This window comes from Tinamus guttatus, unplaced genomic scaffold (genome assembly GCF_059628265.1).
Source record: "Tinamus guttatus ecotype Peru unplaced genomic scaffold, ASM5962826v1 Tinamus_guttatus_pri_ptg000521l, whole genome shotgun sequence".
Classification (NCBI taxonomy): Eukaryota; Metazoa; Chordata; class Aves; order Tinamiformes; family Tinamidae; genus Tinamus; species Tinamus guttatus.
The window spans coordinates 190869-335047 of record NW_028289055.1 but is presented as its reverse complement, the minus strand read 5'-3'; the positions used below and the strand labels follow the sequence as shown (position 1 = coordinate 335047).

The 144179-nt window shown below is 44.8% G+C and overlaps 1 protein-coding gene and 2 pseudogenes across 1 annotated transcript; 1 reads left to right on the top strand and 2 right to left on the bottom strand.

Moving 5' to 3' along the window:
- Nucleotides 1-2534: 2534 nt before the first annotated feature.
- Nucleotides 2535-5937, bottom strand: LOC148592804 (uncharacterized; annotated as a pseudogene).
- A 25783-nt stretch (nucleotides 5938-31720) lies between these two features.
- On the top strand, nucleotides 31721-98771 carry LOC148592802 (ATPase family AAA domain-containing protein 2-like; annotated as a pseudogene).
- LOC148592803 (ATPase family AAA domain-containing protein 2-like) lies at nucleotides 46714-64386 on the bottom strand. The gene is made up of 7 exons (XM_088533762.1): nucleotides 64369-64386; nucleotides 63264-63376; nucleotides 60842-61025; nucleotides 60186-60371; nucleotides 59582-59717; nucleotides 48634-48662; nucleotides 46714-46824 (listed from the first exon to the last, which is right to left on the bottom strand). Exons 1-7 carry the CDS (start codon nucleotides 64384-64386, stop codon nucleotides 46714-46716), a joined length of 777 nt encoding a protein of 258 aa, XP_088389888.1.
- Nucleotides 98772-144179: the final 45408 nt, after the last annotated feature.

The window sequence follows — 144179 nt, the reverse complement described above, 5'->3', positions numbered from 1 at the left end:
GGCAGGGGCCCCGATCCCGTCATTTATGTTCGACTGCAACCCACTATGAGATTTCAATATTTCAAATACAACTCGCCATTGTGGCAACAGGTTAGCAGCAGCCTTATCACCACGTGTGGCACTATCCCACAGTCGGACCCCAATTTGGTCCCATCTTTCCAGATTAAAAGCATTCTTACTACTCACTGAAGGATCGTCTTTAGAAGCCCACGCAAGAACCTTTTGCAACTCTTCTTCACCTAAGTTTTTTCTTTGCGGTTTCAAGTTTTTAGGAGAAGCTTCTAAATCATCCTTCTGTTCCTTCATTAGGTAGGAATCCATAGTTTCCAGCCGCTTACCTCTTTCCTTTCAAGAGGTTTTTAGTGTGCACACAAAGTAAGCTTCCTTTCAGCTTGATCCTTATGCTTCCTTTCAGCGTGATTCCCGGGAGTTCAGCTGGGCGGTGCAACCGGAGAGACACCTAGTCTTCGAGCCCCACGTTGGGCACCATTTGTTGCACCTTGTGAAGAAACGGACTCAGTCTGGAGTGCAGAGTGAGACAACTTTATTTCCAAACCAACTTCTTTTTATACTTTCTTAACACAAGTGTTGCAAAGCTCACAACCAATCAGCATCTGGCCACCTGCGCGATTGTCTGGCTTTGTTTCTTTTCTTCTAACAAGACATGTCTCACATGGGGCAGGGGGAGGTGTTCCTCAGTCCTCCTCTTTCTCGGCTCTGTCCCCCATCTGCTGCAAAGACTGACATCCTTGTGGTTAACTATCTGCTAACAGCGTACTATTTTCTTTGAACAAGCCTCCACATCACTCCAAACGGGGCTCTCCGCTTCATCCATCCCCTAACGCCATACTAGCACTAATGGGCCACTCCAGCATTTCGGCAGGAAAACAACAACCACCCTGTTTCTCACTCCAACCACAAACTGTGCACAGTGTTGCCGCTCAAGCGGCGTGGCGACCTGGTTCAGGAATGGCACGGCGACCACCCCCAGGCTGCTCGGGGCATCAGCACGCTGACACCAGTATAGTAGACGGCAAATGGCGTTTATTGATGGGTAGCAAGGTGTTATATAGCTAAGGTTTACAACGTCACATCCGTCTGCTTACATCATAAACTAACACTATTGGCTATTAGGGGCTCTACCTTTCCGTACAGCGCAGTATCTTCCGGCCGCCGGACCCTAACTATCTGTAACAGTGTAGTAATCTGCAACATCTCCCCCCTCCCTATGCATAACAAAACTAGCTAAAATATGACTATCTTATCCTTACTTATTCTTATCTAATTACTTATTCTCATTATTATCTTATTCTTATTGCTATTTTATTATTATCTTACTCTTACCTATTGTCATTATTACCTTATCCTTATTACTTACTCTTATTATTATGTTACTCTTACTTACTCTTATTATTATTCTATTCTTATAGCTTATAACAATCTTAAGATTATATATCATAAACTTGACATAAAAACATAAGGCACAAAGAAGAAGGCACGTAGAAGGTAGAGGATGACAGGTAACACCGCGGTATAGGAATAGGGTGCACCTTGGGATAACTTGGGGATAATACTGAGTGGATATATTCTTAAAGCCGTTGTCGGCGTTCTACTAACATGATGTTAACCTTCTCTAGCCGACTCTTGACAAACGGCATGAGCTTATTCAACATACAGGGTCCAAAGATTAGCAAGGTGGATATCAGGGTGGTTAGCCACAGGGAACCGGTGAACCAATTTTCGTACCAGCTGCATTTGAAGGCATGGCACTGAAAACTGGTGACCCCGTAGTTACTTTTGTACTAATCGCTCAAGATTGTTCCATCTGTTCAAGTACCCATTTAAAGGGCTGATGTGACTCTACTTGTCCTATAGTGACAAGCTGCAAAATTAAGATAATGCAAAGGCATCATGGTCCCCTCTTGCGGAGGCTGTTTTGTTGTTTTCTGGATTCGATCGGCGTGGAACTCGCAGGCTCGGGCGGGACGTCTGTCACCGGGGCATACGGGTTACGGGGGCGTCCGATGATCTGGTCCTGTGAACAGAAACTCACAATTTTCATTAGTTTTATTTTGAAGGTCTGGTTTAATAGACTTAAGCGGGCACCACTTGACTCTGCCATCTTTCCTGACAGCGACCTTTGGGCTGATCTTGGCATGGGGGGAGCGCTGCCAGCGAGTCCCCCAGCCAAGGGCAGTTTGCTGCAACATGGCCTGCCTGGCCACATTTAGAACATGTCATTACGTTGGCTATTGCGGCATGAACAGCCGCCTGAATTGGGGTCAGATGCTCTTCCTTTGCAACATGCTTAACCATGTCTGCAATACTTGCCGCCATCGGCAATGATCGCAGGATTTCTTTGGTTGCCGAATTGCATTGTTGGCGTAAACATTCCGCTACGACCGGGCTTTTTGCCTCTGTGGGCAGGGACGAAGAGTCGACCGCTGTCTGAAGGCGATCTACAAATCGTGTAAAGCTCTCGCTTTCACTTTGCTTTATTGAGGACCATGGTGATGGTCTGGCAACAACTCTACAGGCTGTGCGAATAGCTTCTCTGGCCGCACGAGTAGTTTTCATAACCTCATGGGCCCGAAGGCCTTGGGCCTGTGCCTTGGGCGTTATCATTGTTGGATCTTTACCCATTAACCGCTGCAGGCTGGAGCCGTGTAATGGATGATTTGCCCCAGTTACTTGGGCTAAATACTTTGTACAGTTGTCTTCCCATTCTTGTCTGAAAACGATCATCCCTGCTCCATCAAAGATTAGCCTACAAGTTTGTTTTATATCAAATGGGAGCATATCGTCCCCCCCGAAGATACCATCTATGAGGGTTGAAACCATGGCAGAATTAATCCCTTTATCCGCAACTGCCTTAACAATCGTTTGCACATCCTTAGGGTTTATCGGCGAGTAGACCCTCTGTCCTGCCTCCGTCACCCGGACTGGGAACGCTAGCGCGGCCGATGCGGCCCACTCGGCACACGCGATCTTTATTTCCCTCCAGTCCGTGAGAGGAGTTTCTTCCTTTCATGGTTTTTGTTTAATTCGAATGGGAATATTTTGGCTTTTAGTTCTTTGGTTCTTAATTCTGTTTACCTTCTTTTTCTCCTTTCTTAAGTTTGAATCAGTTGTGAGCCACTCGTCCTCACTAGTGTCCGAGCCGGAGCCAGAGCCGGAGCCAGAGTCAGAGCTGGAACTCGACTGACTGGTCACTTCCGGGCTCCGGTACTTTTTAGTTGGGCTCCGGCCCCGCCTACTCCCCTTGCGGGCGGGCTCTTCTCCCCTCCTTGGCTCGCCCCGCCTCCTACTCACGGAGGCGCGTTTTTTCAAACGGCCGCTCTGATCGGTTCTCAGCGCCTCACTCGGGCCTCCCTCACCTGACCGGTCACCCCCACCGCTTTTCTCCTTCTTGTTGTCCTCCCCCACCTGCTTATCTAGCGGTTCCCGTCTGTTCCCGCCGGGAGCATCCTCGCCCCGCCCTTCTCCTTGAGGCTCAGCGCCATTTTGGGGGGCATAGGGCGGTGGTCTGACCCAGGTGTCTCCATGGTCTGACTTCTTTTCGATATTTCTGGCTTCCTCGGCTAGCTCGCTCCAAACAGATTTCGGCTGTTTTTGCTCCTCTGTAAGTGGGACGGGGTTCAGGGATTGAGGGGGCGTATCGCTCTCATGCTGACCTTTAGGCTCAGCAGAATTGCCATCATCTGGGGGGTGCAGAGTCTGTGCAGCTGCCCCGACTCCCTTTTTCGGGGTGGCCAACAAACAGTCCTGTACCGCCGCCCAGGTCTCCTGCTCTTTCATAGCTTTCTGCAACGCCTGTACAACTTTTCCCCAAGCCTTAAGGTTTTTCCCACGACCCGAAGACATCGTCTCCTCGGCTAACGCCTTGGTACATTTGTCCCACACATCAGAGTGGAGAATATCCACCGGCTGGTCTATAACCTTAATTTTTAAAAGCCTCGCAACAGCGAGAGTAAAATCTTTTGGCTTACAATCAATCCCCCAATATTTATGTAATTGCGACACGACCTTCACAAGGGCTTCCATCCTCCTTGTTCGTCCGGGAGCGTCCTCCCCGCCGGGCTGGTCCTGCCGCTCCGGCCGCCGTTCACCCGTCCAGGCGATGCTCCTGAGTTTCGGCACCACTTGTTGCCGCTCAAGCGGCGTGGCGACCTGGTTCAGGAATGGCACGGCGACCACCCCCAGGCCGCTCGGGGCATCAGCACGCTGACACCAGTGTGGTAGACAGCAAATGGCGTTTATTGATGGGTAGCAAGGTGTTATATAGCTAAGGTTTACAACGTCACATCCGTCTGCTTACATCATAAACTAACACTATTGGCTATTAGGGGCTCTACCTTTCCGTACAGCGTGGTATCTTCCGGCCGCCGGACCCTAACTATCTGTAACAGTGTAGTAATCTGCAACACGCAGCATGAATCTTGGCTCAGCATAACACTTCCCTTTGCATGTACTTTCCAGCCTGACTGCAAATGGGGCTCTGCGCTTCCTCCAAATCCTAACTCCATACTAGCACTAATGGGCAACTGCAGCATTTCGGCCGAAAAACACCACCGACCCTGTTTCTCACTCCAACCACAAAGTGTGCACAGCTTGAGTCTTGACACAGCATCTCACTTCCCTTGGCATGCCCTTTGCAGCCTCACTCCAAACGGAGCTCTGCACTTCCTCCATCCCCTAACTCCATACTAGCACTAATGGGCAACTAGAGCATTTCGGAAGAAAAATGACAACAACCCTGTTTCTCACCCGAACCACAAAGAGTGCACAGCATGAGTCTTGGCACAGCAGAACACTTCCCTTTTTCACTCCAACCACAAAAGTTGCCAGGCATGACTATTTGCGCTGCTTCACACTTCCCTTAGGCATGCCCTTTGCATGGGGCTCTTGCTTCTGCATGCCAAGGGAAGTTTGAAACTGTGCCAAGACTTATGCCTCGCAAAATTTGTGGTTGGGACGAGAACCAGGTTTGTTGGTGTTTTCCTGCCGAAAGAAATGCTGGAAGTGTGCTTTAGTGATAGCATGGAGTTCGGAGATCTCCGGAAGAAGCTTCGGAAGAAGCGCAGGGCACTATTTGGAGTGAGGCTGCAAAGAGCATGCCAAGGGAAGTGTTCTGCTGTGCCAAGACTCTTGCTGGGTACAGTTTGTGGTTAGGGTGACCAATAGGGTTTTTCATGTTTTGCTGAAGGAGATCGACCCAGATTACAAGATACAGACTCAATGTGAGTTTTCCATCTTGCTCTATTTATTAACCGAGGTATGCAAACATTTATACCCTACAGGTATCCAGAGGCTCTCCCAAGCTCACAGGATTGGATGCTGGCCGTTGCTTAGCAGATTGCTAGACTGCATTTGCATGGCCCAGTCACAAGCTCCCTTCCTTAACTGGTACGGGCAAGATTCCGCAAGTTGCTTGCTTAGAAACAGCGGCTTCCTTATTCCATCTTGGTCAAGGACAGGTCATTGCCACCTCCCTGTACATTACTTGACAAGCTGCGGGTTGTACATCCCAAGATGTCCCCCATCAGCCAGCCACTCTTCCAAAATTCCCCCCCCTTTTTTTTTCTTTTGCAGCAACCAAGCCTTGTTAGTGAGTGAAAACATCATGCATTTGATACAAGAAAACGCGCAGCTAAGGATTCATAACACAAATAGCAATACAAGCAAGAATGTTAAACCTGTCTTTAGTAATGAGCATGGCCAGCCCCCAAGCTCAAGCCAGTCTGATAGCCCATTGAGACCAAAGAGGTCGATGTCCTTTTGGGTCTTCTGGGTGTGCTCCGTCAACTGTTGGATCTGCTGGTGGATTACCTTAGAATGGTCTTGTGGATCCATGCAGCACATCCCGTCGAAGTCTTCACAACCGCGCCCGTGGGCCAGTAGCAGGAAATCTATGGCTGCTCTATTCATCCAGTACATTTTTGCAACACTGCCTAGCTACATGCGTAGTTACATTGTTATTGGTTACACACAGCTGTCGTCGTGTTGCACCTTGCGAAAGAACGGACTCAGTCTGGGATGCAGAGTGAGACAACTTTATTCTCAAACCCACTTCTTTTATACTCTCTTAACACAAGTGTTGCAAAGATTACAATCAATCAGCATCTTGCCAGCCGTGCAGTTGTGGTTATCTTCGTTTCCTTGCTTTGTTCCTCATCTGCTGACAAGACATTCCACATGCTGTTGTTGTCCTCCTCCTTTTCCTGCTTTGCTCCTTGCTGATAAGACATTCGTCCTTGTGGTCAATCGTCCACTACCAAGGCATTCAGCACTTCCGTCTCCAAAGCGAGCCTCCACATCTCCCCCTTCTTTATTTGTTTGTGGTATTGCCATAGCTGTTTTTAGCTGAACAGCCATAACTTGGCTAAAGGATCAATCAATCAAGCACTGAACACATAATAAGAAACAAGGCAGATACACTAACAATAAATGAAATACAGTTAGTACAACATATAGGTAGTGCAAATGAACAAAATACAGTTAATACAATAATTAGAAACTTTGCGTTAATATGGCTAAGCAAAAGATTGTTTAGTTTGTTGCATTTACTCCCATGGTTTGATTCCAACAAGCATAACAGTGTCCTTTTCCCAAGGTCGCTCCACCAACACTCTCGAGTCTGTCCTTGAGATTCCCAGATCTCCCCCTTCTTTATTTATGAAGAATGCTTGTTTCAAGGCACGGTCTATTAAACACTGAATTGTTTTTAACAAACATGGGATACAAATTAAAAGGCAAACAAAGATTATCAGGCACATCAAACCTATTTGCAATGTTCCCTTAATCCACGCAGCTAATCCTAAATTCCCCAAAAGATTCCCAAAAATATTGAAACCATTGCCTTGACATAACTTCTGCACTCCTTTTTGTAAATTTTCCATGCTTTTATGGATGGATTCCAAATGGTCAGATAAATTATACTTCTTTCCATTTGGCCCATCCATCTGTATAGTTAAGATACACACAATAATCCATTTTTACTGATCCTAACAAATCTAGCTCTTGGGGCTCTATATTCATTTTTGGAAACCATGGGACCCAATTATTCCACTTATCAACTATGTCAGTTGCTTTATCACTTATATATGGACGCCTTTCGAGGGGAACCTGCCAATCATCAACAGGTTGTCCTACCAGACAGGTTACAAAAGGATTTCCTGGACTAGATAATGACAAACACAACGTGTCCTGTTCCGTTTGATTGGCCAGAGTTACCCATATGTTAGTTTTAGGCTGGGGTGGCATCCACTGCGGTGTGGGTGATGTCATGGTGCAGATGATGATGATGATTGTGATAAAAAAGGCTTGATCCATCGAGCAGGTACCCTTCTTGGCCCTGAGCCTGTAGAAACACAAGCATATCCTCTACCCCAGGTTATTAAAGGAAAAGGCCCTTCCCACTGATTCGTCTGTGGGTTTTTGGCTACAACCTGGGCTTTTTCCTGAACTTTGTGTTGTCTGTGTGAATCAAAATGTCGGTATATAGGGGGTCCCTCTTCTGTCCAGTGATTTAAAAAATTCAACACATAGCAAGCTTTTGCTATGCGTTCCTGTGGGGATAACCCTACGCTCCCCTTTTTTTGTTTTTGTAGCATATTCTTAAGGGTGCCATGTGTACGCTCAATAATCGCTTGGCCTGTGGGTGAATGGGGGATACCAGTGATGTGTTGGATTCCCCATTGTTGAAAGAATATTTGCGGTTTTTGTGCTATATAAGCTGGACCATTGTCAGTTTTTATAGTTTTTGGCACTCCCAACATTGCAAAGGCCATCATAAAGTGTCGACATACATCTTTGGCCTTCTCACCTGTATGTACAGAAGCATAGATACAGGATGAGAAGGTATCAAGAGAAACATGCACATATTTAAATCTGCCAAATTCAGGGATATGAGTTACATCTGATTGCCAAATTTCAAGCGCAGAAAGACCGCGAGGGTTTACTCCAATGGATGGTACTGGTAAAATGCGTTGGCAGTCTGGGCATGACTGTATGATTTGTCTAGCTTGTTCCTGAGTCAATTGGAACGACCTCCGTAACGCTTTTGCATTTTGGTGATAAAAGTCATGTGACAAACGTGCTTGTGCAAAGTGATCTGGTAGAACTACAGCTCCTGCAAGGCTGTCTGCTTCAGCATTACCTTCGCTAATAGGTCCAGGCAGCGAGGTGTGCGAGCGTACATGTTGGATAAAGTACGGATAAATCCTTCTGTTTAATAGCCATCTGAGCTTCCAGAGAAGCGCAAAGAGGGTCTCGTTTGAAAACTCTTTTAAAAAGGAGTGTTCTAATCTAGAGACTAACCCTGCGACATAGGCAGAGTCTGTTATAATGTTAACTGCAGAGGGCCATCGCGTAAAGACGCGGACGACCGCTGATAATTCCACTATTTGTGGTGAGCCTGTGACAACATGTACGTCGCTCTCCCAATGCCCTTCATCATTTTTCCAGACTACAACTGCACGCCCTGTCCTACCTGAGCCATCAGTAAATACTGTAAGAGCATCAGGTATTGGCATAAGGCTCAAATAGGAAACCGGTAATAGAGAAAGAGAGTTAAAAGACTGTATGATTTTATGTCCTGGAAAGTGGATACTTATTTGTCCTGGATAATCTGCCAAGGCACACTGAAAAACAAAAGACTGGTGAGTCAGAAAGGTTAATTGTTTTGTACTGAGCGGTAAATAAATAATATCAGGCTCTGTGCCATCTAGAAACATCAAACGCTCTCTTCCTTTTTGAATAACCATCGCGATCATATCAATAGCAGTTGTGACAGTTTTTGCCAAAATTATGAGGTAGAAACACCCGCTCTAAGATTATTAACGGACATGCATCCTGTGGTATCCATTGTGCTAATAGGCCATAAGGTTGGAAGCTAGAATAAAAAACAAAAAGACTGACAGGATAGTTCTGCTTTCGTCTGTGAACAGTCTGAGTGGCTAATTTGTTCACAACTTTGTCAAGTGCAGCTTGTGCAGGAGGGGTAAGCTTCCTTGGGGATGTCAAACTCGTATCTCCTTCTAAAAGCTTAAATAGAGGATGAAATTCCTCCGTGGAAATCCCTAGGGAGGGACGGATCCAGTTAATGGTTCCCAAAAGTTTTTGAAGACCATTTAAAGTTTTTATGTCTGTTTTTAGAGTCAATAATTGTGGTCGAATTTGATGATCAGAAATTCTCCATCCTAAATATCGCCAAGGCGGAGTTTGCTGTACTTTATCTTCTGCAATTTGTAATCCTGCAGCCAATGCTGCTCGCGTAATCTGACGCAGAGCCTCTTGTGCTGTTTCCTTGTTTGCTCTGCAGCAATCAATATGTCATCCATATAGTGATAGATGAGGACGTTGTTGAAACACTTCCGTACTGGACTTAAGACTGCTGCCACAAATTGTTGACATAATGTAGGACTATTTTTCATGCCTTGTGGCAAAACTTTCCAATGATATCTGTTATGGGGTTCCATAGCATTGATGGAAGGTACAGAAAATGCAAACCGAGGTGCATCCTGTGGTGCAAGTGGAATGGTAAAGAAACAGTCTTTCAAATCTATTACGATCAAAGTCCATGTTTGAGGTAACATCGCTGGAGAAGGGAGTCCAGGCTGTAAGGCTCCCATATCTTCAATGACCTCATTGATTTTTCTAAGGTCATGTAACAATCTCCAGGAATTATTTTTCTTTTGAATTACAAAAACTGGTGTATTCCAGGGGCTTGTAGTAGGAACTATATGTCCAGCTTGCAATTGTTCCTCTACTAACTTGTGTAACTGCAGCAGTTTATTTTGTGGAAGGGGCCACTGATCCACCCATACCGGCTTGTCTGTTTTCCAGATCAAGGGTTGGACCTGCTGCTGGATAGTAGCCCCTAAGAAAAATCCGTACTTAACTGCATGCCCCACTGACTCAAACAGTCTCTCCCCCATAGGGCAACGGATCCAGGCAATATAAATGGTCTAATGGTTGGGGTTCTTCCTTCCGGACCAATAATATTTATCAGGCTTTCGCTTTGCATTGGGGTACTCTGCCCACCAATTCCCGAAAGCGATGTATGCGCATTCACCAGGGGTAAACTGTTTGGCCATTGCGAGGCAGTGATGACTGTAACGTCCGCTCCGCTATCTAAAATTCCTTGTGCATTAAACTTTATCACTCCTGATTGTAGTATACAGGATATCTGTGGGCGGTTCATAGTTATCTGTTGAGTCCAGAAAATCTCTGGTTGTCCCGTGGACCCAAAAGAGCCTATGCCGCGTTTAGTTTTTGCAGCATTTGGTGTCTGTGGTAAAAAGTATACTAGTTGTGCTATTCGGCTCCCCGCTGGCACAGTACAGGGTGGTATCGGAGTCCATACCATTATCTTTATTTCTCCTTTGAAATCTGCATTGATAACTGCAGGCAACACAAACAGCCCTTGTCTTGTTGTTGAAGATCACCCAATTAACAGTGCTGCTATTCCTCGCCGCAGGGGGCCATGGACACCAGTTGGAATTAGCACAACTAGATGTATCAGTAATTAGCACTTCTATTGTGGTGGCCAGGTCCACCCCGGCGCTGCCGCTTGTGCTGGCGCACAGGTGGCCACTGCTTCCCAGTGAGGCCGCTCTGAGGGGTGATTTGTTGTCACAGCACAACCCCTCGCCGCGCTGTGCTTGAAGTTTCCCGAAGGGGCTAATGGTTGACCTTCCTTATCAAATTTTGATCGACACTGATTAGCATAGTGTCGTCCTTTGTGACAGCGCGGACATATTCCAGGCGCTCCTCTGTTTACTTGCCTTTTTGGACAGTATTTACGGATATGACCAAATTGGCCACAAGCAAAGCATGGATTTTTCATAGACATTGTTGCAAACGCCTCGGCCATCAGAGAGCATTCATACAGTTTAGAGCCGACGTTAATGCACGCCTTCAGCATGTCATCAATAGTAGGATCCTTTAGTGTTCGTAAAACTCTCTGGCAATCGGGGTTAGCATTCTCAATTGCTAGTTGTTTAAAAATGTAGCTTTGTGCTTGTTCATTATCAATTTGCTTCTCCAGAGCCTCATTAAGCCTATCTAAAAACTTCATGTAAGGCTCATTTGCATCTTGTCTTATGGTAACAAAAGGCTGTCGTTGTTTACCACTCTCCGCAATGGCGCGGAGAGCAAGTGCCTTAACTTGCTGCAGGCCCTCAGGGGGGATTTCTGCTTGTGCTGTTGTGGCACTGTGGTCACCCTCCCCCATTAGCATGTCCACAGTAACAGTCCGTAAAGGACCTCTTTTTGACTGGCACTGGTTTTCCTCCCCCTGTGCTCGAGCAAGCTGTCTCATTTTTGACTCCCACATCGTATATTGCATATCAGTCATAATCAGGCGAAACAAAGTTTTAAAATCGTGAGGTGTAAAAACCGAAGTATCACAAAGAGATTGTATAAGGTGGTTGGTATATGGTGCGCCAAGGCCATGATCTGTCACCGTGCGCCGCACGTCCTTAATAAGATTGTATGACAATCCTTCCCAGCACGGATTCTGGTCTGGCGCATAGATAACGGGGAAGGCTTTCAGCATGCTCACATCCCCCGCCTGTTTTGCTCCTCGTTTTTATCATGCAGATCCAGGGAGTATAGGTCTGGCTCCTTTCCAGGGTCAATAGGACCCGGGTCAAAAGGATCATCGTCCTGGTCATCAGGTGACTGTACCGTGAAGGCTTTTGCAGCGCATTTTGTTTCCTGATTCTCATCAGGACATGATTGAGGTAATGGAGGCGCGGAGGGGATGTCAGGAGCCCCGACTCCGTCATTTGCGTTCAACTGCGACCCACTATGAGATTTCAATATTTCGAATACAACTCGCCATTGTGGCAACAGGCCAGCAGCAGCCTTATCACCGCGAGTGGCACAGTCCCATAATCGTACCCCAATTTGGTCCCACTTCTCCGTATCAAATACGTTCTTACTGTTCACAGAGGGATGGTTTTTAGAAGCCCATGCAAGAACCTTTTGTAGATCTTCCTCATCTAATTTCTTGCCCTGTTGTTTTAAGATCTTAAGAAAGACTTCTAAAACATATTTTTGTTCCTTCGTTAAGTGTAACCCCATAGTCCCCAGCTGCTTACCTCTTTCCTTTCAAGAGCTGTTGGTGTGCACACAAAGGACGCTTCCTTTCAGCGTGATCCTTACGCCTCCTTTCAGCGTGAATCCCGGGAGTTCAGCTGGGCGGTGCAATCAAGAGACAGCTAGTCTTCGTGCCCCACGTTGGGCGCCATTTGTTGCACCTTGCGAAAGGATGGACTCAGTCTGGGATGCAGAGTGAGACAACTTTATTCTCAAACCCACTTCTTTTATACTCTCTTAACACAAGTGTTGCAAAGATTACAATCAATCAGCATCTTGCCAGCTGTGCAGTTGTGGTTATCTTCTTTTCCTCGCTTTGTTCCTCATCTGCTGACAAGACATTCCACATGCTGTTGTTGTCCTCCTTTTCCTGCTTTGCTCCTTGCTGATAAGACATTCGTCCTTGTGGTCAATCGTCCACTACCAAGGCATTCAGCACTTCCGTCTCCAAAGCGGGCCTCCACATCCTCGTGCAATGTGACACACGGGATTGGTTGTTGCTAGCCAATCACGCATTTGTTTGATTGGCCCGTACATAAGCCGCACCTCCATCCTGCTCCGCATGGCCAAACTTGCTTTCAGTTTCGTTCCTTCCTACTTCCCCTTTTCTGCAGCTCATGACCTACAGTAACCCTGTCCCCTTTTTGTTCTTCAGCCAGCCAACCCTTCCCTAAGGCCTTTCAATCATATTAGACATACATTTCAACAAGCAAGGTACAATTAACACAACATCAACAAAACACAATATCAACACCACCATCCCTGCACTTCGGATTAACAATTGTATCCATCCCGAAATTCCCCATCCACTTAACAAGTTGTCACATTGGTCTGCTGTTCCACAAAGCCAACAACTCTTAACTTGGGTATAACAATCTGCTTTAAGAGCATGACACATCTATTACATCAATAAAGCCTCCCTTGCCTCAGGTGTCATGGAGGCACACACCAAGGCTTCCTTTAAGCGATCAGGGAATGACATGTATGACTCCCCACTCACTTGTTTCTCCCACGTCAAGGTAAGTTTCCTTTACCATATCCGCTCCCCCTCTGCCCTGAGTCCCCTTTTCAAGCTTCTCAAGATGATCCAGTAAGTCTTTGGCCCAGCCAGGCCGTTCTTCATTCTTGGGTGAGGGTCCGGCAATGGAGGCGCAGATGGAGCAGGCGCAAGTCGCTTCTCAAACACCAGCATCTTCCGACGCCACGGTGGCCCTGTTCCTGAAGTGCTCGATAGGGTAGACAAGACCGACTTCCACGTAGTCGCCAGGTCTCTCACATTTTTATCCTCGCTGGCGATGCGATCCCAAAGCAGCCACCCCATATCTTCCCATGTCGAATACTAATCGTGGCTCAGCTTTGAACCCATTCGCTCTGCACCAGATCGAAAGCTTGCAGAGGGTCTGTTCATTGTGCTTGATTCCGCTCACAGAATATGTTGGAGGAGCTTGGGGTTTTGCAAGTGTCCCTTGTTTGCAAAGCTCATAGAGCTTCTTCATATTCACAGCCGCCTCTCGCTTGGCGAGAATTTGCAATAGCAGCTGCGTTGCCGCCTCCCTATCCATGGTTAAGGCAGTCTTCACGGAGGGGCCCTGTGACATCTACCCCTGGACCTGTGCCCTTGCACCCAGTCCCAGTGTGCCAATGCACTCACTGCCACGTGTCGATCCCCCGGTCTCCGCTCACCACTCAGCGTGATGTTCCAAGACCGACGGTTCCCGTACCGTTGTGCCAGTTCCAACAAATACCCGCACCATTGTGCCAGGTCCCTGTTCGGGCGCCAGATGAAGGAGATCGACCCGGATTACAAGATACAGACTCAATGTGAGTTTTCCATATTGTTCTGTTTATTAACCGAGGTATGCAAACATTTATACCCTACAGGTATCCAGGGGCTCTCCCAAGCTCACAGGATTGGCTGTTGGCCATTGCTTAGCAGATTGCTAGGCTGCATTTGCATGGCCCAATCACAAGCCCCCTTCCTTAACTGGTACGGGCAAGATTCCGCAAGTTGCTTGCTTAGAAACAGCGGCTTCCTTATTCCATCTTGGTCAAGGACAGGTCATTGCCACCCCCCTGTACATTACTTGACAAGGCGCGGGTTGTGCATCCGAAAATGTCCCCGATCAGCCAGCCACTCTTCCACATTTTGCTGCCGAAAGGAATGCTGGAAGTGTGCTTTAGTGATAGCATGGAGTTAGGAGATGGAAGAAGCACAGAGCCCCATTCGGATTTAGGCTGCAAAGAGCATGCCAAGGGAAGTGTGAAGCAGTGCCAAGATCCATACCTGGCACAATTTGTGGTTGGGATGAGAACCAGGGTTGTTGGTGTTTTCCTGCCGAAAGAAATGCTGGTAGTGTGCTTTAGTGATAGCATGGATTTAGGAGATGGAAGAAGCACAGAGCCCCATTCGGATTTAGGCTGTAAAGAAGATGCCAAGGGAAGTGTGAAGCAGTGCCAAGACTCTTGCTGGGAACAGTTTGTGGTTGGGGTGAAAACCAGGGTTTTTGGTGTTCTCCTGATGAAGTAAACGCTGGAAGGGTGCTTTAGTGATAGCATGGAGTTCGGAGATGGAAGAAGCGCAGAGCCCCATTTGGAGTGAGGCTGCAAAGAGCATGCCAAGGGAAGTGTGAAGCCGTGCCAAGACTCATGCTGGGAACAGTTTGTGGCTGGGGTGAAAAACAGGGTCGTTGGAGTTTTCCCGCTGAAAGAAATGCAAGAAGTGTACTTTAGTGATAGCATGGAGTTTGGAGATGGAAGAATCGCAGAGCGCCTTTTGGAGTGAGGCTGTAAAGAGCATGCCAAGGGAACACTGAGCCGTGTCCAGCTTTCACCTGCTCTCTCCTGCTCTTTGCAAGACCGTCCCTACCAAATTGGCAGCACTCCACCCGCACGACTTCTTTTTGCATCATCGTGAGAAGTGACTCCAATTGGGACATGCGAAAATGAAAGCGCTGCTAGTGAAGGACCCAGCTGCTTTCTGGCACTTAGCAGGCCACAACGGCACATTCCTCCCATTCCTAAAGTAGTCTTCCCTGATCCTTTCTGTAGGAAATCTCCTGGATGGATCCTACCGGCAGAATCGACTGGTGGCTCTAGGAGCTCTGCAAAAGCCAAACAAAGTGACTCGAGGCACTACAAGGACTAACACCCTGAACATTGCTATTTAAATGCTGCAGTTGTGCCAGCTTTGCAAGAGGAAGCATTGGTATATTTTCGACTTTCTCTTTCAAATAGTATCTGGACTATCTCCTAAAGGAAACACTGAAAGTACGCTGAACGATATCCAAACCTAAAAGGTCTTAGTGACCTTTTTCTTAATGAGAATTTCTGAGACATGGGATTTAGCAATTCAAGGACAAGGATAGGGAACTTTTTCCAGCAACTTTTCAGTCTTTCAAGTTTTAGTCAAGCACCACATCATTGCTTTAATGGTAGGCCAACTGAAATGAAAGCTGTAGCGTGAACCAGCTCATTGCTCTCTGAAGAATTTTGAAAATTGAAAAATTGAAATACCACCTTTTCCATGAACTTCCGAAATGAGATAGCTTCTTCAGCAAAGTGATGAATGCCTTTGGTTTCATTTTCTTCCCAGCCTAATTGCCAGCATTTACCCTTGCCTAATCCTTTTCTGGAGACTTCTTCTCCCGCTGTTCTTCTGAAATGAATTCAACCACACCTAAGGTTTGCTGTCCAGTGATGTGCAACCAAGTTGTTCCTTGCCTGTCTCACCCTCTTCTTTCTAATCTGCCACCGTTGTTTGAAATTTGCAGTTTTCCACTGGATTTAGATAAGGAACAACAGTATACAGGGGTCATTTGCAGCATGTGGAGAGTTGTAGTAGTTGGTGAAAGATTCTGGGGTTGATCCCTGGCTGTCCGAGAAGGGCATGTTGCCTCGTTTTCAAGATCGAGCATTTGCGATGCATAAAATACACCAAATCTATCAGGCAGAAACTTAGGGTTAATCGTCTTAATCTTCAACTTAAGAATTCTCATTTGTTATGGGTGATGCTGTAGATCCGGGCTCCTCAAACTACGGCCCGCGGGCTGGATACGGCCCCCCCGAGGTCCTCAATCCGGCCTGCGGGTATTTACAGAACCCCCCCGTCCCCCCACCAGGGGTTGGGGGGAAACCAAACAGCCGCAGATGACTTCCTGCTGCTTAATCGGCGCGCCGGCCTCCACAGCCCACAAGCACCTGCCGGGCCTGGGCTGAAACCGGCGCCTCGTCCTTGACCTGCCCCCCCAGGGGCGCCTGTCGGCTACAAACCGCGTCGCCACCGCCCCGTCCTCCTCCTCCTCCTCCTCCGCAACGCACGGCAGGTGAGAGGCGCGGGCATCTCCTCTGCCGGGCAAGCTGCCTCGGCAGCGTCTGGACTGTGAGGTCCAGCCAACTCGGGCGGATCGCCAGAGCCCCGGCGTGCCAAAGTTCCTTCGGTCCCTTCTGGCCACCTTGGGCTGAGGAGGGGGGCGGCAGCATCAGCGAGGGGGGCGACTGCCCCGTCTCTCCCTCCCTCCCTCCAGCTTCCAGGCAGGACAAGCAGCCAGCACCGGTGGGAAGCACGTGCACCATCGTGTCAAAAAAAAGAAAAATGGACTCTGAGCGCAGGGTATTCCCAGAAAAGTGGACTTCTGATTATTAGTTTTTCACGGAGGACCGAGTAAGATCTGTTTGTCTGATAGGCCAGAATTCAGCGTCTGCGTTCAAGGAATACAATTCGTGTCGGCAGTACGAAACTCAACATAAAGATAAACAGGATTCTTTGGTTGGACAAGTGAAGTCCAAGTTCAAACGAGAACAAGTTCTTGTCCGGACAAGGTCGGGCAAGAATGAACTACAACCGCACTAAACCCCAACCGAGAACATTGACCCTGAACCCTTAACCCTAACCCTAAAAGCCCTACCCTTATCCCCTACCCTTAACCCCTACCCCTAACCCCTAACCCTAACCCTTAATACCTAACCCCTAACCCTAACCCCAAACCCTAACCCTAACCCCTAACCCTAACCCCAAACCCCAACCCCTAACCGTAACCCAAACCCTAAACCCAAACCCTAACCCAAACCCCAATCCAAACCCTAATCCTAACCCTAACCCTAAAACCCTAACCCTAAACCCTAACCCTCTAACCCTAACCTCTAACCCTAAACCCTAACCTCTAACCCTAAACCCTAACCCCTAACCCTAACCCCTAACCCTAACCCCTAAGCCCTCTAAACCCTAAACTCTCTAAACCCTAAACCCTCTAAACCCTAACCCCTAACCCTAACCCCTTACCCTAACCCCTAACCCTAACCCTAACCCCTATCCCTTCGGAGGAGGAGGAGGAAGATAAGGAGGAGGAAGAGGAGGATGAGGAGGATTTGGAGGAGGATTTGGAGGATTCGGAGGATTCGGATTTGGAGGATTCGGAGGAGGAGGATTCAGAGGAGAAGGAGGAGGAGGAGGAGGAGGAGGAGGACATACAACTCCACTAAATCCAAATTGAGCTCTTAACCGTAAGTACAACAAAATTAAACCCGAACATCTATCCCAAACCCAGATCCTACCCCTAACCTTAACTCTTAACTCTATCCCTTATCCCTATCCCCAACCCCTAACCCTAACTGTTAACTCTATCCCTTATCCCTAACCCTTATCCATTATCTGTAACCCCTAACCCAAACCCCTAACCCTAACCCCTAAGCCCGAACCCCTAACCCCAACCCCTAACCCTACCCCTAACCCTACCCCCTAACACTACCCCCTAACCCTACCCACTACCCCCCACCCCCTACCTGCTAGCCCCTACCCCCTACCCCCAAACCCTAACTCCTATCCCCAAACCCTAACCCCAAACCCCGAACCCCTAACCCCGAACCCTAACTCGTAACCCCAACCCCTAACCCCAAACCCTAACCCCGAACCCAAATAACCCCAACCCTAACCCCAAACCCAAATAACCCCAACCCCAACACCAAACCCTAAATAACCCCAACGCCAACCCCAAGCCTGATCCCTAAATAACCCCAAGCCCGAACCCTAAATAACCCCAGCCCCAACCCCAAGCCCGAACTCTAAATACCCACAACCCTGAACCCTAAATAACCCCAAACCCAACTCCGAACCCTATGTAACCCCAACCCGGAACCCTAAATAATCCCAACCCCAACCCCAAACCCAACCCCAAACCCTAAATAATCCCAACCCCAACCCCGAACCCTAAATAACCCCAACCCCAACCCCTAAACCTAACCCTAACCCCAACCCCTAAACCTAACCCTAACCCCAACCCTAACCCCAAACCCAAACCCCAAACCCAACCCCACCCCTAACCCCTAACCCTGAATAAACCTAACCACTAACCCTAACCCCCTAATACCACCCCCAACCCCCCTCAGCCCCTCTACCCCTACCCCCTCACCCCCACTCCTCACCCCTAACCCCTACCCCTAAATAACCCTAACCCTAACCCCTAAACCTAAATAACCCTGTTCCTAACCCTCTAACCCTAACCCCGAACCCGAACCCTAACCCCAACCTTAACCCCTACCCCAACCCCTAACCCTAACCCTAAACCTAAACCCTCATCCTAATCCTAACACCCTAACCCAACCCTAACCCATGTGCATGTGGGATGCTGCACATATTTGGCAAACCGTGCGAAGAGAGACGTGTGTTAACCCTGGCCTGTGCGCCCATTCCAATTGGAATTGTCCAACACCTGACAACAGACAGGTTCAGCACAAAGCCATGAAGAAGAGACGACCTGAAGCAACATTCAGTTTTAATAAACAGGAAAGCCAAGGAAATGCAGATTTTGAAAACGATTGTGAAATACAATGCCAGGAATAGTTGGAATTGTCCCACAGTTGAGAACGGCAAGCTTCAGCACAAAGCCCCGAAGAAACTCAACGCACTGAAGACGAGATTAACTGAGGAAACATACAGATTTACTAGGGAAGAAATGCGTAGAAATAGAGAATTTGAAAACGATTGTGATATACAATATCAGGAAGGGTTGGAATTGTTCAGCACCTGACAACAGACAGGTTCGGCACAAAGCCACGAAGAAAGTGAACGGAATGAAGAAGAGATTAGCTGATGAAACATTCAGATTTACTGAAGAAGAAAGCAGAAGAAATAGAGAATGTGAAAACAATTGTGATATACAATACCAGGAAGGGTTGGAATTGTCCAACACCTAAAAATGGGGAGGTTCAGCACAAAGCCACGTAGAAGAAATGAACTGAAACAACATTCTGATTTACTAAACAAGGAAGCAGAAGAAATGGAAAATATTAAAGCTATTGGGAAATACAATACCAGTAATAGTTGGAATTGTCCAACACCTGACAACAGGGAGGTTCAGCACAAAACCACGAAGAAACTCATTGGAGTGAAGAAGCGATTAACTGAGGCAACATTCCGATTTACTAGAGAAGAAAACAGAAGAAATGCAGAATTTGAAAACAATGTCAAATACAATAGTAGTAAAGGTTGTAATTGTCCAACACCTAACAACAGACAGGTTCAGCAAAAAACCACGAAGAAAGTGAACGGAATGAAGAAGAGATTAGCCAATGAAACATTCAGATTTACTGAAGAAGAAAACAGAAGAAATAGTGACTTTGAAAACAATTGTGATATACAATACCAGGAAGGGTTGGAATTGTCCAACACCTAACAACAGACAGGTTCAGCACAAAGCCACGAAGAAGAGACGACCTGAAGCAACATTCAGTTTTAATAAACAGGAAAGCCAAGGAAATGCAGATTTTGAAAACAATTTTGAAATACAATGCCAGGAATAGTTGGAATTGTCCAACAATTGAGAATGGGGAGGTTCAGCACAAAGCCACGAAGAAACTCACTGGAGTGAAGAAGAGATTAACTGAGGCAACATTCCGATTTACTAGAGAAGAATACAGAAGAAATGCAGATTTTGAAAACAATTCTCAAATCCAATAGTAGTAAAGGTTGTAATTGTCCAACACCTGACAACAGATAGGTTCAGCACAAAAGCACGAAGAAACTCATTGGAGTGAAGAAGAGATTAACTGAAGCAACATTCTGATTTACTAGAGAAGAATACAGAAGAAATGCAGAATTTGAAAATAATTGTGAAATACAATACCAGGAATAATTGGAATTGTCCAACACCTGACAACAGAGTTCTTCATAACAAAGCCACGAAGAAGAGGTGACCTGAAGCAACATTCAGTTTTAATAAATAGGTAAGCCAAGGAAATGCAGATTTTGAAAACGCTTGTGAATTACAATGCCAGGAATGGTTGGAATTGTCCAACAGTTGCGAACGGCGAGGTTCAGCACAAAAGCACGAAGAAACTCATTGGAGTGAAGAAGAGATTAACTGAAGCAACATTCTGATTTACTAGAGAAGAATACAGAAGAAATGCAGAATTTGAAAATAATTGTGAAATACAATACCAGGAATAATTGGAATTGTCCAACACCTGACAACAGAGTTCTTCATAACAAAGCCACGAAGAAGAGGTGACCTGAAGCAACATTCAGTTTTAATAAATAGGTAAGCCAAGGAAATGCAGATTTTGAAAACGCTTGTGAATTACAATGCCAGGAATGGTTGGAATTGTCCAACAGTTGAGAACGGCGAGGTTCAGCACAAAACCACAAAGAAACTCATTGGAGTGAAGAAGAGATTAACTGAAGCAACATACAGATTTACTAGAGAAGATAACAGAAGAAATGCGGAATTTGAAAATAATTGTCAAATTTTTGTCAAATTGTCAGTACCAGGAAGGGTTGGAATTGTTCAACACCTGACAACAGAGAGGTTCAGCACAAAACCACGAAGAAACTCATTGGAGTGAAGAAGAGATTAACTGAGGTAACATACAGATTTACTAGAGAAGATAACAGAAGAAATGCGGAATTTGAAAATAATTGTCAAATTATTGTCAAATTGTCAATAGCAGTAAGGGTTGGAATTGTCCAACACCTGACAACAGAGAGGTTCAGCACAAAGCCATGAAGAAGAGAAGAACTGAAGCAGCATTTAGATTTACTAAAGAGGAGAGCAGAGTAAATGCAGAATTGGAACATGATATTTTCTATGTTTTCTTTCAAGGTAGTATGCTGACCTACTAAAGGAAATTCTTAAAGAACCCTGAAAGAGGTCCAATCTTAAAATGTCTTCATTACCTTTTGCTTAATTACAGTTGCTGAGACAGGGGCTTTAGTAATTAGAGGACAAGGATAGGGAACTTCATTCAGTAACTCCTGAGGTTGAAAATATCATCTACTTACCTACTGTAGCAATTCTGCCCCACAGTCCTCATTTCAGTAGATCACACATTTGAGTCTCTTCCTCAGTGTCACTGCCTTGACACTCATTCCCACTGGGATTTTAGCAAGAACATCATGCTACTTTACTACGGCAAGAAAGAATCACAGTCAGGTTTTTTTTTTTGTATTTTCCCTTTCATCTGGGCCAGAAGAAGAAGAACAGAAGTTACTGGTTTCTATTCCACAAATTTGATGTCAAAGGGAAAAAAGAAAATCCACAAATTCAGATATTTCTCTAGTACATACCAACAACTTTTAAGGAGAGTTATGTATTTCTCCAAAATTATTTTGCTACATTCACTTAAGTGGAGCCTGCTTTAGATGCTGGGAATACCAGGTAGCCAAAGAAAATATAATCTCTAAAAGAATAATTTCTTTTAAGAATAACTTATTATTCATATAGCTTATATTATTTATATTGCCTATATACAGACAATCATCAGGAGGTTTTTTCTTAAACCTAATTCTCAAAAGAAAAAAAAATCCCCACCAAAATTCTTCCCTCAAATAACTTCCCCCTCAAAATAATTCCCTTTCAACACCCCCCAAGAAAATTCCTAACAAATAATTTTCCATAAAGAAACACTAAAAAAAAATCCGTTCCAAAAAACTATGCCTGACCAAATGTTTCCTTCTTATTTTTTATCCCATCCAGATCATTTTATCCTCTGAAAAAATCACACAAAATACACACACAACTTTTATTTTTCGACAAAACCCTTTCCCTTCCAATAAGGTTTTCCCCTCCAAAGGCTGTTGCAGATGGCTCGGGATTGGGCAATAATCACGCAAAATCAGGTGGCTACGTCAAGCATTATTTCAGGTGAAAGCACATAAACAGAGGAGCAAAATACGGATAGCTGCTCACAACTTAGTACTTGCTAGCAGGATACTGAGCCTGAACATCCTCTCGAGCTGGTGGATTGGAGGGTTGCTGACAGGCTCCCAACTTGGCGGGCGTCCCTGCGGAGACAACGTAGACCTCGGTGTTCGGTGTCTCCCCGTTCCCCTCCCCGCACTGTCTTTTTACGCATGGTGCCTCCTGCCCCGTAGGGCCAGTACGTGCCAGGAGGCAGGCCGGGGGGCGGACAAACTCCACCCTCAGCCACATAACCTTCCCTCCCGGGTGCGCAAGCGCGCATACCGGTAGGGGGTCCCAGCCCTCAGTCTGAGGGTCCTGCCTTCCTCATCTTCCTCCTCCTCCTGGAGCGGCTGACCTTCAAACTGGGTTAGAGGACATCTGCGGTTAAGCTGGCTGCAAGTCCGGTCCGGCAGCCACCTTCAACTGGTTTTGGACGGAGTCGGCTGTGAACGTGGCTGAGCAGCCGCCTCCGTGTTCCTTATCGTTCCGCCCAAATGGGCAAACATCTTATTTCTCAAGGTCTGGATTCTGTTTCGCACAATAGTCTTATGACCTTACAGAGCATAAATAATCATAAAAATATCTACCTCCTATACATGCCGCCCCGTGATCTGTAGAGGTCAATCTATTGTAGCGAAGCACCCGAAGAGATAACATTTTCATAGCAGTTTCAACCATACCTCGTGTCAGCATCATTACACAAGGGATACAGTACATAACACAGACAAATACAGCAAATAGAAATAATAGCCCCAATAGCAGTTTCTGTAGCCATGGCCAACCCCACTTCCACTGTCCGAATGCATTCCAGTCATCAGCATCTCTCAGTTGATGAGTCAGATCCTGTAAGGCCTGGATCTGGGCATGTATAGACTTGGAGTGGTCGCTTGGATTCATACAGCGCATGCCTCCTACCTCTTCACACCCATGGCCATGCATAAGCAATAACATATCTATGGCAGTGTGGTCTTGTACAGCTGCGTGCTGAATCGAGTCCACTTCTACTCACAATGAGGACAAAGCTCTCGTTGTAGCATTGCTGGACTTTGCTAGCCAGCATCCCAGTCTGCACAACGTGGTCAATGCTTGCTTGGCAGCGATCCCCAGAGCCAATGGTGACACTATAATATTTTTCTCTGTTGTCCCAAAGTCACCTCGGCGCAGGTGCCGTTCAGGGGAAGAAGCCACACACCAGGGGAGGAATACAAGTCCCTTCATGTCCCCGTTCTCGAAGAGTCCACCTGCTTTCTGGTGCATGGTGTTTGTGTCGTACATGCCGCGTGCTCTGGGGCTCCTGTGCAGCCGACTCGAGTGGTAGTGCCGTTCCGCAGCCTCTGCTGAGCACTGTCTGAGTCTCGTGCTGATCTCACCATCTTCCCAGAGACAGGACGCTGAGGTAAACGGTGCAACAACAGTGTTGAGACAAACACAATCCACAACTGTCTCTTACAGCAGGTCAAGGCATTACTAACTGCAAGGGCTTCTACATGGATGACCAGATTGAAAATTAAGAAGCAGGGGAGGGTTTAACTCAGCTTCTAGCCTGGCTGGCCCCGAGGGAAAAGCATCGAAGGTACCAGATCTCCAGACTCGGGCTAGGGAAAATCTGAGAAGAGCACATTGGCCAGATGGGGACAATGCATTCATTAATGGTTCTTCGAAAGTAATAGAAGGGAAATGGGCCACAGGATATGCCATCATTAAGGGAAGGGAGCTGCTAGAGGAAGGAAAGCTGCCGTCTCCCTGCTCAGCCCAAACCACAGAATTGTATTCTCTAATAAGAGCCTGTGAATTATACCAAGGCAACGTAACAAATATCTTTACAGATTCTAAATATGCATGTGGGATGGTGCATATGTTTGGAAAACTGTGCCAAGAGAGAGGTGTGTTAACTTGCTGGGGAAAGGCATTGGTACAAAGGATGTGATTACCTGCCTCCTGGAGGTAGCAAACCTCTTCTCCTCCTCTCCTCCCGGTAGTCCAGCCATTACCAGAAAAGATATCTTTTCTTCCAGAAGCATTAGAGATAATTAAAAATAGTGGGGCAGAAGAAAGAAGGAAGCCATTGGGGCTCCCGAGGACTGGCAGGGGCCTGCCTCAAAACCTGCGCTGCCCTTGGTCTTTTTTTTGTTCTGGGGAAAGGGGCTATTGAGGGCTGTAAGGCAAAAAGCTGAGCCACAAGGGAAGCTGCAAGGGGAGGACGACCCTGGGCTGTGCGCCCATTCCAATGATCCCAGTAGACTCTAGTGAGATGCCCCGTATAGGGAGCCTTAAGCATCTTCTGGTAACGGTAACAGGATGGCCCAAGGCATTTCTGACTGCCAACTACCTCAGCAACAACTGGCTCTGTAATTAAGGTGTTTTTAGAACAAAGAACTCCAATATATGGGTTGGTAGAGGCGATAGACACAAACGGATGCAATCTTCTTACGGGAAAGTTCCTTCAAGGTGTCGTGATTGCCCTGGGGATTCAAGGGGACTTGCATACCCCTTGGCATCTCTAGAGCTCTGGTACAGTGCAAAGGATGAATGGGAACATTAAAAGGCATCTTCTAAAATTGGTGTTAGAAGCTAAGATGCCATGGAGACAACTTCTACCATTCAAGAATGAGAGCAAAACCTAGGGGAGACATTCAACTGTTCTCCTTTGAAAGAATATTCAAGATTTCCCCACCCTACTTACACCCAAGCTGGCGGGAAGGTAGAGATGAGTGATCAATATGTGGGCAGAATACTTTCCCGTGTAAAGGATCTCCAACAGAAGTCCAGCTCGCACAGATCCTGCCCTTGGATTTTGCAGTACCAGGAGATCGGGTCTTGGTCAAAAAGCAGAAAAAGCACCACTGGCAGCAAAGTGCAGTGGACCTTAGAACCACAGAAACATCAGTCAAGACAGCTGAGCATGGATGGCCATGATGCCTAAAATCTGGACTTCTCAGTTGAAGGAAAAGGATGGAAAGCCCCGGATAACTCTCCTTAGAGCTGTAACGCTGTCTGGGGTTGGGTCAGGAGAATAAATGCTGGGTCTGTGGGAGTCCAGGAGGATATGAAGACTAGCCATGGGTGCCAGCCCTATGGAACCCAGGTGCTTAGTTAATAACTTATGCAGAGTTCACTATGCTTCTAAAGATGGGTATAGAGGTTTGTAAAAACAAATATTGAAAAAAAAAAGAGAGGGAGGGATTGAGTGGAATACACTATTTTGTGTATTCACAAATAAGGGGACTCCCCCACAGTCTTTGGCTGATGAGTGGGACACAGGAATATATGCAGGAGAGGAGACTGAGCGGAGCCATGAGTGAGTGGGACAGGAGAGCATAGGCCAAAAGGAGGGTGAGCTCAGGTTGAGAGCAGATGGAAGGAGGCAGGAGTTTGGTGTAGGCGGCCGGGAAGGCTGTAACTTCTGAGCACCTTGGCCAGCAGGGAAAAGGAGAGGGCGTCCCTCACTCGAGAAATTAGGATAAAAGGGGGCTGCATCCTCCAGCAGTTGGAGAGACCCCACAGGGATATGCCCGGTGGACTCTTCCTTTATTCAAATAAAGTTTTAAGATTCCTCTGTCTCCTTTTTGGACATGCAGCTCTTGACAGTGAGATTTTCCGCACACAAGTTACTTACACTGTTGTTTTGCAGAATTACATTAGCCTGTTAGCAACCACTGTTAATAAAGGGAACATTAAATCCACTCACATTCTCAATATTGAACAATGCTGACCATAATAGAACGGGAATGTAAAAGATCTTTGTGCAAGTATTCTGAGAGACCAAATTACCAAGTGGATATAGAATTGTATGTAACAACCATACTTAGAAAAGCTTTTATAGAGTCTAGTGAAAAATGAGCTTCAAGCTGAACAAATTCTGCAAGGCATTGCAATATCAAAGAAAAAGACAGCTTTCAAGCCATGAATTTGAAGGAAAACTAACATTTTGCAGAGGCCTTTTCTGATACTTCTATTCCTCTTTTTCATCATAGTTCTTCTTGATAACATTCAGATCTATTTTTAAAATAAACTCTTTTTTTCTTTTTTTTTCTTGATAATGTGCCAATATTTTGTGAGAGAATTAATTATTCCTGAAGTGATTTAAGAGACTCAAATACTTTGTCATCTTTTTCCCCCCAAAATCCTTCCCATTCTGGCATGATGCATGTCAAGTGCCTAAAAGTGTGGAGAACTACAGCATAAATCCAAAAATTATCTTCATTTCCTGATATATAGAAATAACATCAAGCTAGAAGAACGCTTCTGCATTAACAGGATAACTGAAAAAACACTGTAATGATATCCATTTAAAAGGAATTCTAGAACAGCAGTTACTGAATTCCATTCATTACAAATAACACTATAAAGCCACCAATTGGAATCAATTTACACGCTGACACCTGAGAAATGTATTGTTTGTATTTTTCCATCCTGTGCCAAGTGCATAGAGGTATTTTCTTTTATTCCTCAAAAATACAAACATCTCTTCCTTGAAATTCTGCAAATTTGATGGCTTCACAAGTATACGCAAAATAATTTTCACAAGCTTGTTATGCACTGTAATCAATGTTCTTCATGTGTAGATTTTATTGAGTATTTCATTGTTAAATTCCTACAAGCAGTAAAAAAGAGACCTGATTTACAGTGTTTCCGTATCTGTTGCAGAAGAACAAATACTGGCATTGTGTCATTAATACAGAACTTCAATGCAGAACTGCTACTTGTTAAAAAAAATGCCCTATATAAATTGCCCTATATAAACAACAAAATACATAAAAAATACATGAAGAACAAAATACCCAGACAACAGGTTCATTTCTGTGTCCACATTTCTGCTTCCATAGGGGAATCTGAAAGTCATAAGTAATTTTAAATAAAGATTAACACAAGTGGTTCTTTGCCAGGCAACACATCGCACCCGCTTATACCTGTGCTGCAGAAAAACAAAACAAACAAACAAAAAAAACCCACAAAACCACAGCCATCAGTTTTGACATTTCCAGAGCACTCAGCAGCCAACAGCACCCTCTAAATACACCATTCTGCTACACTGGCAGGTTACAGGAAAGATGTGTTGTCTTACAAGCAGCTCTGAAAGCATGAGATAAGTAGGGATCATAAATATGGATCAGTATGGGGTGATCCATAGGCCTCCTATCAGGGCCAGCTGCCAGGCCCCAGAAGCCCAGGCACCCCAAGGCTTTTGAGGCAGCCCCAAGTGCTTCTAGGGCTGCCTTTAACCACAACCCACCAGCGTCCTCTCACTGGAGGTGAAAACTGCACAGAATTCCTCCAGGGGGTACTGATCCCAGCTTCGGGTGTAGCCACACAGCTTCCAAACACCTTCCTCACCCCGCCGCCCCATTTCATGACCTCGCTGCCATTTCATGTCCCCGCCGCTCTGCGCAGGGGCAGATGCTCCTGAAGTTGTCTTCATGTGAAAATCTTTTACTCTGAGGAGAAAACAGGAGCTAAAAATGTTTTCATATCTGAAAGCCTGTTGTCATCTTGAGACTTACTGATTTAGAAAGAAAATACATGGGTGCATCACAGGGTAAATGAATAGAAGAAATTACTTGCTGGGAGGCTGCTTGAACACTGGCTCGTGTTGCCAGGAAACACTGTGGTGGGGTCTCAGTCCCTGGATATCTGAGAATGGCTGAGGTCGGAAGGGACCTCTAGGGATTGTCTAGTCCCACCCCGCTGCTCAAACAGGGTCAAAGCTGACAGGACCTGGCCCCGGTGACCTGGGCAGGGGGCTCCAGCCCTGTTTAATACTTGCCTTGTGTCTTTTTTTTTTTTTTCAATAGAGAGAGGAAAGCAAAATGGTGTTTTCCCCACTAAGGGCAACTTTTGCATTGGCGGTGTGCGGAAGATCTCGCTGTCAAGAACTGAATGTCCAAAAGGAGACAGAGGAGTCCTAAAACTTTATTCGAATAAAGGGAGAGTCCACCGGGCATATCCCTGTGGGGTCTCTCAAATTGCTGGGGGACGCAGCCCCTGTTTTATCCTAATTTCCTGACCGAGGGACGCCCTCTCCTTTTCCCCCTTGGCCAAGGTACTCAGAAGTTACAGCCTTCCCGGCCGCCTACACCGAACTCCGGCCTCCCGCCATCTGTTCTCACCTGAGCTCACCAACTCCTTTGTCCCCCTTGCTGAAGAATGTGGGGGAATTGCCCTATTTCCCTTTGTAAAGGCTCCCATCTCCTTGCAGATGGCTCTTTTTGTCCCACTCGGCTCATGGCTCCACTCAGTCTCCCCTCCCTTTGTCCTGCTCTTCAGCCAAACTGTGGAGAAACCCCCTTATTGATGAATACAGAAACTTGAGCATTCTGCTCAATCCCTCCTCTTTTTCTTTTCTTTTTTTTTCCTCCCTCCTTTGGACAATATTTGTTTTTACAAACTAGGTTATTAACTAACAACCTGTGTTCAGTATGTCTAGTATCCATGAGTAGTCTTCATATTCTCCTGGACTCCCACAGACCCAGCAACCCAGAGTTTATTTTCCAGACCCACTCCCCGCCAGCGGTACAGATCTACGGAGAGTTAGCCGGGGCTTTCCAGACAATAAGGCCACCCCTTAGCCACTGGGTCTAACATTTTAGAAAGATAAGCTATTGGTATTCTCATGCCTCCATGTTTTTGCACTAAAATTCCCTTGCCATGGCTCTGTTCTCCTTCTCATGTCCATACCACAACATTGGGCCTGTTTTGGGTTAAACCCCCAGCCAAAATATGCCCCAAATATATGTAATAAATCCTTTTTGGGCCAAGAAATTGAGTAACTTCACAGCAGTTTCCTTCACCACCCTCTCTTGTTCACCTGATAGGGGCAAGTCATACTGCAATAACCTGGCTTCTGGGGGTGGGATAAATTCCTTCAGTATTTTCTGCAAGGCTTGTCCAAATAGGACCGGTGCCTTGGTGTATCCTTGCAGGAGGACTGTCCATGTCAATTGGTGTTTTATCATTTTCCTGGAACTGTCCACACTTCTGAGTTCACTTCAGCCTAGCTTTATCAGACGCTTTGCACAAAGTTACAGTAGTGTTAACTTCTTTATCATCCCCCACAATATCAATTGACATTCCCAATCCAGCCATCAACTCCAACCCCTCAGCAGATTGCCTCTCTCTTTTGTTACATAGATTCCTCTAGATGTTGCCCTTAACCGTATTGACACACATTCTTTCTCGATGAGACCCTTCTCAGTATCACTGAGATACTGGCACAAAACCTGACAAAGACTAGGATCGTCGTCCGACCCTACAGGGGGCCACCTAAATCCCCCTGGTAACTTATATTCTGGCCAAACAAAACAACAATATTTTATCATTAGTTCCTTAATTATTTCTAGGGGAATGCATAAGTTATCCCAAACCCTCAAAAGTCTTCCCAAGGGACTATATAAGTCGAGGTGGTCATACCTTTTTCCCAACACCCTCTTTTGGCTTCCCTTTGCTGCCCTCCCTGGATGTCCATATCGGGGTCGTCACCCCTTTTGTTCCCCAGTCCCACAGTACTCACCAGTGAGATTTCAATGGTCCTTTCCGTCGGACCTAGCCCTTTCCGTCGGGCTTAGCGCTACCGGGAGGTCCTTTCCGTCAGACCTAGCCCTTTCCGTCGGGCTTAGCGCTACCCAGAGGTCCTTTCTGTCAGACCTAGCCCTTTCTGTCGGACCCCTTGAGGACCTCCTCCCGGTCCTACCTGCGGATCCCCCTGATCCGCTTCTCGTCTGTCTCCGGACAGTCTCGGGAACCCAATCAGTCGTCCGGTGCAGGCTGCCGTCGAAGGGAGTCGATCACCAAAAGCTTTGGTGAGGCGCGCCGTCGACTCCAATCGCCGTCTGCCATTCCCGGAAGGTGGAAGGATCCCGGACGAGCCCCCAATTGTGGGGAAAATCTCGCTGTCAAGAACTGAATGTCCAAAAGGAGACAGAGGAGTCCTAAAACTTTATTCGAATAAAGGGAGGGTCCACCGGGCATATCCCTGTGGGGTCTCTCAAATTGCTGGGGGACGCAGCCCCCGTTTTATCCTAATTTCCCGACCGAGGGACGCCCTCTCCTTTTCCCCATTGGCCAAGGTACTCAGAAGTTACAGCCTTCCCGGCCGCCTACACCGAACTCCGGCCTCCCGCCATCTGTTCTCACCTGAGCTCACCAACTCCTTTGTCCCCCTTGCTGAAGAATATGGGGGAATTGCCCTATTTCCCTCCTTTGTAAAGGCCCCCATCTCCTTGCAGATGGCTCTTTTTGTCCCACTCGGCTCATGGCTCCACTCAGTCTCCCCTCCCTTTGTCCTGCTCTTCAGCCAAACTGGAGAAACCCCCTTATTGATGAATACAGAAACTTGAGCATTCCGCTCAGCGGTGTGGAATAGCACTGTTTCTGGGTGTTTTCCGCATAGTGTTGGCCCATCCCATTTATAACCCGTTTCCGCGGGTGCACAAGGCCGGAGCTCTCCATACTCGGGAAGCTGCAGCCATCCCATGGCTATTCCAGGGAACTGCGAAGGACCCGGGACACCGAGCGCAGGGGCGGCGCCTTTAAGGGGTGGTTCTGGGAGAGCCCCGCCTCCCAGCAAAAAAAGGGCAGGGTCGGGGCCCCCCTCAGCCAATCAGGCGCCGGCAAAACAGGCGGGCCCCAATTTGGAGGCGCGCTAAGCTGTGAGTGTGGCGCTGCGCTGTGTCCCTCCGCCCGCGGGCCGGGACTAGCGGCCGCGGAGAAAAGAGTCCGCGGGGGGAGGCGGCAGGCGGGAGCTGCGCGGGCTGGCGGCGCGGCGGGGCGCGGCGGGCAGGAGGCGGCGCGGCGGGCAGGAGGCGGCGCGGCCGGCAGGAGGCGGCGCGGCCGCGAGCGGAGCGGAGCGGGGCACGGCGCGGCGGAGGGATCCGTGGGGAGGGCCACGGCTGAGGCGGAGTGGAGAGCACCGCACCAGAACTCGCGGTGTCGCCGCGTGTTACCCTGCGCCATGGCGGTGCCGCCGTCCCGCCGGGCAGTGACGGCAGTGACCAGTTTACCCCGCTGCGCGGTGGCCCTCGCGCCCGGGCCCGCCGCCACTGCGGATGGCGTCAGGGATGCGGCTGGAGCGGAGGAAGCAGAGCCGAGAGCGCAGGAGCAGGGGGTGAGCGCGGCGGGAGGGCGCAGGCGGCTGCAGGAGGGCGGCCCGGAGCGCGGGAAGGGGCCGGCAGCAGCCCCAGGGCAACCCCTCGCCCCCCGCCTCCAGCTGTGGGACCCCTGGGACAGGGCCGCCCGCAAGGGAAACCTGTGACACGCTCCAGGGAAATGTGTAGAGTTACCACCTGGGGTGCTTTTAAAACAAAGCAGTGTTTAGAAATCATCTTTACTTTGTGCTTAATTATGTCAGTCATTTGCATAGCGCAAAATGGTTAAAGTTCCTTTTTTTTTTTTTTTTTTTTTTTTTTTTTTTTTTTTTTTTTAAGGGGATGGACACGGATCCTGCGAACATGAGCGCGACTGTGGTTGACGTTAGGGCAATGCAGATAGATAGTGCGGTAAGTGATTTAAGTTGTTGTGTTAGAGGGATTTTTCCAGGGTTTCTGATAGAACCTTTTTCAGCTTTCTTTAATGTGTGAAATTATTCTGTTGAATTGATCTTTACGTCCAATTTGATGGTGTGGGTGGTCTTTCTGACCAGCTTGCAGCGTTTAAAGAGATGGTGCTTTTTCCAATGCTTTACCCAAAAGTCTTTGAGAAACTCCAAATTCAGCCGCCAAGGTAACACAGCTTTACAAAATGCTAATTCCGCTGTTTTGGGGAGGATATTACACTGAGGCATCAATATATTTGTTTGTGCTTCAAACATTTGGGCATTTTTTTTTTTAGTAGTGAAAATATTTTATTTAAAATGTATAAAATCTTGAGCATGTGCAGGTTCAAAATGTAAGCAAAGGCCTTGGCATGATCAAAGACCTGGTGTATGGTGCTTGAAAAAGGGAGCATATTAGACAACTCGAATTGAAGAACAAACTAGTATTATAAAACTTGGAGCCCCAGAAGTTGGCTCTTGTTTGTCTCCCTTCTGCCGTGGTCCCTTGTGGTGCCTGGGGGCCGTTTTGGACGTGTCCTGCTGGACACTGCGCTCTCTCCAGAGCAGAGCAGGGGTCTGAGTTTGTTAATGCCCTTGGTTAACTTTGCTTATTGGCATGTGACATCCCTTAGAAACACAAAACTTCCTCCTGCTCTGACTGTTCTCACAATTTGGCTGTTACTGCAGTTCTCGACATAAAGTGTGTTGGTTCAGAGGAGGGGGTTGGTCATTTTAGGGATGGGGCTTCAAATGGGCGTTTTTGATAATTTTGTTCTATGTGAATCTCTCTTTATTACAGAGGCTGCTTATTCTACGGCCCCCCAGGGACTGGAAAGACCCTGGTTGCCTGGGCCCTTACCAACGAGTGCAGCCAAGGTGGCAGGAAAATATCCTTTTTCATGAGAAAAGGTGCTGACTGCCTCAGTAAGTGGACAGGGGAGTCGGAGCGCCAACTTTGTTTGCTCTTTGAGCAGGTAAGGTTGCAGTGTGCTCTGGCAGAGCTGGGACTGTAATTTTTTGTGATGAAGATTTTTTGGAGGAAGACTTGCCCTTTTTTTACTTTTATTTATTTATTTATTCTGTCCATTTGTAAGACTTAAATGGGAACACTGGTGTTCTCTTTCCCAGTGCCTCTGTATTTTGGATTGGAGAGTTGAAATCTTGGAGATGTGTTGGGGAAGATTTAAAAAAACAAATGAACAAAACCCCCAAAATCCTCAAACCACTATTTTTTTCCCCACCAAAACCACAGAGGAGGTTGCACAAGATAATGGCTCAGGTTCAGAGGGAAACAGATGCAGGCTGAGAACACGTCACTCCGTCAGCTCAGTTGTTAGAGATCTCTGTTGCTCTAAAAATCTGCTCCAGGGATGTTGCAACCACAGCGCGTTTCACGCGTTTCCTCTTAGGGTAGCACCGTTTTACTTACGTCATATTCCTGCATCCCTGTTCTATTCCAGGCCCATAAATTTCGTCCTTCCCTCATTTTCTACACATAATGTGCTTTATCTTTGTGGAAAGAAGACCAAAACCTGTTTATATATGAAATATTATCCTGCAAACCTGTAGCTCAATTATAATAAATTTCATGTGACTTTAAGCAATAGTTTAAAGGCATTCACTAAGCTTGATATCAGCATAACGTTTAAGTGACCTTCTCCATTTTTGAGAGCCTTAAAATGAGCCCTCTCGCTCATCAGCATCTTAATGAGCAAAAGCTTGTCCTTTCTCAGGGATCACTAGAGAAAATAATGCATAATTTAACAAAATTTACTAACCCAGTGCAGCAAAATAGTTTTTTTTTTTTTTTTTCCTGCTAGCTGAGTTGTATCAACACTGCTGGCCCTTATGGATGGGTTGGATACCAGAGGAGAAGTCGTCGTCATTGGAGCCACCAACAGGCTGGATTGGATAGATCCTGCGCGACGCAGAGCCGGGCGCTTTGAGCGAGAATTCCTTTTTAAACTGCCAGAAAAAGAGGTAGGAACTTGTATTCAATCCTGGTGCTCATCCAGCAAATCTTTCTTGCTGACAAAGCCGTGTCACAACACAGTGTTGTGGAGCAGGTAAGTGGGAATGCAGCCCCGTGCAGCTCACACACAGGAGCAATATCCTGAGAGACCGTCCTGGTGCGGAGGGTGGACACGGTACGAAAGAAGAGGGACAAGCCCTAGGGAACTCCATTGTCCCAAATAAAAATGAGAGGTTTAAAAGTAGCTTTTCACTAAAATCACTGTTTCTAAGCAATGAAAGAATAGGTATATAACAACCCAAAGTATTAAAAAAAGGAAAATTCCACGTGAAACTGATTTTTTTTTTTCTGGCTTTTGCTAGTTAGCCAGAATATCTCGACTATTGTTAGGTTTTTGTTTGTTTGTTTTAATTAGCACTTTTGGGGAAAAGGATAAAGTGGAGTATGACTGGAAGCAAGTAAAAATGCACCAAGCAGTGTATTTAACGAAACAGTGTATTTTCCATAAGCATTTGCCTCCTGTTTCCATTGAGTTTCTGGATCGGTGATACTAGCTTGAATCACAGTTGGTCTTTGTAGCAATTGCAGCAATTGGAACCAGTGCTAGGACTATTTTGCTTGAATGAACTGACAGAAGAGCAAACTAGTGAGTCTGTCGTCATGATACCTTGCTACATTTGAGATAAGTTTTCTTTGAGGAAAACCTTTTCTTTGCAGTTTTCTAATGTTTCTTTCCCCAAATCAATAGGTCTCCCACTTGTCAAAAATTAACTTTTATAGAAGCTTTACTTGCCTTTTGGCCTTAGGTCTGCAGAAAGAGTTTAATGGAACAAACAGAAATATTAAGCTTTGAAAAGAAGGGAGTGAATTCACTACACTTTAACAGATTAAAGCAAGTGATTATTTTAATGTGAGGGGTTCTGCCTCTGCCTTTTGACTCAAGACAAACTATAATGCACACACTTTGTTTCTAGGCTAGAAAGAGATTTTCAAGATTCACACACGAAACTGGACCCCTAAACCATGTGACACGTTCCTTGATGAGCTGGCTGAAAAATCTGCTGGTAAGTTCAAAAATGAAGCGAGTTCCTGCATGTGACTGAGTCTGCAGGAGTTTCAGCTCGTGGTGCACGGCAGGGGGGAACCAGGCTCTTGCACCTCGCTGCACAACTAGCCAGGGAGCCAGCTGCGTGTCCTCAAAGCCATCAGAGTGAGACACTTCCATCCACTTATTGCTTTACTTTCTGTCTCTCCAAACAGCAAGTGGCTTTTGGGGCAACTTCCTCGGGAGAAAAGTTTTGCTTAGAAGGTTCAGGAGAAAAGTCTGGCTGGTTTGTAAGCGTGCAGGGTGGCTAACAAAACCTCTGTAGTGCAGCAACACTTTTCACATTTCCTATTAGACTGTTTTAACCTGTTTTTTAAAAAGATTTTTTCATGGCTATGGAAAGAATTGTACCAGTTTTCACAGAGGTCTGCGGCTTTGCCTGGACCAGCATTATCACCCATTTTTAAACCACTGCTTAATAAGACTTTTCAGAGAATTTTACGAGTCCTGCAGAGAGTATTTCCCCACACAGAACTTGTCCTAAAGAAGGACCAGCAGCAAGGCAGGACCATAACATGTACAGCTGGTTAAAACTACTTGTTGTTTTAGCTATCATCATTTCACCTCGTATGAATTGAAGCATTTGTGGATCACACTGTGCGATGTGTGAGATCACATGCATCAGATTTCCTGGCAACATCCTGCTAGCTTTTCTACCTGGAGAGTTGCTAGGTTCATTTTTATTGGTAGAGCAGGCAGAAAGCCACAACAAATGCAAGCAGAGATGCTAGGTGATCCATAATTACTTCCCCTCTCTGTTCTCCGCTTCTACCTTCTCCTCCCTGAGTGATCTTGGAGGATCTTTATACAGAAGATGTGTTGATCTACACACCCTGGCTTAGGAGTCTTGAGACAAAGGGCCGTTGGTGGCCATCACATTCACTTAATTCCCATACTTTTACTGTGGGACACAGATTCCAGACACACAGCCTGGTGGGTTGTGTGGGTGTCTAGCAAGTACAGGAGTTGTTGCTGATAATCACATTTCTTTGTTCTTGGGGCAAAAAAGGGTCTTTTTGCCAATAAAGAAATATAACTTTTGCAAAACATAAGACTTAGGCGAGGTTTGTAGAGCCTTGTGCAATCTCATTAGACCCGTGGTAGGATCAAGTCTTCAAAAATAGCATTTAGTGTGAGCCCATCCAAGGGAGAAAGAGAGATAAGTGGGTTTTGGGGCTGCTTTGGAAGCTGTATTAGAGTGAGAGACATGCAGACTATCCAGGCAAGTTAACAAACCCTTCTTGTCTTCCAGGTGATATGAACGCTACTTTACAAAGCGATTTCATCTGGAGTGATGAAGAGTCACTTTCAGCCTTTGAAGATGAGGAGACTTTTCCTGAAAAGACTTGTCGAAAGAAGAAAAACTTCCTTGACTTCGAGAGGTAAATGCCTGTCCCCTTTTAGGTTCAGAATCTTCAGCTTGCTGTGTCTTTGGAAAGAGATTATGCTGCTTGTGTCTTCTCTCAAGAGAAACTTGAAACAGAGCAAATTAACATTAATGTCTTTAATCATCACTATGTGTTTTAAACTTGCTATTTTCTAATTTTGTTCCAGAAATGCTTCTCACCAGCCAACATGTCACAGACCAAGGCTCTTGCTCTCTGGAGAGCCAGACCGTGGGCAAAGCCCCCACTTGGCGCCCGCAGTCATACACGCCCTGGAAAAGTTTCCAGTTTATACCCTGGACCTGCCAGTTCTGCTTGCTAGTGCCTCATCATCAGAGGAAATAGGTGCACAGGTATCTTTTTTTTTTTTTTTTTTTTTTTTTTCTTTTTTTGATGTCATGAGATTGACTGTCTGTCTGTAAACTGCTCAAGTGAGGTAAGTGAAATTGTTAATGGAGGTGGTCTGCTTTTACTGTACTTCGTTACTGTATTATAACATTTTGACCTTTCATGAGAGATGGACACGTAAGCACAGATGTTCTATTGAGTCGTGTGGCTCTTTAGAAGTTAACTTACATGTAAGCAGTCTTGCAATCAGGCAGCAATCTGGATCTCTGTCTGTGTAGCTCTCTTAATTTTTGAGTCAAATCAGAAATTTTACTCTACTATTAATAAGTTTTGCATGGTGAGGTGTGTGGAGCTTTTTGGTTTTTTGGGCTTTTTTTTTTTTTTTTTTTTTTTTTTTTTTTTTGTACTTTGCCTGTATGCACTTCTATTTTATTAGGCCAGTTTGATGCATAGTTATTTATCATAGAATCATAGAATCATAGTGGTGGCCACTGATAGGACTAGAGGAAATGGCCGGAAACTGAAACATCAAAAATTCCATAGGAACTTAAGGAAAAATTTCTTAACAGTGAGGGTGACAGAGCACTGGAACAGGCTGCCCAGAGAGGTTGTGGAGTCTCCTTCTCTGGAGATCTTCAAAACCCGCTTGGATGCAGTCCTGTGCCACGTGCTTTAGGTGTCCCTGCGTATGCAGGGGGGTTGGACTAGATGATCTCTAGAGGTCCCTTCCAACCCTAAGCATTCTATGATTCTATGATTCTATGATTCTATTTTATTAGGCCAGTTTGATGCATAGTTATTTATGAGCAGCCTGTGCTCCCTGGTTCATTGCTCTTACCAAAGCTTTCATTTTACTAGTTTATCCGAGAAGCTCAGAGCACAGCACCAAGTATAATTTATATTCCACGGATCGATGTACGGTGGGAAGCAGCTCGTGTTGCGTTGAAAACTACCTTTACAATGTTATTGGAGAACATTCCAGCATTTGCTCCAGTTTTGTTGCTTGCAACAGCAAACGTATCGTACATGGATCTCCAAGATGAGGTATTTCTATTAACACTTTTCCCAATTCTTCTATTCAGTTTCATTTTATGAATCCTTTAAGTAATACTGTCCTCCCTCAAGCAAATGGATCCTTTTATTACGAGGGCACCCTTCTGAATCATGTAGATTTGCTTAGACACAAAGCAGCACTGAGAACGTTTGTCTCGGTTGTTTTGTGAGCCAAGGGACTCGCTTCCACTTCAGCAGGAAACCTCAAAGGTGGGGCATGTCATCACTCTGTCAGTGCATCGTGTGCTCGTCCATTCCCTGAGCTTAAATTCTAGAGCTTTTCCTCAAAGAAGATATTTGCCACCCTGACCTAAAGAAATCTAGCCTTTGATCACCAGGAAGATAACATTTTTGTTATTATTATTATTTTTCAGATCATTATTAAGCTTAATTTTAAAAAATCCTCTTTTTGGCGTAGTGATCTTGTACCTGAAATGTCTTTCCTTCTCATGACATAGATACAGGTGTTGTTTATTGAAGATTATGGAGAAGTTTTCGATATCCTGTTGCCTACTAAGGAAAAGAGAAGCAACTTTTTTGAGGACTTAATTTTAAGTCAAGCTGCTAAACCTCCTGCATCTAGAAAGAAAGCAGGTGAGCCTATTCTATAGATAAAAATTTGCTAACTGTATGTTAACAGCCTTACAGTATTTGTTTTGGTAGTGGGTTTCCTATCAGTAACTCTGTGTGTGCTCCTATTTGAGTGCTGCGGATGGAATAAACTTGTCTGGTTCCCTTAAGCTCGGCAGGCCCTGGAAGTGCTGCCGGTGGCGCCGCCACCTGAACCTCGGGAACCACCACAGGGAGAAACGCAAGGGGCAGAGGAGCAGGAGGAGGAGTCCCTTGGTGCACTTAGCGTTTTCTTAAGGGATGTTACTCTCAGACTTGCTACTGACGGACGTTTCAAGGCCTTCACAAACCCTGTTGATGCAGATGAGGTAAACTGCTCTGAGTCTGTAATACTGTACTGTCTGGGTGTAGTTTTAACTGCCTGGTGTTGGTGTGCTCTAGCGAAAGGCTTATCTTTAGCACTGCACTAAAAGGATTTCTTTTTGGAGGAGCAAAAACTGTTTTGTATTTTATTTTGCTGACTCCCTGTGGCTCTTCAATGTTCTTTTTTTGCGTAGTCACTGGAAGCCCTGGTTTCCCCCTAGAAAGTCAGACCAGCTACCACCAGAGTTTGCCTGGGGAAAGACTTTGATGTGTAGGTATGCTACAACTCTGAAATAAACAGCCAGATTTCTTTGGGGCTGTTGGAATGAACCCTAAAGGTATTGCTACGTGTTTGTTGGCTGTCAGTGGTTCCTCTGGGAACAGAAGAGCAGATGTTTGCAAAAAAATTTCAAGATTCCGCCTGCCATTTTGTCTCTGGCTCCCCAGTACAGGATCAGCCATAAATGACATGTGGTTTCATCTTCCCCCAAACTTCCAAGTCCCTCTTTTACTCATTTAATTTACTGAATTAGCCTGTTAAGATGGGGGCATATACTTCAGAGTTAGTTGCAATTTCAATACAGCTGTGTATCAGCAAGGGCCCTGTTCCTCTGGGCATCCCTCGTCTTTCCCTTCCAGGCTCTTGACATGTCAATAGTCTAAACAAACAGAGGTCTCCTCACCTAAACTACCCTTGAGGCTCCTCTCAAGCTCCCAGTAAAGACATAATTAGCTCTGCTCCAGGTATCTCCTCCTAAGGGAGATGCCTAGAGCAGCTGCTTCCAAAGGGCAATTCCGGCAGCGGATTTCCTGCTGCCCAGAGCAGAGCCTGGCTCAGGTGGCTCAATCCAGTGTATTTACTGCGATGTTTTGAAGCTGAAGGAAGCAAATCCTGCTCTGCATGTCTGTTCCCTTCGCTGTCCCACACATACTCCCCAGCTTCCTGCTGCCTTTCTTCTCCCTTCCAGTGTGTCTCTTCAAAGCCCTTTGAAAGAGCCCTTCCTTTTTCAAGCAGCTAAGTGGTTAATTCCACTATCTGCTCATAATGTCACAAATATTCAGGGTTTGTAAGAAGTCATTATTTGAATTTATTAAAATAATGTGGGTAGATACTGTGTAAGTCTAATAAAACCTCTGAACCCATCTGTTTAATTTGTAGGTACCTGATTATATCACAGTTATTAAACAGCCAATGGACCTTTCAACAATTCTCTCTAAAATTGACTTGCACCAATATATAACTGCAGGAGATTTTCTGAAAGATCTTGATCTAATCTGTAGCAGTGCCTTAGAATACAAGCCAGATAGAGAAGCTGGAGGTGAGGATAGCTCTTTATCCCTCATTTAGACAACATTTAAAATGCATAGATTGAGAAGAGTTGTCTCTTTACAATGGCCTTGGGATTAGCTCCCTTGAAACATCCACAGTGAGCATTTCTTGCCACTTTAAAAACTGGTGTAGTGTTAAATTATTTAGAGATGAAATTATGTGCAATCGGTGCTAATGAAGATGTAGTGCCTCTGCCTTCATTATTAACTTTTATGTTCTTCTGCCAAAACTATTCCCTGAAATAGCTTGCAAAATCTCTTTGGGAAAAGAGTCCATCTTTTCCATATGATGCAAATCAAGGATTTCACTTAGCTAGTGGCAAACACTCAGTTCTGACTGTCAACTTTCAGATCGTCTCAATAGAGACAAAGCTTGTGCTCTGAGAGATGTTGCCCATGCCATAGTGAAGGAAGAAATGGATAAAGACTTGGATAAAGAAATGGATAAAGACTTGGAACAACTTTGTGAAGAAATGAAAGAGTCTTGTGAGAAAAGAGGTATGTATTCTTGTGAGAAAAGAGGTATATGTAAGTAGAAACGTGAGACCAACTTTTTTGCTGTCCGTTCTTCATTGCAAGGCTGCAGCTCTTCACAGGATGTGCCATCTCACTACGAGGTGAGGTTTATATATGTTTTCTATTGGTTATATATTGTATTCTGTCATGGTTACACAATCTGCATGCCCTCTGGATATCATGCTTATTTCATATTCATTGCTTTAGTGCCTAGCTGTCATGTTATAAGACTTACTCATTTCTGTTTGGAAGACATTTACCCATATTGCAAAACCATTACTGTATTTGGCATAACACTTTTCAGTTTCAGCAGGAAAAAGAGATTGGACTTGAAGACAACAGTTCCACCCACCCAGCTCCTTCAAAGCAATTAACCTTGGAGACTGTGGATAGCTGGTCTTGCTATCCACAAGTGTATCCAAGGTGTAGGGGGACCATGAAAGCAGGGTGCTCTTCTCAGTCTGTTACTTCCTCTTTCTCCCCCTCCTACAAGCAGGCAAACATTTGCAGATGTCTTCAGGAGGCATCCACCACCCAGGCCGGGCAATCCCAGTGTTGATTTGGTTTAGATATGCTGGAAATGGAGTGTTCAGGTCCAAAGAAGCCATGAGCCCACTCGTCCCTGAGGCGCTTGTGTGTGAGAATAGATGAAATTCTTGGTCCCTCTGCAGTTTACCTTGAAAAGAAGGAGCCTCTTTGCTTAGGCACTGGTATCTCCATCTCTTCCCTCACATCCCCCAGTCCTACCTGGGCTGATGCAGGCAGCATCTTCAAGGGCGGCTCCAAGAACAAGGCTGCCTCCCGCTCTGAACCTGCTGTTTGCAGGAGCTTCCCATGCCGTGCGCCACCCTCGAGGAGCTGTCAGAGCGGCCGCACTCCTGCCCCCTCCGCTCAACAGTTCTGCTTTCTAGATGTGCCAGAGCAGCAGCGCTGATTTGTGGGCACGCGAGGGCAGCGCTGAGGGCTGAGTTATCATAGAATCATAGAATGTTTAGGGTTGGAAGGGACCTCTAGAGATCATCTAGTCCAACCGCCCTGCATACGCAGGGTCACCTAGAGCACGTGGCACAGGACTGCATCCAAGCGGGTTTTGAAGATCTCCAGAGAAGGAGACTCCACAACCTCTCTGGGCAGCCTGTTCCAGTGCTCTGTCACCCTCACTGTTAAGAATTTTTTCCTTAAGTTCCTATGGAATTTCTGGTGTTTCAGTTTCCTGCCATTTCCTCTAGTCCTATCAGTTGCCACCACTGAAAAGAGACCAGCACCGTCCTCTGCACTCCCTCCCTTGAGGTATTTATATACGCTGATTAGATCCCCTCTCAACCTTCTCTTCTCCAGGCTGAACAGGCCCAGCTCCCTCAGCCTCTCCTCATAGGACAGATGTTCCAGGCCCCTGATCATCCTTGTGGCCCTGCGCTGGACTCTCTGCAGAAGCTCCACATCCCTCTTATACTGTGGAGCCCAGAACTGGACACAATACTCCAGATGCGGCCTTACTAGGGCTGAGTAGAGGGGCAGGATCCCCTCCCTCGACCTGCTGGAGATGCTCTTCTTAATGCACCCCAGGATCCCATTGGCCTTCTTGGCCACGAGGGCACACTGCTGCCTCATGGTCAACTTATCATCCACCATGACACCCAGGTCTTTCGCTGCAGAGCTGCTCTCCAGAAGGTCAGTCCCCAGCCTGTACTGGTGTCTGGGGTTATTCCTCCCCAGGTGCAGGACCTTGCACTTGGCCTTATTGAATTGCATGAGGTTTTTCACCGCCCAGTTGTCCAGTCTGTCCAGGTCTTTCTGGATGGCAGCGCAGCCCTCTGGGGTATCGGCTGCTCCTCCCAGTTTTGTGTCATCAGCAAACTTGCTGAGGGAGCACTCTGTGCCTTCATCCAGGTCATTGATGAATAAATTGAATAGGACTGGACCAAAGACTGACCCCTGGGGGACCCCGCTAGCTACAGGCCTCCAACCAGACTCTGCACTGCTGATCACCACCCTCTGAGCTCTGCCATCCAGCCAGTTCCTAATCCACCTCACTGTGCACTCATCTATCCCACACTTCCGGAGCTTGCCCAGGAGGATGTTGTGAGGGACGGTGTCAAAAGCCTTGGTGAAGTCGAGATAGACGACATCCACCGCTCTCCCCTCGTCCATCCAGCCAGTCATTTCATCATAGAAGGCTATCAGGTTAGTCAGGCAAGATTTCCCCTTGGTGAATCCATGCTGACTACTCTTGAGCACCTTCTTGTCCTCCATGTGCTTAGAGACAACGGCCAGCATGAGCCGTTCCATCACTTTTCCAGGGACGGAGGTGAGGCTCACTGGCCTGTAGTTGCCTGGGTCCTCCTTCTTGCCTTTTTTGAAGACTGGCGTGACATTGGCCTTCTTCCAGTCTTCCGGCACCTCCCCCGTTCTCCAGGATCTTTCAAAGATGATGGAGGGCGGCTTAGCTATGGCATCTGCCAGCTCCCGCAGCACTCTGGGGTGCATCCCATCAGGGCCCATGGATTTGTGGGTATCGAGGTTCCTTAGGTGCTCTCTGACCCAGTCTTCCTCTACCCAGGGCAAGTCTTCCTCTCCACCAGCTTCTTCTCTTGTCCCTAGGGCCTGGGGCTCTAATAGGCTGCCCTTGGTAAACACCGAAGCAAAGAAGGCATTCAGAACTCTGCTTTTTCTGTGTTATTTGTAACCAGGGTGCCCATCCCGTCCGCCAGCGGACCCACGTTTTCCCTGATTTTCCTTTTGCTGTTAATGTATTTGAAGAACTTTTTTTTGTTATTTTTAATGTCCCTTGCCAGATTGCCTTGCAGCCGTGCCTTAGCTTTCCTTGTCACATCTCTGCATTCCCTGACTACGTTCCTGTATTTCTCCCAGGGGACCTGTCCTTTTTTCCACATTCTGTATACCGCTGCCTTCTGCTTGAGCATTGCCACAAGCTCCCGGCTCATCCACGCAGGTCGTCTGCCCCCTCTGCCTGCCAATTTGTTATGCCAATTTGTCTACATACTTTCATCTAGTGCTCCTCCTTTTTGCAAGAGCCTCTCATTTGACAATCAAGTTCCCTGCCAGTAGGGTCTCCCTGGTTGTATATTCCTATTCTCAGCAGTGTATCCCTCTCTCTTAGTGGGTGAGATAGAGAATCCTGCAGGTTCTCCTTTTCTTTTCCTGGAATGAACCCTGCCTACTCTACCAGCAGAACTCCCTCTACCATCTTGCAGTTGCTTTTTTCCTCCTGTTCTTGTTCTTCTTGCTTGAACCTGCTGTGGGTGAAATGGAAAGTATCAGAGGATGTGCCTACTAAAAACTTGTGGTTCTTTTTCATATGAACTACTGAAGGCCCCTATCTACAGGGCAGCTAATAACATCACGCATTTCATTTAAAAAAAAAAAAAAAACCTATCATAGAATCATAGAATGCTTAGGGTTGGAAGGGACCTCCAGAGATCATCTAGTCCAACCCCCCTGCATACGCAGGGACACCTAGAGCACGTGGCACAGGACTGCATCCAAGCGGGTTTTGAAGATCTCCAGAGAAGGAGACTTCCTCTTCCTCCAGGTTGAGTGCTGGGTTTATTTTATATGAAAGAAAAATAAATACCGCTAGAAGAACTGTTCATAGAGTAGCTAGAATGTAAGAAATACCTCTTTCTTAATGCAGCAACTCTGTTCACAATTAGAAGTTTCACCTGAAAAAGGAAGCTTTGTGCAGTACAACGCTGACCCCAGCATAAAAAGCAGGGTTGGGTAGATTTGCTATAATGCAGGACTCTTCCCATTTACACACTGGCAGTCTTGACCTAAGATCAGCTTAGGAAGCGGCTAGATAAAGAGATATTAGAGATAAAAATAATAGATAAAGATAATAGATAAAGATAATAGATAAAGAGATGCTAGAGATAAAGATGGCATGACGACTAAAACTTACATGCAAAGATTGCACAGTTGGACATTGAGCATTGCTAGGTGTTATGTCCCATGCCATGTGCAATAGCAGCATGATATATGTTCTTTATTGTGCTTTTATATAATTCCGTTTTCAACAAATGGCTGTCCCGTCACGAGTCCGAGATTGCAGCAGTTCCCCCGCGTCTGTCAGCAGGGAGGGGAGTTTGGGAGGGCCCAGGTCCACCACCCACGGCCGTTAACGAACTGGCCCCAGAATTAAAGATTTAGGGTGGGAAAAGCCATACAGATCCAAAAAACATTTCTGTATATACCTGTTGAGAGCTGAGAGGACCTCTTCCGTCAATACGCACTCACAGGGTGAGTTATAGGGTTTAGTTTAGGGTTTAGTTTTAGCTCTTGCCCCGCGCTCTTCCTGCAGTGATGTGCTTTTCCTTGCTGTTTTTAACAGGGTTATGCGGTTTTGAGGTCAGACACCCAACTCTGGGAACAGCAGCAGAGGTAGGAAGAAACAAAGAGTGACTTTTAGGAAGGATCACCCCCATAGCATCACATGAGGGAAGACCACCGCTATTTGCCCATTTATACACATACACTTCTAAAACACCATAGCAACAGTTTCCTGCTGAGAGCAGCAGTACAAAAAAAGTTGAACCAAAAGTTTGAAGTGCAAAAGCGTTACCAGAAGATTGTTTCTGGGTCTGCCTTTCCCGCCCTGTCCCTTCTTTTTCAGTGTAAGAAGTTTCCCTGTTACCACAGAATGAACCAACAGCGACTCCCTGGTGAAAGGTGCATTTAAGATGTCAGGATTTCAACACCATCTTCAAGGGCTAAGAAACAGATTTTTGCTTCTATAATTTTTTCCCTCTCCTCTCCCTGGAGATGCAAGGAAACCTTCCTGGTGCCCAGTAGTGCAAGCATGTGCAGGCCCGTGGCTTTCACACAAAGCACTAATAGACAAGAATTGCCTTCACTTAACTTACAGGCATCCACTTTAGAAATCTGGACATTTTATTTTCCGCACTTAAGTGAAGCCTGGACAAAGCCTGCATCTGTAACCCATCCAAGAAAACAACTGAGATATAAAACACAGAGCTTATCTGGCACATGCTTTGCCCTGATTTACCCAGAATATATGAGACAAGTAGCTCTAGTAATGGTTAAGAAGTGAATTTGTACACTCTGCAGGTGAGGCCTCGTGTCTCAGGGGTGGGAGAAGCTCCTTAGCTCGGCCTGGGAAGCAGAGCCAACGCTTGCTTGCTCTTGTGGGCTATTTAGCATCCCAGCAATGTTGGGGCCTTAGCGCTTTTGCAAGAATACGAGGAGCTGAGGCGATGAGAACCGAGGAACTGAAGCAATGGGAACCAAGGCCACCCAGAGAAGATAACGCCTGTTAGCAACTTTTTAATGAATTAGGCCAGCCATAACCAGATAAGCATCTGGGAGGCCCAGCAACAGAGCATCGGGAAAGAATGCCAGTCAGCTGAAAGCTAACTATGCATGGACACTAGAGCCTCACCAATGGGAATGCTGTTGCTTAGCGAGTGTGTGCGCTTACGGGTAATAGAATTGTATAAAGCTACATAGTAGACAATAGTAAAGCGAATTGAACCTGCTTCACATTGAAGTGTTGTTCATTCCGTCTCGTGGAGTCGGCATCGGCATCTGGTGACCCCGACGTGATGTGATCGTGGGTAGAGTGGAGCCGAGAACGCGAGGGATCCTGCAGGCAGCGGAGAAGTAGCTGGGCGCCCGAAGAGAGGCGGATCGTGGCCACGGCTGACCTAGTGAGTCAGGACTGACCTGGTGAGTCAGGGAGCAGGATGGGAATTGCTGCATCAGCAACTAGAATGGAAATTGCTGCATCAGCAACGGAGCGTGCTACTATAGAAAGTTTCTTAAAGCTCGCTCAAAAGACTGAGACTGAGATCTCGAAAGACGATTTAATTGACTTACTGCTTTTTTGTAAGCAGAAAAAACTCATAGAGGAAACTTATCAGGTATATAAGCTCGAGTCCTGGGAGTGAGTGGGAAAAGAACTGTGGGATGGTGTGCAAGTAGGTTCAAAGGAAGCTCGGCGACTTGCGAAAATATATCGTCCCGTGCGGCTAATGCTTGAACAATTGCACGGGGAGGCTCAAGTCGCTGCTGCTTTGCGGGAAGCACTCTGTGGAGGAAAAGGGGAGGAGAGTGGTTCAGGAGGCTTCGAGTGGACTGAAATTACTGAGCCGAGTCCATGCGAGGAAATGGACAATAAGGAAAAAGGGGCTTCATCTCGGGAGGCGTGCCCAGTAACTCTAGCTGAACGTGAAGTATGGGGGGGAGTGGATGAGTATCTTCCACCGTGGGAGGGGGAGGAACGACCGCCCTCAGAACGACCACCCCTCACAGCGCCCGAAATGGACGTGGATCCGATTAAAGCACCGATCCCGGATGGGTCGGATGACGATGACGCCATTGTCCAAGGAATGCGACGAGAACTTCGGGAGCAAGCAGAGAGAATGACGGAGTTATTGGGACAGATGCGGCGATTAGACGGCGGGTCCAGGGCAAGGGATGTGAAGGCAGCATATAAGGCTGCCCATAAGGCTATAGTAGAGGGGTTGGAGAATGTGGGTAAACAATCGGGGCAATGGGAGGCGCGAAAAGGTACTTCTAGCTTTAAGGCGAGTGAAGAGGCTTTGAGACGGAAAAAAGAGTGGGTACTGCAGAAGGTCAAGGAAGGGAGTATGAGAATTGATGAAGCAAAAAATTATCTGCAGGCAAAGTTTGGCCTGGAGGGCTGGCTTTTGGGTGAAGAGGTTGAGGAGTTATGGAAGATTCAAAAGAAACGAGAAGCAGCTGGAGGAAGCGATCCAGCTGAGGAGGGGTTGTTGTCGTGGCTCCGAGCCACTGCAGGTGGAAGTGATGGTGGGGGAAAGTGTAAGGATGTGGCGCCACCTATTGATCCAACTTTTAACGCAGGAGCGCGGTATAAGGGGTTGATAGAGAATGCTCGGTTACAGGGGGACTTTATATTAACTCCAATAGCAACCCCCGTAGTAGTGGGAGCCCAGGGCCCCAAGTGGGAGCCTTTAGATTGGAAATTGGTGCAAGGTTTACAAAAAACAGTGATGCAATATGGATGTGATAATAAGCTAGTTCGAAACCAAATCTCTGCTTTGTTTAAATATTCTAATATGGTTCCTGCAGACAGCAGGGCTATAATGGAACTTCTGCTTTCCTCTACTACCTATATGCTCTGGCTAGCAAAGTGGCAAGAAAGGTTGGAAGAAAAGCAATTGGAAAATTTAAATTGTAGTATGGATGATCCATTAAGGATCGCCACTCTCGACCAACTGATGGGAAATGGGCGTTATCAGGCACCTGAGGCCCAAGCAGCGCTTCATCCTAGAATATTACAACAGTCGAAAAATGCAGCTTTAGCAACCTTTCTTGCCCTGCCACAGATAGGAACACCTCAATTACCATATACCAAAATAGTACAAAAGCCAGACAAGCCTTTTTTTGGCAAACAAATATCCCCAAACAATGGCTGTCTCTGCGAACTCTCCTCCGCAACTTGCGGAAGTGCAGGAGTCGATCTGACTGTGGCAAAATCCACAATAATTAGAGATTCTGATGTGCACATATTAGAGTCTACGTGCACTGGTCCCCTGGGGAGGGGCCTATCTGCTTTGGTGATTGGCCGTTCCTCAGCTTCAAAAATGAGCATTTTGTTCTACCAGGGTGTATTGATGCTGATTACTCTGGAAATATTGGTATAATGATAAAAATTTTCAACCCTCCTATTACTATTCCAGCACTGAGCAGGATAGCCCAGTTGATACCTTTGCGAGCCATAGTTCTTAATCCTGGACAGGCCCAGCACGGAAACAAAGGCTTTGGATCTTCTGGACCCCCCCAGGTCGCCTTTTGTGAAAAGATAACTACTCAGCGTCCGACAAGACTCGTGAGTATGGTGGGACCAGATGGTGTTCGTCTTACTGATGTTGCCATGATGATTGATACAGGTTCAGATATCACTATCGTTCCCAAGTTTGCGTGGCCACCACAGTGGGATCTGCAAGAAATTGATGCTCCTGTGACAGGTATCGGAGGGCAATCGCCTACGCAGGTTAGTCGATGTTTTGTAACAGTCATGGATGAAGAGGGAAACAGAGCCATGATAAAGCCTTATGTGATGTGCACATCGTTGTGGCTGCTGGGAAGGGGTGTTCTGGCCCAGTGGGGAGTCATCTTGCAGACACCTTTTCCCTAGCAGCCATTGGGGGCAGCTTCCGCCCTACCTTAAAGTTAACACGGACCACGAAAGACCCTGTGTGGGTGGACCAATGGCCGCTGCCAGAGGAAAAGCTGCGTTACCTAAAGGAATTAGTCAAAGAACAGTTAGACCAAGGTAACATTAAGCCGTCAACAAGTCCTTGGAACACCCCTATTTTCACCATTAGGAAAAAATCAGGAAAGTGGAGGTTGTTACATGATCTCCGAGCTGTTAACGCATGCATGGAAAACATGGGAGCCTTACAGCCAGGGTTGCCTTCACCTGTTATGCTCCCACAGGCATGGAATTTGCTAATAATTGATCTGAAAGATTGTTTCTTTACAATACCCCTCGACCCAGAGGACAGTGAAAAATTTGCCTTCACGGTTCCTACAATTAACAGGGAAGGCCCATCAAAGCGATACCAGTGGGTAGTTCTTCCCCAGGGAATGAAAAATTTGCCAACCATCTGTCAATGGTTTGTGAATTTGGCCCTGAAACCGTGGAGGGAAAATCACCCAGATTTGATTACGTACCATTATATGGATGACATCCTAGTAGCAAGTCCTGAAGTTTTACCAGCCAAGCAGGAAGAGGAATTAACTAACTGTTTAAAAGAATTTGGTTTGGTCATCGCCCCTGAGAAAGTTCAAAGGCAAGCTTCTTGGAATTATTTGGGTATGGTTATCACAGAGGCTAGAATTAGACCCCAAAAGCTTAAATTGCAGACAAATATTGACACTGTTAACTGTGTGCAAAAATTAGTGGGAGACATTCAATGGATCAGGAATTCTTGTGGTATTACGAATGAGGAAATGGAGCCGTTGTTTCAAGTGCTCAGAGGAGCTAAAGAGCCTGTGGAAAAGCGGAGCTTAACTCCAAAGGCTGCCATAGCCCTAGAACGGATTGAGGAAAAGATAGCCGAAACAGCTGCCTACAGATTCCAGGAAGGGTTACCAATATGTTTGGTGGTCTACAACCGAGAAAGGGAGGTGGCGGTAATCATCGTCCAGATAAATGAGAAGGGGATCTTGTTTGTACTCAAATGGGTTTTTCTCCCAAGTCATCTACGACGCACCTTAACTCAGAGGCATGAAGCAGTTGGGATGGGAATTTTGAAAGCCCGGCAACGTTTACAAACAATTGCCGGTAGAGAGCCTGACAGTATTATCCTGCCTCTAAAGGCTCTGGAGCTAGTCGAAGAATGGTGCTTGAAAAGTGTAGAATTTGCCTTAGCCATTCAGGGAATTAGAGTGGACAATCACTATCCTAAGCATCCTCTCTTCCACACCTCTTTGGAGCTGGAAGAACGAGAAAACCAGAGCTCAAGACCATTGCCAAATGCGATTACTGTGTTCACGGATGCTAGTAGCAAAACTGGAAAATATGGGTATGCTTTCCGGGAGTTAGATCTTTGGAAAACTCAAATACGGAAGGAGATCGCATCCGTGCAGGTCCTAGAACTAAAAGCTGTAGTTTGGGCATTTCTAACCTTTCATGATCGGCCCATGAATATAGTTATCGATTCCCTGTATGTGGTAGGCATTGTTCAACGAATTCATAGGGCAATTATAGGGCATGTAAACAACCATAGTCTCCAAGCCTTGTTTGTTCAGCTTTGGAACATCATACAACAAAGGAAGCATGCTTTTTGGGTATCACATATCCGTAGTCATACTGCACTCCCTGGCCCTTTAACAGAAGGTAATGCAGTCATAGGTAGTGCCGTGTCAGCAGCAGGTATTCCTTGTTCGGTGGAACAGCAGGCATCAACTTCTCACTCATTTTTCCATCAATCTGCTCGAGCGTTACAACGCGAATTTAAAATTTCCCGAGCAACAGCTCGTGCTATTATTGCTGCCTGTCCTGATTGTGCAAGATTGACCCCTTTACAGGAAATGGGTACCAACCCGAGAGGGTTACAACCAAGGCAGATATGGCAGTCAGATGTAACAGAATTTGCACCCTTTGGGCGACTAAAGTATTTACATGTTACTGTGGATACCTGTTCGAAGGCTCTATGGGCGACCCCTGCCACTTCCACAAATGCCAAGTCGGCCTGTAAACATTGGGCTCAGGCAATTGCTGTCTTAGGAAAGCCTGACATCATAAAGACAGATAACGCACCCGCGTATAAGAGTAACACCTGTAAAACCTTTTTCCAGCAATGGGGAATAATCCATCAGACGGGTATCCCTTATAATTCCAGTGGTCAGGCCATTATCGAGCGTCACCATCAAAATTTAAAACAATTATTGTTTGCTTTGAAAAAAGAGGGGGAGAAGAGTCCCTACGAATTAATCAGCAAAGCATGTTATGTTTTAAATTGGCTTAACCCTCGAAATGATGGTTCCCATCGCTTCAGTTCCTCGGTTCTCATCGCCCCAGCTCCTATTTTCACCTATTTTTCTAAAAACTCAGCTGATCTTTCAGGAAAAGAGGTGCAAGTAGAAGTTTTCTGGCTGCAGAAACAAATCTGGGAAGGTCCAGTCGAGTTAGTTATGTGGGGACGGGGTTATGCTTGTGTACTTGCAGGAGACGGAGTGACCTGGGTACCAGCCAAGTGGGTACGACCGTGGTTGCGGAAGAGACAGGAACAGTTAATGGACCAGGATGTCAGAATGGACCAGGTTCAGCTGGTTGGTAATCATCTTGATAATGGTGACAGGGATAGTGCAGGGAAAATGGCAGACAGAAGTCCAACAGAGGGAGAACATTTGGGTCACCATAGCTAATCAGACAGACAGGCCAAAATGCCTTCTGTCTTAGCTTGTAACGTCCAGGAGACCCTTTCCGCACTTGTTTGATAGGTGTCCTTGTTTGGTAACCTCAAGAATTCAATGGGTACGTAGCTAATTTTGCTGTGCTTAATGATACTCTATTAAATACTACTATGTGCCCTTACCGATCAAAGCAAACGGCAGAACAGTTAGACGGGTGCTGGCAGTGTGAAATCATCAGAAGTCTGAATGGCACTTTGACTTTCCCGCCGGAGGAATTAGACTTGTTGGGAAGTCTGAATGCCACAAATACCACCCGAAACGATGGATGGGTTAGTTTTGAACCGCATAGCAAAGGTGCACTTGAAGAAAGTACATCGCAATGGGCGACGGTTAACTCGGGGCTGAAAATTAATGATGTTTATGTTCACACATATACCCAATGTAAATTAACGAGCTTCTCTGCGAAACGGCTACCACCAGGAGTGTTTTTAATATGTGGAGACCGGGCGTGGAACGGAGGACCGTCCGGTCCACAAGGAGGTCCATGTTATCTGGGGAAACTGAGCTTGTTTCACCCTAATATATCCCAAGTGATGACCTTTGTATCCAAAAGGAAGAAACGATCGATACATGAGTTAGATTGTACAAAAGTCGGGGATCCAAGGTTTTGGTCAAGGGTCAAAACTATCTTTGTGTCCCTGCTTGTCCCAGGGAGCACTGCCGCCCGAACAATGACTTCCTTAAAACAGCTAACATGCTGGACAAGGAATGAGTTAAATTTAACATCAGACATTTTAGACCAGCTATTGCAAGATGTAGCTAGTGTAAATCATGCAGTACTGCAGAATAGAGCCGCAGTAGATTTTCTGCTATTAGCGCATGGGCATGGGTGTGAGGATTTTGAAGGTATGTGTTGTTTAAACTTATCCGATCATTCAGAGTCTATTCATAAAAAGATTGTGCTCTTGAGGGAAGGGCTGCACAAGTTAAAGGAAGAAAGTTGGGGATTGGAAGATTGGCTCAGATCGTTAGGCTTAGGACCATGGATTACATAAATGTTGTACCACTTATGCGTGATCGGAATGGTTATACTCGTGCTTGTGATTATGTTACCTTGCTTTTGCCAATGCCTGCAACGCTTGATGCATAATATTGCTAATTCTGTTTTTGAAAAAAGAGGGGAAAATGTTGGGGCCTTACCACTTTTGCAAGAATACGAGGAGCTGAGGCGATGAGAACCGAGGAACTGAAGCAATGGGAACCAAGGCCTCCCGGAGAAGATAACGCCTGTTAGCAACTTTTTAATGAATTAGGCCAGCCATAACCAGATAAGCATCCGGGAGGCCCAGCAACAGAGCATCGGGAAAGAATGCCAGTCAGCTGAAAGCTAACTATGCATGGACACTAGAGCCTAACCAATGGGAATGCTGTTGCTTAGTGTGTGTGTGCGAAAGCTACATAGTAGACAATAGTAAAGCGAATTGAACCTGCTTCACATTGAAGTGTCGTTCATTCCATCTCGCAGGGTCGGCCTCGGCGCAGCAATGTAGCCTGCAGAGCCCAACTAGAGGAGAAACACGAGGACACAGAAAAAGCAAACGAGGAGGGAAGCAAAACTGGACGTGTTCAGTGTGTACTCTTTCGGGCTTCTCAGAAGCTACTTTCAGGCATCATTCTCGTAATTTCTCAGCTTCACCCCTACTGCACAGTATGTTGTCTTCCGTTTTTTTGTTTTTTTGTTTTTTTTTAAAAAAAAAAAAAGGAAAACCATCCTATTCTCTAAGATCCATACAGACCAGTCTTGTCAATTCATGGCAGCAGCCAGCTAGGTTGGAGATCAAGCCAGGGAAAGATGAGAGCTTCCTGTTTTCTTCCCTATGCATTTTTCTTGTTTGCCTCAGTTATATAACTGATAAACCAAGAAGGAGGTAAACTTTCCCATGATCTACTTAATATACCAGGAAGAAGAAAGATTTTTACTGCTGAAATTATTCTACAATTAAAACAGACAAACTCGAATGCAGTTTCACTTAAAATAGGTTTTTATTAAAACAATACAATTAAAACAATAAAAATATATATTTGTTTTATAAATATGAATGTATAAAAAACATATCTTAAGACTTATTTTATATGTATTTTATATATTTTATATGTATTTTATATATTTATATCTATTAAAATATGTAATATTTATAATTATAATACAGCTATAAAATATATCTTAATTTTTTTATATATATTTTATATACATATATGCCTTATACATCCATATCTGCATAGTATAAGTAAGTGAAGTGTTCTGAAGATCACATTATGAAGCACAGTAGAAGTTCCTAATGATTTTCTTCATTTCCTGATAATAAAGAAAAGCACAAATAAAATTTTAAGAACCTGATAGTTTCTTTCTTCACAAAAAGTTAAAGCATCTGTAAATACATTCCCCTGTTGGTGATATTTAGCTATATCATGTGCTAAAAGCATCACAATGCTTCTCTATTCTCTGTAGCTTCAGAGACATCCCTATGTGTCCAAAAGAGTAGAGGACACAGAGCCTGGAGCAACAGTTGTTAAAACAGGTCGGAAGAGATCCTCCCTGAGCAACCACAGCTAAAAGCTGAGAAAGTTACTTGGTGGATGCTCCATAATTAATTTACCTTTGCTACTTGCCCAGTGCACTCAGAAGAAGAGAGAACTGTACTTAGAGCTAAAGAAAAAGGGAGGAAACAAAGAAATCCAGGCACATTTAGTTTGAGCATTCCAATGTTAGGTTCCAGAAGCCCACAAGTGCTGGGATAACATCAATATTTTCCCTTCTCAAGCTAGTACGTGGCATTATACCAGGTGAGAAGGGAACGTCTGTCAGGCGTGACCTCCCTGAATCCAAAATATCCCCATTTGTGCACAGTGAGAACAGAGTGTCCGTTCTACCTCTCAATCAGATGTGAGGGAAGAGATGGAGATACCAGTGCCTAAGCAAAGAGGCTCCTTCTTTTCAAGGTAAACTGCAGAGGGACCAAGAATTTTATCTATCCTCACACACAAGCGCCTCAGGGACGAGTGGGCTCATGGCTTCTTTGGACCTGAACACTCCATTTCCAGCATATCTAAACCAAATCAACACTGGGATTGCCCGGCTTGGGTGGTGGATGCCTCCTGAAGACATCTGCAAATGTTTGCCTGCTTGTAGGAGGGGGAGAAAGAGGAAGTAACAGACTGAGAAGAGCAACCTCCTTTCATGGTCCCCCTACACCTTGGATACACTTGTGGATAGCAAGAACAGCCATCCACAGTCTCCAAGGTTAATTGCTTTGAAGGAGCTGGGTGGGTGGAACTGTTGTCTTCAAGTCCAATCTCTTTTTCCTGCTGAAACTGAAAAGTGTTATGCCAAATATAACAATGGTTTTGCAATATGGGTAAATGTCTTCCAGATGGAAATGGGTAAGTCTTATGACATCTAAGCACTAAAGCAATGAATATGAAATAAGCATGATATTCAGAGGGCATGCAGACTCTTTTAACCATGACAGAATACTATATATAACCATTAGAAAACATATATAAAATTTACCACAATGAGTTTAGTTTTGTCATAATCGTTCCAGTGCTTGTAAATGCACTGGCAGAGGAGAGCGTATATTTTTTTCTAGGTAAAAGATGTTGAAGGTCCTTGTCCTCTTAGTGACAGAATCCAGCAGATGCTGAAAACAAAATGGAGACAACACGAGTTGAAAATAGCACGAGACCGTCTGCAAAAGCTCTTGAAGGCTTCAGGAGCTGAACAGTCCCATCACAGCACAACTGACTGCCAACACTGTCCAGGAGCTGTGCGTGGAGTGAGGCTGTCGGAGTGGACCCACACACAGCAACCAGGCAAGTGGAAATACTGCCCACAACTGCCCATCAAGCTCCACTTCCCTCACAGCAGTGCGGGGAGAAAGTTCCCTACCTTGTTCTAAAGAAAACTGAAAACAGACATACCACAAACTTGCTGTAATCCACCACAACGGGGGGATCCGGCTCCTCAGGAATTCCCACCGGACCCTCATGACGTCCGGCCAGACTCTCATGACGCATGTAAGTCTCTGGGATGAAAACACTTTCTTAAGTCATGATTTCTCTTTCTCCGGAACATGGCTATCCATCAGCTATCCCACAAGTGGCATCCAATCTTTCTCTACGGTTCCCTGTTATTTGTTTACTGAGAAATACTTGCCTTCTACTTTCTCCTCCATAAAAAGTAGGAACCAAGATCAAAAAGCAGTGGGAGTGAAAAGCCCAGGGTTGAGAGGAGAAAAAAGCAATAGTCAAAACTTTGCCATTACAGCAGTGCCTACTTAAGGAAGTTGAATGTTAAGAAAACCCATCTCCCATTTGAAGCAAGCATTAGGATGTGAGTCATCTCTGCCACATCGTGACTAAATCTACACAGGCCGAGTTACAGCTCCTTATCCCAAGCTGCTCCTTATCAGAAAGATGCACATGCCATAAAAGAAAGCAAATGATTGTTGGTTTGCCAGGAGATAGAATTACAAAACTGATTTCACAATCAGAAGAGCAGCAGCTTAAGAAAAATGACTTTGGTGGCATAATCAGAGGGACAGAATCTTAATGGAAGCAACACAGTGCAGTGATTTGTAAAGAAATAATAGAATGAAATTAAAGGAGGCTAATGTAAACCCCTCAACAACAAAATGGAGCTAACTGGTCTGCTGGACCTTTCGCTTACCTTCTGAATCACCCTCTTGGAAACTTGCTGGATTTTGGGAATCCAAAGTCTCATTTCAATTTCTTAGCCCTGAATTGGGAGAAAACTGGGCTCTTTTCTCTTCAGAGCCAGATTTAGTCGCAGAGGAAAAATCTCTTGTTTTCTGTCTCATGTTTATTTTCATAGACATTTGTCTGTCGCCATGGAAGACTATTGTGGCTTTCTTCCACATGAGAACCTCCTATGAACTCACCTTCAGTCTGGTGCATGCTAGAAGCACCGTTTTCCAGGAACTCTTCTCCCTCACTGTCTACTTCCTCTTGGTCTTCTCCACTTCTATTCACTTTACTCCACTGCAAAATCTTTCTCCTCTTTGTTTCACCACTGGAAGTGCAATTCTTCCTTTTGCGCTTTCTTTTGGACGGAACTGCAATAAGATATTAGAAAAAAACAACCCAAAATATAAGCAAAGCAGCTCCTCCTTTAAAATTTGCTCTTCTTATCTTCCTTGTATGTCAAGTAAAACAATCAAAGAACTGAAAGTACTGACAAATCTCACTACACATGTAGGTCTAAAGAAAAGGTTGCAAGTTCATGCGGTCCATTTGCTGTTAGATTTTTAAATTTATTCAAGACTTTAAACTAGATTTGAAGATTTTAAGCCCAGAAAATTCCTACTTTAGCCTTGCTTTGCAGTCCTATTGTCTGCCTATTGGGTAAAGTTGCTTACTGTCTCATTACATGAACTAATAGAGATAAATAGCAAAAAAGCCTTTGGAGAAAAGCTCTTCAAATCTCTTATAAAACCAGTAAAGATCAAAAGCAGAGTGAATGCTGGGAAGAGTTAAAAAGAGACCATTTCAAGAAAGTAACTGAAGGATAAAGAAAATTCTCAGTAAAGTTTTATGATTCAGATAACCTGTTTAAAACTGTTTTTGTCCTTATGCCTTCCACAAAGGAAAACAAAAAACCCCACCCTTCTTTCTATTTACAGAATATTGCACAAAACAGATGGGTGAAATCCTTGGCAAAGTTTCCACCGGCAGAAACCTTGTCACAAGAAGGATATCAATGGCATTAGCAACATCACCCAGAAAGCCTGTTGGTGGGGAGAAAAAAAGAAAAAAAATCTAAAAACAAAAAGCAACTTGCCATTAGGCCGTGGTGTAGGGCAGGCTCCCAGCATCACTGGCATCTCTATTCTTTCGTTACACTTGTTATCTTGTTTATTACATCCAGAAACAGAGGGCTGCTGTGGCATCACCTCGTAGTGAGATGGCACATCCTGTGAAGAGCTGCAGCCTTGCAATGAAGAACAGACAGCAAAAAAGTTGGTCTCACGTTTCTAGTTGCAAATACTGAGGCAAGTCTTTAAATCCCTAGGGTTGGAATACATACCTCTTTTCTCACGAGACTCTCTAATTTCTTCACAAAGTTGTTCCAAGTCTTTATCCATTTCCTCCTTCACTATGACATGGGCAGCATCTCTCAGAGCACAAGCTTTGTGTGTAATGAGACGATCTGAAAGTTGACAGTCAGAACTGAGTGTTTGCCACTAGCTAAGTGAAATCCTTGATTTGGATCATATGGAAAAGATGGACTCTTTTCCCAAAGAGATTTTGCAAGCTATTTCAGGGAATAGTTTTGGCAGAAGAACATAAAAGTTAATAATGAAGGCAGAGGCACTACATCTTCATTAGCACCGATTGCACATAATTTCATCTCTAAATAATTTAACACTACATGAGTTTTTAAAGTGGCAAGAAATGCTCTCTGTGGATGTTTCAAGGGAGCTAATCCCAAGGCCATTGTAAAGAGACAACTCTTCTCAATCTATGCATTTTAAAGGTTGTCTAAATGAGGGATAAAGAGCTATCCTCACCTCCAGCTTCACTATCTGGCTTGTATTCTAAGGCACTGCTACAGATTAGATCAAGATCTTTCAGAAAATCTCCTGCAGTTATATATTGGTGCAAGTCAATTTTAGAGAGAATTGTTGAAAGGTCCATTGGCTGTTTAATAACTGTGATATAATCAGGTACTTACAAATTAAATAGATGGGTTCAGAGGTTTTATTAGACTTACACAGTATCTACCCACATTATTTTAATAAATTCAAATAATGACTTCTTAAAAACCCTGAATATTTGTGACATTATGAGCAGATAGTGGAATTAACCAGTTAGCTGCTTGAAAAAGGAAAGGCTCTTTCAAAGGGCTTTGAAGAGACACACTGGAAGGGAGAAGAAAAGCAGCAGGAAGCTGGGGAGTATGTGTGGGACAGCGAAGGGAACAGACATGGAGAGCAGGATTTGCTTCCTTCAGCTTCAGAACATTGCAGTAAATACACTGGATTGAGCCACCCGAGCCAGGCTCTGCTCTGGGCAGCAGGAAATCCGCTGCCAGAATTGCCCTTCGGAAGCAGCTGCTCTAGGCATCTCCCTTAGGAGGAGATACCTGGAGCAGAGTTAATTATGTCCTTACTGGGAGCGTGAGAGGAGCCTCAAGGGTAGTTTAGGTGAGGAGACCTCTATTTGTTTAGACTATTGACATGTCAAGAGCCTGGAAGGGAAAGACGAGGGATGCCCAGAGGAACAGGGCCCTTGCTGATACACAGCTGTATTAAAATTGCAACTAACTCTGAAGTATATGCCCCCATCTTAACAGGCTAATTCAGTAAATTAAATGAGAAAAAGAGGGACTTGGAAGTTTTGGGGGAAGATGAAACCACATGTCATTTATGGCTGATCCTGTACTGGGGAGCCAGAGACAAAATGGCAGGTGGAATCTTGAATTTTTTTTCAAACATCTGCTCTTCTCCTGTTCCCAGAGGAACCACTGACAGCCAACAAACACGTGGCGAGAGCTTTAGGCTTTATTCCAACAGCCCCAAAGAAAGCTGACTGTTTATTTCAGAGTTGTAGCATACCTACACATCAAAGTCTTTCCCCAGGCAAACTCTGGTGGTAGCTGGTCTGACTTTCTAGGAGGAAACCAGGGCTTCCAGTGACTACTCAAAAAAAGGACATTGAAGAGCCTCAGGGAGTCAGCAAAATAAAATACAAAACACTTTTTGCTCCTCAAAAAGAAATCCTTTTAGTGCAGTGCTAAAGATAAGCCTTTCGCTAGAGCACACCAACACTGGGCAGTTAAAACTACACCCAGACAGTACAGTATTACAGACCCAGAGCAGTTTACCTCATCTGCATCAACAGGGTTTGTGAAGGTCTTGAAACGTCCGTCAGCAGCAAGTCTGAGAGTAACATCCCTTAAGAAAACGCTAAGTGCACCAAGGGCCTCCTCCTCCTGCTCCTCTGCCCCTTGCGTTTCTCCCCGTGGTGGTTCCCAAGGTTCAGGCGGCGGCGCCACCGGCAGCACTTCCAGGGCCTGCCGAGCTTAAGGGAACCAGAAAAGTTTATTCCATCGGCAGCACTCAAATAGGAGCACACACAGAGTTACTGATAGGAAACCCACTACCAAAACAAATACTGTAAGGCTGTTAACATACAGTTAGCAAATTTTTATCTATAGAATAGGCTCACCTGCTTTCTTTCTAGATGCAGGAGGTTTAGCAGCTTGACTTAAAATTAAGTCCTCAAAAAAGTTGCTTCTCTCTTCTTTAGTAGGCAACGGGATATCAAAAACTTCTCCATAATCTTCAATAAACAACACCTGTATCTATGGCATGAGAAGGAAAGACATTTCAGGTACGAGATCACTACGCCGAAAAGAGGATTTTTTAAATTAAGCTTAATAATGATCTGAAAAATAATATTAAAATAAATATTATCTTCCTGGTGATCAAAGGCTAGATTTCTTTAGGTCAGGATGGCAAATAAAATATCTTCTTTGAGAAAAAGCTCTAGAATTTAAGCTCAGGGAATGGACGAGCACACGATGCACTGACAGAGTGATGATATCCCCCACCTTTGAGGTTTCCTGCTGAAGTGGAAGCGAGTCCCTTGACTCACAAAACAACCGAGACAAACGTTCTCAGCGCTGCTTTGTGTCTAAGCAAAATTAAATGATTCAGAAGGGTGCCCTAGTAATAAAAGGATCCATTTGCTTGAGGGAGGACAGTATTACTTAAAGGATTCATAAAATGAAACTGAATAGAAGAATTGGGAAAAGTGTTGACAGAAATACCTCATCTTGGAGATCCATGTACGATACGTTTGCTGTTGCAAGCACCAAAACCGGAGCAAATGCTGGAATGTTCTCTAATAACGTTGTAAAAGTAGTTTTCAATGAAACGCAAGCTGTTTCCCACCATACATTGATCCGTGGAATATAAATTATACTTGGTGCTGTGCTCTGAGCTTCTCGGATAAACTAGTAAAATGAAAGCTTTGGTAAGAGCAATGAACCAGGGAGCACAGGCTGCTCATAAATAACTATGCATCAAACTGGCCTAATAAAATAGAAGTGCATAAAGGCAACATACCAATAAACAAACAAACGAACAAAAAAAAAACCTCACCATGCAAAACTTATTAATAGTAGAGTAAAATTTCTGATTTGACTCAAAAATTAAGAGAGCTACACAGACAGAGATCCAGATTGCTGCCTGATTGCAAGACTGCTTACATGTAAGTTAACTTCTAAAGAGCCGCACGACTCAATAGAACATCTGTGCTTACGTGTCCATCTCTCATCAAAGGTCAAAATGTTATAATATAGTAGCAAAGTACAGTAAAAGCAGACCACCTCCATTAACAATTTCACTTACCTCACTTGAGCAGTTTACAGACAGACAATCTCATGAGATTAAAGAAAGAAGGAAAAAAAAAAAAAAAAGATACCTGTGCACATATTTCCTCTGGTGATGAGGCACTAGCAAGCAGAACTGGCAGGTCCAGGGTATAAACTGGAAACTTTTCCAGGGCGTGTATGACTGCGGGCGCCAAGTGGGGGCTTTGCCCACGGTCTGGCTCTCCAGAGAGCAAGAGCCTTGGTCTGTGACACGTTGGCTGGTGAGAAGCATTTCTGGAACAAAATTAGAAAATAGCAAGTTTAAAACACATAGTGATGAATAAAGACATCAATGTTAATTTGTTCTGTTTCAAGTTTCTCTTGAGAGAAGACACAAGCAGCATAATCTCTTTCCAAACACACAGCAAGCTGAAGATTCTGAACCTAAAAGGGGACAGGCATTTACCTCTTGAAGTCAAGGAAGTTTTTCTTCTTTCGACAAGTCTTTTCAGGAAAAGTCTCCTCATCTTCAAAGGCTGAAAGTGACTCTTCATCACTCCAGATGAAATCGCTTTGTAAAGTAGCGTTCATATCACCTGGAAGACAAGAAGGGTTTGTTAACTTGCCTGGATAGTCTGCATGTCTCACTCTAATACAGCTTCCAAAGCAGCCCCAAAACCCACTTATCTCTCTTTCTCCCTTGGATGGGCTCACACTAAATGCTATTTTTGAAGACTTGATCCTACCACAGGTCTAAAGAGATTGCACAAGGCTCTACAAACCTCGCCTAAGTCTTATGTTTTGCAAAAGTTATATTTCTTTATTGGCAAAAAGTCCCTTTTTTTGCCCCAAGAACAAAGAAATGTGATTATCAGCAACAACTCCTGTACTTGCTAGACACCCACACAACCCACGAGGCTGTGTGTCTGGAATCTGTGTCCCACAGTAAAAGTATGGGAATTAAGTGAATGTGATGGCCACCAACGGCCCTTTGTCTCAAGACTCCTAAGCCAGGGTGTGTAGATCAACACATCTTCTGTATAAAGATCCTCCAAGATCACTCAGGGAGGAGAAGGTAGAAGCAGAGAATAGAGAGGGGAAGTAATTATGGATCACCTAGCGTCTCTGCTTGCACTTGTGGCTTTCTGCCTGTTCTACCAATAAAAATGAACCTAGCAACTCTCCAGGTAGAAAAGCCAGCAGGATGTTGCCAGGAAATCTGATGCATGTGATCTCACACATCGCACAGTGTGATCCACAAATACTTCAATTCATATGAGGTGAAATGATGATAGCTAAAACAACAAGTAGTTTTAACCAGCTGTACATGTTATGGTCCTGCCTTGCTGCTGGTCCTTCTTTAGGACAAGTTCTGCGTGGGGAAATACTCTCTGCAGGACTCGTAAAGTTCTCTGAAAAGTCTTATTAAGCAGTGGTTTAAAAATGGGTGATAATGCTTGTCTGAGCAAAGCCGCAGACCTCTGTGAAGCTGGTACAATTCTTTCCATAGCCATGAAAAAATCTTTTGCTGTTATTTTAATTGAAGAGACATCTAGCTGCAGTTGCTCAGGGCTTCTGTATATCTGAGGGTAGCGGTGCCGCAAAGCACGGAGGGCGGCTTCAGCACATGCGGACTTGATATCAGCACCACAGTACCCTAATAAAACAGAACATCAAATGGAGCATTATGTCAGGCTGTGGCAACACAGAAAGGTCAAGGTGGCAAAGTGCAACATGCAAAGACTTTGCATGCAGGTTAAAACAGTCTAATAGGAAATGTGAAAAGTGTTGCTGCACTCCAGAGGTTTTGTTAGCCACCCTGCACGCTTACAAACCAGCCAGACTTTTCTCCTGAACCTTCTAAGCAAAACTTTTCTCCTGAGGAAGCTGCTCCAAAAGCCACTCACTGTTTGGAGAGACAGAAAGTAAAGCAATAAGTGGATGGAAGTGTCTCACTCTGATGGCTTTGGGGACACGCAGCTGGCTCCCTGGCTAGTTGTGCAGCGAGGTGCAAGAGCCTGGTTCCCCCCTGCCGTGCGCCACGAGCTGAAACTCCTGCAGACTCAGTCACATGCAGGAACTCGCTTCATTTTTGAACTTATGCTGTTCAAAACTTTTGAACAGCAGATTTTTCAGCCAGCTCATCAAGGAACGTGTCACATGGTTTAGGGGTCCAGTTTCGTGTGTGAATCTTGAAAATCTCTTTTCTAGCCTAGAAACAAAGTGCTTGCATTATAGCTTGTCTTGAGTCAAAAGGCAGAGGCAGAACCCCTAGTATTAATAGATTAAGGCAAGTGATACTCCCTTTTAAAGCACCACACACCAGGTCTTCTATCATGCCAAGGCCTTTGCTTACATTTTCAACCTGCATATACTCTAGATTTTATACATTTTAAATAAAACATTTTTACTACTTAGAAAAAAAAAAACTCAACAATGCCCAAATGTTTGAAGCACAAAAAAATATATTGATGCCTCAGTATAATATCCTCCCCTAGACAGCTGAATTAGAGTTTCGTAAAGGTGTGTTACCTTGGGGGCTGAATTTTGAATTTCTCAAAGACTTCCGGATAAAGCAGCGGAAAAATTACCATCTCTTTTAACATTGCAATGTGCTCAGAAAGACCACCCACACCAAATCGGACCTAAAGATCAAGTCAACAGAATAAGTTCACACCTTAAAGAAAGCTGCAGCCTACAGAAGGTTCCATCAGAAACCCTGGAAAAATCCCTCTAACACAACGAGTTAAAATCACTTACGACCCTGTCCATTTGCATGGCACTGGCATCAGCCAGACTTGCTCTCATGCTTGTTCGAGCCTCGTGAACTCCCTTTAAGTCGTCTTTCCAAACGTTAATGGGAAGACACTTGACTGGAATTAAAAAGAAAGTCTCCTCCTAACTGAAGGGAAAGCTGGAAGACTTTTATTTTTAAGCGTTGGAAAGCAAATGTGTGTAACAAAACACAGCCATTTCAGAAACATCTGCCTGAAAACATATTTGCTAAATACTTAATACAACAAATGATATTAAAAGATATTAAGTACCAAAAATGCTTTTTCTGTATTTTTAACTTCATGCTAGAGTGGGTTTCGTTCTAAATAAGCTAAAAAAGCAAGCCAAAAAAAAATCCCCACGGCAGCTCGCTATTATTATCATTATTATTATTATTATTATTTATTTCTTTTTCTAATTCTTTCTTTTTAATTTTTATTATTTTTGTTCTTCTTTCAGGGGTGTCCCGCAGCCCTCGGTGCGAGTGATGTTGAGGGTAAGAAAGCGTGCGTGTGGGTGCAGGGGAAGAACCACGCACCTGGGGGGAAATCCGGGCTCCTTTTATGTCCCCGTTCTTTCTACATTCCTGTGTCGCAGCTTAAGTGTCGTGTGTTCTTTCCCAGGCAGCTCAGGCCCAAAAATCATCCCCAGCGGCCACTGGGGATTATTATTATTATTTCTTATTATTATTTCCTCTTATTATTATTATTATTTCCTCTTATTATTATTATTTCTTATTGTTATTATTTCTTCTTCTTCTTTTTATTATTATTATTTTCCTTTTTCTATCCACCCCAAATCCCTCCCGGTCCCGCTCTTCCCGCCCGTGTTTCCAGGGCGACAGTAAAGGCCGTTGCGCAACCGGCTCCGCTGTGTCCATGGCGACCGCGGGGGACGGGCAACGGCCTCCCGCTGCCGCACGTTTCCGCCCCGCCCCGGCATGGAGGGGAGGGGCGCACTGCGCATGAGCGCACGCCCCCCCACCCCGGGAGGACTCCCTCCCTCCCCCGCCCCGCCCGCGGCTACCGAGAGGCCCTGTGTGCAGTGGGCAGGAGCCACAGTCCCCGCCCCCGCGCACGCGCAGTGCCCTTCCACCATGAGGCGCCGCCAGCGCAGCCGCGAGCCGAGAAGCGGCCGCGAAAGATGGCCAAAAAAGGCCGAAAAACAGCCAAAAGCACGAGGATAAGGAAAGCTGAGGAGGCCCCGTCAGGGGACGAGGGGATCCGCCGCGGCATTTTGGCGGAAAAGAACCATCCCGACCTAGTAAAGTTGTGGTGTGTAGGGCGGCGTGGACCCAGGGCCGGACCGGTGGGAAAAGCAGTGGGACGGCTAACGTGGGGGCGAGGGAGTGCGTGTGTCTGCAGAGATGGAAGCCGCGGTGTCAGGGCAGGTTTTGATACGATCCCAAGAGCGAGATTAAAACACAAATGGGTCAAATGTGAAAAAAGCTTTTAAGTTTTATTCTCATACGCACAATAGGCCAGGGCGAAAAAGAAGGGAAAAGGAAGGAAAAGAGAAGCAAGCGGGAGAGATGCAGCAGGATTGTGGTTGCCACCACCCCAGTGCAGCTGAGTGTCGCTGGCTGCGCTTGGGTGCGGGCACAGGTGCCTGGGTGCAGGCGCTGTCCCGCAGCCCTCGGTGCAAGGGATGTTGAGGGCCAGAAAGCGTGCGAGTGGGTGCAGGGGATGAACCACACACCTGGGAGGGAAATAGCACACAGCGGCAGAGGGGGGAAATCCGTGCTGCTTTTATGTGTCCGTTCTTGCAGAGTCTGCCCCTTTCTGCATGCTCTGGTGCTCCTCTTCCTCCAGCTCCAGTGCCAGCGCCGCTCCGTAGACGCTGCAGAGCATCATTTGGGCCTCGTGGTGACGGAGATAGAACACCTGGAGCTGATGCCACAGTCCTCTCAGAAGCAGGATCCCAAGGTGAAAAAGTCGTAAATCGTATGGAGATAAGAGATCCCGGTCTTCCCGGAGACGGGATGCGGAGGCCAAGGAGTCGTAAATTGTATGGAGATATCCCAGTCCTTGCAGAGACGGGATGTCAAGGCGTCAAGTGTCTAGAGATAAGACACGTGGAGCTGATCGATGGGAGGCCTGGGTCAAGAAGTCCTAAAGGGCAGAGCAACAATGTGGAGCCCACCACGATGCAGGGCTCAAAGCAGAGCCCCGAGCGGAGCCCGGCCTGTGGGCAGGCAGGCGGCAGCCGTGCCAGGGCGCTGCCTGAGGAGCCCTCCTTGGCAGCCAGCAAGGCCGAGGCCGCACGTTGCTCTCTGCCACCGGGTTCATCCGTGCCAGGAGGAGCCCAGCACAGCAGCAGCCTTCCTCACGGCGGCCCCCTGGCCCCTGCCGCTGCTGTCACCCCCCGGCAAGTACGGAACATTCCAGAGGGGCAGTTATCGCCACGGGAACACCGATGCTCCCCAGGGCTCCGTGGAGCAGTGGCCCCAGCGCTGGCCACGCAGCAGCAAGGCCAGGTGAGCAGCAGGTCTGCGCAGCACCAGGGCCACTCGTGGTGCCCACAGGGTGCGGGGCAGCTGCGGGGCTCCGGGGCAGCCTGCGCGACGCCTCCCAAGGGAGGCCCCAAAGCCCCGCGCCCCCCTCGGCGCTCGCACCGCTGCCCTTGCCCTGTTCTCTGCTCCGCTTGGCACTGGGCTCCCCGCGTCCCTGCCAGAGGGGCTGCCGGGGGAGGGAGGCTGCTTCGGGCAGGCCCGGCACTGCCTGCTCCGGGCCCCACCGCTCGGCACAGAGAGACCCCTGGCACAGAGAGCCCTGCTCTCGGGGCTGCGAATGCCAACGGCTCCTTGGCCCTTGCAGGCCACGGGCCCCTTCACCCTGGCTGCTGCCAGCAAGTGCTGGGCCCACAGACGCCGTCATGAACGTGGTATGGAAATGTTTCTTTCTTGATTTTTCAAGTAGCGTTTTTTGTTGCTTATGTTCTTGTTAATGTTCTTGTTATTGTTAAGGAGATGGTTCTTATTTGTATTCTTGTTGTTCTCTTTCATATTCTTTTCATGCTTTTGGTTTCAATCTATATTTTGAGCTCAGGAAAGGCCCACTGTGAGGTCAGGAGGCCCACTGCGAGGTCATCCATTGTGAGGTCACTAGAGGCCCATTGTGAGGTCGTCCATTATGAGGTCATCCATTGTGAGGTCCTGAGCGGCCCATCCTGGGGTCGTGCATCGTGAGGTTGTCCATTGTGATGTCATCCATTGTGAGGTCTTCCATTCCGAGGGCACGGGAGGCCCATTGTGAGTTCGTCCATTGTGAGGTCATCCATTGCGAGGTCATCCATTCTGAGGTCACAAGAGTCCCATTGTGACGTCATGCATTGTGAGGTCGTGAGAGGCCCATTGTGAGGTAGTCCATTGTGAGGTCACAAGAGGGCCATTCTGAGGTCATCCAATGTGAGGTCCTTAGAGGCCCATTCTGGGCTCGTCCATTGTGAGGTGGTCAATTATGATGTCATCCATTGTGAGGTCATGAAAGGCCCATGGTGAGGTCATCCATTGTGAGGTCATCCATTGTGAGGTCTTCCATTGTGAGGTCACAAGAGTCCCATTCTGAGGTCGTCCATTGTGAGGTCATCCATTGTGATGTCGTCCATTGTGAGGTCATCCATTGTGATGTCATTAGAGCCCCATTGTGAGGTCATCCATTGTGAGATCTTCCATTGTGAGGTCACAAGAGTCCCATTGTGAGGTCATCCTTTGTGAGGTCGTCCATTGTGAGGTCATCCATTGTGATGTCATTAGAGGCCCATTGAGAGGTCGTCCATTGTGAGGTCTTCCATTGTGAGGTCACAAGAGTCCCATTGTGAGGTCTTCCATTGTGATGTCGTCCATTGTCAGGTCATCCATTGTGAGGTTATTAGAGGCCCATTGTGAGGTCGTCCATTGTGAGGTCGTCCATTGTGAGGTCATCCATTCTGAGGTCTTCCATTGTGAGGTCACAGGAGTCCCATTGTGAGGTCATCCATTGTGAGGTCATCCATTGTGAGGGCACGAGAGCCCTATTGTGAGGTCGTCCAATGTAAGGTTGTCCGTTGTGAGGTCACGAGAGGCCCCTTGTGAGGTCATCCTTTGTGAGGTCACGAGAGGCCCATTGTGAGTTCGTCCATTGTGAGGTCATCCATTGTGAGGTCGTCCATTGTGAGGTCACAAGAGTCCCATTGTGAGGTCATGCATTGTGAGGTCATGAGAGGCCCATTGTGAGGTAGTCCATTGTGAGGTCGTCAATTGTGATGTCATCCATTATGAGGTCATGAAAGGCCCATGGTGAGGTCATCCATTGTGAGCTCATCCATTGTGAGGTCTTCCATTGTGAGGTCACAAGAGTCCCATTGTGAGGTCGTCCATTGTGAGGTCGTCCATTGTGAGATCATCCATTGTGAGGTCATTAGAGGCCTAATATTACAGGCAGCAATCTGGATCTCTGTCTGTGTAGCTCTATCATTTTATGAGTCCAATCAGAAATTTTACTCTTCTATTAATATGTTTTGCATGGTGAGGCTTTTGGGGTTTTTTGGATTTTGCCTTTATGCAGTTCTTTTTTATTAGGCCAGTTCGATGTGTAGTTATTTATGAGCAGCCTGTGCTGCTGGTTCATTGCTCTTACCACAGCTTTCATTTTACTAGTTTATCCGAGAAGCTCAGAGGACAGCACCGAGTATAATTTATATTCCACGGATCAATGTGTGATGGGAAACGGCTGGCATTACCTCGAAAACTACCGTTACAACGTTATTAGAGAACATTCCAGCATTTGCTCCGGATTTGTGGCTTGCAACAGCAAACGTATCGTACATGGATCTCCAAGATGAGGTATTTCTATCAACACTTTTCCCAATTCTTTTATTCAGTTTCATTTTACGAATCCTTTAAGTATACAAATACTGTCCTCCCTCAAGCAAATGGATCCTTTTATTACGAGGGCACCCTTCTGAATCCTGTAGATTTGCTTAGACACAAAGCAGTGCTGAGAACGTTTGTCTCGGTTGTTTTGTGAGTCAAGGGACTCGCTTCCACTTCAGCAGGAAACCTCAAAGGTGGGGGATATCATCACTCTGTCAGTGCATCTCTGCTCGTCCATTCCCTGAGCTTAAATTCTAGAGCTTTTTCTCAAAGAAGATATTTTATTTGCCATCCTGACCTAAAAAAATCTAGCCTTTGATCACCAGGAAGATAACATTATTATTATTATTATTATTATTTTTCAGATCATTATTAAGCTTAATTTAAAAAATCCTCTTTTTGACGTAGTGATCTTCTACCTGAAATGTCTTTCCTTCTCGTGCCATAGATACAGGTGTTGTTTATTGAAGATTATGGAGAAGTTTTCGATATCCCGTTGCCTGCTAAGGAAGAGAGAAGCAACTTTTTTGAGGACTTAATTTTAAGTCAAGCTGCTAAACCTCCTGCATCTAGAAAGAAAGCAGGTGAGCCTATTCTATAGATAAAAATTTGCTAACTGTATGTTAACAGCCTTACAGTATTTGTTTTGGTAGTGGGTTTCCTATCAGTAACTCTGTGTGTGCTCCTATTTGAGTGCTGCCGATGGAATAAACTTTTCTGGTTCCCTTAAGCTCGGCAGACCCTGGAAGTGCTGCCGGTGGCGCCGCCGCCTGAACCTCGGGAACCACCACGGGGAGAAACGCAAGGGGCAGAGGAGCAGGAGGAGGAGGCCCTTGGTGCATTTAGCGTTTTCTTAAGGGATGTTACTCTCAGACTTGCTACTGACGGACGTTTCAAGGCCTTCACAAACCCTGTTGATGCAGATGAGGTAAACTGCTCTGGGTCTGTAATACTGTACTGTCTGGGTGTATTTTTAACTGCCCAGTGTTGGTGTGCTCTAGCGAAAGGCTTATCTTTAGCACTGCACTAAAAGGATTTCTTTTTGGAGGAGCAAAAAGTGTTTTGTATTTTATTTTGCTGACTCCCTGAGGCTCTTCAATGTCCTTTTTTTGAGTAGTCACTGGAAGCCCTGGTTTCCTCCTAGAAAGTCAGACCAGCTACCACCAGAGTTTGCCTGGGGAAAGACTTTGATATGTAGGTATGCTACAACTCTGAAATAAACAGTCAGCTTTCTTTGGGGCTGTTGGAATAAAGCCTAAAGGTATTGCTACGTGTTTGTTGGCTGTCAGTGGTTCCTCTGGGAACAGGAGAAGAGCAGATGTTTGAAAAAAAATTCAAGATTCCACCTGCCATTTTGTTTCTGGCTCCCCAGTACAGGATCAGCCATAAATGACATGTGGTTTCATCTTCCCCCAAAGCTTCCAAGTCCCTCTTTTACTCATTTAATTTACTGACTGTGCCCCCATCTTAACAGACTTATACTTCAGAGTCAGATGCAATTTTAATACAGCTGTGTATCAGCAAGGGCCCTGTTCCTCTGGGCATCCCTCGTCTTTCCCTTCCAGGCTCTTGACATGTCAATAGTCTAAACAAATAGAGGTCTCCTCACCTAAACTAGCCTTGAGGCTCCTCTCACGCTCCCAGTAAAGACATAATTAGCTCTGCTCCAGGTATCTCCTCCTAAGGGAGATGCCTAGAGCAGCTGCTTCCAAAGGGCAATTCCGGCAGCGGATTTCCTGCTGCCCAGAGCAGAGCCTGGCTCGGGTGGCTCAATCCAGTGTATTTACTGTGATGTTTTGAAGCTGAAGGAAGCAAATCCTGCTCTGCATGTCTGTTCCCTTCGCTGTCCCACACACACTCCCCAGCTTCCTGCTGCTTTTCTTCTCCCTTCCAGTGTGTCTCTTCAAAGCCCTTTGAAAGAGCCCTTCCTTTTTCAAGCAGCTAAGTGGTTAGTTCCACTCTCTGCTCATAATGTCACAAATATTCAGGGTTTTTAAGAAGTCATTTATTTGAATTTATTAAAATAATGTGGGTAGATACTGTGTAAGTCTAATAAAACCTCTGGACCCATCTATTTAATTTGTAAGTACCTGATTATATCACAGTTATTAAACAGCCAATGGACCTTTCAACAATTCTCTCTAAAATTGACTTGCACCAATATATAACTGCAGGAGATTTTCTGAAAGATCTTGATCTAATCTGTAGCAGTGCCTTAGAATACAAGCCAGATAGAGAAGCTGGAGGTGAGGATAGCTCTTTATACCTCATTTAGACAACATTTAAAATGCATAGATTGAGAAGAGTTGTCTCTTTACAATGGCCTTGGGATTAGCTCCCTTGAAACATCCACAGAGAGCATTTCTTGCCACTTTAAAAACTCATGTAGTGTTAAATTATTTAGAGATGAAATTATGTGCAATCGGTGCTAATGAAGATGTAGTGCCTCTGCCTTGATTATTAACTTTTATGTTCTTCTGCCAAAACTATTCACTGAAATAGCTTGCAAAACCTCTTTGGGAAAAGAGTTCATCTTTTCCATATGATCCAAATCAAGGATTTCACTTAGCTAGTGGCAAACACTCAGTTCTGACTGTCAACTTTCAGATCGTCTCCTTACAGACAAAGCTTGTGCTCTGAGAGATGCTGCCCATGCCATAGTGAAGGAGGAAATGGATAAAGACTTGGAACAACTTTGTGAAGAAATGAAAGAGCCTCGTGAGAAAAGAGGTATGTATTCCAACCCTCGGGATTTGAAGACTTGCCTCAGTATTTGTAAGTAGAAACGTGAGACCAACTTTTTTGCTGTCTGTTCTTCATTGCAAGGCTGCAGCTCTTCACAGGATGTGCCATCTCACTACGAGGTGATGCCACAGCAGCCCTCTGTTTCTGGATGTAATAAACAAGATAACAAGTGTAACGAAAGAATAGAGATGCCAGTGATGCTGGGAGCCTGCCCTACACCACGGCCTAATGGCAAGTTGCTTTTTGTTTTTAGATTTTTTTTCTTTTTTTCTCCCCACCAACAGGCTTTCTGGGTGATATTGCTAATGCCATTGATATCCTTCTTGTGACAAGGTTTCTGCCGGTGGAAACTTTGCCAAGGATTTCACCCGTCTGTTTTGTGCAATATTCTGTAAATAGAAAGAAGGGTGGGGTTTTTTGTTTTCCTTTGTGGAAGGCATAAGGACAAAAACAGTTTTAAACAGGTTATCTGAATCATAAAACTTTACTGAGAATTTTCTTTATCCTTCAGTTACTTTCTTGAAATGGTCTCTTTTTAACTCTTCCCAGCATTCACTCTGCTTTTGATCTTTACTGGTTTTATAAGAGATTTGAAGAAGAGCTTTTCTCCAAAGGCTTTTTTGCTATTCATCTCTATTAGTTCATGTAATGAGACAGTAAGCAACTTTACCCAATAGGCAGACAATAGGACTGCAAAGCAAGGCTAAAGTAGGAATTTTCTGCGCTTCAAATCTAGTTTAAAGTTTTGAATAAATTTAAAAATCTAACAGCAAATGGACCACATGAACTTGCAACCTTTTCTTTAGACCTACATGTGTAGTGAGATTTGTCAGTACTTTCAGTTCTTTGATTGTTTTACTTGACATACATACGAGGAAGATAAGAAGAGCAAATTTTAAAGGAGGAGCTGCTTTGCTTATATTTTGGGTTGTTTTTTTCTAATATCTTATTGCAGTTCCGTCCAAAAGAAAGCGCAAAAGGAAGAATTGCACTTCCAGTGGTGAAACAAAGAGGAGAAAGATTTTGCAGTGGAGTAAAGTGAATAGAAGTGGAGAAGACCAAGAGGAAGTAGACAGTGAGGGAGAAGAGTTCCTGGAAAACGGTGCTTCTAGCATGCACCAGACTGAAGGTGAGTTCATAGGAGGTTCTCGTGTGGAAGAAAGCCACAATAGTCTTCCATGACGACAGACAAATGTCTATGAAAATAAACATGAGACAGAAAAAAAGAGATTTTTCCTCTGTGACTAAATCTGGCTCTGAAAAGAAAAGAGCCCAGTTTTCTCCCAATTCAGGGCTAAGAAATTGAAATGAGACTTTGGATTCCCAAAATCCAGCAAGTTTGCAAGAGGGTGATTCAGAAGGTAAGCGAAAGGTCCAGCAGACCAGGTAGCTCCATTTTGTTGTTGAGGGGTTTACATTAGCCTCCTTTAATTTCATTCTATTATTTCTTTACAAATCACTGCACTGTGTTGCTTCCGTTAAGATTCTGTCCCTCTGATTATGCCACCAAAGTCATTTTTCTTAAGCTGCTGCTCTTCTGATTCTGAAATCAGTTTTGTAATTCTATCTCCTCGCAAACCAACAATCATTTGCTTTCTTTTATGGCACGTGCATCTTTCTGATAAGGAGCAGCTTGGGATAAGGAGCTGTAACTCAGCTTGTGTAGATTTAGTCACGATGTGGCAGAGATGACTCACATCCTAATGCTTGCTTCAAATGGGAGATGGGTTTTCTTAACATTCAACTTCCTTAAGTAGGTACTGCTGTAATGGCAACTTTTGACTATTGCTTTTTTCTCCTCTCAACCCTGGGCTTTTCACTCCCACTGCTTTTTGATCTTGGTTCCTATTTTTTATGGAGGAGAAAGTAGAAGGCAAGTATTTCTCAGTGAACAAATAACAGGGAACCATAGAGAAAGATTGGATGCCACTTGTGGGATAGCTGATGGGTATCCATGTTCCGGAAAAAGAGAAATCATGACTTAAGAAAGTGTTTTCATCCCAGAGACTTACATGCGTCATGAGAGTCTGGCCGGACGTCATGAGGGTCCGGTGGGAATTCCTGAGGAGCCGGATCCCCCCGTTGTGGTGGATTACAGCAAGCTTGTGGTATGTCTGTTTTCAGTTTTCTTTAGAACAAGGTAGGGAACTTTCTTCCTGCACTGCTGTGAGGGAAGTGGAGCTTGATGGGCAGTTGTGGGCAGTATTTCCACTTGCCTGGTTGCTGTGTGTGGGTCCACTCCGACAGCCTCACTCCACGCACAGCTCCTGGACAGTGTTGGCAGTCAGTTGTGCTGTGATGGGACTGTTTAGCTCCTGAAGCCTTCAAGAGCTTTTGCAGAAGGTCTCGTGCTATTTTCAACTCGTGTTGTCTCCATTTTGTTTTCAGCATCTGCTGGATTCTGTCACTAAGAGGACAAGGACCTTCAACATCTTTTACCTAGAAAAAAATATACGCTCTCCTCAGCCAGTACATTTACAAGCACCGGAACGATTATGACAAAACTAAGCTCATTATGGTAAATTTTATATATGTTTTCTAATGGTTATATATAGTATTCTGTCATGGTTACAGAGTCTGCATGCCCTCTGGATATCATGCTTATTTCATATTCATTGCTTTAGTGCTTAGCTGTCATGTTATAAGACTTACCCATTTCCATTTGGAAGACATTTACCCATATTGCAAAGCCATTGTTATATTTGGCATAACTCTTTTCAGTTTCAGCAGGAAAAAGAGATTGGACTTGAAGACAACAGTTCCACCCACCCAGCTCCTTCAAAGCAATTAACCTTGGAGACTGTGGATAGCTGGTCTTGCTATCCACAAGTGTATCCAAGGTGTAGGGGGACCATGAAAGCAGGGTGCTCTTCTCAGTCTGTTACTTCCTCTTTCTCCCCCTCCTACAAGCAGGCAAACATTTACAGATGTCTTCAGGAGGCATCCACCACCCAGGCCGGGCAATCCCAGTGTTGATTTGGTTTAGATATGCTGGAAATGGAGTGTTCAGGTCCAAAGAAGCCATGAGCCCACTCGTCCCTGAGGTGCTTGTGTGTGAGAATAGATGAAATTCTTGGTCCCTCTGCAGTTTACCTTGAAAAGAAGGAGCCTCTTTGCTTAGGCACTGGTATCTCCATCTCTTCCCTCACATCTGATTGAGAGGTAGAACGGACGCTCTGTTCTCACTGTGCACAAATGGGGATATTTTGGATTCAGGGAGGTCACGCCTGTCAGACGTTCCCTTCTCACCTGGTATAATGCCACGTACTAGCTTGAGAAGGGAAAATATTGATGTTATCCCAGCACTTGTGGGCTTCTGGAACTTAACGTTGGAATGCTCAAATTAAATGTGCCTGGATTTCTTTGTTTCCTCCATTTTTCTTTAAAAAAAAAAAAAAGCATTGTGATGCTTTTAGCACATGATATAGCTAAATATCACCAACAGGGGAATGTATTTACAGATGCTTTAACTTTGTGTGAAGAAAGAATCTATCAGGTTCTTAAACTATTATTTGTGCTTATTGATAATTTGTCTTTTCTTTATTATCAGGAAATGAAGAAAATCATTAGGAACTTCTACTGTGCTTCATAATGTGATCTTCAGAACACTTCACTTCTACTTTATTTAAAATAAAATTTTAATTGCATTCTCTTGTTAGCTGTAAAGAGTACTTGTAAATATATTTATTACATGCATACAGATATGGATGTATAAAGTATATACGTATATAAAATTATATAAAACAAATAAGATATATTTAATAGTTGTACTATAATTATATATATTACATATTTTATATGTATTTTATATATTTATATCTATTAAAATAAGTTTTAAGATATGTCTTTTACACCTCCATATTTATAAAGCAAATATACCTTTCAAACAATAAAAAAAATATTGTTTTAATAAAAACCTATTTTAAGTAAAACAGCATTCGAGTTTGTGTGTTTTAATTGTAGAATAATTTCAGCATTAGAAATCTTCCTTGTTCCTGGTATATTAAGTAGATCATGGGAAAGTTTACCTCCTTTTTGGTTTATCAGTTATATAACTAAGGCAAACAAGAAAAATGCATAGTGAAGAAAACAGGAAGCTCCCATCTTGCCTTGGCTTGATCTCCAACTTAGCTGGCTGCTGCCTTTGATTGAGAAGATGGTTCTGTATGGATCTTAGAGAATAGGATGGCTTTCCATTTTTTTAAAAAAAGACAAACTGTGCAGTAGGGGTGAAGCTGAGAAATTACGAGAATGATGCCTGAAAGTAGCTTCTGAGAAGCCCGAGAGAGTACACACTGAACACGTCCAGTTTTGCTTCCCTCCTCGGTTGCTTTTTCTGTGTCCTCGTGTTTCTCCTCTAGTTGGGCTCTGCAGGCTCCATTGCTGGGATGCTAAGTGGCTCACAAGAGCAAGCAAGCGTTGGCTCTGCTTCCTATGCTAATCTTAGGTCAGGACTGCCCATGTATAAAAGGGCAGAGTCCTGCATTATAGCAAATCTAGGCCTAAGGCCACCCAACCCTGCTTTTTATGCTGTGTTGTACTGCACAAAGCTTCCTTTTTCAGGTGAAACTTCTAATTGTAAACAGAGTGGCTGCATTAAGAAAGAGGTATTTCTTTCATTCTAGCTACTCTATGAACAGTTCTTCTAGCGCTATTTATTTTTTTTTTCATATAGGGTTTTTTTTGTTGTTGTTCCGCAGTTGTTCCCCTGGAAACACGGAGTTTATAACCCTCTACTCAAAGAGAAAAAGCAAGAGCCCATCCCCACCAAGAAGCAGCAGGGGCAGCTCCATAACCACAGGCGGGCACCACTCGGACCCCCTGCTCTGCCCACCGTGCTCACGCACCAGCTCTGAAACCAGCCTCTCCCAGCGGGAAGCGGAGCGTTAACTCCAGCCTGCCGGCACCGCTGCAGGCCACGCTGGGCACTAAGTGCTGAGCTGAGCTCGTCCACGCACACAGAATTCCCCAAGGCCGGACGCCTCGGCTAGGCAGCCAAATTAAGCGCGCCCCCCCCCCCCGCCAAAAACACTAACAGGAACTCTTCCCAAAGCATGCACCCCTTTTACGCCTTACCTTAACAGGAAGAGAGAGACGACTTTTGCCCAAAAATTCTCCAATATTCACACATCCAATTCTTTGGCCCACTCTAAGGGGAGCCCCTGCCTCCCATGCCCACTGCAGGGGCCTACTACTGAAGGCCCCTATCTACAGGGCAGCTAATAACATCAAGCATTTCATTTTTTTTTAAAAAAAACCCTATATGAAAGAAAAATAAATAGCGCTAGAAGAACTGTTCATAGAGTAGCTAGAATGTAAGAAATACCTCTTCCTTAATGCAGCAACTCTGTTCACAATTAGAAGTTTCACCTGAAAAAGGAAGCTTTGTGCAGTACAACGCTGACCCCAGCATAAAAAGCAAGGTTGGGTAGATTTGCTATAATGCAGGACTCTTCCCATTTACATACAGGCAGTCTTGACCTAAGATCAGCTTAGGAAGTGGCTAGATAAAGAGATATTAGAGATAATAATAATAGATAGAGATAAAGATAATAGATAAAGATAGAGATAAAGAGATGCTAGAGATAAAGATGGCATGACGACTAAAACGTACATGCAAAGATTGCACAGTTGGACACTGAGCATTGCTAGGTGTTATGTCCCATGCCATGTGCAATAGCAGCATGATATATGTTCTTTATTGTGCTTTTATATAATTCCGTTTTCAACAAATGGCTGTCCCGTCACGAGTCCGAGATTGCAGCAGTTCCCCCGCGTCTGTCAGCAGGGAGGGGAGTTTGGGAGGGCCCAGGTCCACCACCCACGGCCTTTAACGAACTGGCCCAGAATTAAAGATTTAGGGTGGGAAAAGCCATACAGATCCAAAAAACATTTCTGTATATACCTGTTGAGAGCTGAGAGGACCTCTTCCATCAATAACGCACTCACAGGGTGAGTTTTAGGATTTAGTTTAGGGTTTAGTTTTAGCTCTTGCCCCGCGCTCTTCCTGCAGTGATGTGCTTCTCCTCGCTGTTTTTAACAGGGTTATGCGGTTTTGAGGTCAGACACCCAACTCTGGGAACAGCAGCAGAGGTAGGAAGAAACAAAGAGTGACTTTTAGGAAGGATCACCCCCATAGCATCACATGAGGGAAGACCACCGCTATTTGCCCATTTATACACATACACTTCTAAAACACCATAGCAACAGTTTCCTGCCGAGAGCAGCAGTACAAAAAAAGTTGAACCAAAAGTTTGAAGTGCAAAAGCGTTACCAGAAGATTGTTTCTGGGTCTGCCTTTCCCACCCTGTCCCTTCTTTTTCAGTGTAAGAAGTTTCCCTGTTACCACAGAATGAACCAACAGCGACTCCCTGGTGAAAGGTGCATTTAAGATGTCAGGATTTCAACACCATCTTCAAGGGCTAAGAAACAGATTTTTGCTTCTATAATTTTTTCCCTCTCCTCTCCCTGGAGATGCAAGGAAACCTTCCTGGTGCCCAGTGGTGCAAGCACGTGCAGGCCCGTGGCTTTCACACAAAGCACCAATAGACAAGAATTGCCTTCACTTAACTTACAGGCATCCACTTGAGAAATCTGGACATTTTATTTTCCACACTTAAGTGAAGCCTGGACAAAGCCTGCATCTGTAACCCATCCAAGAAAACAACTCAGATATAAAACACAGAGCTTACCTGGCACATGCTTTGCCCTGGTTTACCCAGAATATATGAGACAAGTAGCTCTAGTAATGGTTAAGAAGTGAATTTGTACACTCTGCAGGTGAGGCCTCGTGTCTCAGGGGTGGGAGAAGTTCCTTAGCTCGGCCTGGGAAGCAGAGCCAACGCTTGCTTGCTCTTGTGGGCCATTTAGCATCCCAGCAATGTAGCCTGCAGAGCCCAACTAGAGGAGAAACACGAGGACACAGAAAAAGCAACCGAGGAGGGAAGCAAAACTGGACGTGTTCAGTGTGTACTCTCTCGGGCTTCTCAGAAGCTACTTTCAGGCATCATTCTCGTAATTTCTCAGCTTCACCCCTACTGCACAGTTTGACGACTTCTGTTTTTTTTTTTTTTTTTTTTTTTTTTTTTTTTTTTTAAAAAAAAAGGAAAACCATCCTATTCTCTAAGATCCATACAGACCAGTCTTGTTAATTGATGGCAGCAGCCAGCTAAGTTGGAGATCAAGCCAGGGCAAGATGAGAGCTTCCTGTTTTCTTCCCTATGCATTTTTCTTGTTTGCCTCAGTTATATAACTGATAAACCAAGAAGGAGGTAAACTTTCCCATGATCTACTTAATATACCAGGAAGAAGAAAGATTTTTACTGCTGAAATTATTCTACAATTAAAACAGACAAACTCGAATGCTGTTTCACTTAATAAAAACCTATTTTAAAACAATACAATTCAAACAATAAAAAATATATATTTGTTTTATAAATATGGATGTATAAAAACATATCTTAAGACTTATTTTATATGTATTTTATTTATTTATATCTATTAAAATATGTAATATTTATAATTATAATACAGCTATAAAATATATCTTAATTTTTTTATATATATTTTATATACATATATGCCTTATACATCCATATCTGTATGTATGTAATATATTTAGAAGTACTCTTTACTGAACTATACACAGCTAACAAGAGAATGCAATTAAAATTTTATTTTAAATAAAGTAGAAGTGAAGTGTTCTGAAGATCACATTATGAAGCACAGTAGAAGTTCCTAATGATTTTCTTCATTTCCTGATAATAAAGACAAATTATCAATAAGCACAAATAATAGTTTAAGAACCTGATAGATTCTTTCTTCACACAAAGTTAAAGCATCTGTAAATATATTCCCCTGTTGGTGATATTTAGCTATATCATGTGCTAAAAGCATCACAATGCTTCTCTATTCTCTGTAGCTTCAGAGACATCCCTATGTGTCCAAAAGAGTAGAGGACACAGAGCCTGGAGCAACAGTTGTTAAAACAGGTCGGAAGAGATCCTCCCTGAGCAACCACAGCTAAAAGCTGAGAAAGTTACTTGGTGGATGCTCCATAATTAATTTACCTTTGCTACTTGCCCAGTGCACTCAGAAGAAGAGAGAACTGTACTTAGAGCTAAAGAAAAAGGGAGGAAACAAAGAAATCCAGGCACATTTAGTTTGAGCATTCCAATGTTAGGTTCCAGAAGCCCACAAGTGCTGGGATAACATCAATATTTTCCCTTCTCAAGCTAGTACGTGGCATTATACCAGGTGAGAAGGGAACGTCTGTCAGGCGTGACCTCCCTGAATCCAAAATATCCCCATTTGTGCACAGTGAGAACAGAGTGTCCGTTCTACCTCTCAATCAGATGTGAGGGAAGAGATGGAGATACCAGTGCCTAAGCAAAGAGGCTCCTTCTTTTCAAGGTAAACTGCAGAGGGACCAAGAATTTTATCTATCCTCACACACAAGCGCCTCAGGGACGAGTGGGCTCATGGCTTCTTTGGACCTGAACACTCCATTTCCAGCATATCTAAACCAAATCAACACTGGGATTGCCCGGCTTGGGTGGTGGATGCCTCCTAAAGACATCTGCAAATGTTTGCCTGCTTGTAGGAGGGGGAGAAAGAGGAAGTAACAGACTGAGAAGAGCACCCTCCTTTCATGGTCCCCCTACACCTTGGATACACTTGTGGATAGCAAGAACAGCCATCCACAGTCTCCAAGGTTAATTGCTTTGAAGGAGCTGGGTGGGTGGAACCGTTGTCTTCAAGTCCAATCTCTTTTTCCTGCTGAAACTGAAAAGAGTTATGCCAAATATAACAATGGTTTTGCAATATGGGTAAATGTCTTCCAGACGGAAATACGTAAGTCTTATAACATGACAGCTAAGCACTAAAGCAATGAATATGAAATAAGGATGATATCCAGAGGGCATGCAGACTCTTTTAACCATGACAGAATACTATATATAACCATTAGAAAACATATAAAATTTACCATATTGAGTTTAGTTTTGTCATAATCGTTCCGGTGCTTGTAAATGCACTGGTTGAGGAGAGCGTATATTTTTTTGTAGGTAAAAGATGTTGAAGGTCCTTGTCCTCTTAGTGACAGAATCCAGCAGATGCTGAAAACAAAATGGAGACAACACGAGTTGAAAATACCACGAGACCTTCTGCAAAAGCTCTTGAAGGCTTCAGGAGCTAAACAGTCCCATCACAGCACAACTGACTGCCAACACTGTCCAGGAGCTGTGCGTGGAGTGAGGCTGTTGGAGTGGACCCACACACAGCAACAAGGCAAGTGGAAATACTGTTTTCATATACATTTGTCTGTCGTCATGGAAGACTATTGTGGCTTTCTTCCACACGAGAACCTCCTATGAACTCACCTTCAGTCTGCTGCATGCTGGAAACACCGTTTTCCAGGAACTCTTCTCCCTCACTGTCTACTTCCTCTTGGTCTTCTCCACTTCTATTCACTTTACTCCACTGCAAAATCTTTCTCCCCTTTGTTTCACCACTGGAAGTGCAATTGTTCCTTTTGCGATTTCTTTTGGATGGAACTGCAATAAGATATTAGAAAAAAACAACCCAAAATATAAGCAAAGCAGCTCCTCCTTTAAAATTTGCTCTTATCTTCCTCGTATGTCAAGTAAAACAATCAAAGAACTGAAAGTACTGTCAAATCTCACTACACATGTCATAGAATCATAGAATCATAGAATGATAGAATGCTTAGGGTTGGAAGGGACCTCTAGAGATCATCTAGTCCAACCCCCCTGCATACGCAGGGACACCTAGAGCATGTGGCACAGGACTGCATCCAAGCGGGTTTTGAAGATCTCCAGAGAAGGAGACTCCACAACCTCTCTGGGCAGCCTGTTCCAGTGCTCTGTCACCGAAGGACCGCAAGTTAGCGGTCCATTTGTTGTTAGATTTTTAAATTTATTCAAGACTTTAAACTAGATTTGAAGCTTTTAAGCCCAGAAAATTCCTACTTTAGCCTTGCTTTGCAGTCCTATTGTCTGCCTATTGGGTAAAGTTGCTTACTGTCTCATTACATGAACTAATAGAGACGAATAGCAAAAAAGCCTTTGGAGAAAAGCTCTTCTTCAAATCTCTTATAAAACCAGTAAAGATCAAAAGCTGAGTGAATGCTGGGAAGAGTTAAAAAGAGACCATTTCAAGAAAGTAACTGAAGGATAAAGAAAATTCTCAGTAAAGTTTTATGATTCAGATAACCTGTTTAAAACTGTTTTTGTCCTTATGCCTTCCACAAAGGAAAACAAAAAACCCCACCCTTCTTTCTATTTACAGAATATTGCACAAAACAGACGGGTGAAATCCTTGGCAAAGTTTCCACCGGCAGAAACCTTGTCACAAGAAGGATATCAATGGCATTAGCAATATCACCCAGAAAGCCTGTTGGTGGGGGAGAAAAAAAGAAAAAAAAATCTAAAAAGAAAAAGCAACTTGCCATTAGGCCGTGGTGTAGGGCAGGCTCCAGGCATCACTGGCATCTCTATTCTTTCGTTACACTTGTTATCTTGTTTATTACATCCAGAAACAGAGGGCTGCTGTGGCATCACCTCGTAGTGAGATGGCACATCCTGTGAAGAGCTGCAGCCTTGCAATGAAGAACAGACAGCAAAAAAGTTGGTCTCACGTTTCTACTTACAAATACTGAGGCAAGTCTTCAAATCCCGAGGGTTGGAATACATACCTCTTTTCTCACGAGACTCTTTCATTTCTTCACAAAGTTGTTCCAAGTCTTTATCCATTTCTTCCTTCCCTATGGCATGGGCAGCATCTCTCAGAGCACAAGCTTTGTCTGTAAGGAGACGATCTGAAAGTTGACAGTCAGAACTGAGTGTTTGCCACTAGCTAAGTGAAATCCTTGATTTGGATCATATGGAAAAGATGAACTCTTTTCCCAAAGAGGTTTTGCAAGCTATTTCAGTGAATAGTTTTGGCAGAAGAACATAAAAGTTAATAATCAAGGCAGAGGCACTACATCTTCATTAGCACCGATTGCACATAATTTCATCTCTAAATAATTTAACACTACATGAGTTTTTAAAGTGGCAAGAAATGCTCTCTGTGGATGTTTCAAGGGAGCTAATCCCAAGGCCATTGTAAAGAGACAACTCTTCTCAATCTATGCATTTTAAATGTTGTCTAAATGAGGTATAAAGAGCTATCCTCACCTCCAGCTTCTCTATCTGGCTTGTATTCTAAGGCACTGCTACAGATTAGATCAAGATCTTTCAGAAAATCTCCTGCAGTTATATATTGGTGCAAGTCAATTTTAGAGAGAATTGTCGAAAGGTCCATTGGCTGTTTAATAACTGTGATATAATCAGGTACTTACAAATTAAATAGATGGGTCCAGAGGTTTTATTAGACTTACACAGTATCTACCCACATTATTTTAATAAATTCAAATAAATGACTTCTTAAAAACCCTGAATATTTGTGACATTATGAGCAGAGAGTGGAACTAACCACTTAGCTGCTTGAAAAAGGAAGGGCTCTTTCAAAGGGCTTTGAAGAGACACACTGGAAGGGAGAAGAAAAGCAGCAGGAAGCTGGGGAGTGTGTGTGGGACAGCGAAGGGAACAGACATGCAGAGCAGGATTTGCTTCCTTCAGCTTCAAAACATCACAGTAAATACACTGGATTGAGCCACCCGAGCCAGGCTCTGCTCTGGGCAGCAGGAAATCCGCTGCCGGAATTGCCCTTTGGAAGCAGCTGCTCTAGGCATCTCCCTTAGGAGGAGATACCTGGAGCAGAGCTAATTATGTCTTTACTGGGAGCGTGAGAGGAGCCTCAAGGCTAGTTTAGGTGAGGAGACCTCTATTTGTTTAGACTATTCACATGTCAAGAGCCTGGAAGGGAAAGACGAGGGATGCCCAGAGGAACAGGGCCCTTGCTGATACACAGCTGTATTAAAATTGCATCTGACTCTGAAGTATAAGTCTGTTAAGATGGGGGCACAGTCAGTAAATTAAATGAGTAAAAGAGGGACTTGGAAGCTTTGGGGGAAGATGAAACCACATGTCATTTATGGCTGATCCTGTACTGGGGAGCCAGAAACAAAATGGCAGGTGGAATCTTGAATTTTTTTTCAAACATCTGCTCTTCTCCTGTTCCCAGAGGAACCACTGACAGCCAACAAACACGTAGCAATACCTTTAGGCTTTATTCCAACAGCCCCAAAGAAAGCTGACTGTTTATTTCAGAGTTGTAGCATACCTACATATCAAAGTCTTTCCCCAGGCAAACTCTGGTGGTAGCTGGTCTGACTTTCTAGGAGGAAACCAGGGCTTCCAGTGACTACTCAAAAAAAGGACATTGAAGAGCCTCAGGGAGTCAGCAAAATAAAATACAAAACACTTTTTGCTCCTCCAAAAAGAAATCCTTTTAGTGCAGTGCTAAAGATAAGCCTTTAGCTAGAGCACACCAACACTGGGCAGTTAAAAATACACCCAGACAGTACAGTATTACAGACCCAGAGCAGTTTACCTCATCTGCATCAACAGGGTTTGTGAAGGCCTTGAAACGTCCGTCAGTAGCAAGTCTGAGAGTAACATCCCTTAAGAAAACGCTAAATGCACCAAGGGCCTCCTCCTCCTCCTGCTCCTCTGCCCCTTGTGTTTCTCCCCGTGGTGGTTCCCGAGGTTCAGGCGGCGGCGCCACCGGCAGCACTTCCAGGGTCTGCCGAGCTTAAGGGAACCAGAAAAGTTTATTCCATCGGCAGCACTCAAATAGGAGCATACACAGAGTTACTGATAGAAAACCCACTACCAAAACAAATACTGTAAGGCTGTTAACATACAGTTAGCAAATTTTTATCTATAGAATAGGCTCACCTGCTTTCTTTCTAGATGCAGGAGGTTTAGCAGCTTGACTTAAAATTAAGTCCTCAAAAAAGTTGCTTCTCTCTTCCTTAGCAGGCAACGGGATATCGAAAACTTCTCCATAATCTTCAATAAACAACACCTGTATCTATGGCACGAGAAGGAAAGACATTTCAGGTAGAAGATCACTACGTCAAAAAGAGGATTTTTTAAATTAAGCTTAATAATGATCTGAAAAATAATAATAATAATAATAATAATGTTATCTTCCTGGTGATCAAAGGCTAGATTTTTTTAGGTCAGGATGGCAAATAAAATATCTTCTTTGAGAAAAAGCTCTAGAATTTAAGCTCAGGGAATGGACGAGCAGAGATGCACTGACAGAGTGATGATATCCCCCACCTTTGAGGTTTCCTGCTGAAGTGGAAGCGAGTCCCTTGACTCACAAAACAACCGAGACAAACGTTCTCAGCACTGCTTTGTGTCTAAGCAAATCTACAGGATTCAGAAGGGTGCCCTCGTAATAAAAGGATCCATTTGCTTGAGGGAGGACAGTATTTGTATACTTAAAGGATTCGTAAAATGAAACTGAATAAAAGAATTGGGAAAAGTGTTAATAGAAATACCTCATCTTGGAGATCCATGTACGATACGTTTGCTGTTGCAAGCAACAAATCCGGAGCAAATGCTGGAATGTTCTCTAGGAACGTTGTAAAGGTAGTTTTCAATGTAATGCCAGCCATTTCCCATCACACATTGATCCGTGGAATATTAAGTTATACTTGGTGCTGTCCTCTGAGCTTCTCGTATAAACAAGTAAAATGAAAGCTTTGGTAACAGCAATGAACCAGGAGCACAGGCTGCTCATAAATAACTACACATCAAACTGGCCTAATAAAATAGAAGTGCATTAAAAAAAAGTCCCAAAAAAAAAAAAAAAAAAACCCACAAAGCCTCACCATGCAAAGCTTATTAATAGTAGAGTAAAATTTCTGATTTCACTCAAAAATTGATAGAGCTACACAGACAGAGATTCACAATGCTGGCTCTAACGTGAGGCCTCTAATGACCTCACAATGGACAACATCACAATAGACGACCTCACAATGGACGACCTCACAATGGACGACCTCACAATGGACGACCTCACAATGGGACTTTAATGACATCACAATCGATGACCTAACAATGGACATCACAATGGACATCACAAAAGATGACCGCACAATGGGACTCTTGTGACCTCACGATGGGCCTCTAATGACATCACAATGGATGACCTAACAATGGACGACATCACAAAAGATGACCGCACAATGGGACTCTTGTGACCTCACAACGGACGACCTCACAACGGACGACCTCACAACGGGACTCTCCTGCCCTCAGAATGGATGACCTCACAATGGACCTCTAATGACATCACAATGGATGACCTCACAATGGGACTCTTGTGACCTCACAATGGAAGACCTCACAATGGATGACCACACAATGTGCCTATAACGACATCACAATGGATGACCTCACAATGGACGACATCACAATGGATGACCTCACAATGGGACTCTTATGACCTCACAATGGAAGACCTCACAAAGGACGACATCACAATGGATGACCTCACAAAGGACAACATCACAATGGATGACCTCACAAAGGACAACATCACAATGGATGACCTCACAACGGGACTCTACTGCCCTCAGAATGGATGACCTCACAATGGACGACCTCACAATGGGACTCGTATGACCTCACAATGGAAGACCTCACAATGGGCCTCTAATGACATCACAATGGATGACCTCACAAAGGACGGCATCACAATGGATGACCTCACAATGGGCCTCTTATGACCTCACAATGGAAGACCTCGCAATGGGCCTCTAATGACATCACAATGGATGACCTCAGAAAGGACGACATCACAATGGACGACCTCACAATGGGACTCTTGTGACCTCACAATGGACGACCTCACAATGGACGACCTCACAATGGTCCTCTAATGACATCAAAATGGATGACCTCACAGTGGATGACCTCACAGTGGGACTCTTGTGACCTCACAATGGACGACCTCACAATGGGCCTCTAATGACATCGCAATGTAAGCCCTCACAAAAGACGACCTGACAATGGACGACCTCACAATGGGCCTCTAATGACATCACAATGGATGACCTCACAGTGGATGACCTCACAGTGGGACTCTTGTGACCTCACAATGGACGACCTCACAATGGGCCTCTAATGACATCGCAATGTAAGCCCTCACAAAAGACGACCTGACAATGGACGACCTCACAATGGGCCTCTAATGACATCACAATGGATGACGGCACAATCGACGACATCACAATGGATGACCTCACAATGGGACTCTTATGACCTCACAATGGAAGACCTCAGAAAGGACGACATCACAATGGATGACCTCACAAAGGACAACATCACAATGGATGACCTCACAACGGGACTCTACTGCCCTCAGAATGGATGACCTCACAATGGACGACCTCACAATGGGACTCGTATGACCTCACAATGGAAGACCTCACAATGGGCCTCTAATGACATCACAATGGATGACCTCACAAAGGACGGCATCACAATGGATGACCTCACAATGGGCCTCTTATGACCTCACAATGGAAGACCTCGCAATGGGCCTCTAATGACATCACAATGGATGTCCTCAGAATGGACAACATCACAATGGATGACCTCACAATGGGACTCTTGTGACCTCACAATGGAAGACCTCACAATGGATGACCTCACAATGGACGACCTCACAATGGACGACCTCACAATGGACGACCTCACAATGGGCCTCCCGTGACCTCACAATGGGCCTTTACTGACCTCAAAATATAGATTTAAACCAAAAGCATTAAAATAATATGAAAGAGAATACAAGAATACAAGAATACAAATAAGAACAATCTCCTTAACAATAACAGGAACATTAACAAGAACATAAGCAACAAAACACACTACTTGAAAAATCAAAAAAGAAACATTTCCATACCACGTTCATGACGGCGTCTGTGGGCCCAGCACTTGCTGGCAGCAGCCAGGGTGAAGGGGCCCGTGGCCTGCAAGGGCCAAGCAGCCGTTGGCATTCGCAGCCCCGAGAGCAGGGCTCTCTGTGCCAGGGGTCTCTCTGTGCCGAGCGGTGGGGCCCGGAGCAGGCAGTGCCGGGCCTGCCCGCAGCAGCCTCCTTCCCCCGGCAGCCCCTCTGGCAGGGACGCGGGGAGCCCAGTGCCAAGCGGAGCAGAGAACAGGGCAAGGGCAGCGGTGCCAGCGCCGAGGGGGGCGCGGGGCTTTGGGGCCTCCCTTGGGAGGCGTCGCGCAGGCTGCCCCGGAGCCCCGCAGCTGCCCCGCACCCTGTGGGCACCACGAGTGGCCCTGGTGCTGCGCAGACCTGCTGCTCACCTGGCCTTGCTGCTGCGTGGCCAGCGCTGGGGCCACTGCTCCACGGAGCCCTGGGGAGCATCGGTGTTCCCGTGGCGATAACTGCCCCTCTGGAATGTTCCGTACTTGCCGGGGGGTGACAGCAGCGGCAGGGGCCAGGGGGCCGCCGTGAGGAAGGCTGCTGCTGTGCTGGGCTCCTCCTGGCACGGATGAGCCCGGTGGCAGAGAGCAACGTGCGGCCTCGGCCTTGCTGGCTGCCAAGGAGGGCTCCTCAGGCAGCGCCCTGGCACGGCTGCCGCCTGCCTGCCCACAGGCCGGGCTCCGCTCGGGGCTCTGCTTTGAGCCCTGCATCGTGGTGGGCTCCACGTTGTTGCTCTACCCTTTAGGACTTCTTGACCCAGGCCTCCCATCGATCAGCTCCACGTGTCTTATCTCTAGACACTTGACGCCTTGACATCCCGTCTCTGCAAGGACTGGGATATCTCCATACAATTTACGGCTCCTTGGCCTCCCCATCCCGTCTCCGGGAAGACCGGGATCTCTTATCTCCACCTGATTTACGGCTTTTTCACCTTGGGATCCTGCTTCTGGGAGGACTGTGGCATCAGCTCCAGGTGTTCTATCTCCGTCACCACGAGGCCCAAATGATGCTCTGCAGCGTCTACGGAGCGGCGCTGGCACTGGAGCTGGAGGAAGAGGAGCACCAGAGCACGCACAAAGGGGCAGACTCTGCAAGAACGGACACATAAAAGCAGCACGGATTTCCCCCCTCCGCTGCTGTGTGCTATTTCCCACCCAGGTGTGTGGTTCATCCCCTGCACCCACTCGCACGCTTTCTGGCCCTCAACATCCCTTGCACCGAGGGCTGCGGGACAGCGCCTGCACCCAGGCACCTGTGCCCGCACCCAAGCGCAGCCAGCGACACTCAGCTGCACTGGGGTGGTGGCAACTACAATCCTGCTGCATCTCTTCCGCTTGCTTCTCTTTTCCTTCCTTTTCCCTTCTTTTCCGCCCTGGCCTATTGTGCGTATGAGAATAAAACTTACAAGCTTTTTTCACATTTGACCCATTTGTGTTTTAATCTCGCTCTTGGGATCGTATCAAAACCTGCCCTGACACCGCGGCTTCCATCTCTGCAGACACACGCACTCCCTCGCCCCCACGTTAGCCGTCCCACTGCTTTTCCCACCGGCCCGGCCCTGGGTCCCGCACCACCCCCCCCGCCCACACCACCACTTTACTGGGTCGGGATGGTTCTTTTCCGCCAAAATGCCGCGGCGGGGGCCCTCTTCCCCTGGCGGGGCCTCGTCAGCTTTCCTTATCCTCGTGCTTTTCGCTCTCTTTTGGCCGTTTTTCGGCCATCTTTCACGGCCGCTTCTCGGCTAGCGGCTGCGCCAGCGGTGCCTCATGGCGGAAGGGCACTGCGCGTGCGCGGGGGCGGGGATTGCGGTTCCTGCCCACTGCGCACGCGCCCTCTCGGTAGCCGCGGGCGGGCGGGGGAAGGAGGGAGTCCTCCCGGGGTGGGGGGGCGGCCACGTGGCACCGGGAGGCGGTTGCCCCCCCTGCGGTCGCCATGGACGCAGCGGAGCCGGTTGCGCAATGGCCTTTATGGTCGCCCTGGAAACACAGGCGGCGCGAAGGGGAGAGGGGGACCAGGAGGGATTTGGGGTGGATAGAAAAAGGAAAATAATAAAAATAATAAGAATAATTAGAGTAAGAAGAAGAAGATGAAGATGAAGAAGAAATAATAATAATAATAATAATAATAATAATACTATGACAAGGAAAAGTAAGGCGCGGTTGGAACGCAATCTGGCAAGGGACGTTAAAAAAAAACAACAAAAACATCTTCAAATACATTAACAGCAAAAGGAAGATCAGGGAAAACGTGGGTCCTCTGGCGGACGAAATGGGCACCCTGGTTACAAATAACACAGAAAAAGCAGAGTTCTGAATGCCTTCTTTGCTTTGGTGTTTACCAAGGGCAGCCCTTTAAAGACCCAGGCCCTAGGGACAAGAGAAGAAGCCGGGGAAGACTTGCCCTGGGTAGAGGAAGATTGGGTCAGAGAGCACCTAAGGAACCTCGATACCCACAAATCCATGGGCCCTGATGGGATGCACCCCAGAGTGCTGCAGGAGCTTGCAGAGGTCATAGCTAAGCCGCCCTCCATCATCTTTGAAAGATCCTGGAGAACCGGGGAGGTGCCAGAAGACCGGAAGAAGGCCAATGTCACGCCAGTCTTCAAAAAAGGCAAGAAGGAGGACCCAGGTAACTACAGGCCAGTCAGCCTCACCTCCGTCCCTGGAAAAGTGATGGAACGGCTCATACTGGCTGTTGTCTCCAGGCACATGGAGGACAAGAAGGTGCTCAAGAGTAGTCAGCATGGATTCACCAAGGGGAAATCTTGCTTGACTAATCTGATAGCCTTCTGTGATGAAATGACCAGCTGGATAGATGAGGGGAGAGCGGTGGATGTCGTCTATCTCGACTTCACCAAGGCTTTTGACACCGTCCCTCACAACATCCTCCTGGGCAAGCTCCAGAAGTGTGGGATAGATGAGTGCACAGTGAGGTGGATTAGGAACTGGCTGGATGGCAGAGCTGTCACGGAACGAGTGGTGGTGGGGGGGGCTGAGTGACACAATGCACTTCACTCGTGGGAAAGAAATAGGAATAGGTTTTATTGGTAATGACAATGGTTTCACGAGATTCTATGGCAAGGTCACTTATTAGTTACTGCATGGAGGTTCAAGATATACACAGAATTATCAAGGACACCCTCCCGTTGGGTCACGAGGTTCAGACTGGACCCCCTTGCTTTAAAAACTCCTTCTGAGAGGAATCTGGGTGCGGCTGGATCCAGTCCTAGTCCCAGACCTGGTCAACGGTTTATGTCTAAGGGATTTGTGCACAGTTACAAAGTAAGGTTTACAAATTCAGAAAGAGAAAGGCGCGCTATAGTCACTTACCACGAATCTGTAGTGGAAAGGATCTCTTAACCTCGAGGAGTATCCTTGAGAGGCGTCCCTGCTCAAGAGGAGATCCCAGCGTGCAGCCCGCTGCCATGCAAGGAGAGCTCAATGGGCTCTTGGGCTGTTTCCGTATTTGTGGGATAAGATGATTGACTGATAGTCATTCTTTCAATTCAGAAATGACTGTTGGCTGATATACTCACAGTTAGCCTTATCTCTCCATCAGGATAGGGCCATCAGGACTGTTATTGATGGTTGATGTCTGGGTGGGGGAAGAAATCAGGGAAGCAACTACCAGGATCAGATAATGTGGTAGTTAACACCTGAACAGGGCTACCTGTGAGAAGTCAGGATGAGCTGGGGAAGGAGCATATCCGTCACAAGAGCTCAGAGGGTGGTGATCAGTGGTGCAGAGTCTGGTTGGAGGCCTGTAGCTAGCGGGGTCCCCCAGGGGTCAGTCCTTGGTCCTGTCCTGTTCAATTTATTCATCAATGACCTGGATGAAGGCACAGAGTGCTCCCTCAGCAAGTTTGCTGATGATACCAAGCTGGGAGGAGTAGCCGATACCCCAGAGGACTGCGCTGCCATCCAGAAAGACCTGGACAGACTGGACAGTGAAAAACCTCATGAAATTCAACAAGGCCAAGTGCAAGGTTCTGCACCTGGGGAGGAATAACCCCAGACACCAGTACAGGCTGGGGACTGACCTTCTAGAGAGCAACTCTGCAGAGAAAGACCTGGGTGTCATGGTGGACGACAAGTTGACCATGAGGCAGCAGTGTGCTCTGGTGGCCAAGAAGGCCAATGGGATCCTGGTGTGCATTAAGAAGAGCATCTCCAGCAGGTCGAGGGAGGGGATCCTGCCCCTCTACTCAGCCCTGGTGGGGCCACATCTGGAGTATTGTGTCCAGTTCTGGGCCCCACAGTACAAGAGGGATGTGGAGCTGCTGGAGAGAGTCCAGCGCAGGGCCACAAGGATGATCAGGGGCCTGGAACATCTGCCCTATGAGGAGAGACGGGCCTGTTCAGCCTGGAGAAGAGAAGGCTGAGAGGGGATCTAATCGGTGTATAAACGTACCTCAAGGGAGGGAGTAAAGAGGATGGTGCTGGTCTCTTTTCAGTGGTGGCCACCGACAGAACTAGAGCTAATGGCCACAAACTGAAGCACCGAAAGTTCCACAGGAACTTAAGTAAAAGTTTTTTAACAGTGAGGGTGACAGAGCGCTGGAACAGACCGCCCAGAGAGGTTGTGGAGTCTCCTTCTCTGGAGATCTTCAAAACCCGCTTGGATGCAGTCCTGTGCCACGTGCTCTAGGTGACCCTGCGTGTGCAGGGGGGTTGGACTAGATGTTCTCTAGAGGTCCCTTCCAACCTTAAGCATTCTATGCTTCTATGAAACAGCAGAAGTCAGATTCTGCAATTCTGCAATAAAAGGCACGGCCAAACACTGCCATGCACACGCACAGTGTGCATTCATGCACCAAGTTGATGACAGAGGGATTGCCACATTGTTATTCTGACATATGTCTACTTCAGCATTTTTAAGTTATAAGTCTTCTGCAAGAAATAGTCTCGCAGATGAAATGAGAATGACACGACTTTGCGGGTCGCCAGTGGGAATGACACAGAAGGGTGGTCGCCATGGGAATGACACGGTGCAGGGGTCGCCATGGGAATGACACGGCGCAGGGGTCACAATGGGAAAGACATGACAGGGGGATCACAATGGGAATGACATGTCAGGGGCGGATCACAATGGGAATTACATGGCAGGGTGGTCGCAAAGGGAATGACACGGTGCAGGGGTTGCCATGGGAATGACATGTCGGGAGGAGGTCACAATGGAATTTACACAGCAGGGTGGTCGCCAATGGGAATGACACAGTGGACTGGGCTGTCTACGTACCAGGCTAGAGGCTGGGGCTGAGTTGAGGTGCCGGCGGAGAGGAGGCCAGAGGGGAGCCCAGCGCAGGCCAGCACACTGGTAGAGAGGGCAGAGCAGAGCAGCGGGTGGAGGGCCGGGCTGGGGGAGGAAGCTCCGGGCAGGCTTCGGTGAGGGCAGGAGCAGGGTATCATCAGGACAGGGCTGATGACCTGGAGGAAGGAATGGAGTGCTCCCTCAGCAAGTTTGCTGATGCTACCAAACTGGGAGGAGTAGCTGATACCCTAGAGGGCTGCGCTGCCATGCAGAGGGACCTGGACAAACTAGGTGGTGAGAAAACTTATGAAATTCAGCAAGGGCAAGTGCAAGGTCCTGCACCTGGGGAGGATTAACCCCAGTCACCAGTACAGGCTGGGGACTGACCTTCTGGAGAGCAGCTCTGCAGAGAAGGACCTGAGTGACAAGTCGACCATGAGGCAGCAATGTGTCCGTGGCCAAGAAGGCCAAGGGGACCCTGGGGTGCGTTAAGAAGAGCATCTCCAGCAGGTCGAGGGAGGTGATTCTGCCCCTCTACTCGGGCCTGGGGAGGCCGTATCTGGAGAACCGTGTCCAGTTCTGGGCTCCGCAGTCCAGAACTCCCTCCGCAGAGGGATGTGGAGCTACTGGAGAGAGTCCAGCACAGAGCTACAAGGATGATGAGGGGCCTGGAGCATCTGCCCTATGAGGAGAGACTGAGAGAGCTAGGCCTGTTCAGCCTGAAGAAGAGAAGGCTGAGAGGGGAACTGATCACTGTATAGAAATACCTCAAGAGAGGCAGTGAGGAGGAACGGGCGGCCTCTTTTCAGTGGTGGCCACTGGCAGAACTAGAGGAAAGGGCCACAAACTGAAACATGAGAAGTTCCACAGGAACTTAAGGAAAATTTTCTTGACAGTGAGGGTGACAGAGCACTGGAACAGGTTGCCAAGAGACATTTTGGAGTCTCCTTCCTTGGAGATCTTCAAAACCAACTTGGACGCAATCCTGTGCCACATGCTCTGCATGACCCTGCGTGTGCAGGGGGGTTGGACTGGATGATCTCTAGAGGACCCTTCCAACCTTAACGATTCTATGATTCTATGATAGGTAGGCTTAGGCTAGGTGAGGCTGGGCTTCACGCTGCCAAAAGTCCTTGGAACGAGTGGAAGGCACCACCTGCTGATTGTTATAACCCTGTGACTTACAGGCAAAGAGACTTTCCCTTTGTGCTTCTTTTGCTGACCTCTTCCTTTCATAGAGCTGGTCAGCACCAGTGGGAGAATCTTGCGTGGGGGTCAACCTACATCTCTGAGATAGTAACATGCTTCTGGTTGTTGCTAGCGCTGCTGCTGCGACGCTAGTTTCAATCGTGCGGCTGTTTAAGCTGGAACGGACAGGACGCCCCTCTCGCTGGGATTACAAATTCTGAGCAGGCAGCACCACTTTGCACTTCAGGGAACGCTTGGGATTTTGTGTTTCCTTCTTTCCTTCCTTCCTTCCTTGCTTCCTCCCTTCCTTCCTTTTTTCTCAGCTGCCAAACATTCACTTCTAAATGCAGCTCTCGTCACAGAATTGATAGGGAATATTGCATTTCTTTAGCCCTTAGACTTTGGGTGGTATTTACAGACTCTATGGCCAACTGATTCTCTCACATTTAGCTGGTTACAAAACAGGAGACAAGAGCACTGAGAACGGCACAGGGTTTTGAATAAGAGGGCCGCTAAACAGCAACTGTAAGGTAAAGTCCATAACTGTTTGTTATGGACTAGAAGTCTTGGACTGGGAATCTTTGCCAGTTTTTGAATTCTTTGCAGCTTTTCTTTTGTGCCTTCTTAGAAGTGCACGAGAGGGTTTAAACTGACACGGGCCAGTAGAGCTTGCAAATTTCTTGCAAGCTTCAGGCAAGGAAGAGCTTCAAAGCAGGAGAAATGCATGAGCTGAAAATGATGGTGAAATAAAATATCGGAAATGGCTGGAATTGTTTGACATTGAGAATGGGGAGGTTCAGCACAAAACCACGAAGAAACTTAAGGGAATGAAGAAGAGATGAAGTGAAGCAACATACAGATTTACTAGAGAAGAAAATAGAAGAAATGCAGAATTTGAAAACGATTGTGAAATGCAATGCCAGGAATAGTTGGAATTGTCCCACAGTTGAAAACGGCAAGCTTCAGCACAAAGCCCCGAACAAACTCAACGGAATGAAGAAGAGATTATCTGAGGCAACATACAGATTTACTAGAGAAGAAAAGAGAAGAAATAGAGAATTTGAAAACGATTGTGAAATACAATACGAGGAAGGGTTGAATTGTCCAACACCTGACAACAGACAGGTTCAGCACAAAGCCACAAAGAAAGTGAACAGAATGAAGAAGAGATTAGCTGATAAAACATTCAGATTTACTGAAGAAGAAAGCAGAAGAAATAGAGAATGTGAAAACAACTGTGATACACAATACCAGTAATAGTTGGAATTGTCAAACACCTGACAACAGGGAGGTTCAGCACAAAACCACGAAGAAACTCATTGGAGTGAAGAAGCGATTACCTGAGGCAACATTTCGATTTACTAGAGAAGAAAACAGAAGGAATGCAGAATTTGAAAACAATGTCAAATATAATAGTAGTAAAGGTTGGAATTGTCCAACACCTAACAACAGACAGGTTCAGCAAAAAACCACGAAGAAAGTGAACGGAATGAAGAAGAGATTAGCTGATGAAACATTCAGATTTACTGAAGAAGAAAACAGAAGAAATAGTGACTTTGAAAACAATTGTGATATACAATACCAGGAAGGGTTGGAATTGTCCAACACCTGACAACAGAGAGGTTCAGCACAAAGCCATGAAGAAGAGACGACCTGAAGCAACATTCAGTTTTAATAAACTGGAAAGCCAAGGAAATGCAGATTTTGAAAACAATTTTGAAATACAATGCCAGGAATTGTTGGAATTGTCCAACAATTGAGAATGGGGAGGTTCAGCACAAAGCCACGAAGAAACTCATTGGAGTGAAGAAGAGATTAACTAAGGCAACATTCCGATTTACTAGATAAGAAAACAGAAGAAATGCAGATTTTGAAAACAATTCTCAAATCCAATAGTAGTAAAGGTTGGAATTGTCCAACACCTGACAACAGACAGGTTCAGCACAAAACCACAAAGAAACTCATTGGAGTGAAGAAGAGATTAACTGAAGCAACATTCTGATTTACTAGAGAAGAAAACAGAAGAAATGTAGTATTTGAAAATGAATGTGAAATACAATACCAGGATAATTAGAATTGTCCAACACCTGACAACAGAGTTGTTCATCACAAAGCCACGAAGAAGAGGTGACCTGAAGCAACATTCAGTTTTAATGAACAGGTAAGCCAAGGAAATGCAGATTTTGAAAACGCTTGTGAATTACAATGCCAGGAATGGTTGGGATTGTCCAACATTTGAGAACGGCGAGGTTCAGCACAAAACCACGAAGAAACTCTATGGAGTGAAGAAGAGATTAACTGAAGCAACATACAGATTTACTAGAGAAGATAACAGAAGAAATGCAGAATTTGAAAACAATGTCAAATCCAATAGTAGTAAAGGTTGTAATTGTCCAACACCTAACAACAGACAGGTTCAGCAAAAAACCACGAAGAAAATGAACGGAATGAAGAAGAGATTAGCTGATGAAACATTCAGATTTACTGAGGAAGAAAGCAGAAGAAATAGTGACTTTGAAAACAATTGTGATATACAACACCAGGAAGGGTTGGAATTGTCCAACACCTGACAACAGAGAGGTTCATCACAAAGTCATGAAAAAGAGACGACCTGAAGCAACATTCAGTTTTAATAAACAGGAAAGCCAAGGAAATGCAGATTTTGAAAAAAAAAATTGAAATACAATGCCAGGAATAGTTGGAATTGTCCAACAATTGAGAATGGGGAGGTTCAGCACAAAGCCACGAAGAAACTCATTGGAGTGAAGAAGAGATTAACTGAGGCAACATTCCGATTTACTAGAGAAGAAAACAGAAGAAATGCAGAATTTGAAAACAATGTCAAATACAATAGTAGTAAAGGTTGGAATTGTCCAACACCTGACAACAGACAGGTTCAGCACAAAGCCACGAAGAAACTCATTGGAGTGAAGAAGAGATTAACTGAGGCAACATTCCGATTTACTAGAGAAGAAAACAGAAGAAATGCAGAATTTGAAAACAATGTCAAATACAATAGTAGTAAAGGTTGGAATTGTCCAACACCTGACAACAGACAGGTTCAGCACAAAACCACAAAGAAACTCATTGGAGTGAAGAAGAGATTAACTGAAGCAACATTCTGATTTACTAGAGAAGAAAACAGAAGAAATTCAGAATTTAAAATGATTGTGAAATACAATACCAGGAATGGTTGGAATTGTCCAACACTTGACAACAGAGAGGTTCAGCACAAAGCCACGAAGAAGAGGTGACCTGAAGCAACATTCAGTTTTAATGAACAGGTAAGCCAAGGAAATGCAGATTTTGAAAACGCTTGTGAATTACAATGCCAGGAATGGTTGGAATTGTCCAACAGTTGAGAATGGGGAGGTTCAGCACAAAACCACGAAGAAGAGACGACCTGAAGCAACATTCTGTTTTAAGAAACCGAAAAGCCAAGGAAATGCAGATTTTGAAAACGATTGTGAAATAAAATACCAGTAAGGGTTGGAATTGTCCAACACTTGACAACAGAGAGGTTTATCACAAAGCCACGAAGAAGAGACAACCTGAACCAACATTCAGTTTTAATAAACCGAAAAGCCATGGAAATAGAGATTTTGAAAACGATTGTGAAATACAATGCCAGGAATAGTTAGAATTGTCCAACAATTGAGAATAGGGATGTTCAGCACGAAGCCATGAAGAAACTCATTGGAGTGAAGAAGAGATTAACTGAGACAACACTCCGATTTACTAGAGAAGAAAACAGAAGAAATGCAGAATTTGAAAACAATTGTCAAATACGATACCAGGAAGGGTTGGAATTGTCCAACACCTGCCACAGGGATGTTCAGCACAAAGCCATGAAGAAGAGATGAACTGAAGCAGCATTTAGATTTACGAAAGAGGAGAGCAGAGTAAATGCAGAATTTGAACATGATATTTTCTATGTTTTCTTTCAAGGTAGTATGCTGACCTACTAAAGGAAACTCTTAAAGAACTCTGAAAGAGGTCCAATCTTAAAATGTCTTCATTACCTTTTGCTTAATTACAGTTGCTGAGACAGGGGCTTTAGTAATTAGAGGACAAGGATAGGCAACTTCATTCAGTAACTCCTGAGGTTGAAAATATCATCTACTTACCTACTGTAGCAATTCTGCCCCACAGTCCTCATTTCAGTAGATCACACATTTGAGTCTCTTCCTCATTGTCACTGCCTTGACACTCATTCCCACTGGGATTTTAGCAAGAACATCATGCTACTTTACTACGGCAAGAAAGAATCACGGTAAGTTTTTTTTTTTTTTTTTTCACTTTCATCTGGGCCAGAAGAAGAAGAACAGAAGTTACTGGTTTCTATTCCACAAATTTGATGTCAAAGGGAAAAAAGAAAATCCACAAATTCAGATATTTCTCTAGTACATACCAACAACTTTTAAGGAGAGTTATGTATTTCTCCAAAATTATTTTGCTACATTCACTTAAGTGGAGCCTGCTTTAGATGCTGGGAATAGCAGGTAGCCAAAGAAAATATAATCTCTAAAAGAATAAATTCTTTTAAGAATAACTTATTATTCATATAGCTTATATTATTTATATTGCCTATATACAGACAATCATCAGGAGGTTTTTTCTTAAACCTAATTCTCAAAAGAAAAAAAAATCCCCACCAAAATTCTTCCCTCAAATAACTTCCCCCTCAAAATAATTCCCTTTCAACACCCCCCAAGAACATTCCTAACAAATAATTTTCTATAAAGAAACACTAAAAAAAAATCCGTTCCAAAAAACTATGCCTGACCAAATATTTCCTTCTGATTTTTTTTCCCATCCAGATCATTTTATCCTCTGAAAAAATCACAGAAAACACACACACAACTTTTATTTTTCGACAAAACCCTTTCCCTTCCAATAAGGTTTTCCCCTCCAAAGGCTGTTGCAGATGGCTCGGGATTGGGCAATAATCACGCAAAATCAGGTGGCTACATCAAGCATTATTTCAGGTGAAAGCACATAAACGGAGGAGCAAAATACGGATAGTTGCTCACAACTTAGTACTTGCTAGCAGGATACTGAGCCTGAACATCCTCTCGAGCTGGTGGATTGGAGGGTTGCTGACAGGCTCCCAACTTGGCGGGCGTCCCTGCGGAGACAACGTAGACCTCGGTGGTAGGTGTCTCCCCGTTCCCCTCCCCGCACTGTCTTTTTACGCACGGTGCCTCCTGCCCCGTAGGGCCAGTATGTGCCAGGAGGCAGGCCGGGGGGCGGACAAACTCCACCCTCAGCCACATAACCTTCCCTCCCAGGTGCGCAAGCGCGCATACCGGTAGGGGGTCCCAGCCCTCAGTCTGAGGGTCCTGCCTTCCTCATCTTCCTCCTCCTCCTGGTGCGGCTGACCTTCAAACTGGGTTAGAGGACATCTGCGGTTAAGCTGGCTGCAAGCCCGGTCCAGCAGCCACCTTCAACTGGTTTTGGACGGAGTCGGCTGTGAACGTGGCTGAGCAGCCGCCTCCGTGTTCCTTATCGTTCCGCCCAAATGGGCAAACATCTGATTTCTCAAGGTCTGGATTCTGTTTCGCACAATAGTCTTATGACCTTACAGAGCATAAATAATCATAAAAATATCTACCTCCTATACATGCCGCCCCGTGATCTGTAGAGGTCAATCTATTGTAGCGAAGCACCCGAAGAGATAACATTTTCATAGCAGTTTCAACCATACCTCGTGTCAGCATCATTACACAAGGGATACAGTACATAACACAGACAAATACAGCAAATAGAAATAATAGCCCCAATAGCAGTTTCTGTAGCCATGGCCAACCCCACTTCCACTGTCCGAATGCATTCCAGTCATCAGCATCTCTCAGTTGATGAGTCAGATCCTGTAAGGCCTGGATCTGGGCATGTATAGACTTGGAGTGGTCGCTTGGATTCATATAGCACATGCCTCCTACCTCTTCACACCCATGGCCATGCATAAGCAATAACATATCTATGGCAGTGTGGTCTTGTACATTTGCGTGCTGAATCGAGTCCACTTCTACTCACAATGAGGACAAAGCTGTCGTTGTAGCATTGCTGGACTTTGCTAGCCAGCATCCCAGTCTGCACAACGTGGTCAATGCTTGCTTGGCAGCGATCCCCGGAGCCAATGGCAACGCTATAATATTTTTCTCTGTTGTCCCAAAGTCATTTAGGTTGGTAGAGGCGATAGACACAGACAGATGCAACCATTTTAAGGGAAAGTTCCTTCAAGGTATCATGATTGCCCTGGGGATTCAAGGGGACTTGCATACCCCTTGGCATCTCCAGAGCTCTGGTACAGTGCGAAGGATGAATGGGAACATTAAAAGGCATCTTCTAAAATTGGTGTTAGAAGCTAAAACACCATGGAGACAACTTCTACCATTCAAGAATGAGAACAAAACCTAGGGGAGACATTTAACTGTTCTCCTTTGAAAGAATATTCGAGATTCCCCACCCTACTAACACCCAAGCTGCCGGGAATGTAAAGATGAGTGATCAATATGTGGGCAGAATACTTTCCCGTGTAAAGGATCTCCAACAGGAAGTCCAGCTCGCACAGATCCTGCCCTTGGATTTTGCAGTACCAGGAGATCGGGTCTTGGTCAAAAAGCAGAAAAAGCACCACTGGCAGCAAAGTGCAGTGGACCTTAGAACCACAGAAACATCAGTCAAGACAGCTGAGCATGGATGGCCATGATGCCTAAAATCTGGACTTCTCAGTTGAAGGAAAAGGATGGAAAGCCCCGGATAACTCTCCTTAGAGCTGTAACGCTGTCTGGGGTTGGGTCAGGAGAATAAATGCTGGGTCTGTGGGAGTCCAGGAGGATATGAAGACTAGCCATGGGTGCCAGCCCTATGGAACCCAGGTGCTTAGTTAATAACTTATGCAGAGTTCACTATGCTTCTAAAGATGGGTGTAGAGGTTTGTAAAAACAAATATTGAAAAAAAAGAGAGGGAGGGATTGAGCAGAATACACAAGTTTGTGTATTCACAAATAAGGGGACTTCCCCACAGTCTTTGGCTGATGAGTGGGACAAAGGAATATATGCAGGAGAGGAGACTGAGCGGAGCCATGAGTGAGTGGGACAGGAGAGCATATGCCAAAAGGAGGGTGAGCTCAGGTTGAGAGCAGATGGAAGGAGGCAGGAGTTTGGTGTAGGCAGGCCGGGAAGGATGTAACTTCTGAGCACCTTGGCCAACGGGGAAAAGGAGAGGGCGTCCCTCACTCGAGAAAGTAGGATAAAAGGGGGCTGCATCCTCCAGCAGTTGGAGAGACCCCACAGGAATATGCCCGGTGGACTCTTCCTTTATTCAAATAAAGTTTTAAGATTCCTCTGTCTCCTTTTTGGACATGCAGCTCTTGACAGTGAGATTTTCTGCACACAAGTTACTTACACTGTTGTTTTGCAGAATTAAATTAGCCTGTTAGTAACCACTGTTAATAAAGGGAACATTAAATCCACTCACATTCTCAATATTGAACAATGCTGACCATAATAGAACGGGAATGTAAAAGATCTTTGTGCAAGTATTTTGAGAGACCAAATTATCAAGTGGATATAGAACTGTATGTAACAACCATACTTAGAAAAGCATTTATAGAGTCTAGTGAAAAATGAGCTTCAAGCTGAACAAATTCTGCAAGGCATTGCAATATCAAAGAAAAAGACAGCTTTCAAGCCATGAATTTGAAGGAAAACTAACATTTTGCAGAGGCCTTTTCTGATACTTCTATGCCTCTTTTTCATCATAGTTCTTCTTGATAACATTCAGATCTATTTTTAAAATAAACTCTTTTTTTCTTTTTTTTTTCTTGATAATGTGCCAATATTTTGTGAGAGAATTAATTATTCCTGAAGTGATTTAAAAGACTCAAATACTTTGTCATCTTTTTCCCCCCAAAATCCTTCCCATTCTGGCATGATGCATGTCACGTGCCTAAAAGTGTGGAGAACTACAGCATAAATCCAAAAATTATCTTCATTTCCTGATATACAGAAATAACATCAAGCTAGAAGAACGCTTCTGCATTAACAGGATAACTGAAAAAACACTGTAATGATATCCATTTAAAAGGAATTCTAGAACAGCAGTTACTGAATTCCATTCATTACAAATAACACTATAAAGCCATGAATTGGAATCAATTTACACGCTGACACCTGAGAAATGTATTGTTTGTATTTTTCCATCCTGTGCCAAGTGCATAGAGGTATTTTCTTTCATTCATTTCTCAAAAATACAAACATCTCTTCCTTGAAATTCTGTAAATTTGATGGCTTCACAAGTATACGCAAAATAATTTTCACAAGCTTGTTATGCACTGTTAGCAATGTTCTTCATGTGTAGATTTTATTGAGTATTTCATTGTTAAATTCCTACAAGCAGTAAAAAAGAGACCTGATTTACAGTGTTTCCATATCTGTTGCAGAAGAACAAATACTGGCATTGTGTCATTAACACAGAACTTCAATACAGAACTGCTGCTTGTTAAAAAAAACGCCCTATATAAATTGCCCTATATAGATAACAAAATACATAAAAAATACATGAAGAACACTGGCAGGTTACAGGAAAGATGTGTTGTCTTACAAGCAGCTCCGAAAGCATGAGATAAGTAGGGATCATAAATATGGATCAGTACAGGGTGATCCATAGGCCTCCTATCAGGGCCAGCTGCCAGGCCCCAGAAGCCCAGGCACCCCAAGGCCTTTGAGGCAGCCCCAAGTGCTTCTAGGGCTGCCTTTAACCACAACCCACCGGCGTCCTCTCACTGGAGGTGAAAACTGCACAGAATTCCTCCAGGGGGTACTGATCCCAGCTTCGGGTGTAGCCACACAGCTACAACTGTGATAGATACAGGAGCTTGGGATAAAGAGCTGTAACTCGGCCTGTGTAGACTTAGTCACGATGTGGCAGAGATGACTCACATCCTAATGCTTGCTTCAAATGGGAGATGGGTTTTCTTAACATTCAACTTCCTTAAGTAGGCACTGCTGTAATGGCAACGTTTTGACTATTGCTTTTTTCTCCTCTCAACCCTGGGCTTTTCACTCCCACTGCTTTTTGATCTTGGTTCCTATTTGCTATGGAGGAGAAAGTAGAAGGCAAGTATTTCTCAGTGAACAAATAACAGGGAACCGTAGAGAAAGATTGGATGCCACTTGTGGGATAGCTGATGGATAGCCATGTTCCGGAGAAAGAGAAATCATGACTTAAGAAAATGTTTTCATCCCAGAAACTTACATGCGTCATGAGAGTCCGGTGGGAATTCCTGAGGAGCCGGATCCCCCCGTTGTGGTGGATTACAGCAAGCTTGTGGTATGTCTGTTTTCAGTTTTCTTTAGAACAAGGTAGGGAACTTTCTCCCCTCACTGCTGTGAGGGAAGCGGAGCTTGATGGGCAGTTGTGGGCAGTATTTCCACTTGCCTGGTTGCTGTGTGTGGGTCCACTCCGACAGCCTCACTCCACGCACAGCTCCTGGACAGTGTTGGCAGTCAGTTGTGCTGTGATGGGACTGTTTAGCTCCTGAAGCCTTCAAGAGCTTTTGCAGAAGGTCTCGTGCTATTTTCAACTCGTGTTGTCTCCATTTTGTTTTCAGCATCTGCTGGATTCTGTCACTAAGAGGACAAGGACCTTCAACATCTTTTACCTAGAAAAAATTATACGCTCTCTTCTGCCAGTGCATTTACAAGCACCGGAACAATTATGACAAAACTAAATTCAATATGGTAAATTTTATATATGTTTTCTAATGGTTATATATAGTATTCTGTCATGGTTACAGAGTCTGCATGCCCTCTGGATATCATGCTTATTTCATATTCATTGCTTTAGTGCTTAGCTGTCATGTTATAAGACTTACTTATTTCCATCTGGAAGACATTTACCCATATTGCAAAACCATTGTTATATTTGGCATAACACTTTTCAGTTTCAGCAGGAAAAAGAGATTGGACTTGAAGACAACGGTTCCACCCACCCAGCTCCTTCAAAGCAATTAACCTTGGAGACTGTGGATGGCTGTTCTTGCTATCCACAAGTGTATCCAAGGTGTAGGGGGACCATGAAAGCAGGGTGCTCTTCTCAGTCTGTTACTTCCTCTTTCTCCCCCTCCTACAAGCAAGCAAACATTTGCAGATGTCTTCAGGAGGCATCCACCACCCAAGCTGGGCAATCCCAGTGTTGATTTGGTTTAGAGATGCTGGAAATGGAGTGTTCGGGTCCAAAGAAGCCATGAGCCCACTCGTCCCTGAGGCACCTGTGTGTTAGAATAGATGAAATTCTTGGTCCCTCTGCAGTTTACCTTGAAAAGAAGGAGCCTCTTTGCTTAGGCACTGGTATCTCCATCTCTTCCCTCACATCTGATTGAGAGGTAGAACGGACGCTCTGTTCTTACTGTGCAAGAATGGGGATATTTTGGATTCAGGGAGGTCACGCCTGACAGACGTTCCCTTCTCACCTGGTATAATGCCACGTACTAGCTTGAGAAGGGAAAATATTGATGTTATCCCAGCACTTGTGGGCTTCTGGAACCTAACATTGGAATGCTCAAACTAAATGTGCCTGGATTTCTTTGTTTCCTCCCTTTTTCTTTAGCTCTAAGTACAGTTCTCTCTTCTTCTGAGTGCACTGGGCAAGTAGCAAAGGTAAATTAATTATGGAGCATCCACCAAGTAACTTTCTCAGCTTTTAGCTGTGGTTGCTCAGGGAGGATCTCTTCCGACCTGTTTTAACAAATGTTGCTCCAGGCTCTGTGTCCTCTACTCTTTTGGACACATAGGGATGTCTCTGAAGCTACAGAGAATAGAGAAGCATTGTGATGCTTTTAGCACATGATATAGCTAAATATCACCAACAGGGGAATATATTTACAGATGCTTTAACTTTGTGTGAAGAAAGAAACTATCAGGTTCTTAAACTATTATTTGTGCTTATTGATAATTCTTCTTTTCTTTATTATCAGGAAATGAAGAAAATCATTAGGAACTTCTACTGTGCTTCATAATGTGATCTTGAGAACACTTCCACTTTATTTAAAATAAAATTTTAATTGCATTCTCTTATTAGCTGTGTATAGTTCAGTAAAGAGTACTTTTAAATATATTACATACATACAGATATGGATGTATAAGGCATAAATGTATATAAAATCTATATAAAACAAATTAAGATATATTTTATAGCTGTATTATAATTATAAATATTACATATTTTAATAGATATAAATATATAAAATACATATAAAATAAGTCTTAAGATATGTTTTTATACATCCATATTTATAAAACAAATATATATTTTTTATTGTTTGAATTGTACTGTTTTAATAAAAACCTATTTTAAGTGAAACAGCATTCAAGTTTGTCTGTTTTAATTGTAGAATAATTTCAGCAGTAAAAATCTTCCTTGTTCCTGGTATATTAAGTAGATCATGGGAAAGTTTACCTCCTTCTTGGTTTATCAGTTATATAACTGAGGCAAACAAGAAAAATGCATAGGGAAGAAAACAGGAAGCTCTCATCTTGCCCTGGCTTGATCTCCAACTTAGCTGGCTGCTGCCTTCGATTGACAAGACTGGTCTGTATGGATCTTAGAGAATAGGATGGTTTTCCTTTTTTTTTTTTTTAAAAAAAAAAAAGAAAAAAAAAACAGAAGTCAACAAACTGTGCAGTAGGGGTGAAGCTGAGAAATTATGAGAATGATGCCTGAAAGTAGCTTCTGAGAAGCCCGAGAGAGTACACACTGAACATGTCCAGTTTTGCTTCCCTCCTCGTTTGCTTTTTCTGTGTCCTCGTGTTTCTCCTCTAGTTGGGCTCTGCAGGCTCCATTGCTGGGATGCTAAATGGCCCACAAGAGCAAGCAAGCGTTGGCTCTGCTTCCCAGGCCGAGCTAAGGAGCTTCTCCCACCCCTGAGACACGAGGCCTCACCTGCAGAGTGTACAAATTCACTTCTTAACCATTACTAGAGCTACTTGTCTCATATATTCTGGGTAAATCAGGGCAAAGCGTGTGCCAGATAAGCTCTGTGTTTTATATCTCAGTTGTTTTCTTGGATGGGTTACAGATGCAGGCTTTGTCCAGGCTTCACTTAAGCATGGAAAATAAAATGTCCAGATTTCTAAAGTGGATGCCTGTAAGTTAAGTGAAGGCAATTCTTGTCTATTGGTGCTTTGTGTGAAAGCCACGGGCCTGCACGTGCTTGCACCACTGGGCACCAGGAAGGTTTCCTTGCATCTCCAGGGAGAGGAGAGGGAAAAAATTATAGAAGCAAAAATCTGTTTCTTAGCCCTTGAAGATGGTGTTGAAATCCTGACATCTTAAATGCACCTTTCACCAGGGAGTCGCTGTTGGTTCATTCTGTGGTAACAGGGAAACTTCTTACACTGAAAAAGAAGGGACAGGGTGGGAAAGGCAGACCCAGAAACAATCTTCTGGTAACGCTTTTGCACTTCAAACTTTTGGTTCAACTTTTTTTGTACTGCTGCTCTCGGCAGGAAACTGTTGCTATGGTGTTTTAGAAGTGTATGTGTATAAATGGGCAAATAGCGGTGGTCTTCCCTCATGTGATGCTATGGGGGTGATCCTTCCTAAAAGTCACTCTTTGTTTCTTCCTACCTCTGCTGCTGTTCCCAGAGTTGGGTGTCTGACCTCAAAACCGCATAATCCTGTTAAAAACAGCGAGGAGAAGCACATCACTGCAGGAAGAGCGCGGGGCAAGAGCTAAAACTAAACCCTAAACTAAATCCTAAAACTCACCCTGTGAGTGCGTTATTGATGGAAGAGGTCCTCTCAGCTCTCAACAGGTATATACAGAAATGTTTTTTGGATCTGTATGGCTTTTCCCACCCTAAATCTTTAATTCTGGGCCAGTTCGTTAAAGGCCGTGGGTGGTGGACCTGGGCCCTCCCAAACTCCCCTCCCTGCTGACAGACGCGGGGGAACTGCTGCAATCTCGGACTCGTGACGGGACAGCCATTTGTTGAAAACGGAATTATATAAAAGCACAATAAAGAACATGTATCATGCTGCTATTGCACATGGCATGGGACATAACACCTAGCAATGCTCAATGTCCAACTGTGCAATCTTTGCATGTAAGTTTTAGTCGTCGTGCCATCTTTATCTCTAGCATCTCTTTATCTCTATCTTTATCTATTATCTTTATCTATTATTTTTATCTCTAACATCTCTTTATCTAGCCACTTCCTAAGCTGATCTTAGGTCAAGACTGCCTGTGTGTAAATGGGAAGAGTACTGCATTATAGCAAATCTACCCAACCCTGCTTTTTATGCTGGGGTCAGCGTTGTACTGCACAAAGCTTCCTTTTTCAGGTGAAACTTCTAATTGTGAACAGAGTTGCTGCATTAAGAAAGAGGTATTTCTTACATTCTAACTACTCTATGAGCAGTTCTTCTAGCGCTATTTATTTTTCTTTCATATAGGTTTTTTTTTAAAAAAAATGAAATGCTTGATGTTATTAGCTGCCCTGTAGATAGGGGCCTTCAGTAGTAGGCCCCTGCAGTGGGCATGGGAGGCAGGGGCTCCCCTTAGAGTGGGCCAAAGAATTGGATGTGTGAATATTGGAGAATTTTTGGGCAAAAGTCGTCTCTCTCTTCCTGTTAAGGTAAGGCGTAAAAGGGGTGCGTGCTTTGGGAAGAGTTCCTGTTAGTGTTTTTGGCGGGGGGCGGGGCTTAATTTGGCTGCCTAGCCGAGGCGTCCGGCCTCGGGGAATTCTGTGTGCATGGGCGAGCTCAGCTCAGCACTTAGTGCCCAGCTTGGCCTGCAGCGGTGCCGGCAGGCTGGAGTTAACGCTCCGCTTCCCGCGGGGAGAGGCTGGTTTCAGAGCTGGTGTGTGAGCAGGGTGGGCAGAGCAGCGGGTCCGAGTGGTGCCCGCCTGTGGTTATGGAGCTGCCCCTGCTGCTTCTTGGTGGCGATGGGCTCTTGCTTTTTCTCTTTGAGTAGAGGGTTATAAACTCCATGTTTTCAGGGGAACAACTGGGGAACAACAACAAAAAAAAACCCTATATGAAAAAAAAGAATAAATAGCGCTAGAAGAACTGTTCATAGAGTAGCTAGAATGAAAGAAATACCTCTTTCTTAATGCAGCCACTCTGTTTACAATTAGAAGTTTCACCTGAAAAAGGAAGCTTTGTGCAGTACAACACAGCATAAAAAGCAGGGTTGGGTGGCCTTAGGCCTAGATTTGCTATAATGCAGGACTCTGCCCTTTTATACATGGGCAGTCCTGACCTAAGATTAGCGTAGGAAGCAGAGCCAACGCTTGCTTGCTCTTGTGGGCCACTTAGCATCCCAGCAATGGAGCCTGCAGAGCCCAACTAGAGGAGAAACACGAGGGCACAGAAAAAGCAAAGGAGGAGGGGAGCAAAACTGGATGTGTTCAGTGTGTACTCTCTCGGGCTTCTCAGAAGCTACTTTCAGGCATCATTCTCGTAATTTCTCAGCTTCACCCCTACTGCACAGTTTGTCTTTTTTTTAAAAAAAATGGAAAGCCATCCTATTCTCTAAGATCCATACAGACCCATCTTGTCAATCAAAGGCAGCAGCCAGCTAAGTTGGAGATCAAGCCAAGGCAAGATGGGAGCTTCCTGTTTTCTTCCCTATGCATTATTCTTGTTTGCCTCAGTTATATAACTGATAAACCAAGAAGGAGGTAAACTTTCCCATGATCTACTTAATATACCAGGAACAAGGAAGATTTCTACTGCTGAAATTATTCTACAATTAAAACACACAAACTCGAACGCTGTTTTACTTAAAATAGGTTTTTATTAAAACAATATTTTTTTTTATTGTTTGAAATGTATATTTGCTTTATAAATATGGAGGTGTAAAAGACATATCATAAAATAAGTTTTAATAGATATAAATATATAAAATACATATAAAATATGTAATATATATAATTATAGTACAACTATTAAATATATCTTATTTGTTTTATATATATTTTATATATGTATATGCCTTATACATCCATATCTGTATGTATGTAATAAATATATTTACAAGTACTCTTTACAGCTAACAAGAGAATGCAATTAAAATTTTATTTTAAATAAAGTAGAAGTGTTCTGAAGATCACATTATGAAGCACAGTAGAAGTTCCTAATGATTTTCTTCATTTCCTGATAATAAAGAAAAGACAAATTATCAATAAGCACAAATAATAGTTTAAGAACCTGATAGATTCTTTCTTCACACAAAGTTAAAGCATCTGTAAATACATTCCCCTGTTGGTGATATTTAGCTATATCATGTGCTAAAAGCATCACAATGCTTTTTTTTTTTTTTAAAGAAAAATGGAGGAAACAAAGAAATCCAGGCACATTTAATTTGAGCATTCCAACGTTAAGTTCCAGAAGCCCACAAGTGCTGGGATAACATCAATATTTTCCCTTCTCAAGCTAGTACGTGGCATTATACCAGGTGAGAAGGGAACGTCTGACAGGCGTGACCTCCCTGAATCCAAAATATCCCCATTTGTGCACAGTGAGAACAGAGCGTCCGTTCTACCTCTCAATCAGATGTGAGGGAAGAGATGGAGATACCAGTGCCTAAGCAAAGAGGCTCCTTCTTTTCAAGGTAAACTGCAGAGGGACCAAGAATTTCATCTATTCTCACACACAAGCACCTCAGGGACGAGTGGGCTCATGGCTTCTTTGGACCTGAACACTCCATTTCCAGCATATCTAAACCAAATCAACACTGGGATTGCCCGGCTTGGGTGGTGGATGCCTCCTGAAGACATCTGTAAATGTTTGCCTGCTTGTAGGAGGGGGAGAAAGAGGAAGTAACAGACTGAGAAGAGCACCCTGCTTTCATGGTCCCCCTACACCTTGGATACACTTGTGGATAGCAAGACCAGCTATCCACAGTCTCCAAGGTTAATTGCTTTGAAGGAGCTGGGTGGGTGGAACTGTTGTCTTCAAGTCCAATCTCTTTTTCCTGCTGAAACTGAAAAGAGTTATGCCAAATATAACAATGGCTTTGCAATATGGGTAAATGTCTTCCAAATGGAAATGGGTAAGTCTTATAACATGACAGCTAAGCACTAAAGCAATGAATATGAAATAAGCATGATATCCAGAGGGCATGCAGACTCTGTAACCATGACAGAATACTATATATAACCATTAGAAAACATATATAAAATTTACCATAATGAGCTTAGTTTTGTCATAATCGTTCCGGTGCTTGTAAATGTACTGGCTGAGGAGAGCGTATATTTTTTTCTAGGTAAAAGATGTTGAAGGTCCTTGTCCTCTTAGTGACAGAATCCAGCAGATGCTGAAAACAAAATGGAGACAACACGAGTTGAAAATAGCACGAGACCTTCTGCAAAAGCTCTTGAAGGCTTCAGGAGCTAAACAGTCCCATCACAGCACAACTGACTGCCAACACTGTCCAGGAGCTGTGCGTGGAGTGAGGCTGTCGGAGTGGACCCACACACAGCAACCAGGCAAGTGGAAATACTGCCCACAACTGCCCACCAAGCTCCACTTCCCTCACAGCAGTGCAGGAAGAAAGTTCCCTACCTTGTTCTAAAGAAAACTGAAAACAGACATACCACAAGCTTGCTGTAATCCACCACAACGGGGGGATCCGGTTCCTCAGGAATTCCCACCGGACCCTCATGACGTCCGGCCAGACTCTCATGACGCATGTAAGTCTCTGGGATGAAAACACTTTCTTAAGTCATGATTTCTCTTTTTCCGGAACATGGATACCCATCAGCTATCCCACAAGTGGCATCCAATCTTTCTCTATGGTTCCCTGTTATTTGTTCACTGAGAAATACTTGCCTTCTACTTTCTCCTCCATAAAAAATAGGAACCAAGATCAAAAAGCAGTGGGAGTGAAAAGCCCAGGGTTGAGAGGAGAAAAAAGCAATAGTCAAAAGTTGCCATTACAGCAGTACCTACTTAAGGAAGTTGAATGTTAAGAAAACCCATCTCCCATTTGAAGCAAGCATTAGGATGTGAGTCATCTCTGCCACATCGTGACTAAATCTACACAAGCTGAGTTACAGCTCCTTATCCCAAGCTGCTCCTTATCAGAAAGATGCACGTGCCATAAAAGAAAGCAAATGATTGTTGGTTTGCGAGGAGATAGAATTACAAAACTGATTTCAGAATCAGAAGAGCAGCAGCTTAAGAAAAATGACTTTGGTGGCATAATCAGAGGGACAGAATCTTAACGGAAGCAACACAGTGCAGTGATTTGTAAAGAAATAATAGAATGAAATTAAAGGAGGCTAATGTAAACCCCTCAACAACAAAATGGAGCTACCTGGTCTGCTGGACCTTTCGCTTACCTTCTGAATCACCCTCTTGCAAACTTGCTGGATTTTGGGAATCCAAAGTCTCATTTCAATTTCTTAGCCCTGAATTGGGAGAAAACTGGGCTCTTTTCTTTTCAGAGCCAGATTTAGTCGCAGAGGAAAAATCTCTTTTTTTCTGTCTCATGTTTATTTTCATAGACATTTGTCTGTCGTCATGGAAGACTATTGTGGCTTTCTTCCACACGAGAACCTCCTATGAACTCACCTTCAGTCTGGTGCATGCTAGAAGCACCGTTTTCCAGGAACTCTTCTCCCTCACTGTCTACTTCCTCTTGGTCTTCTCCACTTCTATTCACTTTACTCCACTGCAAAATCTTTCTCCTCTTTGTTTCACCACTGGAAGTGCAATTCTTCCTTTTGCGCTTTCTTTTGGACGGAACTGCAATAAGATATTAGAAAAAAACAACCCAAAATATAAGCAAAGCAGCTCCTCCTTTAAAAATTGCTCTTCTTATCTTCCTCGTATGTATGTCAAGTAAAACAATCAAAGAACTGAAAGTACTGACAAATCTCACTACACATGTAGGTCTAAAGAAAAGGTTGCAAGTTCATGTGGTCCATTTGCTGTTAGATTTTTAAATTTATTCAAAACTTTAAACTAGATTTGAAGCGCAGAAAATTCCTACTTTAGCCTTGCTTTGCAGTCCTATTGTCTGCCTATTGGGTAAAGTTGCTTACTGTCTCATTACATGAACTAATAGAGATGAATAGCAAAAAAGCCTTTGGAGAAAAGCTCTTCTTCAAATCTCTTATAAAACCAGTAAAGATCAAAAGCAGAGTGAATGCTGGGAAGAGTTAAAAAGAGACCATTTCAAGAAAGTAACTGAAGGATAAAGAAAATTCTCAGTAAAGTTTTATGATTCAGATAACCTGTTTAAAACTGTTTTTGTCCTTATGCCTTCCACAAAGGAAAACAAAAAACCCCACCCTTCTTTCTATTTACAGAATATTGCACAAAACAGACGGGTGAAATCCTTGGCAAAGTTTCCACCGGCAGAAACCTTGTCACAAGAAGGATATCAATGGCATTAGCAATATCACCCAGAAAGCCTGTTGGTGGGGGAGAAAAAAAGAAAAAAAAATCTAAAAAGAAAAAGCAACTTGCCATTAGGCCGTGGTGTAGGGCAGGCTCCAGGCATCACTGGCATCTCTATTCTTTCGTTACACTTGTTATCTTGTTTATTACATCCAGAAACAGAGGGCTGCTGTGGCATCACCTCGTAGTGAGATGGCACATCCTGTGAAGAGCTGCAGCCTTGCAATGAAGAACAGACAGCAAAAAAGTTGGTCTCACGTTTCTACTTACAAATACTGAGGCAAGTCTTCAAATCCCGAGGGTTGGAATACATACCTCTTTTCTCACGAGACTCTTTCATTTCTTCACAAAGTTGTTCCAAGTCTTTATCCATTTCTTCCTTCCCTATGGCATGGGCAGCATCTCTCAGAGCACAAGCTTTGTCTGTAAGGAGACGATCTGAAAGTTGACAGTCAGAACTGAGTGTTTGCCACTAGCTAAGTGAAATCCTTGATTTGGATCATATGGAAAAGATGAACTCTTTTCCCAAAGAGGTTTTGCAAGCTATTTCAGTGAATAGTTTTGGCAGAAGAACATAAAAGTTAATAATCAAGGCAGAGGCACTACATCTTCATTAGCACCGATTGCACATAATTTCATCTCTAAATAATTTAACACTACATGAGTTTTTAAAGTGGCAAGAAATGCTCTCTGTGGATGTTTCAAGGGAGCTAATCCCAAGGCCATTGTAAAGAGACAACTCTTCTCAATCTATGCATTTTAAATGTTGTCTAAATGAGGTATAAAGAGCTATCCTCACCTCCAGCTTCTCTATCTGGCTTGTATTCTAAGGCACTGCTACAGATTAGATCAAGATCTTTCAGAAAATCTCCTGCAGTTATATATTGGTGCAAGTCAATTTTAGAGAGAATTGTCGAAAGGTCCATTGGCTGTTTAATAACTGTGATATAATCAGGTACTTACAAATTAAATAGATGGGTCCAGAGGTTTTATTAGACTTACACAGTATCTACCCACATTATTTTAATAAATTCAAATAAATGACTTCTTAAAAACCCTGAATATTTGTGACATTATGAGCAGAGAGTGGAACTAACCACTTAGCTGCTTGAAAAAGGAAGGGCTCTTTCAAAGGGCTTTGAAGAGACACACTGGAAGGGAGAAGAAAAGCAGCAGGAAGCTGGGGAGTGTGTGTGGGACAGCGAAGGGAACAGACATGCAGAGCAGGATTTGCTTCCTTCAGCTTCAAAACATCACAGTAAATACACTGGATTGAGCCACCCGAGCCAGGCTCTGCTCTGGGCAGCAGGAAATCCGCTGCCGGAATTGCCCTTTGGAAGCAGCTGCTCTAGGCATCTCCCTTAGGAGGAGATACCTGGAGCAGAGCTAATTATGTCTTTACTGGGAGCGTGAGAGGAGCCTCAAGGCTAGTTTAGGTGAGGAGACCTCTATTTGTTTAGACTATTCACATGTCAAGAGCCTGGAAGGGAAAGACGAGGGATGCCCAGAGGAACAGGGCCCTTGCTGATACACAGCTGTATTAAAATTGCATCTGACTCTGAAGTATAAGTCTGTTAAGATGGGGGCACAGTCAGTAAATTAAATGAGTAAAAGAGGGACTTGGAAGCTTTGGGGGAAGATGAAACCACATGTCATTTATGGCTGATCCTGTACTGGGGAGCCAGAAACAAAATGGCAGGTGGAATCTTGAATTTTTTTTCAAACATCTGCTCTTCTCCTGTTCCCAGAGGAACCACTGACAGCCAACAAACACGTAGCAATACCTTTAGGCTTTATTCCAACAGCCCCAAAGAAAGCTGACTGTTTATTTCAGAGTTGTAGCATACCTACATATCAAAGTCTTTCCCCAGGCAAACTCTGGTGGTAGCTGGTCTGACTTTCTAGGAGGAAACCAGGGCTTCCAGTGACTACTCAAAAAAAGGACATTGAAGAGCCTCAGGGAGTCAGCAAAATAAAATACAAAACACTTTTTGCTCCTCCAAAAAGAAATCCTTTTAGTGCAGTGCTAAAGATAAGCCTTTAGCTAGAGCACACCAACACTGGGCAGTTAAAAATACACCCAGACAGTACAGTATTACAGACCCAGAGCAGTTTACCTCATCTGCATCAACAGGGTTTGTGAAGGCCTTGAAACGTCCGTCAGTAGCAAGTCTGAGAGTAACATCCCTTAAGAAAACGCTAAATGCACCAAGGGCCTCCTCCTCCTGCTCCTCTGCCCCTTGTGTTTCTCCCCGTGGTGGTTCCCGAGGTTCAGGCGGCGGCGCCACCGGCAGCACTTCCAGGGTCTGCCGAGCTTAAGGGAACCAGAAAAGTTTATTCCATCGGCAGCACTCAAATAGGAGCATACACAGAGTTACTGATAGAAAACCCACTACCAAAACAAATACTGTAAGGCTGTTAACATACAGTTAGCAAATTTTTATCTATAGAATAGGCTCACCTGCTTTCTTTCTAGATGCAGGAGGTTTAGCAGCTTGACTTAAAATTAAGTCCTCAAAAAAGTTGCTTCTCTCTTCCTTAGCAGGCAACGGGATATCGAAAACTTCTCCATAATCTTCAATAAACAACACCTGTATCTATGGCACGAGAAGGAAAGACATTTCAGGTAGAAGATCACTACGTCAAAAAGAGGATTTTTTAAATTAAGCTTAATAATGATCTGAAAAATAATAATAATAATAATAATAATGTTATCTTCCTGGTGATCAAAGGCTAGATTTTTTTAGGTCAGGATGGCAAATAAAATATCTTCTTTGAGAAAAAGCTCTAGAATTTAAGCTCAGGGAATGGACGAGCAGAGATGCACTGACAGAGTGATGATATCCCCCACCTTTGAGGTTTCCTGCTGAAGTGGAAGCGAGTCCCTTGACTCACAAAACAACCGAGACAAACGTTCTCAGCACTGCTTTGTGTCTAAGCAAATCTACAGGATTCAGAAGGGTGCCCTCGTAATAAAAGGATCCATTTGCTTGAGGGAGGACAGTATTTGTATACTTAAAGGATTCGTAAAATGAAACTGAATAAAAGAATTGGGAAAAGTGTTAATAGAAATACCTCATCTTGGAGATCCATGTACGATACGTTTGCTGTTGCAAGCAACAAATCCGGAGCAAATGCTGGAATGTTCTCTAGGAACGTTGTAAAGGTAGTTTTCAATGTAATGCCAGCCATTTCCCATCACACATTGATCCGTGGAATATTAAGTTATACTTGGTGCTGTCCTCTGAGCTTCTCGTATAAACAAGTAAAATGAAAGCTTTGGTAACAGCAATGAACCAGGAGCACAGGCTGCTCATAAATAACTACACATCAAACTGGCCTAATAAAATAGAAGTGCATTAAAAAAAAGTCCCAAAAAAAAAAAAAAAAAAAACCCACAAAGCCTCACCATGCAAAGCTTATTAATAGTAGAGTAAAATTTCTGATTTCACTCAAAAATTGATAGAGCTACACAGACAGAGATTCACAATGCTGGCTCTAACGTGAGGCCTCTAATGACCTCACAATGGACAACATCACAATAGACGACCTCACAATGGACGACCTCACAATGGACGACCTCACAATGGACGACCTCACAATGGACGACCTCACAATGGACGACCTCACAATGGACGACCTCACAATGGGACTTTAATGACATCACAATCGATGACCTAACAATGGACATCACAATGGACATCACAAAAGATGACCGCACAATGGGACTCTTGTGACCTCACGATGGGCCTCTAATGACATCACAATGGATGACCTAACAATGGACGACATCACAAAAGATGACCGCACAATGGGACTCTTGTGACCTCACAACGGACGACCTCACAACGGACGACCTCACAACGGACGACCTCACAACGGGACTCTCCTGCCCTCAGAATGGATGACCTCACAATGGACCTCTAATGACATCACAATGGATGACCTCACAATGGGACTCTTGTGACCTCACAATGGAAGACCTCACAATGGATGACCACACAATGTGCCTATAACGACATCACAATGGATGACCTCACAATGGACGACATCACAATGGATGACCTCACAATGGGACTCTTATGACCTCACAATGGAAGACCTCACAAAGGACGACATCACAATGGATGACCTCACAAAGGACAACATCACAATGGATGACCTCACAAAGGACAACATCACAATGGATGACCTCACAACGGGACTCTACTGCCCTCAGAATGGATGACCTCACAATGGACGACCTCACAATGGGACTCGTATGACCTCACAATGGAAGACCTCACAATGGGCCTCTAATGACATCACAATGGATGACCTCACAAAGGACGGCATCACAATGGATGACCTCACAATGGGCCTCTTATGACCTCACAATGGAAGACCTCGCAATGGGCCTCTAATGACATCACAATGGATGACCTCAGAAAGGACGACATCACAATGGACGACCTCACAATGGGACTCTTGTGACCTCACAATGGACGACCTCACAATGGACGACCTCACAATGGTCCTCTAATGACATCAAAATGGATGACCTCACAGTGGATGACCTCACAGTGGGACTCTTGTGACCTCACAATGGACGACCTCACAATGGGCCTCTAATGACATCGCAATGTAAGCCCTCACAAAAGACGACCTGACAATGGACGACCTCACAATGGGCCTCTAATGACATCACAATGGATGACCTCACAGTGGATGACCTCACAGTGGGACTCTTGTGACCTCACAATGGACGACCTCACAATGGGCCTCTAATGACATCGCAATGTAAGCCCTCACAAAAGACGACCTGACAATGGACGACCTCACAATGGGCCTCTAATGACATCACAATGGATGACGGCACAATCGACGACATCACAATGGATGACCTCACAATGGGACTCTTATGACCTCACAATGGAAGACCTCAGAAAGGACGACATCACAATGGATGACCTCACAAAGGACAACATCACAATGGATGACCTCACAACGGGACTCTACTGCCCTCAGAATGGATGACCTCACAATGGACGACCTCACAATGGGACTCGTATGACCTCACAATGGAAGACCTCACAATGGGCCTCTAATGACATCACAATGGATGACCTCACAAAGGACGGCATCACAATGGATGACCTCACAATGGGCCTCTTATGACCTCACAATGGAAGACCTCGCAATGGGCCTCTAATGACATCACAATGGATGTCCTCAGAATGGACAACATCACAATGGATGACCTCACAATGGGACTCTTGTGACCTCACAATGGAAGACCTCACAATGGATGACCTCACAATGGACGACCTCACAATGGACGACCTCACAATGGACGACCTCACAATGGACGACCTCACAATGGGCCTCCCGTGACCTCACAATGGGCCTTTACTGACCTCAAAATATAGATTTAAACCAAAAGCATTAAAATAATATGAAAGAGAATACAAGAATACAAGAATACAAATAAGAACAATCTCCTTAACAATAACAGGAACATTAACAAGAACATAAGCAACAAAACACACTACTTGAAAAATCAAAAAAGAAACATTTCCATACCACGTTCATGACGGCGTCTGTGGGCCCAGCACTTGCTGGCAGCAGCCAGGGTGAAGGGGCCCGTGGCCTGCAAGGGCCAAGCAGCCGTTGGCATTCGCAGCCCCGAGAGCAGGGCTCTCTGTGCCAGGGGTCTCTCTGTGCCGAGCGGTGGGGCCCGGAGCAGGCAGTGCCGGGCCTGCCCGCAGCAGCCTCCTTCCCCCGGCAGCCCCTCTGGCAGGGACGCGGGGAGCCCAGTGCCAAGCGGAGCAGAGAACGGGGCAAGGGCAGTGGTGCCAGCGCCGAGGGGGGCGCGCGGCTTTGGGGCCTCCCTTGGGAGGCGTCGCGCAGGCTGCCCCGGAGCCCCGCAGCTGCCCCGCACCCTGTGGGCACCACGAGTGGCCCTGGTGCTGCGCAGACCTGCTGCTCACCTGGCCTTGCTGCTGCGTGGCCAGCGCTGGGGCCACTGCTCCACGGAGCCCTGGGGAGCATCGGTGTTCCCGTGGCGATAACTGCCCCTCTGGAATGTTCCGTACTTGCCGGGGGGTGACAGCAGCGGCAGGGGCCAGGGGGCCGCCGTGAGGAAGGCTGCTGCTGTGCTGGGCTCCTCCTGGCACGGATGAGCCCGGTGGCAGAGAGCAACGTGCGGCCTCGGCCTTGCTGGCTGCCAAGGAGGGCTCCTCAGGCAGCGCCCTGGCACGGCTGCCGCCTGCCTGCCCACAGGCCGGGCTCCGCTCGGGGCTCTGCTTTGAGCCCTGCATCGTGGTGGGCTCCACGTTGTTGCTCTACCCTTTAGGACTTCTTGACCCAGGCCTCCCATCGATCAGCTCCACGTGTCTTATCTCTAGACACTTGACGCCTTGACATCCCGTCTCTGCAAGGACTGGGATATCTCCATACAATTTACGGCTCCTTGGCCTCCCCATCCCGTCTCCGGGAAGACCGGGATCTCTTATCTCCACCTGATTTACGGCTTTTTCACCTTGGGATCCTGCTTCTGGGAGGACTGTGGCATCAGCTCCAGGTGTTCTATCTCCGTCACCACGAGGCCCAAATGATGCTCTGCAGCGTCTACGGAGCGGCGCTGGCACTGGAGCTGGAGGAAGAGGAGCACCAGAGCACGCACAAAGGGGCAGACTCTGCAAGAACGGACACATAAAAGCAGCACGGATTTCCCCCCTCCGCTGCTGTGTGCTATTTCCCACCCAGGTGTGTGGTTCATCCCCTGCACCCACTCGCATGCTTTCTGGCCCTCAACATCCCTTGCACCGAGGGCTGCGGGACAGCGCCTGCACCCAGGCACCTGTGCCCGCACCCAAGCGCAGCCAGCGACACTCAGCTGCACTGGGGTGGTGGCAACTACAATCCTGCTGCATCTCTTCCGCTTGCTTCTCTTTTCCTTCCTTTTCCCTTCTTTTCCGCCCTGGCCTATTGTGCGTATGAGAATAAAACTTACAAGCTTTTTTCACATTTGACCCATTTGTGTTTTAATCTCGCTCTTGGGATCGTATCAAAACCTGCCCTGACACCGCGGCTTCCATCTCTGCAGACACACGCACTCCCTCGCCCCCACGTTAGCCGTCCCACTGCTTTTCCCACCGGCCCGGCCCTGGGTCCCGCACCACCCCCCCCGCCCACACCACCACTTTACTGGGTCGGGATGGTTCTTTTCCGCCAAAATGCCGCGGCGGGGGCCCTCTTCCCCTGGCGGGGCCTCGTCAGCTTTCCTTATCCTCGTGCTTTTCGCTCTCTTTTGGCCGTTTTTCGGCCATCTTTCACGGCCGCTTCTCGGCTAGCGGCTGCGCCAGCGGTGCCTCATGGCGGAAGGGCACTGCGCGTGCGCGGGGGCGGGGATTGCGGTTCCTGCCCACTGCGCACGCGCCCTCTCGGTAGCCGCGGGCGGGCGGGGGAAGGAGGGAGTCCTCCCGGGGTGGGGGGGCGGCCACGTGGCACCGGGAGGCGGTTGCCCCCCCTGCGGTCGCCATGGACGCAGCGGAGCCGGTTGCGCAATGGCCTTTATGGTCGCCCTGGAAACACAGGCGGCGCGAAGGGGAGAGGGGGACCAGGAGGGATTTGGGGTGGATAGAAAAAGGAAAATAATAAAAATAATAAGAATAATTAGAGTAAGAAGAAGAAGATGAAGATGAAGAAGAAATAATAATAATAATAATAATAATAATAATACTATGACAAGGAAAAGTAAGGCGCGGTTGGAACGCAATCTGGCAAGGGACGTTAAAAAAAAACAACAAAAACATCTTCAAATACATTAACAGCAAAAGGAAGATCAGGGAAAACGTGGGTCCTCTGGCGGACGAAATGGGCACCCTGGTTACAAATAACACAGAAAAAGCAGAGTTCTGAATGCCTTCTTTGCTTTGGTGTTTACCAAGGGCAGCCCTTTAAAGACCCAGGCCCTAGGGACAAGAGAAGAAGCCGGGGAAGACTTGCCCTGGGTAGAGGAAGATTGGGTCAGAGAGCACCTAAGGAACCTCGATACCCACAAATCCATGGGCCCTGATGGGATGCACCCCAGAGTGCTGCAGGAGCTTGCAGAGGTCATAGCTAAGCCGCCCTCCATCATCTTTGAAAGATCCTGGAGAACCGGGGAGGTGCCAGAAGACCGGAAGAAGGCCAATGTCACGCCAGTCTTCAAAAAAGGCAAGAAGGAGGACCCAGGTAACTACAGGCCAGTCAGCCTCACCTCCGTCCCTGGAAAAGTGATGGAACGGCTCATACTGGCTGTTGTCTCCAGGCACATGGAGGACAAGAAGGTGCTCAAGAGTAGTCAGCATGGATTCACCAAGGGGAAATCTTGCTTGACTAATCTGATAGCCTTCTGTGATGAAATGACCAGCTGGATAGATGAGGGGAGAGCGGTGGATGTCGTCTATCTCGACTTCACCAAGGCTTTTGACACCGTCCCTCACAACATCCTCCTGGGCAAGCTCCAGAAGTGTGGGATAGATGAGTGCACAGTGAGGTGGATTAGGAACTGGCTGGATGGCAGAGCTGTCACGGAACGAGTGGTGGTGGGGGGGGCTGAGTGACACAATGCACTTCACTCGTGGGAAAGAAATAGGAATAGGTTTTATTGGTAATGACAATGGTTTCACGAGATTCTATGGCAAGGTCACTTATTAGTTACTGCATGGAGGTTCAAGATATACACAGAATTATCAAGGACACCCTCCCGTTGGGTCACGAGGTTCAGACTGGACCCCCTTGCTTTAAAAACTCCTTCTGAGAGGAATCTGGGTGCGGCTGGATCCAGTCCTAGTCCCAGACCTGGTCAACGGTTTATGTCTAAGGGATTTGTGCACAGTTACAAAGTAAGGTTTACAAATTCAGAAAGAGAAAGGCGCGCTATAGTCACTTACCACGAATCTGTAGTGGAAAGGATCTCTTAACCTCGAGGAGTATCCTTGAGAGGCGTCCCTGCTCAAGAGGAGATCCCAGCGTGCAGCCCGCTGCCATGCAAGGAGAGCTCAATGGGCTCTTGGGCTGTTTCCGTATTTGTGGGATAAGATGATTGACTGATAGTCATTCTTTCAATTCAGAAATGACTGTTGGCTGATATACTCACAGTTAGCCTTATCTCTCCATCAGGATAGGGCCATCAGGACTGTTATTGATGGTTGATGTCTGGGTGGGGGAAGAAATCAGGGAAGCAACTACCAGGATCAGATAATGTGGTAGTTAACACCTGAACAGGGCTACCTGTGAGAAGTCAGGATGAGCTGGGGAAGGAGCATATCCGTCACAAGAGCTCAGAGGGTGGTGATCAGTGGTGCAGAGTCTGGTTGGAGGCCTGTAGCTAGCGGGGTCCCCCAGGGGTCAGTCCTTGGTCCTGTCCTGTTCAATTTATTCATCAATGACCTGGATGAAGGCACAGAGTGCTCCCTCAGCAAGTTTGCTGATGATACCAAGCTGGGAGGAGTAGCCGATACCCCAGAGGACTGCGCTGCCATCCAGAAAGACCTGGACAGACTGGACAGTGAAAAACCTCATGAAATTCAACAAGGCCAAGTGCAAGGTTCTGCACCTGGGGAGGAATAACCCCAGACACCAGTACAGGCTGGGGACTGACCTTCTAGAGAGCAACTCTGCAGAGAAAGACCTGGGTGTCATGGTGGACGACAAGTTGACCATGAGGCAGCAGTGTGCTCTGGTGGCCAAGAAGGCCAATGGGATCCTGGTGTGCATTAAGAAGAGCATCTCCAGCAGGTCGAGGGAGGGGATCCTGCCCCTCTACTCAGCCCTGGTGGGGCCACATCTGGAGTATTGTGTCCAGTTCTGGGCCCCACAGTACAAGAGGGATGTGGAGCTGCTGGAGAGAGTCCAGCGCAGGGCCACAAGGATGATCAGGGGCCTGGAACATCTGCCCTATGAGGAGAGACGGGCCTGTTCAGCCTGGAGAAGAGAAGGCTGAGAGGGGATCTAATCGGTGTATAAACGTACCTCAAGGGAGGGAGTAAAGAGGATGGTGCTGGTCTCTTTTCAGTGGTGGCCACCGACAGAACTAGAGCTAATGGCCACAAACTGAAGCACCGAAAGTTCCACAGGAACTTAAGTAAAAGTTTTTTAACAGTGAGGGTGACAGAGCGCTGGAACAGACCGCCCAGAGAGGTTGTGGAGTCTCCTTCTCTGGAGATCTTCAAAACCCGCTTGGATGCAGTCCTGTGCCACGTGCTCTAGGTGACCCTGCGTGTGCAGGGGGGTTGGACTAGATGTTCTCTAGAGGTCCCTTCCAACCTTAAGCATTCTATGCTTCTATGAAACAGCAGAAGTCAGATTCTGCAATTCTGCAATAAAAGGCACGGCCAAACACTGCCATGCACACGCACAGTGTGCATTCATGCACCAAGTTGATGACAGAGGGATTGCCACATTGTTATTCTGACATATGTCTACTTCAGCATTTTTAAGTTATAAGTCTTCTGCAAGAAATAGTCTCGCAGATGAAATGAGAATGACACGACTTTGCGGGTCGCCAGTGGGAATGACACAGAAGGGTGGTCGCCATGGGAATGACACGGTGCAGGGGTCGCCATGGGAATGACACGGCGCAGGGGTCACAATGGGAAAGACATGACAGGGGGATCACAATGGGAATGACATGTCAGGGGCGGATCACAATGGGAATTACATGGCAGGGTGGTCGCAAAGGGAATGACACGGTGCAGGGGTTGCCATGGGAATGACATGTCGGGAGGAGGTCACAATGGAATTTACACAGCAGGGTGGTCGCCAATGGGAATGACACAGTGGACTGGGCTGTCTACGTACCAGGCTAGAGGCTGGGGCTGAGTTGAGGTGCCGGCGGAGAGGAGGCCAGAGGGGAGCCCAGCGCAGGCCAGCACACTGGTAGAGAGGGCAGAGCAGAGCAGCGGGTGGAGGGCCGGGCTGGGGGAGGAAGCTCCGGGCAGGCTTCGGTGAGGGCAGGAGCAGGGTATCATCAGGACAGGGCTGATGACCTGGAGGAAGGAATGGAGTGCTCCCTCAGCAAGTTTGCTGATGCTACCAAACTGGGAGGAGTAGCTGATACCCTAGAGGGCTGCGCTGCCATGCAGAGGGACCTGGACAAACTAGGTGGTGAGAAAACTTATGAAATTCAGCAAGGGCAAGTGCAAGGTCCTGCACCTGGGGAGGATTAACCCCAGTCACCAGTACAGGCTGGGGACTGACCTTCTGGAGAGCAGCTCTGCAGAGAAGGACCTGAGTGACAAGTCGACCATGAGGCAGCAATGTGTCCGTGGCCAAGAAGGCCAAGGGGACCCTGGGGTGCGTTAAGAAGAGCATCTCCAGCAGGTCGAGGGAGGTGATTCTGCCCCTCTACTCGGGCCTGGGGAGGCCGTATCTGGAGAACCGTGTCCAGTTCTGGGCTCCGCAGTCCAGAACTCCCTCCGCAGAGGGATGTGGAGCTACTGGAGAGAGTCCAGCACAGAGCTACAAGGATGATGAGGGGCCTGGAGCATCTGCCCTATGAGGAGAGACTGAGAGAGCTAGGCCTGTTCAGCCTGAAGAAGAGAAGGCTGAGAGGGGAACTGATCACTGTATAGAAATACCTCAAGAGAGGCAGTGAGGAGGAACGGGCGGCCTCTTTTCAGTGGTGGCCACTGGCAGAACTAGAGGAAAGGGCCACAAACTGAAACATGAGAAGTTCCACAGGAACTTAAGGAAAATTTTCTTGACAGTGAGGGTGACAGAGCACTGGAACAGGTTGCCAAGAGACATTTTGGAGTCTCCTTCCTTGGAGATCTTCAAAACCAACTTGGACGCAATCCTGTGCCACATGCTCTGCATGACCCTGCGTGTGCAGGGGGGTTGGACTGGATGATCTCTAGAGGACCCTTCCAACCTTAACGATTCTATGATTCTATGATAGGTAGGCTTAGGCTAGGTGAGGCTGGGCTTCACGCTGCCAAAAGTCCTTGGAACGAGTGGAAGGCACCACCTGCTGATTGTTATAACCCTGTGACTTACAGGCAAAGAGACTTTCCCTTTGTGCTTCTTTTGCTGACCTCTTCCTTTCATAGAGCTGGTCAGCACCAGTGGGAGAATCTTGCGTGGGGGTCAACCTACATCTCTGAGATAGTAACATGCTTCTGGTTGTTGCTAGCGCTGCTGCTGCGACGCTAGTTTCAATCGTGCGGCTGTTTAAGCTGGAACGGACAGGACGCCCCTCTCGCTGGGATTACAAATTCTGAGCAGGCAGCACCACTTTGCACTTCAGGGAACGCTTGGGATTTTGTGTTTCCTTCTTTCCTTCCTTCCTTCCTTGCTTCCTCCCTTCCTTCCTTTTTTCTCAGCTGCCAAACATTCACTTCTAAATGCAGCTCTCGTCACAGAATTGATAGGGAATATTGCATTTCTTTAGCCCTTAGACTTTGGGTGGTATTTACAGACTCTATGGCCAACTGATTCTCTCACATTTAGCTGGTTACAAAACAGGAGACAAGAGCACTGAGAACGGCACAGGGTTTTGAATAAGAGGGCCGCTAAACAGCAACTGTAAGGTAAAGTCCATAACTGTTTGTTATGGACTAGAAGTCTTGGACTGGGAATCTTTGCCAGTTTTTGAATTCTTTGCAGCTTTTCTTTTGTGCCTTCTTAGAAGTGCACGAGAGGGTTTAAACTGACACGGGCCAGTAGAGCTTGCAAATTTCTTGCAAGCTTCAGGCAAGGAAGAGCTTCAAAGCAGGAGAAATGCATGAGCTGAAAATGATGGTGAAATAAAATATCGGAAATGGCTGGAATTGTTTGACATTGAGAATGGGGAGGTTCAGCACAAAACCACGAAGAAACTTAAGGGAATGAAGAAGAGATGAAGTGAAGCAACATACAGATTTACTAGAGAAGAAAATAGAAGAAATGCAGAATTTGAAAACGATTGTGAAATGCAATGCCAGGAATAGTTGGAATTGTCCCACAGTTGAAAACGGCAAGCTTCAGCACAAAGCCCCGAACAAACTCAACGGAATGAAGAAGAGATTATCTGAGGCAACATACAGATTTACTAGAGAAGAAAAGAGAAGAAATAGAGAATTTGAAAACGATTGTGAAATACAATACGAGGAAGGGTTGAATTGTCCAACACCTGACAACAGACAGGTTCAGCACAAAGCCACAAAGAAAGTGAACAGAATGAAGAAGAGATTAGCTGATAAAACATTCAGATTTACTGAAGAAGAAAGCAGAAGAAATAGAGAATGTGAAAACAACTGTGATACACAATACCAGTAATAGTTGGAATTGTCAAACACCTGACAACAGGGAGGTTCAGCACAAAACCACGAAGAAACTCATTGGAGTGAAGAAGCGATTACCTGAGGCAACATTTCGATTTACTAGAGAAGAAAACAGAAGGAATGCAGAATTTGAAAACAATGTCAAATATAATAGTAGTAAAGGTTGGAATTGTCCAACACCTAACAACAGACAGGTTCAGCAAAAAACCACGAAGAAAGTGAACGGAATGAAGAAGAGATTAGCTGATGAAACATTCAGATTTACTGAAGAAGAAAACAGAAGAAATAGTGACTTTGAAAACAATTGTGATATACAATACCAGGAAGGGTTGGAATTGTCCAACACCTGACAACAGAGAGGTTCAGCACAAAGCCATGAAGAAGAGACGACCTGAAGCAACATTCAGTTTTAATAAACTGGAAAGCCAAGGAAATGCAGATTTTGAAAACAATTTTGAAATACAATGCCAGGAATTGTTGGAATTGTCCAACAATTGAGAATGGGGAGGTTCAGCACAAAGCCACGAAGAAACTCATTGGAGTGAAGAAGAGATTAACTAAGGCAACATTCCGATTTACTAGATAAGAAAACAGAAGAAATGCAGATTTTGAAAACAATTCTCAAATCCAATAGTAGTAAAGGTTGGAATTGTCCAACACCTGACAACAGACAGGTTCAGCACAAAACCACAAAGAAACTCATTGGAGTGAAGAAGAGATTAACTGAAGCAACATTCTGATTTACTAGAGAAGAAAACAGAAGAAATGTAGTATTTGAAAATGAATGTGAAATACAATACCAGGATAATTAGAATTGTCCAACACCTGACAACAGAGTTGTTCATCACAAAGCCACGAAGAAGAGGTGACCTGAAGCAACATTCAGTTTTAATGAACAGGTAAGCCAAGGAAATGCAGATTTTGAAAACGCTTGTGAATTACAATGCCAGGAATGGTTGGGATTGTCCAACATTTGAGAACGGCGAGGTTCAGCACAAAACCACGAAGAAACTCTATGGAGTGAAGAAGAGATTAACTGAAGCAACATACAGATTTACTAGAGAAGATAACAGAAGAAATGCAGAATTTGAAAACAATGTCAAATCCAATAGTAGTAAAGGTTGTAATTGTCCAACACCTAACAACAGACAGGTTCAGCAAAAAACCACGAAGAAAATGAACGGAATGAAGAAGAGATTAGCTGATGAAACATTCAGATTTACTGAGGAAGAAAGCAGAAGAAATAGTGACTTTGAAAACAATTGTGATATACAACACCAGGAAGGGTTGGAATTGTCCAACACCTGACAACAGAGAGGTTCATCACAAAGTCATGAAAAAGAGACGACCTGAAGCAACATTCAGTTTTAATAAACAGGAAAGCCAAGGAAATGCAGATTTTGAAAAAAAAAATTGAAATACAATGCCAGGAATAGTTGGAATTGTCCAACAATTGAGAATGGGGAGGTTCAGCACAAAGCCACGAGGAAACTCATTGGAGTGAAGAAGAGATTAACTGAGGCAACATTCCGATTTACTAGAGAAGAAAACAGAAGAAATGCAGAATTTGAAAACAATGTCAAATACAATAGTAGTAAAGGTTGGAATTGTCCAACACCTGACAACAGACAGGTTCAGCACAAAGCCACGAAGAAACTCATTGGAGTGAAGAAGAGATTAACTGAGGCAACATTCCGATTTACTAGAGAAGAAAACAGAAGAAATGCAGAATTTGAAAACAATGTCAAATACAATAGTAGTAAAGGTTGGAATTGTCCAACACCTGACAACAGACAGGTTCAGCACAAAACCACAAAGAAACTCATTGGAGTGAAGAAGAGATTAACTGAAGCAACATTCTGATTTACTAGAGAAGAAAACAGAAGAAATTCAGAATTTAAAATGATTGTGAAATACAATACCAGGAATGGTTGGAATTGTCCAACACTTGACAACAGAGAGGTTCAGCACAAAGCCACGAAGAAGAGGTGACCTGAAGCAACATTCAGTTTTAATGAACAGGTAAGCCAAGGAAATGCAGATTTTGAAAACGCTTGTGAATTACAATGCCAGGAATGGTTGGAATTGTCCAACAGTTGAGAATGGGGAGGTTCAGCACAAAACCACGAAGAAGAGACGACCTGAAGCAACATTCTGTTTTAAGAAACCGAAAAGCCAAGGAAATGCAGATTTTGAAAACGATTGTGAAATAAAATACCAGTAAGGGTTGGAATTGTCCAACACTTGACAACAGAGAGGTTTATCACAAAGCCACGAAGAAGAGACAACCTGAACCAACATTCAGTTTTAATAAACCGAAAAGCCATGGAAATAGAGATTTTGAAAACGATTGTGAAATACAATGCCAGGAATAGTTAGAATTGTCCAACAATTGAGAATAGGGATGTTCAGCACGAAGCCATGAAGAAACTCATTGGAGTGAAGAAGAGATTAACTGAGACAACACTCCGATTTACTAGAGAAGAAAACAGAAGAAATGCAGAATTTGAAAACAATTGTCAAATACGATACCAGGAAGGGTTGGAATTGTCCAACACCTGCCACAGGGATGTTCAGCACAAAGCCATGAAGAAGAGATGAACTGAAGCAGCATTTAGATTTACGAAAGAGGAGAGCAGAGTAAATGCAGAATTTGAACATGATATTTTCTATGTTTTCTTTCAAGGTAGTATGCTGACCTACTAAAGGAAACTCTTAAAGAACTCTGAAAGAGGTCCAATCTTAAAATGTCTTCATTACCTTTTGCTTAATTACAGTTGCTGAGACAGGGGCTTTAGTAATTAGAGGACAAGGATAGGCAACTTCATTCAGTAACTCCTGAGGTTGAAAATATCATCTACTTACCTACTGTAGCAATTCTGCCCCACAGTCCTCATTTCAGTAGATCACACATTTGAGTCTCTTCCTCATTGTCACTGCCTTGACACTCATTCCCACTGGGATTTTAGCAAGAACATCATGCTACTTTACTACGGCAAGAAAGAATCACGGTAAGTTTTTTTTTTTTTTTTTCACTTTCATCTGGGCCAGAAGAAGAAGAACAGAAGTTACTGGTTTCTATTCCACAAATTTGATGTCAAAGGGAAAAAAGAAAATCCACAAATTCAGATATTTCTCTAGTACATACCAACAACTTTTAAGGAGAGTTATGTATTTCTCCAAAATTATTTTGCTACATTCACTTAAGTGGAGCCTGCTTTAGATGCTGGGAATAGCAGGTAGCCAAAGAAAATATAATCTCTAAAAGAATAAATTCTTTTAAGAATAACTTATTATTCATATAGCTTATATTATTTATATTGCCTATATACAGACAATCATCAGGAGGTTTTTTCTTAAACCTAATTCTCAAAAGAAAAAAAAATCCCCACCAAAATTCTTCCCTCAAATAACTTCCCCCTCAAAATAATTCCCTTTCAACACCCCCCAAGAACATTCCTAACAAATAATTTTCTATAAAGAAACACTAAAAAAAAATCCGTTCCAAAAAACTATGCCTGACCAAATATTTCCTTCTGATTTTTTTTCCCATCCAGATCATTTTATCCTCTGAAAAAATCACAGAAAACACACACACAACTTTTATTTTTCGACAAAACCCTTTCCCTTCCAATAAGGTTTTCCCCTCCAAAGGCTGTTGCAGATGGCTCGGGATTGGGCAATAATCACGCAAAATCAGGTGGCTACATCAAGCATTATTTCAGGTGAAAGCACATAAACGGAGGAGCAAAATACGGATAGTTGCTCACAACTTAGTACTTGCTAGCAGGATACTGAGCCTGAACATCCTCTCGAGCTGGTGGATTGGAGGGTTGCTGACAGGCTCCCAACTTGGCGGGCGTCCCTGTGGAGACAACGTAGACCTCGGTGTTAGGTGTCTCCCTGTTCCCCTCCCCGCACTGTCTTTTTATGCACGGTGCCTCCTGCCCCGTAGGGCCAGTACGTGCCAGGAGGCAGGCCGGGGGGGCGGACAAACTCCACCCTCAGCCACATAACCTTCCCTCCCAGGTGCGCAAGCGCGCATACCGGTAGGGGGTCCCAGCCCTCAGTCTGAGGGTCCTGCCTTCCTCATCTTCCTCCTCCTCCTGGTGCGGCTGACCTTCAAACTGGGTTAGAGGACATCTGCGGTTAAGCTGGCTGCAAGCCCGGTCCAGCAGCCACCTTCAACTGGTTTTGGACGGAGTCGGCTGTGAACGTGGCTGAGCAGCCGCCTCCGTGTTCCTTATCGTTCCGCCCAAATGGGCAAACATCTGATTTCTCAAGGTCTGGATTCTGTTTCGCACAATAGTCTTATGACCTTACAGAGCATAAATAATCATAAAAATATCTACCTCCTATACATGCCGCCCCGTGATCTGTAGAGGTCAATCTATTGTAGCGAAGCACCCGAAGAGATAACATTTTCATAGCAGTTTCAACCATACCTCGTGTCAGCATCATTACACAAGGGATACAGTACATAACACAGACAAATACAGCAAATAGAAATAATAGCCCCAATAGCAGTTTCTGTAGCCATGGCCAACCCCACTTCCACTGTCCGAATGCATTCCAGTCATCAGCATCTCTCAGTTGATGAGTCAGATCCTGTAAGGCCTGGATCTGGCAATGTATAGACTTGGAGTGGTCGCTTGGATTCATATAGCACATGCCTCCTACCTCTTCACACCCATGGCCATGCATAAGCAATAACATATCTATGGCAGTGTGGTCTTGTACATTTGCGTGCTGAATCGAGTCCACTTCTACTCACAATGAGGACAAAGCTGTCGTTGTAGCATTGCTGGACTTTGCTAGCCAGCATCCCAGTCTGCACAACGTGGTCAATGCTTGCTTGGCAGCGATCCCCGGAGCCAATGGCAACGCTATAATATTTTTCTCTGTTGTCCCAAAGTCATTTAGGTTGGTAGAGGCGATAGACACAGACAGATGCAACCATTTTAAGGGAAAGTTCCTTCAAGGTATCATGATTGCCCTGGGGATTCAAGGGGACTTGCATACCCCTTGGCATCTCCAGAGCTCTGGTACAGTGCGAAGGATGAATGGGAACATTAAAAGGCATCTTCTAAAATTGGTGTTAGAAGCTAAAACACCATGGAGACAACTTCTACCATTCAAGAATGAGAACAAAACCTAGGGGAGACATTTAACTGTTCTCCTTTGAAAGAATATTCGAGATTCCCCACCCTACTAACACCCAAGCTGCCGGGAATGTAAAGATGAGTGATCAATATGTGGGCAGAATACTTTCCCGTGTAAAGGATCTCCAACAGGAAGTCCAGCTCGCACAGATCCTGCCCTTGGATTTTGCAGTACCAGGAGATCGGGTCTTGGTCAAAAAGCAGAAAAAGCACCACTGGCAGCAAAGTGCAGTGGACCTTAGAACCACAGAAACATCAGTCAAGACAGCTGAGCATGGATGGCCATGATGCCTAAAATCTGGACTTCTCAGTTGAAGGAAAAGGATGGAAAGCCCCGGATAACTCTCCTTAGAGCTGTAACGCTGTCTGGGGTTGGGTCAGGAGAATAAATGCTGGGTCTGTGGGAGTCCAGGAGGATATGAAGACTAGCCATGGGTGCCAGCCCTATGGAACCCAGGTGCTTAGTTAATAACTTATGCAGAGTTCACTATGCTTCTAAAGATGGGTGTAGAGGTTTGTAAAAACAAATATTGAAAAAAAAGAGAGGGAGGGATTGAGCAGAATACACAAGTTTGTGTATTCACAAATAAGGGGACTTCCCCACAGTCTTTGGCTGATGAGTGGGACAAAGGAATATATGCAGGAGAGGAGACTGAGCGGAGCCATGAGTGAGTGGGACAGGAGAGCATATGCCAAAAGGAGGGTGAGCTCAGGTTGAGAGCAGATGGAAGGAGGCAGGAGTTTGGTGTAGGCAGGCCGGGAAGGATGTAACTTCTGAGCACCTTGGCCAACGGGGAAAAGGAGAGGGCGTCCCTCACTCGAGAAAGTAGGATAAAAGGGGGCTGCATCCTCCAGCAGTTGGAGAGACCCCACAGGAATATGCCCGGTGGACTCTTCCTTTATTCAAATAAAGTTTTAAGATTCCTCTGTCTCCTTTTTGGACATGCAGCTCTTGACAGTGAGATTTTCTGCACACAAGTTACTTACACTGTTGTTTTGCAGAATTAAATTAGCCTGTTAGTAACCACTGTTAATAAAGGGAACATTAAATCCACTCACATTCTCAATATTGAACAATGCTGACCATAATAGAACGGGAATGTAAAAGATCTTTGTGCAAGTATTTTGAGAGACCAAATTATCAAGTGGATATAGAACTGTATGTAACAACCATACTTAGAAAAGCATTTATAGAGTCTAGTGAAAAATGAGCTTCAAGCTGAACAAATTCTGCAAGGCATTGCAATATCAAAGAAAAAGACAGCTTTCAAGCCATGAATTTGAAGGAAAACTAACATTTTGCAGAGGCCTTTTCTGATACTTCTATGCCTCTTTTTCATCATAGTTCTTCTTGATAACATTCAGATCTATTTTTAAAATAAACTCTTTTTTTCTTTTTTTTTTCTTGATAATGTGCCAATATTTTGTGAGAGAATTAATTATTCCTGAAGTGATTTAAAAGACTCAAATACTTTGTCATCTTTTTCCCCCCAAAATCCTTCCCATTCTGGCATGATGCATGTCACGTGCCTAAAAGTGTGGAGAACTACAGCATAAATCCAAAAATTATCTTCATTTCCTGATATACAGAAATAACATCAAGCTAGAAGAACGCTTCTGCATTAACAGGATAACTGAAAAAACACTGTAATGATATCCATTTAAAAGGAATTCTAGAACAGCAGTTACTGAATTCCATTCATTACAAATAACACTATAAAGCCATGAATTGGAATCAATTTACACGCTGACACCTGAGAAATGTATTGTTTGTATTTTTCCATCCTGTGCCAAGTGCATAGAGGTATTTTCTTTCATTCATTTCTCAAAAATACAAACATCTCTTCCTTGAAATTCTGTAAATTTGATGGCTTCACAAGTATACGCAAAATAATTTTCACAAGCTTGTTATGCACTGTTAGCAATGTTCTTCATGTGTAGATTTTATTGAGTATTTCATTGTTAAATTCCTACAAGCAGTAAAAAAGAGACCTGATTTACAGTGTTTCCATATCTGTTGCAGAAGAACAAATACTGGCATTGTGTCATTAACACAGAACTTCAATACAGAACTGCTGCTTGTTAAAAAAAACGCCCTATATAAATTGCCCTATATAGATAACAAAATACATAAAAAATACATGAAGAACACTGGCAGGTTACAGGAAAGATGTGTTGTCTTACAAGCAGCTCCGAAAGCATGAGATAAGTAGGGATCATAAATATGGATCAGTACAGGGTGATCCATAGGCCTCCTATCAGGGCCAGCTGCCAGGCCCCAGAAGCCCAGGCACCCCAAGGCCTTTGAGGCAGCCCCAAGTGCTTCTAGGGCTGCCTTTAACCACAACCCACCGGCGTCCTCTCACTGGAGGTGAAAACTGCACAGAATTCCTCCAGGGGGTACTGATCCCAGCTTCGGGTGTAGCCACACAGCTACAACTGTGATAGATACAGGAGCTTGGGATAAAGAGCTGTAACTCGGCCTGTGTAGACTTAGTCACGATGTGGCAGAGATGACTCACATCCTAATGCTTGCTTCAAATGGGAGATGGGTTTTCTTAACATTCAACTTCCTTAAGTAGGCACTGCTGTAATGGCAACGTTTTGACTATTGCTTTTTTCTCCTCTCAACCCTGGGCTTTTCACTCCCACTGCTTTTTGATCTTGGTTCCTATTTGCTATGGAGGAGAAAGTAGAAGGCAAGTATTTCTCAGTGAACAAATAACAGGGAACCGTAGAGAAAGATTGGATGCCACTTGTGGGATAGCTGATGGATAGCCATGTTCCGGAGAAAGAGAAATCATGACTTAAGAAAATGTTTTCATCCCAGAAACTTACATGCGTCATGAGAGTCCGGTGGGAATTCCTGAGGAGCCGGATCCCCCCGTTGTGGTGGATTACAGCAAGCTTGTGGTATGTCTGTTTTCAGTTTTCTTTAGAACAAGGTAGGGAACTTTCTCCCCTCACTGCTGTGAGGGAAGCGGAGCTTGATGGGCAGTTGTGGGCAGTATTTCCACTTGCCTGGTTGCTGTGTGTGGGTCCACTCCGACAGCCTCACTCCACGCACAGCTCCTGGACAGTGTTGGCAGTCAGTTGTGCTGTGATGGGACTGTTTAGCTCCTGAAGCCTTCAAGAGCTTTTGCAGAAGGTCTCGTGCTATTTTCAACTCGTGTTGTCTCCATTTTGTTTTCAGCATCTGCTGGATTCTGTCACTAAGAGGACAAGGACCTTCAACATCTTTTACCTAGAAAAAATTATACGCTCTCTTCTGCCAGTGCATTTACAAGCACCGGAACAATTATGACAAAACTAAATTCAATATGGTAAATTTTATATATGTTTTCTAATGGTTATATATAGTATTCTGTCATGGTTACAGAGTCTGCATGCCCTCTGGATATCATGCTTATTTCATATTCATTGCTTTAGTGCTTAGCTGTCATGTTATAAGACTTACTTATTTCCATCTGGAAGACATTTACCCATATTGCAAAACCATTGTTATATTTGGCATAACACTTTTCAGTTTCAGCAGGAAAAAGAGATTGGACTTGAAGACAACGGTTCCACCCACCCAGCTCCTTCAAAGCAATTAACCTTGGAGACTGTGGATGGCTGTTCTTGCTATCCACAAGTGTATCCAAGGTGTAGGGGGACCATGAAAGCAGGGTGCTCTTCTCAGTCTGTTACTTCCTCTTTCTCCCCCTCCTACAAGCAAGCAAACATTTGCAGATGTCTTCAGGAGGCATCCACCACCCAAGCTGGGCAATCCCAGTGTTGATTTGGTTTAGAGATGCTGGAAATGGAGTGTTCGGGTCCAAAGAAGCCATGAGCCCACTCGTCCCTGAGGCACCTGTGTGTTAGAATAGATGAAATTCTTGGTCCCTCTGCAGTTTACCTTGAAAAGAAGGAGCCTCTTTGCTTAGGCACTGGTATCTCCATCTCTTCCCTCACATCTGATTGAGAGGTAGAACGGACGCTCTGTTCTTACTGTGCAAGAATGGGGATATTTTGGATTCAGGGAGGTCACGCCTGACAGACGTTCCCTTCTCACCTGGTATAATGCCACGTACTAGCTTGAGAAGGGAAAATATTGATGTTATCCCAGCACTTGTGGGCTTCTGGAACCTAACATTGGAATGCTCAAACTAAATGTGCCTGGATTTCTTTGTTTCCTCCCTTTTTCTTTAGCTCTAAGTACAGTTCTCTCTTCTTCTGAGTGCACTGGGCAAGTAGCAAAGGTAAATTAATTATGGAGCATCCACCAAGTAACTTTCTCAGCTTTTAGCTGTGGTTGCTCAGGGAGGATCTCTTCCGACCTGTTTTAACAAATGTTGCTCCAGGCTCTGTGTCCTCTACTCTTTTGGACACATAGGGATGTCTCTGAAGCTACAGAGAATAGAGAAGCATTGTGATGCTTTTAGCACATGATATAGCTAAATATCACCAACAGGGGAATATATTTACAGATGCTTTAACTTTGTGTGAAGAAAGAAACTATCAGGTTCTTAAACTATTATTTGTGCTTATTGATAATTCTTCTTTTCTTTATTATCAGGAAATGAAGAAAATCATTAGGAACTTCTACTGTGCTTCATAATGTGATCTTGAGAACACTTCCACTTTATTTAAAATAAAATTTTAATTGCATTCTCTTATTAGCTGTGTATAGTTCAGTAAAGAGTACTTTTAAATATATTACATACATACAGATATGGATGTATAAGGCATAAATGTATATAAAATCTATATAAAACAAATTAAGATATATTTTATAGCTGTATTATAATTATAAATATTACATATTTTAATAGATATAAATATATAAAATACATATAAAATAAGTCTTAAGATATGTTTTTATACATCCATATTTATAAAACAAATATATATTTTTTATTGTTTGAATTGTACTGTTTTAATAAAAACCTATTTTAAGTGAAACAGCATTCAAGTTTGTCTGTTTTAATTGTAGAATAATTTCAGCAGTAAAAATCTTCCTTGTTCCTGGTATATTAAGTAGATCATGGGAAAGTTTACCTCCTTCTTGGTTTATCAGTTATATAACTGAGGCAAACAAGAAAAATGCATAGGGAAGAAAACAGGAAGCTCTCATCTTGCCCTGGCTTGATCTCCAACTTAGCTGGCTGCTGCCTTCGATTGACAAGACTGGTCTGTATGGATCTTAGAGAATAGGATGGTTTTCCTTTTTTTTTTTTTTTAAAAAAAAAAAGAAAAAAAAAACAGAAGTCAACAAACTGTGCAGTAGGGGTGAAGCTGAGAAATTATGAGAATGATGCCTGAAAGTAGCTTCTGAGAAGCCCGAGAGAGTACACACTGAACATGTCCAGTTTTGCTTCCCTCCTCGTTTGCTTTTTCTGTGTCCTCGTGTTTCTCCTCTAGTTGGGCTCTGCAGGCTCCATTGCTGGGATGCTAAATGGCCCACAAGAGCAAGCAAGCGTTGGCTCTGCTTCCCAGGCCGAGCTAAGGAGCTTCTCCCACCCCTGAGACACGAGGCCTCACCTGCAGAGTGTACAAATTCACTTCTTAACCATTACTAGAGCTACTTGTCTCATATATTCTGGGTAAATCAGGGCAAAGCGTGTGCCAGATAAGCTCTGTGTTTTATATCTCAGTTGTTTTCTTGGATGGGTTACAGATGCAGGCTTTGTCCAGGCTTCACTTAAGCGTGGAAAATAAAATGTCCAGATTTCTAAAGTGGATGCCTGTAAGTTAAGTGAAGGCAATTCTTGTCTATTGGTGCTTTGTGTGAAAGCCACGGGCCTGCACGTGCTTGCACCACTGGGCACCAGGAAGGTTTCCTTGCATCTCCAGGGAGAGGAGAGGGAAAAAATTATAGAAGCAAAAATCTGTTTCTTAGCCCTTGAAGATGGTGTTGAAATCCTGACATCTTAAATGCACCTTTCACCAGGGAGTCGCTGTTGGTTCATTCTGTGGTAACAGGGAAACTTCTTACACTGAAAAAGAAGGGACAGGGTGGGAAAGGCAGACCCAGAAACAATCTTCTGGTAACGCTTTTGCACTTCAAACTTTTGGTTCAACTTTTTTTGTACTGCTGCTCTCGGCAGGAAACTGTTGCTATGGTGTTTTAGAAGTGTATGTGTATAAATGGGCAAATAGCGGTGGTCTTCCCTCATGTGATGCTATGGGGGTGATCCTTCCTAAAAGTCACTCTTTGTTTCTTCCTACCTCTGCTGCTGTTCCCAGAGTTGGGTGTCTGACCTCAAAACCGCATAACCCTGTTAAAAACAGCGAGGAGAAGCACATCACTGCAGGAAGAGCGCGGGGCAAGAGCTAAAACTAAACCCTAAACTAAATCCTAAAACTCACCCTGTGAGTGCGTTATTGATGGAAGAGGTCCTCTCAGCTCTCAACAGGTATATACAGAAATGTTTTTTGGATCTGTATGGCTTTTCCCACCCTAAATCTTTAATTCTGGGCCAGTTCGTTAAAGGCCGTGGGTGGTGGACCTGGGCCCTCCCAAACTCCCCTCCCTGCTGACAGACGCGGGGGAACTGCTGCAATCTCGGACTCGTGACGGGACAGCCATTTGTTGAAAACGGAATTATATAAAAGCACAATAAAGAACATGTATCATGCTGCTATTGCACATGGCATGGGACATAACACCTAGCAATGCTCAATGTCCAACTGTGCAATCTTTGCATGTAAGTTTTAGTCGTCGTGCCATCTTTATCTCTAGCATCTCTTTATCTCTATCTTTATCTATTATCTTTATCTATTATTTTTATCTCTAACATCTCTTTATCTAGCCACTTCCTAAGCTGATCTTAGGTCAAGACTGCCTGTGTGTAAATGGGAAGAGTACTGCATTATAGCAAATCTACCCAACCCTGCTTTTTATGCTGGGGTCAGCGTTGTACTGCACAAAGCTTCCTTTTTCAGGTGAAACTTCTAATTGTGAACAGAGTTGCTGCATTAAGAAAGAGGTATTTCTTACATTCTAACTACTCTATGAGCAGTTCTTCTAGCGCTATTTATTTTTCTTTCATATAGGTTTTTTTTTTAAAAAAAATGAAATGCTTGATGTTATTAGCTGCCCTGTAGATAGGGGCCTTCAGTAGTAGGCCCCTGCAGTGGGCATGGGAGGCAGGGGCTCCCCTTAGAGTGGGCCAAAGAATTGGATGTGTGAATATTGGAGAATTTTGGGGCAAAAGTCGTCTCTCTCTTCCTGTTAAGGTAAGGCGTAAAAGGGGTGCGTGCTTTGGGAAGAGTTCCTGTTAGTGTTTTTGGCGGGGGGCGGGGCTTAATTTGGCTGCCTAGCCGAGGCGTCCGGCCTCGGGGAATTCTGTGTGCATGGGCGAGCTCAGCTCAGCACTTAGTGCCCAGCTTGGCCTGCAGCGGTGCCGGCAGGCTGGAGTTAACGCTCCGCTTCCCGCGGGGAGAGGCTGGTTTCAGAGCTGGTGTGTGAGCAGGGTGGGCAGAGCAGCGGGTCCGAGTGGTGCCCGCCTGTGGTTATGGAGCTGCCCCTGCTGCTTCTTGGTGGCGATGGGCTCTTGCTTTTTCTCTTTGAGTAGAGGGTTATAAACTCCATGTTTTCAGGGGAACAACTGGGGAACAACAACAAAAAAAAACCCTATATGAAAAAAAAGAATAAATAGCGCTAGAAGAACTGTTCATAGAGTAGCTAGAATGAAAGAAATACCTCTTTCTTAATGCAGCCACTCTGTTTACAATTAGAAGTTTCACCTGAAAAAGGAAGCTTTGTGCAGTACAACACAGCATAAAAAGCAGGGTTGGGTGGCCTTAGGCCTAGATTTGCTATAATGCAGGACTCTGCCCTTTTATACATGGGCAGTCCTGACCTAAGATTAGCGTAGGAAGCAGAGCCAACGCTTGCTTGCTCTTGTGGGCCACTTAGCATCCCAGCAATGGAGCCTGCAGAGCCCAACTAGAGGAGAAACACGAGGGCACAGAAAAAGCAAAGGAGGAGGGGAGCAAAACTGGATGTGTTCAGTGTGTACTCTCTCGGGCTTCTCAGAAGCTACTTTCAGGCATCATTCTCGTAATTTCTCAGCTTCACCCCTACTGCACAGTTTGTCTTTTTTTTAAAAAAAATGGAAAGCCATCCTATTCTCTAAGATCCATACAGACCCATCTTGTCAATCAAAGGCAGCAGCCAGCTAAGTTGGAGATCAAGCCAAGGCAAGATGGGAGCTTCCTGTTTTCTTCCCTATGCATTATTCTTGTTTGCCTCAGTTATATAACTGATAAACCAAGAAGGAGGTAAACTTTCCCATGATCTACTTAATATACCAGGAACAAGGAAGATTTCTACTGCTGAAATTATTCTACAATTAAAACACACAAACTCGAACGCTGTTTTACTTAAAATAGGTTTTTATTAAAACAATATTTTTTTTTATTGTTTGAAATGTATATTTGCTTTATAAATATGGAGGTGTAAAAGACATATCATAAAATAAGTTTTAATAGATATAAATATATAAAATACATATAAAATATGTAATATATATAATTATAGTACAACTATTAAATATATCTTATTTGTTTTATATATATTTTATATATGTATATGCCTTATACATCCATATCTGTATGTATGTAATAAATATATTTACAAGTACTCTTTACAGCTAACAAGAGAATGCAATTAAAATTTTATTTTAAATAAAGTAGAAGTGTTCTGAAGATCACATTATGAAGCACAGTAGAAGTTCCTAATGATTTTCTTCATTTCCTGATAATAAAGAAAAGACAAATTATCAATAAGCACAAATAATAGTTTAAGAACCTGATAGATTCTTTCTTCACACAAAGTTAAAGCATCTGTAAATACATTCCCCTGTTGGTGATATTTAGCTATATCATGTGCTAAAAGCATCACAATGCTTTTTTTTTTTTTTAAAGAAAAATGGAGGAAACAAAGAAATCCAGGCACATTTAATTTGAGCATTCCAACGTTAAGTTCCAGAAGCCCACAAGTGCTGGGATAACATCAATATTTTCCCTTCTCAAGCTAGTACGTGGCATTATACCAGGTGAGAAGGGAACGTCTGACAGGCGTGACCTCCCTGAATCCAAAATATCCCCATTTGTGCACAGTGAGAACAGAGCGTCCGTTCTACCTCTCAATCAGATGTGAGGGAAGAGATGGAGATACCAGTGCCTAAGCAAAGAGGCTCCTTCTTTTCAAGGTAAACTGCAGAGGGACCAAGAATTTCATCTATTCTCACACACAAGCACCTCAGGGACGAGTGGGCTCATGGCTTCTTTGGACCTGAACACTCCATTTCCAGCATATCTAAACCAAATCAACACTGGGATTGCCCGGCTTGGGTGGTGGATGCCTCCTGAAGACATCTGTAAATGTTTGCCTGCTTGTAGGAGGGGGAGAAAGAGGAAGTAACAGACTGAGAAGAGCACCCTGCTTTCATGGTCCCCCTACACCTTGGATACACTTGTGGATAGCAAGACCAGCTATCCACAGTCTCCAAGGTTAATTGCTTTGAAGGAGCTGGGTGGGTGGAACTGTTGTCTTCAAGTCCAATCTCTTTTTCCTGCTGAAACTGAAAAGAGTTATGCCAAATATAACAATGGCTTTGCAATATGGGTAAATGTCTTCCAAATGGAAATGGGTAAGTCTTATAACATGACAGCTAAGCACTAAAGCAATGAATATGAAATAAGCATGATATCCAGAGGGCATGCAGACTCTGTAACCATGACAGAATACTATATATAACCATTAGAAAACATATATAAAATTTACCATAATGAGCTTAGTTTTGTCATAATCGTTCCGGTGCTTGTAAATGTACTGGCTGAGGAGAGCGTATAATTTTTTTCTAGGTAAAAGATGTTGAAGGTCCTTGTCCTCTTAGTGACAGAATCCAGCAGATGCTGAAAACAAAATGGAGACAACACGAGTTGAAAATAGCACGAGACCTTCTGCAAAAGCTCTTGAAGGCTTCAGGAGCTAAACAGTCCCATCACAGCACAACTGACTGCCAACACTGTCCAGGAGCTGTGCGTGGAGTGAGGCTGTCGGAGTGGACCCACACACAGCAACCAGGCAAGTGGAAATACTGCCCACAACTGCCCACCAAGCTCCACTTCCCTCACAGCAGTGCAGGAAGAAAGTTCCCTACCTTGTTCTAAAGAAAACTGAAAACAGACATACCACAAGCTTGCTGTAATCCACCACAACGGGGGGATCCGGTTCCTCAGGAATTCCCACCGGACCCTCATGACGTCCGGCCAGACTCTCATGACGCATGTAAGTCTCTGGGATGAAAACACTTTCTTAAGTCATGATTTCTCTTTTTCCGGAACATGGATACCCATCAGCTATCCCACAAGTGGCATCCAATCTTTCTCTATGGTTCCCTGTTATTTGTTCACTGAGAAATACTTGCCTTCTACTTTCTCCTCCATAAAAAATAGGAACCAAGATCAAAAAGCAGTGGGAGTGAAAAGCCCAGGGTTGAGAGGAGAAAAAAGCAATAGTCAAAAGTTGCCATTACAGCAGTACCTACTTAAGGAAGTTGAATGTTAAGAAAACCCATCTCCCATTTGAAGCAAGCATTAGGATGTGAGTCATCTCTGCCACATCGTGACTAAATCTACACAAGCTGAGTTACAGCTCCTTATCCCAAGCTGCTCCTTATCAGAAAGATGCACGTGCCATAAAAGAAAGCAAATGATTGTTGGTTTGCGAGGAGATAGAATTACAAAACTGATTTCAGAATCAGAAGAGCAGCAGCTTAAGAAAAATGACTTTGGTGGCATAATCAGAGGGACAGAATCTTAACGGAAGCAACACAGTGCAGTGATTTGTAAAGAAATAATAGAATGAAATTAAAGGAGGCTAATGTAAACCCCTCAACAACAAAATGGAGCTACCTGGTCTGCTGGACCTTTCGCTTACCTTCTGAATCACCCTCTTGCAAACTTGCTGGATTTTGGGAATCCAAAGTCTCATTTCAATTTCTTAGCCCTGAATTGGGAGAAAACTGGGCTCTTTTCTTTTCAGAGCCAGATTTAGTCGCAGAGGAAAAATCTCTTTTTTTCTGTCTCATGTTTATTTTCATAGACATTTGTCTGTCGTCATGGAAGACTATTGTGGCTTTCTTCCACACGAGAACCTCCTATGAACTCACCTTCAGTCTGGTGCATGCTAGAAGCACCGTTTTCCAGGAACTCTTCTCCCTCACTGTCTACTTCCTCTTGGTCTTCTCCACTTCTATTCACTTTACTCCACTGCAAAATCTTTCTCCTCTTTGTTTCACCACTGGAAGTGCAATTCTTCCTTTTGCGCTTTCTTTTGGACGGAACTGCAATAAGATATTAGAAAAAAACAACCCAAAATATAAGCAAAGCAGCTCCTCCTTTAAAATTTGCTCTTCTTATCTTCCTCGTATGTATGTCAAGTAAAACAATCAAAGAACTGAAAGTACTGACAAATCTCACTACACATGTAGGTCTAAAGAAAAGGTTGCAAGTTCATGTGGTCCATTTGCTGTTAGATTTTTAAATTTATTCAAAACTTTAAACTAGATTTGAAGCGCAGAAAATTCCTACTTTAGCCTTGCTTTGCAGTCCTATTGTCTGCCTATTGGGTAAAGTTGCTTACTGTCTCATTACATGAACTAATAGAGATGAATAGCAAAAAAGCCTTTGGAGAAAAGCTCTTCTTCAAATCTCTTATAAAACCAGTAAAGATCAAAAGCAGAGTGAATGCTGGGAAGAGTTAAAAAGAGACCATTTCAAGAAAGTAACTGAAGGATAAAGAAAATTCTCAGTAAAGTTTTATGATTCAGATAACCTGTTTAAAACTGTTTTTGTCCTTATGCCTTCCACAAAGGAAAACAAAAAACCCCACCCTTCTTTCTATTTACAGAATATTGCACAAAACAGACGGGTGAAATCCTTGGCAAAGTTTCCACCGGCAGAAACCTTGTCACAAGAAGGATATCAATGGCATTAGCAATATCACCCAGAAAGCCTGTTGGTGGGGGAGAAAAAAAGAAAAAAAAATCTAAAAAGAAAAAGCAACTTGCCATTAGGCCGTGGTGTAGGGCAGGCTCCAGGCATCACTGGCATCTCTATTCTTTCGTTACACTTGTTATCTTGTTTATTACATCCAGAAACAGAGGGCTGCTGTGGCATCACCTCGTAGTGAGATGGCACATCCTGTGAAGAGCTGCAGCCTTGCAATGAAGAACAGACAGCAAAAAAGTTGGTCTCACGTTTCTACTTACAAATACTGAGGCAAGTCTTCAAATCCCGAGGGTTGGAATACATACCTCTTTTCTCACGAGACTCTTTCATTTCTTCACAAAGTTGTTCCAAGTCTTTATCCATTTCTTCCTTCCCTATGGCATGGGCAGCATCTCTCAGAGCACAAGCTTTGTCTGTAAGGAGACGATCTGAAAGTTGACAGTCAGAACTGAGTGTTTGCCACTAGCTAAGTGAAATCCTTGATTTGGATCATATGGAAAAGATGAACTCTTTTCCCAAAGAGGTTTTGCAAGCTATTTCAGTGAATAGTTTTGGCAGAAGAACATAAAAGTTAATAATCAAGGCAGAGGCACTACATCTTCATTAGCACCGATTGCACATAATTTCATCTCTAAATAATTTAACACTACATGAGTTTTTAAAGTGGCAAGAAATGCTCTCTGTGGATGTTTCAAGGGAGCTAATCCCAAGGCCATTGTAAAGAGACAACTCTTCTCAATCTATGCATTTTAAATGTTGTCTAAATGAGGTATAAAGAGCTATCCTCACCTCCAGCTTCTCTATCTGGCTTGTATTCTAAGGCACTGCTACAGATTAGATCAAGATCTTTCAGAAAATCTCCTGCAGTTATATATTGGTGCAAGTCAATTTTAGAGAGAATTGTCGAAAGGTCCATTGGCTGTTTAATAACTGTGATATAATCAGGTACTTACAAATTAAATAGATGGGTCCAGAGGTTTTATTAGACTTACACAGTATCTACCCACATTATTTTAATAAATTCAAATAAATGACTTCTTAAAAACCCTGAATATTTGTGACATTATGAGCAGAGAGTGGAACTAACCACTTAGCTGCTTGAAAAAGGAAGGGCTCTTTCAAAGGGCTTTGAAGAGACACACTGGAAGGGAGAAGAAAAGCAGCAGGAAGCTGGGGAGTGTGTGTGGGACAGCGAAGGGAACAGACATGCAGAGCAGGATTTGCTTCCTTCAGCTTCAAAACATCACAGTAAATACACTGGATTGAGCCACCCGAGCCAGGCTCTGCTCTGGGCAGCAGGAAATCCGCTGCCGGAATTGCCCTTTGGAAGCAGCTGCTCTAGGCATCTCCCTTAGGAGGAGATACCTGGAGCAGAGCTAATTATGTCTTTACTGGGAGCGTGAGAGGAGCCTCAAGGCTAGTTTAGGTGAGGAGACCTCTATTTGTTTAGACTATTCACATGTCAAGAGCCTGGAAGGGAAAGACGAGGGATGCCCAGAGGAACAGGGCCCTTGCTGATACACAGCTGTATTAAAATTGCATCTGACTCTGAAGTATAAGTCTGTTAAGATGGGGGCACAGTCAGTAAATTAAATGAGTAAAAGAGGGACTTGGAAGCTTTGGGGGAAGATGAAACCACATGTCATTTATGGCTGATCCTGTACTGGGGAGCCAGAAACAAAATGGCAGGTGGAATCTTGAATTTTTTTTCAAACATCTGCTCTTCTCCTGTTCCCAGAGGAACCACTGACAGCCAACAAACACGTAGCAATACCTTTAGGCTTTATTCCAACAGCCCCAAAGAAAGCTGACTGTTTATTTCAGAGTTGTAGCATACCTACATATCAA

Coding starts and splice junctions, on each gene's coding strand:
- LOC148592803 (XM_088533762.1), bottom strand. Junction 60,372..60,841: donor CAGAGGAAATATGTGCACAG/GTATCTTTTTTT, acceptor TCATTTTACTAG/TTTATCCGAGAAGCTCAGAG. Junction 48,663..59,581: donor TGCATCTAGAAAGAAAGCAG/GTGAGCCTATTC, acceptor CCACCCACACAG/GGTCTTTCGTGGTCCGTGTT.